A 144,179-nucleotide genomic window follows, 5' to 3' on the forward strand; every position below is an offset into this window, starting at 1 on the left:
ATTGAGAATTTGGGGAGAGTAAAATCAGAATCCAGTTTGTCCGGTTCTGAATCCCTCTTTTTCCTGTGACACCATGCTATATTTTTAACCACCTTTCCTACCCTCCCAATACTAGATAAAATGTCCTAGGAAAACTTTCTATAAATAGAAATAGATCCTGGGACCTGGGGTTTGGATCCCAGAGAGGTTGTCCCTTCGGCCTCTGCTAATAACTCCTTCCAGAGCCAAGTCAGGTTTGGGCTGTGCTGGGTGAGTCAGCCTGCCAACCCTGCAGAGCCGATAACCCACGCGGCCTCATGGAGCTCCTCTCCTGCTTTGGGGGAGGCCTGCAAGTGGGGCAGGTAGGGAGGGGCAGAACAATGGGGAAAGAAGAGGAAAAAATCCCAGTGAGCCAGACACACGGAGTTCGTAAGTGTCCAGACCCTCTCAGGAGATAGAGACAGGACCAGAGGGGACAGAGACGCCAAAGAAGCCCAGCAATAAATCAACATCGGGTAAAGTAGTCCTTCAGGTTTCTTCATGAGGTTACTTTCCCAATCCCCAGAACTCCAAAGAAACAGAAACATGAGAAATCATATGGATGGAAATCAGTCACCTCAGCCATCCATTCCATTCATGACTGTTTAGATCCAGAAGGTACTAACTCATTCTTAACATTCTGTAGGGTTGAGGCCATTCCAGTCAAAGAGATCCATTGCTCATAAGCCTAGGCACACAGAAGACACTCAAAAAATGCTGGACAAATAAACTTGTCATCTGTTCTAGTAACTATTGAGTTAAGCTGTTGGAAGACCTCTTTTTTGTTGGCTTTTACCCTATTACTATAAACTCTTTCCTACGTATTTTATTTCCCTGAGGATATATGGCTCAATGGAATTGAGGCAATGCTTCAGTTAAACTAACATTTATGAGCACCTAAGAGGCATGGTGCAAACAAAACTTATAAGGCAAAGGCATGGTTTCCAAGTAGTCATTGTAAATCTAAGGGTCTAGCTTTTGGCTCTAGTTTTCTTAAAATATTTCTGTAAAATCATAATTATTAATTATTAATACTGTAATTAATACAGTAATTATTAATACTGTATTAATCACTGTAGTTAATATAATATTCTCTGTGAATGGGTGACCAGATGTTGCCTCTTCTTTTCAAAAACATTTACTACCTTTGTCCTTCTAAGTACTCTTCGGACTGTATGGTAGCTAGCTAGCCTCTCCTTCCTCCCGGGGCAACCTACCACACTCCCATTTTGGAACTAAGTAGCTGGAAGTAACTAAAGTAGCTGGAAGAGAGAGAAACAGTATGAATTGCACTGCTTCAAAACCACATAGCACTGTATAGCTTACAGAGTGCTTTCGATATGCTAATGAGATCTTCAAAATAGCCTGATAATTAAGGCAAGATGCAATATTTTCTCCTTTGACAGATGGGAAATCTGGGGCTCTTTCCACTTCCCCTTCCAAAGGGAAACAGGGGATGACCTATAAAAGCATGTGGATTGCAGCCCTTCCAGGGAAGCAAGAGGGCCATGGACCTAAAGAAGGGTCATCAGCCACCCCTAACTATACACTAAAAGCCCTAAGATCACCCTTCTCCTTCTACTTCACACCTTAAACCCTCGAAATCATCTGATTCCGCTTTATGATTCCAGGCCAGCTTTTTGCCCCCACGACAGATATTTCCAGAGTAAACAAATGACACCAAATGTCACGGAAGATCGTGTCATCAGGCACTAGGGAATCTTTGCAGAGCTGAATTTGAACCCGAAACCAAGTCCAAATGAGCTCTAAGGCACTTGCATCTTGTCTCCAGGCCTCATTTTCTGATCCAAAGAGCCAGAACCATTAAGAGTCTCCTCTCTTGGGGCGCCTGGGTGGCTCAGTCGGTTAAGCGTCTGCCTTCAGCTCAGGTCATGATCCTGAAGTCCTCAGGGAGCCTGCTTCTCCCTCTCCCTCTGCCGCTCCCCCTGCTTGTACTCTCTCTTTCTCAAATAAATAAAATCTAAAAAAAAAAAAAAAAAGAGTCTCCTCTCTTTGTCCCACCCTTCCACTCTCCTTCACCACTTTGGCCTGACCTGGATGCTGCATTTCCTTCCACCAACTTTACAACCTTGAAACTTGGGGACTATTTCAGGTCAGCCATCGAAACCTGAGGTATTCCTACCTGATAAGAAGCCTGAGAAACAAGCAAAACTCTCAAGGTGAGAGTTTGGTATCTTTTAACCCTTGACCTCTTTGGAGGATTTGAGGGGAGGAGGAAATGGGTTATGAAATCCGCACAGCCTATAGTCAGGGCCACCTGTGCAAAAGACATTAAACATTAACTACTCCACTGAAACCAGCCAAGTCTTGGAGGAAAGTAAATAAAGAGCATGAGGAGTCCTGGCATGGGTGGGCGAGCGGGGGTGCGCAGGGCTCCAGCCCCATTCCTCTTTGGCCTCTCTGTACCTTCTAAACAGGCCCAAATCCCCCTTGTCACCCTCCTCCCGTGACCCCACCCCCACATCTTTCAAGAGCTCAACTTCTCTCCCCACTAATCAGAGATTTCCTATTTCTCTCAGACCATGTGTCTCTCCTTCTTGCTGACTACCCAGAAATATGCCTCGGGCTGGGGAACATCCTAAGCAAAATGCCAAGAGGACTAAAAGTTGCACTGCGTGTGTATGCTTCTCTATGAGCACATGGCCAAGTTTCTGAGTGTGTTTAGTCAACGTTATAATCTCCTATTTCACAGGTGGGTTTGAGGCAAAGGGTGGGTCAACCTATCTTCTGCACAGAAGAGCTTTGTTTGACACTGCAGGTTATCTTATCACTGACAAGTTCACCCCTGATGGCAGCCCTTAGTCAGTAAGTTTGGTGGCCTGGTTCTGTGGTGTGGGCTCAGCTAAAACTGAAAGCTCCAGTCACCAGGACTGGAAACCCACATTTGCTCAGGGCTTGCAGGTGCCAGGCCCTGGGAGCCTGGCACGGGGGTCTTCCCACTTCACTCTTTCCTGCAGCAGGAGGAAAAGAGGCGAAGTTAGGGACCAGAATGTTAACACCTCCCTGCGCAAGGTGGATAATGGAGAGCTGACTTGCTACTCTGAATTGACTTTGACATCCAGCTTCCTTGTGCAGGTAAACCTGCCACACATTCTGTCAGGTGGGACACCTGGAGGAAGACAAAGCCAAGCCACCACAGTGGTCTGGTTCTTCTGTCTGTGGACTCCGCCACCCTACTTTGGCCCGAGCCCCACTGAGAACTCCTATCAGTTTCAAGGTACTACCGTGCAATGTTAATGTGGGTGGGGTCCTGGCACAGCCCAGTGAGCGGCTTTCTGTTTGCCAGTCTCTGTGTTTAATAGCAGGCAAAGTTGGAACATTAACTGAGTTGAATCCAAATAAACTCAACCTTTTAACTAGATTATCCGTGGGTTTTCCAAAGATGAACTGGTAGTCTGAGTTGGAGTTTTCTGAGCCTCACATTCCCTTACAACAACCTAGCACACCTCATACCTTACACGCTTGTCCACAGAGAGTTCCATTATCACGGTACCATTGTTGAACACATACACACACACACACACACACACACACACACACACACACACACTGCACCCTTTATTTAAATAAAGATAGCCGTTGAGTTGATAAAGCCAGGGGAAAATTTCCTTTTGGAAATGCAATGGAGAAACTAAGGCAATTTTCTCCCCTGGGTGATCCCCCATTTTTAACTCCCTGTACTCTAACTCTTCCTTTTCAAAATCACAACTCAGTTTCAATTGCTCAGAGATGGAAATTTCCAAAACAAACCTATTTTATTTTTCTTGTTGTCTGCAAAATATGCTTATCCAACCGAAATAGGCAGATGAAAAAAATATGCATCTCAGCCCTGGTCTTCACAAAAACATTCCAAACTTAAGAAGCTATCAGTCTACTCTGCTCCCAGACTGGCCTAACAGAGTTGAGGAACAGAGAGGAAAGCCCCTTGGCTGGGGTGCACAGGGCTCCCCACAACCCTGTGGTTCTGACTTCCCACGAAGCACCCCTTCTTGTTGCAGAATAAGCAATAGTTGGTTAGTGATTAACTCACCTTCACTGGATGAGGAGCTGAAGAAAGGAGAGAAATACCCTTTTATTGCCAAGGGCAGAGACGGAGACAGAGACTGCTTCCCCTGCCTTCCACTGTTTTCTTCTTTTGACCTCCTCCAGACTTACCTGGACAGGTAAATGTTTCATCCGTGCTGCCCCACCCCACCCTGCCACTGACTCACAGCCAATCCCAGCCTTCCCTCCCTACTTCTCATTCCAGCTGTTTCCATGGGGAGGGCGTGGGAGGGGGATGGGCAGGGCCAGGCTGCTCTCATGGAGCCAATCATCTCTTGCCCTCCCCTTCCCCTGGTTAAAGCCAATAAAGAAAAAAAAAGAAAAGAAATAGGAAGGCTGGAAGGAGAAGAGACACGTTTGGGCTCAGACTGGAAGAGGAGAGTTGGCAGGGAGGGAGCAGGTAAAAGATATTATTTTAAATTTTTAATATGAAGAAACACAGACAGGCAGTATGCTTTTCTTTGTGTCTGTTTGAAACGGGATTTTCTATCTAGAACTGCTTTCCTTTTCTTGGAGGTAGGTTTTCCCCGGAATTCTCCAAGTTAAAATCCACTAGGGCCAGTTTTGTCAGTAGCTTTTCTAGCTGTGCAGAAGCACTTTCACCGTCAAGCCTCTTCTTAGCGGCTCTTACTACTAGCACCTCCACTCAGGACTGCTGGAAAAGGGGTGTAAGCCTGCTGGAGCTGAGACACCCTTGCCCCCACTGCTTGGCAATGACCTTCTTAACCTCATTTAGTTCTGGGGGTCATGAAACTGTTTTCTCCCCCAAGAGGCCCCTGTGCTGATGAAAAAGTGGCTGGACAGCCTCAAAGGAGGGAACATGCATGCTGTCATTTGGGTCTCTGGTCTCTTTTAGCTGTTCCTGGAAGGTAGCAATGAATCTGAAGACCTAAAAACAAAATAAGCTTCCAACCAGTGTAGTGACCTGTCTCCTTCCATAGGCAGACTCTTTGCATCTGTTGTTAAAACGACCTGATGAGAGTAGGGAGAAGGAAGTAGGTGGAAGAAACCACTGCTTTCAGGAAAACACCTCCCTCCAGGTATGGAGGCCACTTTTACCAGGTAGCACTTTTGCCTGGAAGCTCGATTTTCCTACATAGAGGTTATCCTTGATACCAAAAGGGCAGGAAGAAAAATTAAAATCAAAGCATATAATAATCGCCAACATTTATTGAGCTCTTGCTATGTACCAGGTATTATGTTGTGCTAAGCATTTTCATGCATCATTTCATTTAATCTTTATTTCAACTTCAAAAGGCAGGCACTATTAATATACAAATTTTACAGGGTGATGAAATAACTTGGATAAGATCACTAGCTAGGAGGTAGCAGAGCAGGGATTTCAATTCAGGCAGTACAATGTCCAGCTTGCCGTGCGTCAGTATGATGCCAGTCCGCCTCTGTTTTGGAGAAATTCCAAATGTAAATTCCAAATGTAGGAAATGTAATTTGCAGGCCTAATTCTAACGATTAGATTAATCCTTTCCCATCTCATTGCCGTCTTGTAGTCATTCATATCTCTATTAACAAGATGACACATGCCTTTCAATCTTTTCTTTTCCTGTGATCACGGTTGGGTAGGAAATAGGAAGTGCAATGATGCTGGGGCCCAGACAGAGAAGAAATGGGGAAGGACTAGTGAGGAGGAAGGTGGAAGCCTGAGATAACCAAGTACCCTATCAGCAGCATATGGGTAACGAGCTGACTGAGCATTGAAGGGTGGCGACTTCTCTTCATGGTGTGTCACTCAAACATGTATGATGTCATAGTAGTAACAAAACAGGAAAGGCGCCTCCATCCACATCCGCAGGAGTTCAGTGCAACTAGAGTTACACCCATGGATGGAATCACTGAAGTTGATCTAGCTTCACAGGTGTGCGATTTGAACATTTGCTAGAAAAATGAATTTGACTCATGAGCATTAACTTCAAAGATGATAGCATAGTCGTATTTGCAAACAAACACAGTTTTTCAGTTTATAATAAAATTAGTATAATCAGGAAGGGCTCCTTTCTTTTCACAGGTAGAATGAGGGACATAGACAAAATGATTGTTCTGTTCTCTCTTTCCTTTTAGACATACATCTCTTATTGAAAATTAGGAAATATTTCAGATGCCCTGGCATAACAAACACCACTGTACCAACACCCAGTTCAAGAAATAGAACATTACAGCTGAAGTTACTTCCAAGTTTTGCCCTCCCTTCCCTCCTACCTCCTCAAAACACACATATGGCCCCACTGAATTGAACCACTATCCTGAATTTGAATGTTCTTCCTTCTCCATATCTTTAGATGTTTTACCCTGGAATCTTTTTTGCTTTGCTTTTTTTGTTTTTGCTTGGAAAAATACCAAGTCTCTAAAGGTTCCAAGAGAACTAGAAAGGAGACCTGGACCAGGGGAAAGACAGGCCTTCCAAAATCAGAAACGCTTGAAGGACTAAGGCTCCACAGTTGATGTAGGTCATCATTTGAGGAGGAAAGTGTCATTGCTTTTTGTATATGAATTCCTGTTTGATGACCTGACTCTGTGAAAACTAATTATGGCCCAGTTCACCTGACTCACCTATGTCCTCCTGCCTTCTCCATCCTGTATGTTGTTGTGGTATGGTCATCTTGACAGACAGAGGCTAGTGTATGGTTTCCTTCCTCAGTATGATCTCCTACTGAGGCATCTCATTTCCCCTACCCAAGTGCATTTCACACACACACACACACACACACACACACACACACAACTTCAAAATCAAAATGTACCATAATCGTTGGTTAATCTTTCCTCTTTGGGTCCCTTATAAAATTGAGTTCTCTGCAAAATAGCTGTAGACCTCCATTCTAACCATTCATGATACTTATTCATTCACATTATAGTCACATCCTATCAGTGCCTTTCTTCTCCCTTTCCTCTCCAAAGGAAAAATGAAGGGACTTTGAACATGTTTTATCACCATCCTTAAGAAACAAAGGTGCCCACCAAGTTCACGGTGATACTGTATGCTGGGTCTGAGTGTTTTTCCAACCTATCAGGGGAAGAGGAGATTTTATTCCTCAAGTAGTACTAAGAGCTGGCTTTAAAGAGAAGACAACGAGGGAAGGGTTCAGATGAAGGTGATTATAATTTGGCTATAAGCCATGGAATTGATTGGCCATATTAAGACATCAAATAGATCACCAAGTTTTCTTACCAAAGTGGTATTAGTGTTAAGCCTAAAATAATTAAAGGGGAACTAATGGGTGTAATTAGGTGGGTTTGGATGAAGAAATTCTGAAATTAATCATTAAGTAGTTCTTGGGAGTAGCTTTTTTTTTTCTTTCTTTTTTGAGGTCAGTATCTCTTCGGCCCTCCTACCATGGAAATTTGGAGGATTCAGTAATCCTTTACCTTCTAGCGCTAATGAAAGTTTGAGATCTGAGGTCATCTATTAGGATCAGAGAGTTTTGTAAGTAATGCCAAATCTTAATGTGTTCAAAATTGAGATGATCTTGTCACCCTGCCCCCGACCCCAAACTTGTCCCCTTTCCCCATGCCAGCTAATTGCATCGCCGTATTCTCACCCAGACTCCGTGCTTCGTAGAGTCCTCCCCTATCTCCTGTGAGATCATTCCAGCTCTTCGTGCTTTCTAGTCTGCTTCAGGATTGCACTAGTTATCTGGCCGTGGACCACTGAAGATGTGAAGAGACTACACAAAGGTCTTGTTTCACATCTTCCATTTATAGATGGATCTATAGATTATCTGAGTTGTTGATCCTCTCAATACTTGGATGCATTTTCATAGCATTCAGGACTAAATTCGAAGTCCCCATGTGACACAGAAAGACCTTCATGAGCAGGCCTTACATGCTTCTCCTCTCACATATTCATCCATATTGTTTATTACCGTCCCATCTAATATTTCTGAAACTGCCATGCTTTCATGTTTCTGGGCCTTTGCACATGTCGTACCCTCTGCTTGCACCCATTCCTATGATGCCCTCCTGGCTTAGTCTTATCCTTCTTTCAAGTTTCAACTCAAGTTCCACCCTCTTTTGGACAGGAATGTTAGGTGCTGTTTCACTGTAATCTCCTAACACAGCATATACATCTCTGAATTTAATCCACTAGGATGCAACTGTCCTCTTTTTCTCCCTGTAAAATTTGAATTCATGAAGAACATCAGATATTTCTGAGTATAACTCCTCTATTGTATTATAGTAGTTATATATTAATGCCAAAACTGATGATGAACATTTTAGCAACTAAAATCCTTTACTTAAGAAAATTGCCCTAAAAACTTCATTTTTGGAGATCGTGTTGGTAGACAAGCCATCTACTGCCACAGATTTGCTTATTATTTTTTTCTAAATCTTGTCTTTTGACATACTATTACCCTGTGCCTTCCCATTCCCATCACTTTTACAAAACTGCTTTCCTTTGCACCCATTTTCTTCTTCTCTTTTGGTACAACAAAGAAAATGTTTTTCCGATAAAACCGCATCATCCATGTGTGCTCTGGATCTCATCTCACAAACTCTATCCTTGCATTCCTCTCTCTTACATCATCTTTTTGACCTTTCTACTAAAGTAATGCCCATCAGGCAGTGCCCAGGTCGCTCAGTCGGTTAAGTGTCTGTCTTCAGCTCAGGTCATGATCTCAGGGTCCTGGGGTCATCAAGCCCTCTGTTGGGCCCCCTGCTCAGCAGGGACCCTGCCTCTCCCTCTCCCTCTGCCCCTCTCCCTTGCTTGTGCTCTCTCTCTATCAAATAAATAAAATCTTTTAAAAAAGAGTTTAAAAAATAATAATGCCTATCAGCATTCAAATATACAACACTTAGGTGTAGTGTTTCTGGAGCCACTGTCTGGTTTGATTCTCTGCTTCTTCATGTAAATAAATGCTATGACAGGTGGGCTCTGAGATACTATGTGTACTTTTCCTTTTCTATTTATCTTTTTTGTCCTTCCATTCTTGCCCACTGTGTAGGTCTCCTCTCAATACTTTCAAATGCAGTATACCATTAGTTTCATCGTGAAGAAACATTTTCCAGAGCATTCTGATTTACTTCCATCTGGATAGGTTTTTCTCTAGCCTGTTGCATGGCTGTCATTTTCATATCTGTCTTCATCATCCTACTGGAAAAAATCCTTTCACTTCTTTCTTTTGTTGGAGTAACTGGATCTCATATCTCCCTCTTTCCTGAGTTAGCTCTCTCATTTTGGTAAAACATATTTTCCGGTAGTTTCCCGAGAAAGTGCATAAGATCGTACATGTGTGAAGTATTGATATTCTAGCCACACATTTGACTGATAGCTTGTCAGGATACAGAATTTTAGATTAATACCTGCTAGCTCTCGGGGCTGTTATTGCAAAGCCCAAAGTATCTATGATTCTAAGTTTAAGACTTTCTCTTTGTTTTCAGTATTATGAGTTTTCATAATGATGTGTTTTGGAGTAAGTCTATATTCTGGATACTCAGTATATCCAGTCTGGAAATTCATGACATTCCGTATTTTCTTGAATTATTTCTTTGATGAATTCCTACTATCCATTTCCCCTCTCTCTGTCTCTTTTTGTTGTTGTTTCTTTTGGGAACTTCTATTATTTGGATGTTATTGTACAATCTCCTGGACCTCAACCTCTTTGTTTTGCTACTAAGCAATTTCTTAAAATTTATCTAAAACTTTCTATTGCATTTTCAATTTCTAAGAATTATTGTTTGTTCTCTGAATTTTTATTACATTTTCTCCAGTTTCATTGATGCAAAATTTTCTCTTATTATTTTAAGAACATATATGTAAATATGTTAGCGTTTTTCTGCCTCTATAGTCTCTATTTTCTCCAAGTTACTTTTTTTTTCCTGTTTGTTTTGGCTTCTGTGTTTCTTATCAAAGAATGTATTCAGATGTACTTATGATTCTTGGCTATCCACTCAAATTTAAGAATTTGCCAACAAAAAGCTAATTAAATTTTGAGGCACAGCTGGGGCTGGTTGACTGTAGACGTTGCTAGAGAGTGATCTCATAGGACAATTTGGTTGGAAAATCTTTGATGCCAATATCTTTAGTATCAAAATGGCCTGTTTGGAATCCTCAGAGAAGAGTTTTCCAATATCCTTCTTGAAGGGCATAATTCTGGCAGCTCGCGTTCTTGGAGCCTAGTGGCAGAGGAAGGTTATTGTTCTCAGCATCTAGCGTATAAAAACATCACTTCATCCCCTTAGTTTTAGTACAGAGACCCTACTTACCCTGAAAGGGGATGTAGCAAGCAAGCTCTCAGTTGCTCTGTGTGGAAGAGAAGATCGGAGAGGTCTTAGTGTTCCTTAACCAGACTCTTCACCCATCTTCCTGATTTTTTCCCCCACCTCTGTTTTCAGGGGTACTAATGCCACCAATTCTTGAATTTTTGAGGGGGATCTCCATGGAAAAAGTAGGGTTGCTGGCATAGGATCAGCTTTTTCAAATCTGCTAGGTCAGTTAACTGCTGGCTAGCTTCCAAAATTTTGTTGCTGTTTTTTAATCCCGCCATCTCTTTGTCCTTCAGAATTTATGCCTTTCAATAAATCTCATAGAGTTACTGTGAAGATTACATGAGATAATACATGAAAAATGCTCACAACATTGTAAGCACTCAACAAGTGCTATTATAATTATTGCCATCATCACTTAAAAAGGTTACTACAACAGCCTCCTCCTAACTGGTCCTCCACTTCCATTCTTGCCCCCTTCAATCCATTCTCTATAGAGCAGTTGAAAGAACTTGGGAGAAACATAAATCTGATGCTTTCCTTAATATGCTATAATGTCCTCCCAGTTATCTTAGGATAACTTTATTTTTTTATTTTTATTTAATTTTTTATTTTTTAGAGAGAGAGAGAAAGCGTGAGCTGGGTGGGGAGGGACAGAGGGAGAGAATCTTAAGCTGACTCCATGTCCAGCACAGAGCCCGACACAGGGCTCAGTCTCACAATCCAGAGGTCATGACCTGAGCCGAAATCAAGAGTTGGATGCTTAAACAACTGTGCCACCCAGGCACCCTAGGATAAATTTATCTTAAGTTATACATTGATTCCATTCATTCACATGTTCATTCATCCAAATATGTAATGAATATCCACTATGTGCCAGTACATTGTTAGGTACTGAGAATACAATCGTAGTAAGGGAGAACTGGTCCCTGCCCTTGTGGACAAACTATTTGGGGACACACATATAAAATGAACAAGCAAGTAAAATGTGGCAAGTATTCTTGGAGCTTGAATATTATGGAGTAAACTGATCAAACCAAGGTTTTAAACCAATGAAACTTATTATAGCTTATTGATGATGCAAATCTGGATCCTTGCTTGCTTCTAAAAACTTCATCTAATGTCCCTCTTTTCCTGTGTATCACACTATGGCCAGACTGGCCTGGAAAATGTTTCATTTCCTCCTGCAATATAGGGTTTGCAAGTGCTATACGCCTTACTTGGAACGCTCTTCTTACTCTTCAAATGACTAACTCCTATTCATGCTTCAGGTTTCAACTTAGTCACTTTCTCAAAAAGACTTTCCCAGATTCACCACTTTTAATTATAATCTCCCCCCCATTATTCTCCTCATAACACCTGTATTTCTAATTCTTTATAGCATTGTTTGTGTCCCCCCAACCCATGTATACCCAGCACCTAGGGCAGTTCCTGAAACTTAGCTTTCAAAAATGCTTATTGAATAAATGACTACCCTTCTCAAATCCTAAGGTATTTGACAATGTACAAGAAATAGCTCAATAAGGGCTTGTTAAATTAAACTGCTTAACAATTTATCACAGATGAACTATGACTTTAGCTGCTTATAGCCAAATCCAAGATCATTTTCTCAGTTTTCATTGTTATAGATTAAGAGTAAGAAAAATAAGGCTGGATCATAAAGGATGGATCTAATGGGAAGGGTCACTTTGGCAGAAGTCAACATAATTCAGAGTCTGTTCCATAGTTTTGTTGGTTTAAAACCTTGGTTTGATCAGTTTATTCCATAATATTCAAGCTCCAAGAGAAGTAATTCAAGCCAATAAAATTCCTAAGAAAAAGACTTCTCAATTCCAATGCAAAAGAGTTAAGTCACAGTAGAAGAAAGTTTGGAATTCTAATAGGTGTAATGTCCCATGCACAATTAGGATGAATAATTTTGTGAAATATCCTATATAATAGACTCTAAAAAACTATTCTTATCCCAGATGAGATCGGGCACATTCAGGGTGGTATGGCTATAGACAATTATTCTTATTCCATAAGGGACATATTTTCTACTTAATTCAATATAAATATCCAACAGAATTGAAATGAATTGTGCTAGAAATATTCATGGTTACTTGAAAAAAGTCTGGACTTAAAAAAAAAAAAAAACAGACAAATTCTTACGATATCCCTCCACCATTGATGACAGAAAAATCATATTATCACATCATTTGCTTCATACCTGATATTTCCAAGATTATTTCTCCTCCTCCTTCTCCTTTTTTTTTTAAATACAGATTTTATGGCAGCTGTTTCTTGTTTATCACGTGAAAGGTGCTGCTGAGGACTTCCATATCATGTAACATTGTACTAGGTAATTCAAACAAACTTCCCTTGCTGAAGCAGTGGGGATCTAAAAATATAGTGCAGAATTTGAAGAATTTCCAGTCTTGGAACAGGGTGAAGATAGAGGTCAGGTGTGGGGCACCCAATATTTGGGACTTTTCCCCTGGAGATACTTCTCTATTCCAGAATGGGTGGCTGAGATCCTGAGGGGTGCTTCTGACAGCTTCATGTAAGCAGGGGATCAGGGATTGGAGTCCAGGATCCACCAATGGATGGGATCTAGTGAACGGCCCTTGCTGTAGGTTGGGAACTCAAAGAGCTGCCCTGGAGGAGTGAGCATGAACTCTTTCAACACAAGCTGTGTCATTACTGTTATGCTGATATCTATGTGCTCTACTTTATGAGCCAATTTAGGGATTATCAGGAATAATTTTGTCCATACTTTGTATTTAACTTCAGCATTGACTGAAGTAAGCTTCAGTAAGCTTCAAACTTCAAATTCATAGCTTTCAACCCACGGCAATTATTCAATTGCAGGGCTTTAGAACATGGCTGAGTCACTGTGACACCTGCTCTAATGTCTAAAGATTCACTAATGAAGCCCATCAATTGAATACAGAGAAATGCCATCAATAAGATCAGAAAACTCTTCTTGGTGTACAGAAGGAATTTTAGAGGACAGAAAGGCAGAGAAGCAGGTAAGAGGCAGTCACAAAAGCAGAGAAAGGATTTGTTCAGAGCTTGTTGCTCACGAATTCTTCACTTTTTTTTTTTTTTTAAACTCACACATAGGGAAATCATAACTTTAGTGAGCTTAGGGAAGTATGTTCATGATACTCTGGCACTTGATTCCATCAGATAAATACCCTCAAAATTATCTATAAACAATACAGATAAAGGCAATCCACATTAGAACCAATTTTTTAAATAGGAAAAGTATTTGGGATGCCTATATTTCTATTCCTGAACCTCTCATTTTTGACTTAGAGATATAGTAAGACAAGGATAGTGTATACTACTGCCGAATATGTAAGTCCTCTCTGTAGCCTCTGCTGGATTACTAAATCAGCACAAAGCACTCCTTTCTAAACGCTAATGGGATGGTAGAGAGGAAAAAACAAATCAGAGAAAAATTGTTTTTCCCCTAGAGAAGAAGTTCTTTTTGTAAGTATTTATTTCATAACTAGCCCTTGAAACAAAATTTTCAAGATGTCAGGGACCTAATTACTTTTAGCTCTATTTCTCACAACGCAGGGGGCTTATCACAATACTTGAGCTTCAAGTATTTGTATTAGGTTTTCATGGTAAATTTTATTTTGCAATATTCACCCCTTATTGGTCTGTTCTTTCCTCTAGAGAATAAATCTACTTCATCTTTCACACAATGCTTCCCAGAATGTGAAGTTGTCACATTGACCTATCTCGTTTCTCTTCTCCAGTTCCTTCAGCTATCACGTATGACAGCTGCCAAACTTTAGTTTTTCATTGTTTTACATGTAAAACCCTCATCTAAACCCCCAATGCAATGTGACTAAAGCAGTTTACATTAATACTATTGCTTCCTTTTTTCCCCCTAGATTTTTTAACTATTAAAATGCCACTGTTTCTGTGGCCCAAGTCACATCACCCTGTTGGGATAGACTTTGAGTTAAAATATCATTGCTATTTCTTCATCAAATCAACTACAGAGCCAGGTTTTACCTATGTTGGACTCACATAATAGACTATTTTAGAACTTCAGGGCAGGGCTTCACATTTATGAATATTCAATCCTGGGGTTTTTCAGCCTGTTGAGAGTTTTGAATTGTCATTCATTGTACTATCAGTTTCTTCTGGATATATGAGTTTTACATTATTTCTTTATGAGAGAATTTATATATTATCTGTAAAATTAATAACTGTCTTTAAGTAGTAGATTAAAAGGGATTGCATGAGGCCAAGGCCATGGGGACTGACCTAAATCATCAGTGGTCTCTGGAAGTTGATATGGACTCATTTAAACCGTGGTTATAATGGTAGTTCTCAAACTTAACCTGCATCAGAATCAGAACAGATTGTTGGCCTCATTTATTTCGGATTTCTGAGAATTTGCATTTCTAACAAGTTCCCAGGTAATATGATGAGCACACTTTAAGAAGCACTGCTTTACAGGTACAGCTAATTGTTCAACAAGCTGCCATCACACAGCCCATGAGACTCCTTACACACCTTTTAATGAGGTTTGGCTTGTCTTATTCTTAGGTTAGATTTATGCTGACCACCTCCCTCCCCCAAATGTATTTTGTCCTGGTGCACAAACTGATTAGATTACATCATGGTTCCACTTCCAGAATTTTTAAGCTTCAATGAGAAGGAAAGGATAAGTAGTTCAAGTTAAGAGTCTAAATTCCGGTCAATTCTAACTCCAGTGTTGTTTCAAGTAAGATTAGAATTCTTCCACAGAGATGTTGGGGTATCCAAACAGATCTAAGATCATGTAGATCTTAGTCTATTATAAACAAAAAGGCACCACTTAGCTTTCCCACAATTACTCAGCAATAGACACTGACTTTACACCTTTCGGGAGCTGATTGCATACCCGAAAATTTGGAGTCAAGGAAGGAAAATTTCAAATGCCCTCTGGTGTCAAAAAGAAGAAAACATGTTTAGTTACTCCTGTCAAAGTCATTAAGATTCCACCTACAGAGTGAGATTTGGCAGATGTTGGTACCCTATTCAAAGCAGTGGTCCACTAGCTTTTGGTAATGAATATGTAACTTGAGTGCAGCGGCTGTTCACTGGTCCTGTCCTCACCCCAAAATATGCTCAGACAACAGTATTTTCACGTCATTTATTTCTTCAAAACAAATCACTTCATACAACATTAGGTATTTAAAATCACAGACCTCATAAATAAAATCACTTCATCTCAGTTAACAATGGCAAAACCACACAAAGTTGTACAAAATGAAATCAGACATTTCCCAGGTGGCAGCAGTGCATTAACTGTGAAAAAGATGCTGGCAAATAGACAAAAGAACACTTTTAAAACAAGAAAACACTGTCCATCTTAATGAAGAAAAATAGGCCAAGAAACAGAACTTCCTTCTGTTTTGTCCTTACCTACTACTTTTTCAAGTCATGTTCTAAGCTCTAAATTTGACAACCCAGGCTTTCCTTCTTGCTTCAGGAAATCTCCACCTCGCCTCCACTCCATCAGGGAGTGGAGGAAAGAGAGGCCTACTGTCATTCTCTATCCCTTTTAACAAACTTCTATATATTTATTTTGCATTTTAAGCTGAGTTCAATACTTCTTTAAAGGGAAAAGATTACTCTTTGCTAAGGAAATTATATGTCCTGTAAACAGCTTGAGTCATGAATGGCACTAAGGTGAACTGGAAACCTGACAAGAATTAGGTGCCCCTGGTCCTTTCAAGTAACTTATGGGTTACAGCTTACTGCATATCCTATACCAGGTCTAAGATTGGGCTCATGTAATCTTAGTAGAAATTCTCAACCTTTCTTAGGTTAACCTGTTACCTACAACTTAACCAAATCATATCTTCACATCCCTAAGCTCCCAGATGTGGGTATTTTTAAAAGACAAGTATAAAAAGGCATCACAGCAAAATGCTTCTATTCATGGTTTATACATTAATGACAAGCTTCTCAGTTATGGCCCTGCTACATTCTATGCCAAGAAATGGGCGAGGGTTAGGAGGACACAATGCATTGCTTGAAAAATTTTTCAAAAAGCGTTATTCATGACTAAGGAATGTATCCAACTGAGCATCTCTTCTGTTTAAGTGGTACTTTATCCCCCTTTCTCTTCAATCTCAAATAGCAATCTCCTTTAAATTCATATGGACCAAGACCTAAATCAGCACTCAACTCAGTATCAATGCAACAATTTCTTCAAAGTCAAATATTCAAAGCACTGTAAACAAAATGCCAGCTAATTTTTGGAAAAGAAAAAAAACAAATAAAACCCTTTCCCAGAATCGGGCAAGTTTTATAGTCTAAGTTGAATTAAATGTATTGAAATATTAAAACTCTTAGTGAGAAAACATCTTTAATGAACTAGCTTATTCAAATCAAGTGTTTCACTTTAGACTTAAAAATGACACTTTTAAGGCTAAGAAATCAGCTCCCTTAAAGTAAGTTTGCCTAGAAACAAATGAAGAGTTTTAAGAATCTGATCTTTTCCAAATTGGTATAGTCATCTTTGTGCTAAAAGGACAAATTTGAATACTGCACTGTACAATGAATGAGAAAGAATAATCATATTATAGAAACAGGTAACTTTTTGAATGCTAGGGCACAGAGCACGCCCCTAAGTTACTGAAATCAAGTTCCACTATTATCAAAAACCAGAATGTTGTACCACTGGATACACTATACATTGATGGCAATTGTTAAGAGCTGATTGTTAGCAGCTCAAGAATTATATTTTAATGCCTTTAGCAAGATCCCTGGAGAGGGCTAACATGTAAACTTTTACTTCATTTTTTTTTAAAGTGCTGCAAATAATAACAAACGTGTGTCTTAACACATGAAAGCACATAAATCTTAATATATGAAAGTTTAAGAAGGCCACCTGATCCATAAAGAAAACAATTATTCTGCTAATTTTACATACTCCTCATTCTAACTTTTTCAAAAAAAGACACAGAAAACTATGTTTAGCTAGGGCAACTTGCAACATATATGTTTTAATGCCTACACAGGATAGAAAGCATATGCTAGATAAGCAAGTTGGGCATGGGCACTTAGGGGCATTTATAGAGAGATAACACATTAATGCAGTCCTGATAATGACTTTGCTGGGGCTTGAACTTCATGGAATAATCAACTGGCATGATTGTATTAGTTTTTGCCAACAGGGTCAAGCTGACCAGCAGCCAAACTTTCAAGGGTACCCCTCGACTACGCTCATTTTTCATGGAAATAATAATATTAATAATATTTCATGGGAAATAATTAAGAAATCAACTAGGAACAATTACAAAAGATGTACCACACTGATGTCCTTATATGGCTATCACATCACAAAATTACCAGGGATAGTAATTTTAACCTCTGAAAACATTCTACCTAGAAGTGCATCTTCACCGCCCTACATCGGATCTCTAAATCCAAAGAAGAGTAAGAGAAAGAAGAATAAGAGAAAAGAGGGTGGGGGACAGGAAAGCGCAATCTTCATTCATTCAGCCACTAATGTAAACTCTCCTCATTTGAATTAAAAAACTGTTCTTGTATGGCACTCAAAAATGGAATAAATAGGAAGAAGGGTTTCATTCTGCTCAAGTGATTTAAGAAAAAGTTTTGATCCTGTTGCAAGTACTAACTCCATAGTTTTCAAAATTCTGAAGATTAGAATTTACACACATTAATAAACTAATTTCAAGACTTTAATAAGTGCAGTAAAAAAATCTTTAGATTCTGTGAGGTTTACAAGCTTGAGTTTAGAAAGAGCACAAGTTTAGGTTTTGAATCCTCAATAACTAAATCAAATTGTCTGCAGATAATGCATCATCTTGGATTTTCCATGATCAGAACATTCAAGTCCTAGTGCTGAATTTCAGCAACTGATTAATTTATAACTTATTACTGAGAGCCATTTGACTGAGTTATCGGTGTCCAGTTGGTGAATGGACAACCCAGGTAACAAGTAAAATAGAGTAAGATCCCCAGAATAAATACTTGACACTTGCTAAGAAGTATAAGCTTAAATATGGGAACAAAAACACTGAAAATGAAGGGGTTTAATTTTATAAAATATCAGGTTCTATTTCTATTTGTTAAATTAATCCGATGTAGGTAAAATATACTTAATTTTAAAGTGACAGAAATTAATGTTGGAAAACATATCAATACCTGCTTGGTACATTGTAAATTACCCAATAAATATTTGTTGCATTAACAGATTTCTCTAAAATTCCAGTAAGCAAACGTCAAATTTGGTTCCTGAACTAGCTCTATGCATAATGACGTCTAATGCTCAATTTGATGGATGCTACCCAGTGATATACTCTTAACTTCTAGTTTTAAATGTAATTATTTTCTGGGGGAAATAAGAGATACAAAAATCTTTAGACTGAAATGACAGCCAGGTACAAAGAGATCTTCAAACATAGTCATCTGTATATATTATGATTGCCAAACATTAAGTATCGCAAGCTCACAAGTGCTATTTTTAAGGCTCAGTAAAATAGAAAATTAAACTCTTTTAAGTTACACTGACCATAACTTATAATGCCTAAAGCAGCTATTCACAAAATAGGTACTCAAGAAATGTCACCTAATGATTTCAAGCATACTTTGTGAATTCTTCCTTAAAGGAACTTGTCCACTAAATTGTTTACATGCTCCTTAATTTTATATGGCCACCTCCACCAAGTGAAAGTGCTAAAAGTAAATCTCAATTTTAAAACATTCACCAAGAAGATATGCTGAAAGAGAAGTGCTTTAAAGTATACCATTGGTTTTGTAAATGATACTTCATCAAAAAAAGAGACCAGATAACGAAACTTCACATTAAGCCTCTTCACATTTTGTGAGATAATACATAACAAATTATAATTTAGCATCCCTGATCTTCAGAAGAATTAAGAAAAGAGGTAGAAAACTTTTATCTGGAAGATCTGAGTGAAGCTAATTTTAGAGGGTGTGCCTTGCAGCTTAGCCCACCAAGCAAATGACTACACATCTAATATTAGGAAGAAGCAGAATTTCAAAAAAGCTGAATAAGGCAAGGATTTAAAAATTGTCGTATTTTGGAAGTGAAACAAATTCATTCAATGTTATTATCCCAACTACTTTAAAACTCTTCAAAAATCAAAGTACAAGATTGTAGATAGGCAAAGTGCTAACTTGCAGAAATGTGAAATTATTCAAAAGAGCATTAGTGGCCAAATAAGGCTAGCATGGAAAAAAATACTATTTAGGTAAACAAAAGATCTCACAAAAACCAAATCAAAGCACAGTATTATCATTTTAGACGAAGGCTGTTTTTTAGGAGTTGGAGAAAAAGCTGAGGAAGTTAATCCCTCCAGACAAATCTTTAGGTAAAAAAACAAAAATCAGCACTCAAATTTCAAGAAACTTCAATTAAAAAAATAAATACCCTGCTTAATTTAAAATTTTTATCTAACGTGACAAACATCAATAAATGAGTTGCATTAAAACACGAGGCCAACGGTCTTTTAAAGCTTTAGTAAGCTGCTCAGGCACCTTTTCCCTCATACATTCTACTTTTATACACTAGAAATCCTAAATTGGGCACTATCTGTTCCTTAGGTAACATTCTCAAGGAACACACTCATCCCTGTAAAAATTGCTTGTAATGTACTTATAACTGGTTAAGTACACATTTATAAAGGCTACCAAATTGTAATATAAAATCGGTTTTGACAATTCTGAGTATCTTCATTTGAGGAATCAATTCAGAATTTAGAAACTACTAACTCAATCAGAGTTTTTAAAAGGACTCAATTACAGAGACATTGTGGTTTAAGTCCAATGGCCTCTACTGAGGCCTTCCGCATTACTCAAAATACGAAGTTGTTTTCCTCTACAGGTAAATGCTGCTGGGTGCTAGTTTATAGTACTAAAATTCAAATCTTCAGGGTAATGTCAGTAGGTAGCAAGGACTACCTATTCTGTCACCCCAGCAGAGAAAGGGCATGTATCACTACTGTAGACACACATCTGTAAACTTGCACACTAATTTTAATCTTAACAAGGAATTTCAGTGTCTTAGTGGCTTTAAGTTAAAAAGACGGTTTAAGCATTGTGTCCTTTTGTTCTTTAGGGTTACGAATAGCTTATTGGAAAACCCAGAGCCTTCTGGATCTGTGAGGTAGTAGGCGGCAATCCTCCACATGGATAGATCACACTTCTCCGAAGTTGGTATGGCCTGTCTCCTTGGCATGGTCCCTTGCTTCTGCTTGTCCAGTTAATCCCTTCTGACATACCATGCATCTCAGGGTGAAGCGGTTTACATCAGTAAATTGTCTCTTTCTTCTAGCTTCATCTGCTAATTCCAGTGCTTGTACAAGAACGATATCATCATTAGAGGAGAAAATGGTCAGAGGCGGGGTGTCTGGGTCAGGGAAGTTACGCTGAAGCGGATCATAGTGGATGCCATCATATATAAGCAGGACCCTTTTGGTATATCCTGCATCTTCCCCAAAACGATCAATTCTTACTGTCTGTGTATCCACTACACATATTTCACACTGATAAAATTTAGACAAAATTGATATCTCAATAGCTCCTCCCCAAGTATCATCCCTTTTGATCCAGTCACAGTACTCTTGATTTGTTTTTCCCAGGATTGCCTCACTATAGAAGTCTGGATCACTTGCTACAATTTGTGCTATGAGGCGTCTCATCTCAGGGGCACAAGCTGGATTCAAGACTCCTCCTTCTACAACATAGTATACACTGGTAAAGAGGCAAGAGTTGTCTGCTGGGACCACAGTTCTGCTAAGCACAGGCAAAGTTTCCCTGACATAACTAGGAGCACCATGTTTTGTAAATGCAGGTGAAGTTTTGGGCCTGGTTTGGTCTTCTTCAACGATCAGCATGTCGCCTGTTAAAAATAAAACAAATCCAGAACTGCAGAGAAATTACAGATGAAACTGGCTGTTCACTAGCCAAGTTTGTAAATTACAAACAGAGGAGTTGAAGTATAAACTGGGTTACTAGGGAGAATACAGCTTTGCAAACAGGCAACCAGTAACACTTCTTGTTCACTCAATCTCCATAAAGATGAAAACGGAACAAAGAAGAAAAACATTTTAGGCTGCATACCAATTTAGTGAAGGATCCCTGGTTATACACCTTTATACTTAACTTAAAAAGATACATTTCAAGAACAAAATTTCCTTAATGCTTCCTCTCTGCATTTTAAAAGCACCAATCTTCCAAAAAGTGTTTACCCTAGACTAGACCACTAGGGGGTTCTCGTTCTTCTGAAACTTAACATATCCACCCTGTTTAGTGTTTACAGGATCCTTGATACAACAGCTGAAAGCTTTTAATGATCAATATTGATGTTCAAGTTTTAATATTGGACAGAAATAACCGCAATTGTTTAGAATCTGAAAGGGCCTCCAGTGGATGTGTAAAACCATACTCTAAAATGAGTATAACCTATTTATCTTAAGTATATGAGAAGGTGACTGCAAAAACTAACTGGGGAAGCAAAAAAGTGTCCTGAATCCTTCAGACCTGCTATCTTCTTTCAGGTTATAGGGGAAAGAGCCACCAGGACAGAAAAAATAGATCTTAGTTTTTTAGACTTTTGTGGATGCAGAAGGAAAACAAAATGAATGAGACATTTTCAAGGTAGGCTAGGAAACAAACTGAGGAAGGGGAGACTCCGAGGCTCTGGGCTTCTCATATAGGTTGGGTCCTCCCTCTCTCTTTCAACCATACAGAAAATCGAGGAGTTGCTAGCCCACACTTGCCCCGGTCTCCGTCAGAGTTCTCCGTTCTTTAACCTATCCTTATCCCCGTTCTCAAACCCAACTGACCCACAGACCAGTTCTCTGTTCTCCCCCACACCCCTCTCTGTCCTCCCAGGGCTTTCCCTGGTCCCAGGTTCAATTCCCTCACCTGACTGGATGGGCAAATCCCCAAGAATGGTATCCTCGTGGCTGAGATCCAGGCATTCGGGCGGGTATCCGACGAGGATTCGCTGACAGCCGGGGGCGATCCCGGTGATGGCGGCAATTTGGCCCTGGAGTTCCCGCACTCGGGTTCGGCTAGACAACCCCTGCAAAACATGGGTGCCATCCTTGGCCTTGCAGCGGAGCCGCCACATCGTGTCGGTCCAGCTGCCCACAGGCCAGACACCCGTGGGGCCAGCTTTGGTCCCGGCAGCAGGTTGGCCGACGCCGCCGGGGCAACCAGCCGCCGGACGGACTCCAAAATGGCCACCCTTTGCCGGACCAAACATCGCGAGAAATCGCTGGTGGCCACAGATCTCGCGATACTTTCTTGCAGCGTAAGCCTTAGCACTTTAAGAAGCGCGACCTCTCAACTAACTCACTGCGGCCAACCCCAGGGAGCCAAAGGATGAAGATTTATCCGTATTCCCAAAGTACAGGTGGCTTTGCTACCTGTAGAGTGAGTGAGGTGCCTTGTGCTTTGGCAGCATATATGCTCAAGGAAAGAGGGCGGAGGAAGGAGTTCCTGAATCGGGTACATCGGCATGTAACCTTGCACTTAGTGAGATCGGAAATTATTAAATTGGAGCTTCCCAACTACACCGTCACCGTGAGAAATAGAGTCATAGTTCAGAACGCAAACGAATGCCAAGAATGGTCAGTGAGTCAAAAGACCTGTCAAAAACAAGCAAACACTCGTGACTAGGAATCATGGCTGCAGCAAGCATTGACTCATTGAGGTTAAGGAAGCCGGACTGGCCTTGCCACCTCGACGCTGTAACTTGAAAACGTCCATTTGCCACATCAGAAAGTGCAGTATGAGGTCAGCATCTGGGCCTAGGGCAATTGCTACATTTGGGTGGTAGCCGTATAAGGAGGAGGAAAGAAGAGGACTAATGTGTGTCATCCGGATTCCAGTTCAGGCCCTGGGCTTAATATGAAGACGACTCCATTCCTGCCTTCAGTATTACAAGTACTGTCATGGGGAGAGAGGGTGGAGTGTAAAAGGTACATAACCATTGAATTTCACAGCCACGTGATAATGCTAGATTATGTGACCTTTCCCAACCCTGTATCCCTTAGAACCAAGGACTGTGCCTCAAATAAGTGCTCAATAAATACTTGCTGAATGGATAAAGGCAGTTGTACTGGTGCAAATAAGGCAACCATAACATACACACCGGGAGTTGTAAAAAACTTCAAAAAGGAGATACTAGTTGAGCTGTTTTAAAGGATGAATTTTAATCCCCAGGTGAAGGAGGAATAAAGACATCTCTGAATTTATCTCTTTTCCAAGAAATCCACATTCCTTGTTCTTTTTACATCCTGGATCTGAAGAAGCACGCCTGCGTGGAGTGGGTTTATGAACAGCATCAAGCATCATCAGAAGGGCCTGGGGGCAACTGTGAAAAGTTCGCTCGAAATATGCAAACTCACCTCTACTATATAAAAGCCTCTCTCTACCTCTAAGTTATATGGAAGCTTTGCCTCTTTTGCCCCCTCTGTGACCCGATTTTTTGCTGAAGCAATTTTCCTTTTCTGGTTTTTCAAGGAGACCAGAACAGATGGTATAGCGTAGGAGGTAGAGGGAGAATAAAGGCAACAATTAGAAGACCACTGGAGTATGTGGATGTGTCCAGGGAAGTTCCCAGTTCAGCAGTAAGAGTAGTTGATTTTCTTACGTTACAGTGTCTGGACAATGGGAAGGAGATGCAAACACCCTAAGGTGTAATCAGCTCAAGTACGGTGGTATCTTACTTTAGCAAAGCACCACCTTCTAAAGTTTACGTTCCAATTTATGGATCTAACGAGGTCCCTCTGGGATTCAGGCAGGAAAGCGTTAACCTCCACAACGTTTTCCCGTCACGAAAAAGTCACATCCCCTCAAGACGTCCGTTCCGTCCACTCTCGCGAGAGTATGAAAAAACCGTCATGCATTTCATTAACCCCGCCCCCAGCCCGATGAGTTGCCTAGCAACGATGCAACCAACCTCCACAGTGCGAGGAAACTTGGGAGCTTGCGATCTTTCGGCTTCACAGTTTCTTCCACCTTCGGGAGTCAGCGTCAGCGATTCCGATTTGAGCCCCGCCCCAGGGAGCCTGCGGGCGCTGGATTGGCCGATGATTCTCAACAGGTGAGGACCGACGCCCGTGTGGCGGAGCCTGACGGGGGCACGTGATTTGCCGGCTACTGGTGTGCGGCCCGGGCCACAGTGTGTCAGCTCCCGTCCGCAGCCTAACGGGACAAGTACCGGGGCCACTGCCGGGAGGGAGCTTAGGAGGGATCATAGGGTGAGCGGTGGTTGTACGACGCCTCGAAAGGCCGGGGCGGGCGGGAGAGGGCGGGGAGCTGCGTGCACCGGGATGAGGTGAGGGATGGTGATGCCGTGCCGTTTTCGGGGAAGTGCCGGCATTGCTGGGAGTGCAGACGTTCTGGGACCGGGAGCGGCGGCTGGTGCTTGGGTTGGAGGATTTGTGTGGTCAGTGGAAGAACAGTGCAAGGTCCTTGAAGCAGTAGGACCTTCGGTCCTCACGAGCCCCTTGTCTGGGTGTGGGGCGTGAGCGCGAGGGTATCCCACCCCGGTTCGAGTCAGGACTTCTTATTAAGCAGGTGACCTTGGGGAAGTCATTTACCACCTCTTTGGCCCCATTACCCTTATAGACTGTGAACCAAGGGAGGGGTGGGAAGAGGGTGCAGAGCAAGGGCGTGAGAATGGGAACACCAGAGGAGAAATGGTGACGCGCTAGGGTCGTCACGAAGTCCAGTTACAGTTTTTCCTTCAGGGAACATGTTTGAGATTTCCCCCACTTCTCCCATTTTTGTCAGGAATAGATCCTGCCATTGGACTGCAATGACTGTATGATAAATGAACTCGATCTGTTTGCAACCCATCTCACCCCCGACTTCTGCCATTACTCTCCCCAGTTTTTTAAACTAAAGTCTGAGGTCAGGAAGGAACTTGGATAAGCCACCTAATTTTATTAAACTTAGTTTTTCAACTTGTAAATTGGGGGAAAGTAACAGTGGTGGCAGAATATGCCTTATGGAAGGATTATTGGAAGGATTGAAGGAGCTAATTTATGTGAATGTAACTCCTAAGTCAGCATTAAAAAGGCAAGATTCTAGTACAACTGAGTCTGTAGATGAGGAAACGGCTAGGGAGGACTTATCGAAGAGCATGTAGCTATTAACCCAGAGCAAGAGGGCTGGACTGGACTTGGCCCAGGATTCTTTCACTTCTATTACACCCGTCCTCTTCCCTGGGTGTTTTGAGGTGTGTCTCCTTCCTTACATTCGTTTTGTCCCTTTCAGACATTTCCCGAGGAACTGCCATGTCTGGGAATACTGCATCTTCATCAGAACAGAACAGCTATGAAACCAAAGCCTCCAATCTTCGAATGTCAGAGAAGAAATGTTGTGAGTCTGGGGAAAGAGGAGGGGCTGCTCCCTCCCAGACTTTTATCTTGGGAATATAGTTGTAATCCTAGACTTTTGATGCTTGTTGGGAGTGAGAGAGAATTCTTTGACATGGGAATTTAAAACCAAGTCTACAAGGGGAATTTCTTGTGTGAAACAAGTAGGCCCAGTGAAGTGTCTATCACTGGGGCCAGACTGCTGGTATATCCCCACATTTTCTTACTGCTTTCTTTGACTGTCTCGTGGAGGGATCTGCACATTCGATTGATGTTGAAAGTTACACACTCAGTGATTAAGGCAGAGTGGCAGGTGCAGGGATTACTTAGGGCTGATACTGTTAACAGTTTCCCTTCATTTTTTGGGCTACGTTTTGTGAAGGTGCTGCTCACTGCAGAAATTGCAGTAAGAGCCAGTAGTAGTTCATTTCAGCAGGCCTGAGGGGGAGTCAGGTCTGACATCTGACCTCTCACTCTCACTTGGGCACCCTGCTTTTCCACAGGGTTAGCCTTTGCACTTTGCAAGCTATTTTTCCTATAGGTTCATTCCTGTGGGGACAGGTTTCACCGGAGCGTTTCCATGCCAGTTCTTTAGACAGAGATAGCAGGTGGGTTTGCCGAGAAATGAAGCATCATTTCTCCTCCCCTTGCATTTGCATTCCTAACCCTCATTGTAGCCTGTATGGGCAAAAAGTTCTGGGCAACTGGCCCTTACAATTTGGGGGGAACCTCAAGGAATGCTGACCCTTGCCCTTGCTTCCAGATGCACCTTTCCTCTGGAACCCTGTCAGTCAGTTCTCACTTCAGTGGTCATGTATATAGCAGGTGGAAACAGCCAACCAGCATGAGACCTGGAATCATGTCCTTTTCAAAGCTTTCCCCAGAGTCTCGACCTTGATGTTGTGTACTTGTCAGTCTCATGATTAATGATGATAATCTCTTTTTATCTAGCACTGATGAAGCTTGCTGAGCTTTGCACTGCAACAGAGGCAGCTTTTTGTATGTGATACTGGGGTTGGCACACCTGTATGATTAGGGTCTCCTTCCTCTGCCAGGGCAGGAAGCCAGGTACCGAGGGCAAGTACCCCATGGGAGATAACTAGTATAGCGCGATGTTTGAGTGCAGCCCTTGGAGTCAGACTGCCCGGGTTTGAATCCTGGTTTTACTCCTTCCTACCTGTGTGCCCTTGAATAAGTTGCTTATCCTCTCTGTGCCTTAGTTTGCTTATTTATAAAATGGGGATACTGATATTATCTTCCCCTAGAGAGATGTGAGAATTAAATGAGTAAATATAGGAAAACACTTAGAAGAGTGTTTATAGAGCTAAAGCGTATTATTATTATTATTATTTTTTTGCTGGTGACTTTTCATTGCACATAAATTGAATTATACTGTAAATGACTGTGCTGGGAGCTCACTATGTATAAGAGCCCTATGAAGAATTAGGTTTTCAGTAAAGAACGTTTTCTCCTCTTGCTTGACAATATCATAGCCCAGATTTGGGAGCACTAAAGAGAGGTGCATTTGTGTTATTGGGACATTTGATCCAGAAGAGTACAGAGAGTAGGTGGCGACATGGGCTGCACAGTGCCCAGCGTCAGCTGTATTCTCCACAGAAACCTGCTCCGTGCCATTCAAACTCTTCTGCAGTTTTTCTGCGTTGAGGGCTCTCGATAGTCAAAGAGGCAGTAATCCCAGGTCTCCTTTCTATCCTCTAGACTCTAATTCCTGCTCTGCGCTCTGATTTCTCCTCTCCAAGCTCCACCCTCTTCTCCCCATCTGGGAGCATCTGGGGGGTGGAGGGAGAGGTTGTCCTGACTCCACCATCATTCATTTACCCCCTTCTCTTCTTCCCTCATGGGTTGGACTGGGAGACTCCTGCAGCCATAGTCAAAGGAGAAATACAGTCATGAAAATACATGTTTGTTTATTTACTTCTCTCCATTGCTTTCCTGTGTGTTGGAGCATGCTCCCCTGGCTGCTTAGTGCTCACACCCAGCAGTTGCTTTATTAATAGCTCAGCCGTTATCCCCTTGCTGCCAATTACACCTGTGTTGGCTGGCTTCACCCTGGGAAGTGCCTGAGCTGGAGGACTGGAGAAGGACTTCAGGGAGCCAAAACCTCCAAAGGAGCATTACTGGAACTTCAGCTGCTCCACGGATGGGGGTGATGGGCGGTTGCTGGCTGAGGTGCCTGTAAGGTGCTCAGATGACTGGTTTCAGGGCATCTTAAAGGCACCTCAGGAATTAGGCAGGTGGGGACAGCAGTGAGTGTGTATATGCTTTTCTTTGTTTCTTTTCTTCTTTGAGATTTTGAGTAGGTCTGAAACAGACAAGTTCCCATGTGTACCTTTCCCCAGTGACAAAAGCAGTATGTGTTCATGAAAAATTCAAACAAAACAGAGAGAAAGTGAAAAGTAAAAAACTCTCACAATTTCTCCTGTTAAGTTTGATTCTTCCCGACATCTTCTGGTGTATTCTGTTAATGAAAATAGGTTCATACTGTATTCTATTCTGCTATTTTCCTCTTTTTTTTTTTTTTTAACTTACTATATTGTGGAGGGGTTTGTGTGTGTGTGTCTGTAAATCCAGATTTACCTCTTTCTGCATAGTATTGCATTCTAGGGATATGCCAGCCTCCCCCTGGTGGACATTTGCCCTGTTTTTGGTTTTCCACCATCACAAACAATGCTGCAGGAGCATCTTGCCCATATACCTTAGCATGTGTGTGCTAGCAATTTTTCCCACAGAAGTAATAGGAGGAAAGACACATTTGAAATGTTGATCAGCATTACTAATTTATTCTTCTAAATAGTTCTGTATTGCTAGCTATTTTTAATATTTCAAAGGGCATGGATGGAAGTTCTGTATTGTTAGCTATTTTTAATATTTCAAAGGGCTGCGCTGATTCATTAAAACGTTAACTTTCTCAGTGTTTAGCCGCAGAACTTGGATATCTCATGCCTATCAAATAGCAGGAGATAATTAGCAGTTTTATGACTTCTCAAGAATGAAAAAAATAACAAATGAAACACATTTTAATAGGTTGCATATTTTAAAAATATTGGGCCTATTTAGAACAAATAGTGGAAGAAGGCCTTGTTCATGAAAAGGCTGGGAACCACTGACCTACTAGACTACCTTTCAGGATTAGATTAGAAAATTTAGTCATGCTTACCACATGGCTCCCTTGGCCAGGTGCTGACAGCAGCTGGTGGCTGGGACTGATGGGGCTGTCATGAAACCAGGAGTCCGGTCAAAGCCCTGACCTTGACTTTCTACTGTGGAATTGTGGGCCAAGCTTTTTACTTCCCTGGGTTTGAGTGTTTCTGTTTGTAGTAGGGAAGTTATCAAACCTTCAGTTCCTGTAAGTATGTTCATGAGGGAGAATAAGTTTAAAATGGAGAAAGTGAGTTAAACCTTGTTTAAAGAAGGTAGGAGAGAATTTCAGGATTAAAACAGCTTTCCATTATAAACCAAGGGGTATGTTACATTGTCTCTGAAATTAACCAGCTTGAACTATCTACTATTCAAATTAAGGTGCTAGTGGTTTTGTTTTGTAACAGGCAGGACAGAATGTTCCCAATTATGTCAACGTGGCAGTTTGAAATAGGAAGTGTGTTTTAGTTTTGTATTCTGGCAAATGAGAAGCCCAGAGGTGGGAGGTGTGGAGCCTTGAACCCTTAGAGATCCCTGTTTGTTGTTGTTGTTGTTGTTGTTTTGCTCTTAGTGTTCTCTGCCCGGTTAGGTAAACAAGTAGCAGCTGGTCCGCTGTTCAACTTTAGAGCAGCTCCCAAGCTTTAGTTCATTTTTAGCTTTAGGGAGGGGAAGCGCCTAATGGGCTGGAAGTTGTGGACAAAGCAGGCCCAGAAGTGCAAGTAATGAGGCAAATCATGGGGGATTGAGCAGAGCATGGTGGTGAGCTAGAGAAAGTGAAGACTCAGGAGGATTTTACTACTGAGAAGCGAGGCAGTTGTACCCAGGCAGACCTGTCAGGAGTCAGAGATCAGGGATTCACATCAGCTGAGGCTGCAGGGTGGCATTTGCCTGCCTGTGTGCTCCCTATCTGGACACAGATGAAAATCCCTTCCGTTGCTCCTTGCCTGCTTTGGAGGAGTCCCTGTCCAGGCCCAGGAATTGTCCATGTGCACGGTGGGTAAAGGACTAAAGGTCAAGTCCTCTGACCCTGAGTCTGGGCATCCACTCCCCCCTCGCCACTTGGGGCCACTCTGGTTTCTGGGTACTTCTTACCCAACACCCCTAGGAAACTCTCTTCCTTCTGAGGTCTGTCCTCTACCCAGGCCCTTCTGCCCACTTCTCCAGTGAAAGCTGTTGAGAATGACTTTACTGTGCAACCACCTAAGTTTTACCCAGTTGTTTCTCAGCCTTACAGTCCACCCTGTCCCAGCACAGAGAAGCAGCAGTACCCGGCAGGGCACCTTCTAGAAGGCAGTGCCAGGAAGTGGAAAGCAAGACGATTCTTTCCCTTTCTCATCCCTGGGTGGGGCCTCCCCTCACAAGAGTCCGGAGTCGTCCTGCCGGACCTCGGTTGGTCCGGGCCCCAGGGAAGGGGCGGGCAGCAGTGGAGGCCCCTCTCCCACCACTCGTCTGTGGCAGGATGGGCAGGGAGGAGCCCAGCCCTGTGAGCAGGCTGTGGAGGAAGCACAAGCTCTGGATTCTAGTGCTAGCTCTTCCATGACCCATCCTGCATCCTTAGGCGAGTCACCTGACCTTTGACCATCTAGTTTTCCCCACCTGTCCACTGAGCCCTATCTCTGTACATGAGGATTCCTGAACTAAGTTTCCTCAGGAACGATAGACCAGTGACTGTTCTTGCTTCTGGATTTCTTGCTTTTACACAGCTGTTGAGGCCAGCTGGCCACGCTGCCCTTGCAGGCTAGCTTTACCATGAAGCTTCCTGAGGAGTCTTGTCAGAACTTGCGTCAAGTAGGCTTTGCCACAGTCTAAATCTCACTGTGGTTTAGAAATTCGGGCTTAAGCTTGTGTCCTGAGCACAAAAGCCAAAACAGTTTGAGACCAGGTCTTTTTACAGTGGGCAGGCTAGTTCTTGCTCATGGCTTTGAAGGGATAGATGGGGGATCCTCAGAATAGAAACTCTGTTGGACTTTTTGTAGGAGCCAGGCCGGCTCATCCCTGGGGAATCTCCAGGCACAAGGCGTGCCTCCACAGCTGTATCATTCTTGTGTTATTAGACATTCTTTTGTTAAGGAAGGTGCCATGGTTCTCATCTTTCTAATCCTTGCCACTTTTGTCTCCCTTTCCATCTAAGGTACCTCTGTGGAGACTTTGCACATGTGGGGAAGACATGTCTTGACTTGGGTACTTCTTGGAAATTTACATGACCTTTTAGTGCTTTTTCAGGAGCTTGGCCTGATAGCACCTCTGTTTGCCATCCCAGTCTTCCCCTGGCTTGGCGGAGGTGTGTAAAAATTAAATGAGGTTATGGCTATGAAGTATCTAGCCCAGTGCACGAACCTTCTGCAGCCCCTAGTCGCTCAGTTCTGTTCTCTTTCCCCTCTAGCGTGGGCATCTTACATGACCAACTCCCCAACTCTCATCGTTATGATTGGCTTGCCAGCCCGGGGCAAAACCTATGTGTCCAAGAAACTTACGCGCTACCTCAACTGGATTGGGGTGCCCACCAAAGGTAGGTGCAGGTCATTTATTCCTTGGGAAGGGAAATGATTAGTTCTTGGGCCTCCCAAGCCTCTGGAGATCTGTTCTCCTTGGCATCAAGATTACAGGCTGCTCCTGGCAGAAATAGTGGTTGATTCCTGATTTACTGGATTTATTCCCTGTTTACAGACTTGTTTCCTCTTGGCCTGCGTGGATTGGCCTAGATTTAAGGGCATGCCTTTGATGGTATAGGGCTTTACCTCCATATAGATCATCTTGTCTAATCCTAGCAGTACTCCTGTGAAATTGCCAAAGTGGCTGAGGAAATTGAAACTCAGACAGTTTAAGGCTTGTTCAAGGACTAATACGTCTGAACTTGAATCTAACTTGACTCTAAATCTGGTATTGTTCCCAACATACCATGGTGCTTTCTTTCATTTCCTTGGCAACTCTGACATTAGACCAAGAAGTCCCCTTTGGTGGGGCCATTGTATCGTTTCACTGCTGAGGGCTGTTGGTGTCATCTGCAGTGTTTAATCTTGGGGTATATCGGCGTGAAGCAGTCAAGTCCTATAAGTCCTACGACTTCTTCCGGCACGACAATGAGGAGGCCATGAAGATCCGCAAGTGAGTCTTCTTAGGCCTGACCTCCCAGTGAGCTCCTTCTCTGCCATCACAAGACTGGGCGTGGCAGGGCTCGGTTTTCCTGTCAGTAAATATCCTTTGGGGATTTTAACTGGAGATTATTTGGTAGACAGGTCACGTTGGGCTTGGGTAGGTAGCAGAACAGGCTCAGGAAGAAGCATGTGTGTTTGTAGGGTAAATCTGTAGAGTGAGACTTTATATGCATGGGGCAGGGGAATGGGAAAAATACAGGATAGTCTAAAAACCTCAGTGGGGAAGCTGAAAAGTCCAGTTAGGGGAAAATTTTGACTGGGAAAACTAAGTGGGAAGGGATGTGACTCCTCTAGCAACCCAGTTGTTCGTGTCTCTGGCTGTACCTGAGCTTGGTCTGGCACTGCTCTCCCTGATGTCCTCCGTTCTCGCGGCAGACAGTGTGCTCTGGTGGCGCTGGAAGATGTGAAGGCATACCTTACTGAGGAGAGCGGGCAGATCGCGGTAAGCCTTCCCTGCCTCTTCCCCATCTTGATAGCCCCCCGAGAGACTGCACGGCCTCGCCAGGAGTCTGCCTCGGTGGGATTCCAGTTCTCCCTGCCCACTTGTCTACTTTGCGGCCTCTCTCCCCAGGTGTTTGATGCCACCAATACGACTAGGGAGAGGAGGGACATGATTTTGAACTTTGCCAAGGAGAATTCCTTCAAGGTAGGGTTTGGCTCCCTGCTGGAGGAGAGGGGTGAGTGGCGGTGGGAAGTCCAGAGGGACGTGAGGATCTCTTTGACTCCGGTGGGTGAGGAGGACAGGGTTGGCTCTCCGCTTTTCTTTTCTTCGGAAATACCCCCAGTCCTTGAGTGTTTTCTTTCAGGTCCTTTCTTAGCCTGTATGTCTGAGGCCCTGGTGATGTGGTAGGAGCTATTTTTAAATGAAGAGGCCTTGAAGGCCACTTTCGTGAAAAAAAATCCCCGGGGGGTGTGGTGGCTGTGGCGGGGCAGGTGTGAGCACAGGCTGTTAATGAACAGCCTGGGCACTTTTGACTCATTTATCACTGCCTTCCCTCCCTGGCCAGGTATTCTTTGTGGAATCTGTCTGTGATGATCCTGATGTCATTGCTGCCAACATCCTGGTGGGTGACACCCCTGCGTACCACCACCTCCCTGTCCATTCTGCCTTGTGTTATGTGTGTGTTGGTAGGTAAGGGGGGAGAGTCAACTGGGCAATGAAAGAAAGAAATAGACACGTTTAACAATGCAGGGTGATCTTTTTGATTTGACAGAGCACCATTTTAGACTTACACATTCTTCCCATAGGAGAAGAAACCGAGACTCTGAGGAATAAAGTAAGAATGAGCTGTTGAATGGAAGCCAAGACTTAGACCGTAGGAGTTTTGGCCCTGTGTTCTGGGTATCAGCTGGATGCTGAGACCTAGGGATGTCCTCAGAGTAGATCAGCCTCTTCACTATCTGTCAGGGCCACCACGTAGGAAGGTCATCTGCCCACTCACTGTCTAACATTCAGGTCAGTGCTCTGTGCACTGTCTCATGCCCTGGATGGTCACAGTATAAACCAATGCACATTTGATGGGTTGTACTGTGCTGTGTGGACATGGTATCATGGTAGTGCTCTCCTAGCAGTGTGGGAACTTGGAAACAACTAAGAAGAGGTATCTGGTCCAAGTCAGGCATGCGTCAGATCAAGCACCCTATTCTGAGTGGTCGTACGGAGAAACTGAAGCCCATTCTGTGTTCCCAGAAGGGCACATAAAGGGATTGGGGCCCAGGAGCAGTTTGAGCTGTGTGACTGCCTCAGTCCTTCAGCCAAGGGCAGGCACATGACTCCACAGTTGTCTTTCCTTTCTTGGTTGCCAGGGTCACAGGACAGGGAGGGGGTGCTCAGTGAATGGGGATTGCCAGTGCTCCAGTGAAAGAGCCCTTCTGTGGACTTCCTTCTCTTTATTTAGCATTGGCTGTTTGTAGGAGGGCTGTTAAGGACACACCTCTGACCAGGCCCTACTCTCCCTATGATTCCAGGAGGTAAAGGTGTCGAGCCCTGACTACCCTGAAAGAAACAGGGAGAATGTGATGGAGGACTTCCTAAAGAGAATTGAGTGCTACAAAGTCACCTATCGACCCCTTGACCCAGACAACTATGACAAGTAAGGTTTAAGGCCATGGTTTGAAGGGCCTGAGGCAGGGGTCTCATTTGAGAAAAGAGCCTTTCTCCCTCTGTCCTCAAACTTTCTTCTGACCATCCAGACCTATAATGTTTACATCATTCCAAAGAAACAAGGTATGGATTTGTGGCTTCTCTGTAGGTTGCATCTTACACTTGAACAGTGAAGTGTTTTTTATCATCAGTTCTTCCTCTCTGTTCTCTAAAACAAGGTTTCTCAGTCTCCGCATTGCTGACTAATTCTTTATTACAGCAGTAGGGGCTGCCCTGTGCACTGTGGGATGTTTAGCAGCATCCCTGGCCTCCACTCACTAGATACCAGTAATACTCCCAACCTACAACATACCAAAATGTTTTCAGACATTGCCAGGTGTCCCTGGGGAGCAAAATCAAGTAGTTCTGATCTAAGGTGTTGTAGGACACCCCTCAGAGATGTGTCATCATCAGCTTTTGATGAATTTTTGAAGTTTATTGTGTGTATATATCTATTCTGTAACACACATGTATTAGTATATAAGTTTACGTATATTACACACAAGAGTAACATAATATAGAAATATGTTTACATAGAACATATGTACATGTACAGATACATATAATGTATATATGATGTTATGTATATAAATACATATGATACAAATACATATCAGTAAAAATGTGTAACAAATATATAAATGTGTGTATATATATATATATATATACATACGTGTGTGTGTGTGTGTGTGTGTATATGTGTGTACATATATATATAAAGCATGTAAAATCCTTAAGAACATGCCTGGCTCATCAAAAATGTCTGATTGAGTGCTAGCCATTATTACTGTGGTAGTGTCTACTAGCAATATGGTATGCAATAGGGCTTAACTTGATGTGCACAAGGTATAAGAGCCATAGTAAAAATTCCAGGCCTTTTGGAAAGATTCATGCACAATGTATTTTATCCATTTTTTTTTTCTTTTTCAAAAACTAATGATGTACTATATGTTGGCTAACTGAACATAAAGAAAAAAAAAGAGCCATAGTAAAATGTGAAGTCCATGTTGAAGAAAGATGTGTACACACAGAAACCTGGGGAATGTGGCCATACAGTTAACGGCTGTGTTTGAATAAGATATGGCCCCGCGGCCAAGCAGATGGCAAGATAAGTCCGTGTAGCTCACTGTTCCATTGTGTTAGTGGTCTGTTTAATGTTTTGAGTCTTGAAGTTCCTTCAAGTAGATTGCCCAGAATGTTAGTATTTGGAGGTGTTCCTTAATATAGAGGTTGAAAACCACTGTTCTAGAAATGGTGTAATAGTATATTCTACATAGAAGTCCTATATAGAAAAACATTCTAGAACTGTGTGTGTGTGTGTGTGTGTGTGTGTGTGTGTGTGTGTGTGTGTGTTTATAGATAGTATTTCTGATGGTAGGGTTTGGGTGATTTTTATTTGCATCATTCTACCTTTTTTTGAAAATTTTTTGGAGTGAGTATTTATCATTTTTTTTCAATTTAAATTCCAGTTAGCATTTATCATTTTTACAATGAGAAGAATTCTCTGATGAGGCAACCGCTGCAGAAGTACCTCTGAGAGAGGCTTGATTAGGTAGATGCGGGGGACGTGGAGAGATCTCTAAGATTCTGCTGCCTGCTGCCCGCCCTGTGGGCCATGCCATCCCCTGGCCAGGTCTTGACCGCCTCAGATGGGGGTTGTGCTTCTCACCAAACTTCAGGGTTAGCAAAATTGTCAGGTCACCTAGTCTAATCCTTGAGGGAAAGCCTGGATTCTTCGTATCCTACTTATCTAAACTACATGGCACAGTATAGGCACTTGAAGAAATGGTAGACTGGCCAGAAGTTCAGGACATCTTACTTCATCTTGGGTCTGAGGTGTAATCCGTCTCTTACCAGTTGCTTCCTTAAAATGTGGGTTGGCGTTGACGGGAGACGAGGAAGGGGCTGCCTCAAACCTGCAAGTAATTATGGGAATCCTCCCCTTCCCGCTGTTATCCTCAGATTTTCATTCCCAGGGATTCTCTTTTCTCCTGCTCTGTCCCAGGGATCTTTCTTTCATCAAGGTGATAAATGTGGGCCAGCGATTTTTAGTGAACAGAGTCCAGGACTACATCCAGAGCAAGATAGTCTACTACCTCATGAATATCCATGTGCAGCCTCGCACCATTTACCTTTGCCGGCATGGAGAGAGCGAATTCAACCTCTTGGGGAAGATTGGGGGTGACTCTGGCCTCTCGGTGCGGGGAAAACAGGTGAGGCATTCAGCAGCCGGCTGGATTTCCCAGGCTTAGAATTGGAGGAAAGGCATGGTGGAGGTCATCTCTCTTATCCCCTTACTTCTTCCTAAATCCCATTGGGGCTGAGGCTGTGGTTTCAGAAAATCAAGCAAATGTGGAAGACCTCTTCTTGTCCACTGATTCTGGCTGTGTTGTAATGTGGTAACTTGGAACCACTTCTGTTAATTCAACCGTCAGGTATTTATTGGGCATGACTTGTGTGCTGAGCACAGTACAGGATGCTCTAGTGGAAGTTCATTTCCTCTTGGGTTTATCATAACTGTGTAGCACCTTTTGGATTTTGACCATGGTCCTACACGTTGCCCTTTATAGGCCAAGTTAGCAGTTGTGTGTGTGTGTGTCTGTATGCGCGTGTGTGCGCATGTTTCTCTCCTTTAAAATTTTTATCTCCAACCCCAGTTTGCCCAGGCTCTAAGGAAGTTTCTGGAGGAACAGGAGATAGCAGACCTCAAAGTGTGGACGAGCCAGCTAAAGAGGACTATCCAGACTGCTGAATCCCTGGGTGTGACCTATGAGCAGTGGAAGATTCTGAATGAGATCGATGCTGTGAGTAGGAATTCTGATGGCTGCAAAGCCAATAAGAGTCTCTTATTCAGGCAGGAGCTCTCAAGTCACAATATGGGCAGTTTTATCTAGAAAAGTAGAACTACCAGGTAGTAGTAGTAGGGGAGGAAGAGGGAACAATTGCACCCTAGTCAGGGCTTCCTGCCTGTTTGAGCACCTGTGCCAGTCACGGGCCTAGACCAATCTGTGACCTAGCCCCTCTGGCATCTGGGGAGAGCACGGCTCCATTTTGTTCCTTTGTGTATTTTTCTGCCAGGGAAAAGAAATAACTAACAACTCCCTTCTTTAATTTCTGCTTAGATCACTTGGTCCTTTCCAAATTTTTTTCTTGGCTTTCTCTGTCCTTGAGCACAAAAGCAGACATTTCTTTTTCTTTTCTTCCTCTGTACCTTTTTATGCCTTCTGCAAGAATTCTCTGGTCCCTTCAGTTTCTCCTCCCCTGCTTCCTGTTCCCTTTATCCTGCTGACTTTTCTTGGACCTTTAACTTCTCTGAAGTAGTCGGAGCAAGTAGTCGGAGCAAGCTGAGAAGGCACATCCTCTGCGCAGTGGCCCTCCCCCTGCCAGTCCCAGCCGCCCGGGTGGGTGGGTGGCAGTACAGGCCAGGACCCAGCACAGTGCCTGGCACATAGTAAGAAGCCAGGATTCCTTAGTACCGCCCCCCTTGTTTGGGGGGAGCCGCATGGGGTGGCCTCCCTCCTGCAGCCGGTGTGGCTCCCTGCAGGGCGTGTGTGAGGAGATGACCTATGCGCAGATTGAGAAGCAGTACCCGGATGAGTTCGCACTTCGAGATCAAGAGAAATACTTGTATCGGTACCCTGGTGGGGAGGTGAGATTTCCCCTCACGTGGTGTGACTGTCCAGCCCTCCGTTGGGGGTTTAGCTTTAATTAGGGGGAAGGAGTGAATGGGATGTGGAAGGTCTAGAAAGGGTAGTCAAGGCATCATGTAGTTTTGTCCTCCAACTTTGGGTCATAGTGTGTTTAATTCAGCTTAGACCATCGAACATCTCATTAAGATCTCCAGGGAAAAGGGTGACAGGATGTCTTGTGTGTTGATTAATTGTAGAATCAGCATTTTCTTTTTTACTTCTTTTTTTCGTTCCACTCCCTCAGTCCCACCCTGACCCAAGCAGGTATAGGCCCCGAGTCAATATATGGGGTATGAATGATTTCCCTGTCATCTCGCATGTTTGAGGCTGTTCGCTGGCCCGAGGGGCTTCGTAGTCTAGAGCCCTGGGAGGCCCAGGGAACTAAAACCAACGGCGGAGGTCCAGGAAAGCCCTCAGAGCCTCATGTGCTGTCTGTTTGTCTGTGGGAAGGAAAAAAGACCCAGGCTGAATTCACATTTCCTCTTTTTGACCTGTAGTTTTCTTGATCTGAATGTTGCTCTTGAAAGGTCTGAGGCTTCTCAAGAGAATCACAGGGCTGGGGGTAGTTAGCAGGCGACATGAAGTCGCTGAACCTCCAGGAGGAAAGCCAGCTGGGGAAGAAGGAGAAGTGGCCTCCTGACTCTGGAGCCAGCCACCGACTTGGCTGCTAGCCTGTGCCTGGCCTCCCACCAGTCTGCCTCACTTCCCCCACAGTCATACCAGGACCTTGTGCAGCGGCTGGAGCCCGTCATCATGGAGCTGGAGCGGCAGGGCAACGTCCTCGTCATCTCCCACCAGGCTGTCATGCGCTGCCTGCTGGCCTACTTCTTGGATAAGGGTGCAGGTGACATTTGAGGGAAGGGCCAGCGGACACATTCATGGCGAGGGGGTTGGACTCAGGGTGGCGCCAGGATCCCAGGCAACAGAACCTGCCCCTCTTCCACTCAAACTGGAGTGCATTCTTCCGACAGCAGTGTGGGGCTCCCAGCAGCCACTGGGCCAGCTACTCGCTGAAGTTGCTCCTCTGGTACCAAAGCCCCCATTGGAGAGTGGCCACTGCTGGAGCTCCTTAATCCTGCTTGGCTAGAGGGCCAGTGTCTAGCTGACCCTCCTGGCAGAATCAGAAAAGTGGTTTTGCACATTCCCGGCCTGTTATTTGGCTACAAGGAGGGTGGTGTCTCAGAAGCATCTTCATCCTTTGGATTCATCATAGGACAGTTTCTGGGTAAAGCCGTAAGGAAGTTGCTGACTTTTCTTTCCCTCCCCCTTCCCTTTCCCCTTCTCTTTCCCCTCCTCCTCCCTCTCCCCCTCCCCTCCCCGCCCCTCCTCTCCCCTTCGTCTATCTGAGCTGCTGGGCAGCCTGCAGATTGGCCTTTGGTACACCCACGTGGGCCACAATCTTCCCTTCCACTGGGTCCTGCTCACTTCTGTTTTGCCTTCATGGAAGGATCTAAAATGGACTGCTTTCCTTCCTTAGCCTCTCAGTAGCTTGGGCAGCTTCTTTAGTGGCTGTCCCGATAATTGTCTGGGGTTTAGGGGAGGAATTGTACAACTCTAGGTCAGGGTGAAGAGAACTCATGAGCTCCTTAGATTCTCCCACTTACTTGACCTTAATGCATAGTACTAAGAGACTTCTCTCACCTGGTCTTTCTGTTTTCAGATGAGCTACCATACTTGAGGTGCCCCCTCCATACCATCTTCAAACTTACTCCTGTGGCCTACGGTAACTATGAGCTTAGCAGTGGGCAGGATGTGGGGATTGAAGAAAGTCAGGCTATTTGAATTTTCTCTGAAGTTTGTCTAGAAGTTCAACTTTATCACCCCTGTATACCAGGGAAATTCCTTTAGTGCTTTCCATTTTTAAAAGGATGTATCGGGGCGCCTGGGTGGCTCAGTCGGTTAAGTGTCTGCCTTTGGCTAAAGTCATGATCTCAGGGTCCTGGGATCGAATCCCTCTCCCTCTGCCCCTCGCCTTGATCATGCTCTGTATCTCTCTCTCTCTTTCTCTAATGCATGAATAAAATCTTATAAAAAACGGATGTGTATATTTGGGAATATATACATTCTTTTATGGTATGTTTCCCATACTGAATCTAAGGAATTTTTCTTGGAGCTTTTTTCCTGAAGGCCTTTTTCTCTTTCCTCTGTTTCCTCAGGATGTAAAGTGGAAACAATTAAACTCAACGTGGAGGCTGTGAACACTCACCGTGACAAGCCAACCGTAAGTATTTTCCCACAGATGAACATGCAGGCTCCCTGCCACCTTGAGTCTTTGAACCTTTGACATCATGAGACTCAGGTTTTGTTTATGTACAAAAGGGAAACACATCCAGAACTCATGTCCTATGTAGTCTGCTTACTTCCAAAAGGAAGAAATGTTGGAATTATTACTTTTTAAAATTAGTACCCCTTTCATGAGTCTTAACCTTGAAAGTTGGCTCCTGGAAATCCAGTTAAATATGGGAAGTGTTTGGCCGAAGTCAAATACAGATTTTTTTTTTCCCCCAGGGAGTGCTCCCTTTAGAAAGTAGGACCCAGAAGAGCCTATAAGGTGGGGTCAAGCGGTGTAGGGTTTGTTCCTAGGTCTGTCCTGATAATCTGTGTGATCTTAAATAAGCCCCTTGTTTTCGTGGGCCCTCCTTCCTCCTTTGGAGTATGATGCTCAAGGAGCTTTCTCCTTCTACAACCCTTTAGCTTCCTGGGACTAGGGCTAAGGCCATGGCCCATGTCTTATGAGAGACTCTATCTGCAGAGGAGCAGGACTGGAGGAAACGGTTGTGGTTACAAGCATTATTTAACCTTTATGAGTGAGCTTTTGGCTTGGCTTTCATTTGTGTGGTGTCCCTCCATTTCCAATCAGGACAACTTCCTGATTCAGAACAACTTCCCCAAGAACCAAACCCCTGTAAGGATGAGAAGGAACAGCTTTACGCCTCTGTCCAGTTCGAATACAATAAGGCGTCCAAGAAATTACAGTGTTGGGAGCCGGCCCCTCAAGCCCCTCAGCCCTCTCCGTGCCCTGGACACGCAAGAAGGGGCCGACCAGCCGAAGACCCAAGTCAGCATTCCGGTGGTGTAACCGTGTGTCCCCTCCAGGCTTGGCCTCCTGCCCTTGTCTCTAAGCACCAAGGAGTCATTTAACTTCCAGCCCCCACCCCCAGCACCCCACCATGGACTTTAACACAGAACGTGAGCTCATGTGTTTCCAGACCGATCTTAGCTGTTCTCCAGTGTGAAGCATCTCCCCACCCAGGGGCAGTTTGACCAGTGGGTGTTTTAGGACATGTCCTCAGTTGGGGTGGTCTGGAGGAGGAGGAAAAGGGATACGTTCCCCTGGGTGCTTAGCATAGCTGGGTCTGAGGTTAAGCCTGCCCCATAGCCTTGGTTCTTGTCCCTGGTGTCTAAACTCCTCATGTCCTTGTGTTGGTAAAGGCGGGGGTGGGGCGGAGGGGGAGACAGAAGCCCATTTTTCCTTCACCTTTGTCTCTTCAAGGTGTGCTTTACTCACAGTCCTTACTTGCCTGCTTTGTCCCCGCCTTGCTCACCTCCCCTTTGGATTCTCTGGTGTGATGCATGGCATTGTCATTGTGTCTGTTGAGGAGGGAAGGGGTGGTTGGCCAGAGAGAAGTCTAGGCTCTATTGATGCTCTCTGCAGGGGGCCTCAGTGGATCCAGACTGGGGGAGCTTTTTTTTTCCCCTTCTCCTTTCCTCTCAAGCCAGGTCCTGAAAGGGTCAGCCCAGGCTGCAGAACATCCACAGATGCTCTGGAGCCCGCAAGTGGACATAGGGTGAGAGTTCGTGCCTCCTTTCATGAGAGCCAGTCCTAAGTCTTTGAGGCTCTGGGGGAGTTGGCTCTGAGTATGTGTGAAATATCTTGGTTGGTATTTTTCACTTCAGGAGCCAGGCATGGGTCTTTTTGGCTGTGGAATGAGGTTTAGGAGAATAGGACGTTCCCTAGGTCTTGCAGGGCTCTTCTAGGCCAGTTATGTCTTCTTTCAGTGGCTCCCAGGTTTGCCAACCACAGCAACTTTCCTGCCGAGGCCAGTGACCTCTGGAGCTGTTTAGAAGGACAGAGTTAGATTAAAGAGTCACCGCTGATACTGGAATTGCTCAAGGCAGACAGATGGCAGAGAAGAGTTCACTAGAGCTTTTTATTCTCCTGTAATTTTCAATACACTCTCCTCTTTACGTTAAAAATTTTTGCATGAGTAGTGCTTCCCCCCACTCCCCCAAATGTGGAAAGGCCTGGCCATGAATTTAATCTCCCTCACTGGTGTATTCTTTTATCTCATCTTGGTTTCCAGGAGTCTTTGGCACCTTGAGGGGTCTAGCTCTTAATTATCTGGAATTGCCTTTTCACTTTTGTCATTTTATTTTCTCTAGGGTTAAACAGGAAACGTTTAGAGCAGGGGATTCTTAGCTCCTTGGTGGCCCCTCCAATTCGGTATATAAAACATGAATATATGTGCAGTTTTCTGAGAGAGAAGTCAGATTTCTCATGAGATTTTTAAAAGTGATGGAATGCATCCACACCTTAAAGTTATCAATTGTCTTTTAGAGGAAACCAGTGAGAGCAAGTGACCTATTTGCCAAGGGTCTTTTGGTTTGGTAATAGAAGACCTTTTGTCATGGTTCTCATCTAGGAGCATTCATTACAATCCTCTTTAGAATTTTTGAAACACATACATGCCCCAGTCCACATTAGGCTTAATACTAACTCAGAATCTCTGGGGTTGGGGTCTGGGCATGTCTGCGTTGAAATAACTTCCCTGAAGATTCTGATTCATATTCAGGGTTAGAGCTCCATTTCAGTTGTGGGGAGAAACACTGGAGTACTTCCTCGGATAGAGCGTCAACCTAAGAATTCTGAATTCTTTTTGGCTCTGAAAGGACGATTCTCTGGAGTTAGACGTGTGAGCAGATCACAGTATTACACTAAGTAATACACTAAGTATTACACTAAGTGACCCCCTTGAAGGCAGGCTGCTGTGTTTTAGAGCGTTACTCTGGGTTCTGGTCCCATCTTTAACCCTTTACACTGCAAGGTGTTGTGGAACAAAGCACTGTGTGAATAAGTGTCCTCTGGTAATAGCTGGGAATTTTCAGCACTCTGGATAAAGGCACAGAGATAAAACCTGTAGGATGATAAAGGTTATCATCGTAGGCAGCTGCCTTGTGACCTTGAGTCCTTTATTCTTGCATCTGAGTAGAGTAGGACATCACAGTGTTTCCAAAGGCTGCTTGCCTAGCTTCTGCTCCTCAGTGTGTCTAACCTGCTATTCCTGTTTTGCCATTACATTCTGTGTACATGGTGTCTTTGCGGGGCTTTGGGCTGGGTCGGGGGGCTGATGATGATAGGGTGCACAGAAGTGGAAGAAAAGGTCCTTGCTCTGAAGAAGGCTATTTTAGAGACAGGGTATATAGTTTATAATGAACATTTGCAAAAGAGCAACACATTGAGTCTGTAAGTGTGGACACTGAAGGGGAGTTCAGATTCCTTCTGACTTTTCTCTCATCCTGTGAGACTAAAGAGGGGTAGCAGGTGAGAGTCCTTCCCCTCCAGGTGAGAATGAGATGTGGTCTAGGTGGTGTGGGGGGCACTTTTACAAGGTGACTTCATCTAACCTTACTTGGCCGGCAGCATCCTTAGCCCAAATGATTATTCATTCAGTTTGGTTTTTTTTTCCTGCTGTGCAATAAGAATAATTCAGAGCTAATGAATGACAAGCAGGAGCATTTTGATCCAAAGACTTTGGATTTGGGTTGTGCATACTCCTGGTGAGAGGAGGATTCTCTAACACACGAGCCTTGTGTTACCCTGTTATAAACCCCGGCATGAGCCACAGGTCACCGGGATGTTCACTGTGGCCCTCAGCCTGCTCCTTATTTCTCCACTCTCCCCCGTGCTAGTTTGCTTCCCCCAAAAGAGGAGCCTGAGGTGGTCTTTTTAGTGTCAGGTGGGACACAAGAAATTAAACTTCACTGTAGCAAGGCTTTCGGCATCCTTCAGTTTTTAGCGCAAGATCCCTCCAGAGAAGTTTCTGCAGAAAGAAGCCAGGAGAATACAGAATGGTAGAGAGCTCTTACTCCAAACTTTAGAGAAGTTCCACTTCCTTTCTTTTCTGTCCTTCTCTCTTCCTTTTTTACTGGAATGTGTATCGGTAGTATCTGCACATTGCTATAGTTATGTCTAGGTCATAGAGTCGACAAAGAAAGGATGGATTCCGGAGCGCCTTTTGCTGAGGCTTTTGGTTTCGTTGTGGGAGAAATAGGTGAAGGCTTTAGCATTTAATCTATTAAATTATTTAATCTAGTAAACGGAGAAAGGAAAATCCCTGTATATTTCATTTTCTTGCTTGGAAGCTGAATGATGAATTTTGTAACAGACTTGAAAGAGGAATCCGAAGCAGATTTAGAGAACTAGCTTCTCTTGTCTCGTAATCCTCACATTAGAATTTAGTTCTTACTAATCTGTATTGTCTTTGGTTTTTGTTTTGATAAGGGGATTGTTTTACATTCAGCTGCAAAGTAGAATTAGAAAATCTTAAAAACATGCATTGTGTAGGGGGTCTGCCCTATCTTATTGTCTCAGGGTTTTTTTGTTTGTTTCTCCCCCAAGAAGTTAGAATTAGGAATACACAGCGTGTCTATATTCCCAAGCTGAATGGATGAGTGTTTCCTGTGAGGTTCTGGGTGTTCCTCTTTGCAATCCACAAATGGATCTGCAGAGGCACCGGCATTCTCAAGAAACATGACATAACTTTGGAAATAAATCCCATCTTCCGGTTTTTTGTGAGTAGGAGACGTGGGTTCTGGAGAAACCCACTGGTGCTTGGGGTAGCCGAAGGACGGGGAAGAATGTCTAATGATTGAGAGAACTATATCTGGGTTATACAGTCTTAACGGACATTCCATTGTTTTTGCCAAGTTCAGAAGACATGTTGTGTTTGTTTTCAAGAAATTTGGTCAATTTACCCAGGTTTTCTAAGATGTATTTTGACTTGGTCATGTTTTAAAATATTTCAATTTAAAAAATATCTAACAATTGAGCCACAACAGGTTGTGACATTGGCAGGATGGATCTCTGACTTCCCAGAGAGGTGATACAGTCATCAGAAGTATGTCCAGGAATTTAATTTGGATGCATAGTGTCCAGAAGACTGTATCTAGTAGTATCCATATGCTTACTGACTGGCAGACCCTGATAGAATCTGTATGCTGACTGACTGACTGACTGACAGACTCCAGTAGGGTTTTATAATCTGACAGTCTGTTTTCTAATTGTCCCAGTTAGTAGTATATGCATATTACTGTGATTTTGTGTCCGTTGCATGTGTCCTACAAAGAAAGGAAGTAAACACTTTACCTTTTTTTTCAGGGGGAAGTTCTGTACCTATGATTTTTAATAGACATTTCTTTTAGAGGAGCAGTCAAAAAATCTCATCATTTGGTAGAAAACGAAGGTTGAACATCACTTTTGTATGTTATTTTGTGAACTCAGTGAAGGAAGTACCTTCTCAAAGCCTGAAATTATTACCTCTACCTGCATGCATTCCACCCACTCTCCCACTTCTAGGCAGGATTTCCCTTTTACCGTCTGCTTCTGAACCTTCTGTGTCCTCAGCTTCCCTGTCACAGGATATAGCAGCGGATAATGCTGTTGTTGCATTTGGCTCTTATTCAAATCTAATAAATAAAAATGCAAAGGAAGTTTTGCATTTAAAAATTGATCTTAAGAGTTGGCAAAGGTATGCTTTCCAGTCAGCCTTTCACTGGGGATCTAGGTAGGACCAATCTTTACCAACTCAATGTTTTTGTATCTGAACTGCTTGTGTACATTTTTTTTTATTGTGTTTAACAAAATCCGTTCGTTCTGATATGGTGACGGTTTTACTGTGGCAAAAGCAAAGGACTGATCACCAGCTGTGCCCCTGGAGGGGGTTGGAAATGGTTGAAGGGAATGGACTGAATTGGGAACTCATGTATAGAGTTATCCTGCGGATTTCCTAGGCACAGCTCTGGTGAAAAAGGAATGTGAGTCCTTACCAGCATTCTGACTTAATCTGGTGACATTGATATCAAAATATGCCACTCAGATCCACATAAGGTGTGTATAACTATATTCGAAATGTGCTTTTGTGTGTGTGTGTGTTTGTGTGTAGAATGGGTAAATAAAATTGTTGAGTAACTTGAACCTATGAGAAGGCTTCTGGGTTTTTTGTTTTATATTTTGGGTTGTGTTCTCCACCCACTCCCCCACCTTTGAAACTGTCTCCTGCTGTTCCATGACTGAGCCTCAGAGGAGCCAAAGCCAGTTGGCGGTGTGACTGGAGTCCTTGGTGTGGGCATGGCTCTCTTCCACCACCTTCTGGGAAAGATGGGAAGGACGTTATGGAAGGCACATGAACTTCCGTAGAAGTTGTGTGGACTTTTTGGCGCCTCTCCGAGAATTAAGAAAAACATACCTTTGCCCGAACTCTGCTATGACTCCCGTTAGCCACATGTAACTCATTATTGTAAAGAAAAAAATGCGGAGATTTCTTAGAATTTAGTGGGCTGTTCTTCTAAAACATGACCCGCCTTTTTCTAAAGAGCTTACAGTCAACGGAATGAAATGGCATTTGACTTCTGGGACAGGAAATACAGGTGGCACTGTGTCACTGCCTCACTCTTCAGTTCCTTGTCAGCCTCAAAAAAAGGAGCTGCAGGAGCTCCTTAGACACGCACTCGGGGCCTACTGAGTCACAATCTTTGACTTAATAGGATTACCAAGTGATTCAGATGCACATTTAATACTTGAGAAACACTGCTCTGGGGGGAAGAATTCCTCACAAAACATTCAGTCCCAGTTTATGGGAAGAAGCTGATTTCTGCTCTGACGGATTGCAGAACAGACTGGGTTAGCTACAACTGTAGAGACCCTCCTCAGAAGCCAAGTAGCCCGTGACAGCAGTGCTGTTTTGTCAGCATGGTCTTTTGGTTGATAGTAGCCTGTGTGCTCTCCTTTTACCACAGGATTTCCTGCAGCTTCTACCTCCTATCTTGGGTATATAGCTTATAGTCTAGGTCTGGAAGAAGTGCCTGGTCCAACATGGTTACAAAGGTCGGTTTCTCAGGGAAAGAAGCCCATGACTATACTGTTGGAGTTTGCTAAAGGGTAAAAGGGTGTGTGCCAGCACAACAGAGGGTCCATGCATGTGTGTGGAGGTGGGGATATGGGCGGTGGGGGAGCATTGGAAGGGGGGGAGGGGTTCTGCATTACTTTTACTTGTCTTTTGGCCGTGGTATAATTGCTTTGTCTCTCTTCCTCTCTGGCTTGTAGGCAGAGACCGGGTTGGCTGTGCACAGGCACTCTTCTTCAGCGTCCCTCACATCGCTTTGCTGATGATGTGAAGGCTGAGGCCAGACCTCTCGAAGATCTACTACAAAGCTTGGGATGGCAGCTCCACAGGGGCTCCATCAGGAAGTTAAGCTGGGATTGGACATTTGGAGCCACCAAAATGAGGCCTGGAAAAACATTACATTTCTTCCTGTCATACCTAATGGGAATATCTTACACGGGTTAACTTAACTTCCCTCTGCCTCAAAACATCTAACGGCCTGAACTGATCAGTGTGTATTGTCTCTTTGCTGGGTGTGACCCCAGTTGGCCAGTCTTGTTCTGTTTCAGCATTTAACTTCCTACTTGCAATTGTATCCCTGGCGGCCTGTTCTTTTCTGAAATGCAAATGCACCTCTTCAGATTTGTTTCCAAGTGAGAGGGCTGCATTGCAGCAAGCATGTTCTGTGCTGTAAGAGCTGGTCTCTGCGTCCATTCCAGCCGGGCAGGCTAGAGGACAATACACATATGTTAGGCGTCCCTTTTTGTCACGTTGGAAACAAGAGACAAATTCACCAGGTGAGTGGAGGGTATCTGAGAAATTCAGTCGCTGAAATGTCTCTTCTGCGGTAATGGAAGAGCAGTGTCAGCCACCTTTTCATGTAGAGAAGTTTTTCCTTGTTCCAGGCCCTGTAAGGGCAGGATCTGACTGCAAGACTCCCCAGAATGGGTCCCCGTCTTCAAAGTACCCTTTTCCTGAGTAGCTACTGTATTTCCTACCTGATGCTGTGTCCCCTCACAGTGGCAGAGGGAAATGTCGTTCTCCAGTGGTTGGGAATGAGGGCTGGAGAGAAAAGTAGGGCACCATTGACATTACCTGAAGAAGTAAAGAGGGTTCCTTGGGAATCAACTCTACCAGGGAGTTCTTGCTTCAGACCAGGTGCAGGGGCACATGACTTTCTGTGGGGTTTATCACTATGATGTGGTCTCTACGAAAGCTGTGGCTGTGCCTTCGAGAGCAGCGGGTCTTCTTATGCCTGCCTCTTAGCTGATTGTCACTGGTGGGGTCTCCTGGTCTCTTATGTATAGAACACTACGGGGGGAGGGCAAGGGAGACATGAGTCCTTGAGGGGTCCGTCATTTGGCTTCCTGTAAAGATAAGCCAGGTAATTCTCTAGATCAATGTGATTCTCTGTCGGTGTGATTTTAACATGTCACAACTCCAAAGGAGGGTATAGAAGCTCCAAAGGATAAATATCTTACAAGCAAAATTCTTTTTTTTTTTTTTTTTTTTTGGTAAGGATAGTAAGTTTTTTAGCTTTTTAAATAATTTTTCCCTTTCATGCAGATACCCACTTGCTGGGCAAGAGGGTACGTAACAAGAAGAGTAATGAAATGCAGCTTTTCCCAAATGGTTCTTTTATACTGTGGATGATACGGGGCTCCATTACCTAAGATGTGATGAGCTGGGCTGCAGGCAGTTCAGCATCCGGCAACCAGGAGCTTATTTTATACGCACAAAGCTGCCTTCCGAAAGGCTCCTGACTCTGCTCTTAGCAGGGGATTTTCACCTGGCCGTTTGTAGCATGTGGTACTGTCATCATTTTGTTCTTGTGCTGCGGGTTTCTTTCTGCATCTAAACGCAGTGTCTTGATGATCAGATAATATTTTTATTTAGTTATTTATTCATCCATATGAGATATTTTTAAGTCCCATATTAGTGTTTGCATGTGTTTGATCAGAATGTAAGATAATTGGTGTTGTCTGGTTTTTGGTAGAAATTTAGGTAGTTTGAGATTTTAAGTGTGATGTCCATAGTATTACCTTAAATTAAATTTCCAAGGTCTAGGTATCTGTCTTCTGTAAAAGGATGATAACTATGTTAAGGCACAATGGATTTCTTTTGAGTACTTTTTTTTTCTCATTTATTTTTATTATAAGTATCAACCAAGAGGTGCATATCTCTGGAGAGAAGTTTATCTCCTGGATAAATAAAATCATGCTAAAATATGTCAGTAATATGTATTTCTTTGTAATAAGAAATATAATAAAAGTTATTTTTAATTTAAAGATGTAAGTAATTTTTGAAATCACCACAAAATAGGATAACATTTGGTGCATTATACATACCCAAAATGTTAATAATATTGTGCAAAATGTCTTTGAAACTAGCTTCTTGAAAATGATTCTCAAGTTCTTAGATCATATATATATTTCTAGCTAGTGCTTGAATTCGTGACTCCCGCCTTTATCAAGTTACATTAGCATTTCAAAATGATATCAATGGGATCATTATTGCCATATATTATTGACATTCTGGAGCTTTATTAATTTATTTAACAAATATTTAATGATCATCTATTGGTTTTCATGCAGTGAGTAAAACCAAGTCCCTGTCCTCTGTCCTTGGAAAGATCTCCAAGCACTTTTGCAGGTGTTACATTACCCGGCCATCAAACCATCATTTGTAGAAGGAAAAGCACATCTGGGATCATTCTTATTTCACAAATAGGTGAATGAACACCCTTATTAAGTGACTTATCTCAGAACAAGGTAAATGGTAAGATGTGTAACAGTGAGGGCCCAACAAACATATAACATGCTGTTTTTAAATGTAGCTGGAAACTTCATAAAGATACCAGAATTAGAATATGACTCCTCAGAGAGTGCTCCAGTGCTGGGTGATGGTCATTATTTGGCTTATTTCTGTAGCCTTAATTATTCCCTCATGTGTTCAGCCTCTCCAGGACCTTCTCTGGGGACTGTCTGTGAGGAGGCCAGCCTCGCTAGCCTGCCCTGGTCAGTGACAAGCCCACTGGCACTTCCCGTGGCAGTCCGACATTCGCCCATCACCATGCTTTATGGTCTTGAAGTATTCCACCATCCAACCTACATTCATTGTCTTGAACTCACCTGAGGATTTGACAAAAGCTGAGGCCCCTCTCCCCCACCAAAGGTAGATACACTTCACTTTCGCATTCAGTGGAATGGGTGTCGTGACCGCAGGGTAGCAAAGCAGGAGCTAGATGATAATGTACACACACCCCATCTCCCTTTCTTTTCTCTGACATTTAAAAAAAAAAAAATCCATCCATTTGATACTAACTTTTTTAAGCAGAGGAAGAATATGTGGGATTTGGAAATGCTTACTTTTTAAAACTGGACACTGTAGAATATTTAGGAATCTGAATGGATTGTAACAAGATAGCATCACTAACCTCTGGGGCAGCGGGGGTCAGGGCGGGGGGTGATATTTTCTTTTTCTTAACCTCAGGGTGCCAAGTGCATTTTTTGTTCTCATTAAGCCGGTGCCACACTGTTGCAGGTACCACAGGTGGAACACCTCACTGCCGAGCTCCCTTCTGAATTCCCAAGGGCACCTCGATACCCTCTTGGTGGTATGCTGTACCTTCCCTGCGAAACCATGGTCAGATTTGAGAGATGAGCGTCTCCTCGCAATTAAATGAAATAATTTCACAAGCATAGGAACCCTTGCGAAGCAGCACCGAAGCAGCGTTCCAGAGCTAATAGGGCCTCACCTCTGAACAGGTAGTGCCTTCACCGAGCATCCTGGCTACTTTCAGAGAACAGCTTCTTTAGCCACTTGGATTTTCTTCCTTAGTGATCTTCTTACCTTATTTTACATTCCGTTTTCATTTGTCAGAGTGTCTCCTCTTTTGTCCGTCGCCCTTTCAGAATTTATGGATGGAAAGGGAAACAGTCTCTGGGCACAATGTAATAAAGTCTATTAACCACTCTTTTCCAAATTTAAATTCCTGGGTCATTTTACTCAAACCCTGGTAGAGCCTTATTTATTTTTTTTGCATTGATCAGTGTTTCAGATTAGAAGGTGAAAGTGTCAGCAAACCCAGAATAACAGCACCTTTTATGTGACAGAAGGTTACTCTCCCCCACAATGAGGTGTGGAGATAAGCAGCCTAGGGCTGGAATGGAGCTTCCTCAATCATCCAAGACCTTCTGTCTTACAGTCCTTCTATCCTTCTATCATGTTCACTCATCATCCTCAAAATGTGTTGGAATCTACCCCCTAGTACGATGTAGCTATTCGAGCTACAGGAATCCTCTCTGCATTTCAGTCAGCTGGAAGGAGCGCAAAGATCACACTAACTTCTTGCCATAGCGCATGTCTGTCTTGACTCACAAAGCTCAGACTACAATGTTTCATGAAAAATTAGAGCTTTAAAAAATTTCTGTTATTAGTCTCATGAAATCTGCATAAAGACTACTTTTCTGGCCCAGGTTTTTCTTGGTGAGGCATTCAAGAAACATCAACTCAATACATTAAAAAAAGAAAAATTGTTGGAAAAGCATTTTAAATCTTTTTGGAATTATCTTGACAAAGACCAAAGGGGATCTAATCATAACCTACTAGAGAGCTTAAAGTTGTCTTTTTCCAATTCTCTTAAAACCACACACACACACACACACACACACACACACACTGCAGTTTAACTCCTCACACCTCTAGTGCTAGCCTAGGCCCTGCTCACCTCCTGCTCACTTCCTTATCTCTTCACCAATTGCTTCTGCACATTCTTTTGTTGAGCAAGCAAACCAGTCAGTACAACTGCCCGTGAGAACTGTTACCTCAATTCTCCAGAAAACAATCTGGATTAGACCAAATTGCCCTTAATGTCCAAAGGTCTAGAAGGGTGTGTGAATTCTCATTTATTAATTTTGCTAAGCTTGGACACTCGTAATAAAATGTATAATCCTAAAATCCCTTATATGTAATCCCCAAATCCAAAAAGCTTTGAAAACAAAGTTTTCTTCCAATTTATTTGACAGGAAAATCTGACCTAAACTTTGTGAGGATATTTATAGTCTCTATATATCTCACTTAGTGTAAATATTTTTACATTTCATAGAGAAATATTACTAAGGCAATATTATAAATAATATGGTATGCTTTCTAAAACCCTAATCTGAATCTAAAATCAGACGAAGGATTATTTGCAATTATTTCCTGTAATAATGCTCTATTTTATTAGGAATTTAGGAATTTCTCATTTAGGAATAAACAAATTCCAAATTTTAAGAGTAAGCAAAATTTTTTTCACTATTTTTAAAATAATTTGTTGTACAAATATATACATTAGACGCTGGGGAACTTGTATGCCTCAAGAAGTAGAATATGTGGTGCGTTAAGCAAAATTACTCCAAACCTGACAAAGGAGACAAAAAAAAATCACTGGAGAAATTTTTCGATGGGTTCCTGAGTATTGCTTTGTAGACCCTCTCTGGGATTATTGATTTCATAGGTGTGTGTAATTTTAATCAATTTTCTATTAACTAGTCTTTTTATAACTCTGTAAGACTAGAGGTTAATGGTAGAAAATGGATAGGAATGCAAATAATTCTTTTCTGAAAACAATGCAAATATTCCTGATAACAAGGCAAATGAATTTTGTCCAGTAGAGATTCAATTAATTTCCGTCAGTTAGGAAAGCTCATTCCAAATATTAAAGTTTGTTGCCATGTGTGATATTAACCAGTTTCACATCAATTAGAAAAGTCACTTCTGGGGGCGCCTGGGTGGCTCAGTCATTGGGCATCTACCTTTGGCTCAGGACATGGTCTCAGGGTCCTGGGATCAGACCCCTATCGGGCTCCCTGCTCGACGGGAAGCGTGCTTCTCCCTCTCCCACTCCCCCTGCTTGTGTTCCCTCTCTCACTATCTGTGTCAAATAAATGAAATCTTAAAAAAAAAAAAAAAGAGAAGTCACTTCTGAAGGACTTTGACTTGAACCCATAAATCTCTGTTCCTCAAATTCTTTGAATTAGTTGTAGCAACTTAACACTTCTCTCATTAATGGATTGAATAAAATCTTTGACACATATTCATTGTATATTTATATGAACGTCATGTTACTTACTCTTTCGAGAACCATATTTAAAAGGTGCTTGCAGGGGCACCTGGGTGGCTCAGTCAGTTAAGCGGCTCGGCTGCCTTTGGCTCAGGTCATGATCCCAGGGTCCTGGGATCGAGCCCTGCATTGGGCTTTATGCTCAGCGGGGCGCCTGCTTCTCCTACCTGCCACTCCCCCCTGCTTGTGCTCCCTCTTTCCCTCTCTCTCTCTCTCTGACAAATAAATAAATAAAAATCTTAAAAAAAAATAAAAGGTGCTTGCACTATAGGAACTCACGTATTTGTTAAGTGAGGATAAGCTATGGAAAAACCATAAAGGCAGTATACGATAAATGATAAATTATCAATATGGATTCGAGGAGCTGTGGTAGAGTTTCTGTATGACTATATTCTTGTTATTTGTCCTGCATTGCTCTTATTTACCTAGCAGACAATTCTGCATTTTATGGAGTGCCTGAGAAGGAAATACACACAGGGCATGATCCTTGTCCTCGAGTTAACAGTCTCGTGTGGGAAAAAGACATGAACAAATCATCATAAAGTAATGATAATGGACAGAGAAGAGAAAAACAGTTAAGGCCTTACTGTGTCCTTATGCTTTATATTTATTATGATGCTTTATATTATTTTATTAAAACCTAAAATTTTGGAGGGACTTTACCCCCAATTTTATCACTGGAGCAGGGACAACCAACTTATTGTTGTAATAGTCATGAGGGAGAGGGCGGGAGCCCCAAAGCAATTTCACATGTTTTAATTCCTGAGACCAAAGCTTTTCCCTCATCTCCCTCAGTTCATTTGGTTGACTCTGGACTCAGGCTAAATCCTGACCCCCAAAGATCCACAGAATGGGAACCCTCACGCAGGCCTGGCAAACGCGGACAAGGTGTTGCTGTAGGACTTTGGAGTTTTTCTCAGGTTTGGACATAATCAGGAGCAGCTCCTTGCTGGGAAGCTGTAGATCTAGAAGGTCAGAGACAAGGTGAGGTTAGTTTACTTCCTTGAGCTTTTCCAGTTTTCAGTGTTCGGTGCTGCCAGGACACCTGGTATGTGAGAGACGGGGATGAGGTGGTGCTCAGAGCTGGGTTTCAGTTAGGGAAGCACCAGAGATTGGTCCGCCCGCCCCAACCTGAAAAGCTGGAGGGAGTTGCAGAAGCTGGACTCTAAACACTAGCAAATATTGACAGAAGTGAGGGTCATGGCTAAACCCTCTGGTCCAAGTCTGTTGTAGCAGGATAAGCCTACACTTCAAAGGAACTTGTCAACTGGATTTGCATAACGGAACCCTGGCGATTTCTAAAACTGAGTTTTAAAACTGGCAGCTGGTCAGCCTCTCCCCTGCTGCAGAATCCCTCCCTGTACTAATTTCCTCTATCTGTTCATATTTCCTGCTGTAGGATTTTTTTTTTTAATTCTTCCAAGGAAGAGAAATCAGGACAACCTCTTCTCTAGGAGAGAAGTAGTTGGTACCCTAAGTGGTGTGAGAAGATCTATTTTGATCCAAACCAGGTGGTGTCTGGTTTGGGTTCATTCCAGCCTGGGTCAAGCAACTGATCACAAGATGGTTTTTCGGTTTGTGTGCTATCTTGTGGTTGTGTGGCTGATTTCTGCCTCAGATGGTGCGTATGCTTAAGATTGGATTATAGGGCACTTGATATCGGTCTATGGGTTATGAGGCATTCTGTCTAGGGTTTTAATGAAATTTAAATTAATGAAATGTATTTCATTTATTGAAAAATCTCAAATTACTTGGCCTAATGCTCTGTACTCAGTAGGAGCTTAGTAAATATTTTTTTTAAATTTCATTTATTTGACAAGGAGTGGGAGGGAGAGCAAGAGAGGGAGAGAGAGAGAGAACATGAGCAGGGGGGTACGGCAGAGGGAGAGGGAAAGCAGGCTCCCGCCTGAGCAGGGAGCCTAATGCGGGGCTCAATCCCAGGACCCTGGGATCATGACCTGAAGGCAGAGGCTTAACTGGCTGAGCTACCCAGGTGCCACAGGGGCTTAGTAAATATTTAATGATGATTCTGCTCTATGACGTGGGTGGTTAACTGTTTACTTTCCTTTTCTGTTCTGGGAGCAAAAAGTACCAATTGCAAAATCTTGAGAAGTCTTATCTGTTATACACTCCAGGAATGCTCTTTGGAAAAGGGATTGTTTCTTTAGGGGTAAATAACTTATGGCTGAATTTGAGTGAAACCAGTTATCCTTTTGAAAACAAAACTTTGGGAATTATTGGGAAGGGAGGGGAGTGGATGGACATAGACATGGAAGGGAACAAGGAATCAGAACCCATAATCTGGCAAAAAGACACTTGGATGGCGGTCTAACAGGGCTTCCTCACGGCACATGATATGTCAAGTGACTCTCTTATCTTTTTCCTTCCAACAGAGAGCTGCCCAGAAGTTCCCGCAGTGGAAAATGGCATAATTGTTATAGAGGAGGTAGAAGGACAAATTCTGGGGACTTGCGTTTGTATCAAGGGCTACCACCTGGTAGGAGAGAAAACCTTTTTTTGCAATGCCTCTACGGAGTGGAATGCTCCTGTTCCCACATGTCGACGTAGGTTTGATCTTCCTGTTTCTTTGTATATCTTGTTATCCCACTTGATTCTTTCACGTCCTACTTCCAGCAGGCCATGCTCAAACTTCATAAGAAAAAAATTCTCAGGGCGCCTGTGTGGCTCAATTGGTTAAGCATCTGCCTTCAGTTCAGGTCATGATCCCAGGATGCTGGGATCGAGCCCCACATCAGGCTCCCTGCTCAAGGGAATCTCCCTCTCCCTCTGCCACTCCCTCTGCTTGTGCTTGCTCGCTCGCTGTCTCTCTCTGTCAAAAAAAAGAAAGAAAGAAAGAAAAATTTCTCAGCTTCTAGGAATTCATTTTTAAAGCACTCTAGGATGGAACTTCTCTTAGAAGCTACATGATCAGTTCTTGCTCAGTCCTGATTACATTAATTAATAAATTGATTGAATTAATAGACACAATCAACCTACAGGAAGAAAAGAATTTCTTCCATATATTAAAACTACCTTTTGGGGGGCTATAATTTGTTTAATATCATACCCCTTTAAAATTTTAAAAAAATTTAAATTGTCTTAAAAAAATTTAAACATATACAAAAGACGGAAGAGTAAAATCAACTCAACAATTATCCACATATAACTAATCTTTTATCTTCTATAATTCTGTTTTGCATTATTATTTTGAAGTAAATATGTCATATTCTCTTTCATCCATTATATAATGTTCAAACTGGGAAAAATTTATGTTCTTAATTTACAAAGGTGATAACTGAAATCCAAGTGATTTGCTCAAGTCCACAAAGCTCATTTGTGGTGTCTGTGGAGACAGAGAGTCACTAGTCAATATCCTCATTATTATTACTATTTTTAGGACTAACTGGGTTTGTTCTCCACACCAATATGTTTATCCTTTATTTATATGACCAAATTCATCTCTCTCTGCATTCTCTCCTGTTTTTTTTTTTTTCACCTGGGAAAAGCAAAATGAAACAAAGTAAAACACGATGAGTGGTGTGTACATTTCACTGGGTGAGAAGGAAGGGATCCCTTGCCTCAAACATAGGGTGAAGAGTTTTCAGCAGTGCTGAACAGGAGGATGAACACACTTTTGATCATTTCCAGTTCTATGCTTAATTACTTTTAATAAGTTCAAGTGCCAACTGTCACCCTAGTGCATGACCAAGACCTTTCCTGGCCATTCTCAGGCCAACCTACTCTCTTCGTATCCAGCATCGATACAGTTTGGTACTAGGTACCAGCGCCGTTTGTAGTCGCTATTAAAAAGCACTGTTTTAGTTCTGACTTCTGTTTTCTCAGTGAAGTTGGAGGTCTCGCCTTTGTAGCGGTGTCCTTTCAGATCACTTCCTGTTTTCTTCCTCAGCGGGCCACTGTCCTGACCCAGTGCTGGTGAATGGTGAACCCAGCTCCCTGGATCCTGTGAGTGTGAGTGACAAAATCACTTTTAAGTGCAATGAGCACTATATCCTCAAGGGCAGCAGTTGGAGTCAGTGCCTGGCCAACCACACCTGGATGCCTCCCTTACCCGTCTGCAAAAGCAGTGAGTGCAAATCCAAAGATACCAATCAGATAACCTCATTTTCTGTTCCACATCTCTAGTATTGATGAGCATTTATTCTATTTCTGTATTTTTTTCTATTACAAACAATGCTAAAATGAATGTTGTCATATTTATAGATACACATACATATATTTTTATGTCTAGGCTATTATTTCTGTCATCTAGATTCCTAGAATGATTGGTGGGTCACAGGATATTTATTTGCCAAATAAACTTAGAAGATCCAAGAAATTCTACCAAAAAATGTTATTCTTGGACAAAAAGTAAATATTGAAAAATCAATAATATTACTTTCTTTTTTTAAAAATTTTTACTTTATTTTATTATGTTATGTTAGTCACCATACAGTACATCATTAGTTTTTGATGCGGTGATTCATGATTCATTGTTTTTGTGTAACACCCAGTGCTCCATGCAGTACGTGCCCTCTTTAATACCCATTGCTGGACTTTCTAACAATAATTATGAGATGAATACTGAAATGTAAAATAATTTCATTCATGAGACTATATGAAAACTTAATGAAGGACATAAAATAAGACTTAAATAAAAGAAAAGATATGCCATGATCCTGGATGGATAGACTGGTATTACAATGTCATTCTAACCAGAATTTCAAATTTAAAAATATAAAACAAAAAATTAAGTTTATTTGGAAGGGTACATATCTAACATTACAGATTTATTTACTTAAAGACTTAATTTTTTAGAGCACTTCTAGTTTCATAATAAAACTGAGGGAAAGGTACAGAGATTTCCCATATACTCCCCACCCCCACACATTTATGTTATTGGCATCATTTCTCAGAATAGTACCTCTTTTTTTTAAACCAAGGATGAACCAATATTGATATATCATGATCACCCCAAATCCATAGTTACCTAAGGACTCAGTCTTGGTGTTGTACATTCAGTGGGTTTGGACATAAGCATAATGACATATATCTACCACTATAATATCATATAGAGTATTTTTCCTGCCCTAAAAATCCTCTGTGCTCCATTTATTCATCTCTCTACTTCCCCTACCCCTATCAACCACTGACCTTTTTTGTTGTTGTTATTATGTTCAACTAGCCAGCATATAGTACATCATTAGTTTTTGTTGTAGTGTTCAGCGATTCATTAGTTGCATATAACACCCAGTGCTCCTCACCACATGTGCTCTCCTTAATACCCATCACCCGGTTACCCCATCCCCCTCCCCCCCCTCCCTTCTGTAACCCTCAGTTTGGTTCCCGGAGTCCAGAGTCTCTCATGGTTTGTCTCCCTCTCTGATTTCTTCCCATTCAGTTTTCTCTCCCTTCCCCTGTGGGCCTCTGCTCTATTCCTTATGTTCCACATATAAGTGAAACTGTATGATAATTGTCTTTCTCTGCTTGACTTATTTCAATTAGCATAATACCCTCCAGTTCCATCCATGTTGATGTAAACAGTAGGTATTCATCCTTTCTGATGGCTGAGTAATATTCCATTGTGTATATGAACCACATCTTCTTTATCCATTCGTCTGTTGAAGGGCATCTCAGCTCATTCCACAGTTTGGCTATTGTGGACATTGCTGCTCTGAACATTGGGGTGCATGTGACCCTTCTTTTCACTACATCTGTATCTTTGGGGTAAATACCCAGCAGTGCAATTGTTGGGTAATAGGGTAGCTCTATTTTTAACATCCTGAGGAACCTCCATACTGTTCTCCAGAGTGGCTGCACCAGTTTGCATTCCCACCAACAGTGTAAGAGGGTTTCCCTTTCTCCACATCCTCGCCAACACTTGTTGTTTCCTGTCTTGTTAATTTTTGCCATTCTAACTGGTGGAAGGTGGTATCTCATAGTTTTGATTTGTATTTCCCTGATGGCTACTGATGTTGAACATTTTTTTGGATCTTTTAGCCATTTGTATGTCTTCTTTGGAGAAGTGTCTGTTCATATCTTCTGACCTTTTTATTGTATCCATAGTTTTGCCTTTTCCAGGGTATCATATATTTGGAATCATTTGTATGTAGCCTTTTCAGATTTTTTTTTTTTTATTTAGTAATAGGCATTTAAGTTTCCTCCATTTCTTTTCATGGCTTGATAGCTCATTTTCTTTTATCAAATAATACCCTATTTCTGGATGTACCACAGTTTATTGATCCATTCACCTTTTTTTTATTATGTTCAATTAGCCAACATATAATACTTCATTAATTTTTGATATACTGTTCAGCGATTCATTAGTTGTGTATAACACCCTGTGCTCATGACCACATGTGCCCTCCTTAATACCTGTCACCTGGTTAGTTCTGAAGGACATCTTGGTTGCTTCCAAAGTTTGGCAATTATGAATAAAGCTGCTATAGATATCAGGTGCAGATTTTTGTGGGGACATAAGTTTTCAACTCCTTTGGATAAATACAAAGGAGTGCAATTGTTGGATCTTGTATATTTAGTTTTGTGGGAAACCATCAAACTCTCTTCCAGAGTGGTTATGTCATTTTGCATTCCCACCAGTGATGTATGAGAGATCTCGTTGCTCCACATCCTTGTCAGGATTTGGTGTCATCAGCATTCCGGATTTTGGCCATTCTCATAGTTGTGTAATGGTATCTCATTGTTGTTTTAATTTGCATTTCCTGATGACAGATGCTCATTTTCCATCTGTATATCTTCTTTGGTGAGGTGTCTGTTAAGGTCTTTGGCCCATTTTTTAATCAGATTGTTTTCTTATTGTTGAGTTTTAAGAGTTCTTTGTATATTTTGGATAACAGTCCTTTATAAGATTTGTCTTTTGCAAGTATTTTCTCCCAGCCTCTGGCTGGTTTTCTCATTCTCTTGATATGTCTTTCATAACACAGAAGTTTTAAATTTTAATGAATTCCAGCTGATCAGTTATTTCATGGATGCTGTCTCTACTGTTGTATCTAAAAAGGCTTCCTTCCCTATACCCAAGGTCATCTAGGTTTTCTCCTATATTATCTTCTAGGTGTTTCATAGTTTTGTATTTTACATTCAAGCCTATGATCCATTTTGAGTTAATTTTTGTGAAGGATATAGTAGATAGGCAGTTTAAAAGCACAAACTACAGTTAGCCTCTTTTAGGGAGTTTGTGGTTACTTAAAACATGCATATATACAACACGCAGTTAAATTACAAGCATATACCATCATCATTAGTTTGACACAAGTTTATTTATTTCTTCCAGCCTTTTCTGTTTTACTCTCTTTTAATTCAATACTTCCTATCCTAGCTCTGAAATGCAGAATCTCTGTCTTTTTGTGTTAGTTCATTGCCCAATTTTAGGGGAAGCTCCTAAGGTCCCTGAGTAAAACAGATTTTTTTCTGCTTAGACCCAAGATCTATATCATCTCCTTCAGTTCAAAACTGTACCCTTAAAAGTCACCAGAAGAGCACTGTATAAACTGGAGTTCCTTAATCAATTAATTTAAATTCTTTTCCTTTCCTCTATACAGCTTTTGAACTCAGTTTTTGATCTTTTTTTTAAAATTCAATTAATTAACATATATTATTGGTTTCAGAGGTACAGGTCTGTGATTCTTCAGTCTTATATAATATCCAGTGCTCATTACAACACATACTCTCTCCAATGTCCATCCCCCAGTTACCCCCATCCTCCCACTCCCTCCCCTCCAGCAACCCTCACTTTGTTTCCTATGATTAAAAGTCTCTTATGGTTTGTCTCCCTCTCTGGTTTCATCTTGTTTTATTTTTTCCTCTCTTGCCCTATGATCCTCTGTTTTGTTTCTTAAATTCCACATATCAGTGAGATCATATGATAATTGTCTTTCTCCGATTGACTTACTTCACTTAGCATAATACCCTAGAGTTCCATCCACGTCATTGCAAATGGCAAGATTTCATTTTTTTGGATGGCTGCATAATATTCCATTGTGTGTGTGTGTGTGTGTGTGTGTGTGTGTGTGTGTGTGTGTATCACTTCTTCTTTATCCATTCATCTGTCGATGGACATCTGGGCTCTTTAAAAGTTATTTATTAACTGCTCGAAGAAAACACCTGTGTCGTAGAAAAAATACAGAAAACAAAAGAAAACATTTAATTACCTACAAACCTACTACCCAGAAATAACAGAATACCTTGATATGTAATTTTCAGCCTTTTTTTCTGTTCATATATGTTTATGCATGAGTGTGTTTACAAAAATATTATTATATGCTACATTACATTTCTTCATTACATTTCTATTTGTATGCATTATTATAATACATAGTATTATCTACTATGTACTATAGTAATACATGTTTTTTTATGCTTTGCTGTTTTTGCTCAACTTTTTGTTTTGAATAGTTGAATACAACTATTTGTATTTATGTTTCCGTAAGTATACACCCACATAATCATTCTTAATTTACACTTTAATCTTGATCACCAAGGTTAGGCTCATAATGTCAGAGCTCAAAGGGACTTTAGAGATAATATTATTTAAACTGCTCATCTTATAGCTTCGGAGGGAAGTCAAGAAGGATGAAATAGTGGTTAGTGGAAGAGCCAGAACTGAAATTCACAACATCTAATACTTTGTCCACCTCTTTATAGATTCCTCTTGTTTGCTCCCCTCTGCATCTCCTTGTTTCTGAAGCTCTCATATCGCAAAATTCTATCCCACAGAGAATGTCAGCCTTCATTTGAACTCACATCACTTATTTCCTGTCTCAGGGAGTTATTTCTCCCACCTCTACCTCTGGTTTAATTTTTTTTTCTTGTCCACTGTCAGTCTCTACAACTTAAACTTCCTTTCGTCAAGCTCATGTCAATCAGATAGCACTCTCAAATTGCTAATGACTCAGAGGATAAGCAGGGGGAGGGGGTCTTTCCCATGGTTAAATGCCATTTGACCAGAAGGAAATGAATGGAGAATGTGCCCCCAGATCCCACATGGACGGTTACACTTAAGGGGTGCTGTTAATTGAGTACAACTCATGACTGTCACTCTTGTACTCCTGTTTCTCAGGAGACTGTGGCCCTCCTGGGAATCCCGCTCATGGCTATTTTGAAGGAAAAGATTTCAACTCAGGTTCTACCATTACTTACCACTGTGAAGACAGGTAAGTGCATGCAGGCTTTCAAATGCAAGATCTTGCCAATTGACTGGTAGCATTGCTTTGGGGAATGACCCAGTCCATCTCACCTAACACCCAGATTTCCTACTGTCTCAGGAATCTGAGCTCATTCTGATTTTGAGAGTTGCTTTAGCCCACTGCCGGCTCTCCCTAATCTCTAGAAGATAGACTGATCTTTTTATTTATCCTAGAGAAGATATTTAAAATGTATATTTTTCTAAAGAATCTCAGAACAAAAACTCAGAGAAATATAGAACATATGGAACTGCAGAAAGAGTGATTTATTGATCGTTCCAGCCTGCCCACGCCCCCCCCCCCCAATCTGGTTTCCTATTTGCAGTTACTTGAAAAAAAAAATATATATATATATATATTCTTTTAAAAAAAAAGAAAGAAAAAGAAAGAGAATGACTTATAGAACCTTAATAACCTTAACTTAGACTACCTGATCACCCACCTTACAGATCTACTCTTTCCTTGGCTTCAGTCTTATTAACTCAGGGTCAGGTCTCCACATTAACATTTCAATGTCATAATATACTTCTAGTGGACTTTGCCATCAGCTCTTATGTTTTTCTGATTAAAAGCTGTAGCTCCTTCATAAGACTTATCTGAGTGTTATCCCTAGCTTTCCACTCCTTTTTAGAGGGTAGATGGCAGATGCTTTTTTAAGTTATTGAATGATGACATGCTTCCTCCCTCACCCTCCCCACCCAACAACTGTGTAAACACACATATTCAGAATTTCTCACTTCTCCATATGGGTTGAATTGTCACTTGGGTCCTCTCCGCCCCCAAAGAGAGTGGTTTTAGTTGATTACTGTTTGGTAATACTGAAATCACTTAAGCATGCATTAAAGCTCAGGGAGGTGGATTCTATCACGGTAGGAAATACTGAAATGCAGCTATATAAAACCAGGCTTAGTTGCCCAGTTTAGAACGTGGGAAGTCTAAGTGTTGTTGCCATTCTGATTTCTGTTCAGGTACCACTTGGTGGGCACACGGGACCAGCAGTGCATTGACGGGGAGTGGAACAGTGCACTTCCAGTCTGCGAGTTGATCCAAGAAGCTCCCAAACCAACTCCACAGACGGAGTTTGAGAAGGCACTCGTAAGTAGTAGGCATTTGTCTGTCTTGTTCACAGTTGTATCTCCAGGGCCTGGCATCATTGCTGGCGCATGCTCAGTAAATATCTGTCCAGTGGGGGATGTTTTTGAAGGGTTGGTTAGACAAGGGCTCATAAACTATTAACTCACATTTTTATATATGGAAGTTCTCATTCACCACCATCATCACAAACACTTCATGAGACCTGTTGGTAGGAGTTATTGTCTCATGGACTTTACAGAGCAAGCTTTATAAACTCATGTCTTAGACTTGTATGCATTGATGTGAAAAATCTCTAAAATTCTTCTAGATTCCAAAAACCACTGAACAAATCATTTTCATTGAGATCCCTCTTTTAGTTTATATTTATTGCTGGGATAATAATAAGTATCTAAAAGCCAGAAGATTTAGATGATTTATCATGTTGAAGACCCAGATTTGTATTTAAGCTACTGAATTCTGAGCCCCTAGTCAGGGACCTAAGCACTACTCATTAGCTTCAGACTATACAGCTGGATCTCAGTTCTTAAGTTGTAGCTTAAAATTTTTTTTCCTTTTCTTCAGTTTGCCTTTCAGGAGAATAAAGAACTTTGCAAAGCCATAGAGAACTTTGTGCAAAGACTAAAGGAAAATGGTTTAACTATGGAGGAACTGAAATAGTCTCTGGAAATAAAGAAAGTTGAATTGGAGGCAAAAATGTTGTCCTGACATTGTAGCTGAGCAGACTGGGTAATAGAAATGCACCTATGAATAAATTTTCTCTTGGTTCTAAAACTGGTTTCAGATTTTTCTCTCATTAGACTGGAACGCGACTTCATAGAAATCAGCTGCAGTTGCATAAAACACCGTGTGTGTGTTCTCAGAATGTGGGAAGACCAAGTGTGGTGGTTGTCTGTTTAAGACCAGAGTTAGCAGCACATCAGTGGGAGTGAAGGGTCTAATTTCCTGTCTGTAAGGAGAATGGGAAGCTCAGATCACAGCTAAGGGTATGTCTTATATTTTAATGAAACACGAATGGTGAGGCAAAAAATAACCTCAAATCAACCAAAACCTATGAAGCAAAAATCAACCTCTCAGTTTGAGAAAATAGGTTCAGAACAGTTATATCCTTGAAATAACCTGTTGAGACAAAAGTAGAATTAGGACTTAAACTCTGAGTCTCCCCTATATCCTGTTTATGAAACCAAGTTTCTAAATCTTCCGCAGTAACATTGCTTACCACCTTTGGATGAAACCCAGCCCTGCCTGGTAAATTTGAGATGGTGAAATATAAGTGAATATGTTCTTTTCCTCTTTTTAGAGGGCAGGAGAAGCAAGAATCCTGAGGTAGAATAGGTTTTCCTATCAAGATGTCATATTGAGACGATATGACAAACTTCTTCCATCTCTCACTCTGACCTCCACCAAAACACATAGGAAATCTGGATAAATACAAACAAAATACAGAAGAGAGCTTGAAATAATGGAATGTCCCTCAATGAAATCATGAAGGAGAATAAGAAATAGGAATAAGAAACTCTCAAGTACCCCACAGTCTATTAATAGACACATGACAAGTATACACATACCATTAATTCAGGGTGGTTAGAATGAAATAAACACTTTTCACAGAACAATGTGCTAGGGGAGCTCAGCTTTGAGAAGGGGGCCTTCTGTCGGGGAGGAGGAGGCAGTAAAATTGTTAAGGAGAGTCACAGTTATCGGGCCTTTAAAAGTGAGTAGGACCGAGAGACAAAGATTAGGGAAGAGGACATGGCAAGTGGGAAGATTTGGAGAAGTGTAGTAAGAGCATCATAAAGAGCCATAAGCTTTTGAACCAAGTAAATCCACTCCTCGGGTTCGTCTGACTTGAGCAAAATGATTTTTAATTTGAAGCTATTCATTCTATTATTGCGTATATTGTCTATACTGGGGAGACCTTGTGAACATTTGAAATGTCCAATCTTAGGAATATTTTTAGTAAATTATGGCACATCAAATGTAATGCAACCTCTTACAGTGATAATTATGAACAGAAAATCTTAAAAATATAATCTCAAGTAAAAGTAGAATACAGATTAATAAGAACTTATGATTGCATTTCTATAAAACCTTTCTTCTTGTAGAGGAGGACCAGGCAAAAACAGGCACAGATGAAAACAGTTGTCTTAGGATGGTGAAACTCCAGGTGTTTATTCTCTTAAAGTTCTTTAATTTTTTTTAAAGATTTTACTTATTTATTTGAGAGAGTGAGTGAGTGAAAACGAGAGAGCAGAGGCAGAGGGAGAAGCAGACTCCCCTGCTAAGCAGGGAGCCCAACGCGGGGCTCGATCCCAGGACCCTGGGATCATGACCTGAGCCGAAGGCAGATGCTTATCCAACTCAGCCACCCAGGTGCCCCAAGTCTTTTAATGTTTTAAATTGAGTTTTTAATAATAAGTTTTTAAAAACGTGTTGTGCAGAGAGGCAGGAAAGATGGAGCATGTTTAGGGAATGGCACACGGCCTGGATTTGCCTGGATAAAGCATGGGAAGTGATGAGAAAGAAGGCTGGACATACATTAAAGCCAGTTGACGGAAGCTTTTAAAGGGCAGAGAATTTAAACTTTATTTGGTACGCAGTGAGAGGAAATCAAAGACTTCCAAGAAAAGAAGTGGTAAGGATCGAACACAGATTTTGCTCACAACATTACGTAGTATGGGTAGAAGTAGGAAAGAATAGAGAGAAAGAAACCATCTTAAGCACTACTGCGGTATGCAGGAGACAATGATGACCTGAACTGGATGATGGCAGCACAAACAGAGAAAGAATATCAAACACGAGAGACACTGGAGAATAAATAAAAACAACTTATCAACTCACTGAACATTGGAGGATGAGGGAGAGGAAGGGTTTAAAGGTGAATTTGAAATTGCATTCCTGGAAGCCTGATTATTGCTGGGGTCAGAAAGTGAAGCTTCTGGGCAGGAAATGAGAAGTTCCCCTTTGGATGTGCTGCATGTAAGGTGATTGTAAGATGTCTGATGGGCAACAAAAAATGTTAAGTCTGCAGTTAGGAGAGGAATCAGAGATAAAGAGCTAGTTATGGGGTGGTCCTCTTATAAGGAATAGTTAAAGCCATGACAACAGGTACAATAATTTTAAAGATAATGAAGAGAAAAATTTTTGAAAAGAAGAACCTGAGACATATCTAACACGTAGGGATGAGAAAGAACAAGAAGAGATAAGAACGACTAAGAGCGTTTCGTGAAAGAGGGGAATCAGAAAAGTTCAGGGTAATGGAAGCCAAAGGAGAGGAGTTTCAGAAAGGAGATAAACAGTGTTAAGGGCTGCTGAGAATGAAATTTTGGATTTGGAGATAAGGACGTGCCTGAAAGAGGTTTGTCCCTAAGGGAGGGAAGAAGCCAGATCTTAAGGCCATGATGATGGAAGGGGTTGGGAGGGATTAATGAGAAAGAATAAACAGGAAATGCAGGAAACCTAAGAAGTTAAACATCTCACGACCGAACAAAAATGGAATTTGAGGTTTTGGCAAGATTTAGGGAATATTTCAGGATGATTTAGGGAATATTTCAGATGCACTGAAAATAAGAAAACAAAGATGGGCAACATCTTGCTTCTTCTGAAGCAAGAGTGTGACTGGAAGAGGGGTGCCTGGGTGGTTCAGTCAGTTAAAGGTCTGCCTTGGGCTCAGGTCATGAATCCAGGGTCCTGCTCAGCAGGGAGTCTGCTTCTCCCTCTCCTGCTGCCCCTCCCCCACTCATGCTCGCTCTCTCGAAAATAAATAAATAAAATCTTTTTTTAAAAAAAGAGTGACTAGGAAAGAAGAATGAATAGAAGCTACCAGAGAATGATTGTTTAGCAGAGTAGGAGGCAAGACCACTTGCTGAGAGGAAGCCCATTCCATGGCCTGGAGAGAAAAATTTGGAATAGTCACTATGGAAAGTAAAGAAAGGCACTCCAACAGATTGGGAAATGGTATTTTGAAGACTCAACTTAGCTCTCAAGACGTGGCACAATCTGGAATCCTTCTCTACAATCATTCCTGTCAAATTGGGAAATCAGTCTCTCCTTGTAATTTGGCCCATGTTATCTTTACCTGTAATAGCCTTCTCATTTTCATCTAATCATTTTTCCACTTTTCATTCAAAGCCCAGCTCAAATCCCGTATCTCTGTCAAAGCTTCAAAGCTTCTGTTGTGCTTCAACTCTACTCTTTTCTGAGACCTTTATGAGACTTTTGGTGTTTATGACAGAAAAAGTGAGGTTTTCAGGAAAAACTGCACTGTAATAGCAATCTCCTAGCTCACAAACCTTGATCCTGAGGATTAATACCTTAATTAGATAATGTCAGGGCTTGGGGTCCTTCCTAGATCTGTGTGATCACAGACATGCCAGCCCTTTGTTGCATTTCTCGGAGCAGTGCTCAATGATAGACCAACTTCTGAAAGTCATTTGGCGTCCAGCATGTACTAGTCGTGGTGGTGGTGGTAGTTAGTTAACATGTCCCAGGCAACAGGGCCCAGCAGGAATTCGGTAAATTTGTTAAACTCCCCACCATTGTACTTTCTTGGGGTGGAATGAAGACCAGCACAGGGCAAAGTCATCAGTCAATGAGCCCCAGGAAGGCCTGCTGGACCTAGCATCAAGGAAAGTGGATCAAGGTGGACCTAGTCTCAACCCTACAGTGTCCAAGTTTTCTAGGTTAGCTGGATTGCATCTTATGTGTCTGTCTTGTATTTAGGAAAAAAGAAAAATCAAATCTGGCATCAAATTCATATTACCTTTCCACTTAGGGGAAATGGTTGGCAGAGGAGAGAACAAACGATTGCAACATGTTATCAAGAAGGAGGTTCGTGCCCAGGAAGGAGATTAGGTAAATACCAGTGCTTTATTTCCATTGTTAATCATTCACTGAGCCAGTAGAAAGTTTCTGCCCATCCATTAGAATTTAGCCATCCTTGACCAGTCAACCACCTGGCTGGAATTCAGGGACTTCTCGGTGGTGCAATTACTAGCTAGCTTCAGGGTACTCTGGTAAACTCTGATCTGGGGAGGAACTAAAACTATTAGAGATCCAGGCAGTTTTTTTTCCCTTGAGAAACGACCCAAGGCACCACGATAGAGTCTTCTACTTCTTCCTCAGCTACCTGCAGGTCAGTGGATTGTTTGGGGTACCTTGGGGAAAAGGCTGCTGGTTTGGCCCTTTAAGGAGGGCAAGAGAGACAAAAACTTGGGGGTACTTTCAGCAGAAATCTTTTCAGGAGTCCTGCATTAGGGGGTTGTATGACCTGAAAAGTACTTCTAATCCCTCTGAGCCTCAATTTTTTATTATAAATGGGGGCATGAATAAACTGAAGCAGAAAGGAAGTAAAAGGTTACTCTTGTTATTGTATCTAAAAGTTGAGTGGGTTGGTTCATTGATTTTTTTTTAAAAGATTTTATTTATTTATTCATGAGAGACAGGGGGGGGGGGAGAGAGAGAGAGAGAGAGAAGCAGAGGGAGAAGCAGGCTCCCAAGGAGCAGGGAGCCCGATGTGGGACTCGATCCCAGGACCCCGGGACCATGACCTGAGCCGAAGGCAGACGCTTAACCATCTGAGCCACCCAGGCGCCCGGTTCTTTACCATCACTCCACACAGGGGAGTTGAGGCAGGAGGTAAACCGGACTTTCCAAAGGGGTTCACAGAAGACCTGGTTTAGAATGTAGACCTAGTCTACATTCTAAAAATTGATGCAGTTCCCTTTGGAGATTTTATTAACCCCTCCACATCTTCTCCACCATCCACGGCAAATATCTTTTGACTTAATAATAAGAAGAATGTTGGTCAGCCTCCAGTTACTTTCTGAAGCTAGAAGTCTTAACTGTTCTCACTTCCTTTCTCTTCCCCACTTTTCTGAATCTGGCAATGCTGATTACCCTTCCTTCTGGAAATTTCCTTCTCCCTTGGTGGGGCAGGACACAGTACCATTCTTGTTCTTATTTCAACTCCTCAACCACTCTTAGCTGACTCCTGTTCTGTCCCTAAATACAGTAGTACAGAGAGCATGAAAAATACAGTATCCAGAATGGGCAGAAGCTTGAATTAAGTGTAGTGATACACTTGAATATAATATGAGCACACAAGGAAGAAGCTGATAAAGAGATTTTAGGAAGGAGGCGAAAGTGTGGAAGCAAGTTCTTTCTGGAATCTGAAAGTGATGTGATTGAGTGTGCAGCAGCAAGAAAGGAGCTGAGACTGGATAAGAATATTACCCTTTCCAGAGGTATGCAAGCTTTAAAAGGGCGGAGTTTAGACAAAATAAGTACATGGACTTAAAAAGCAGTTTCTAATGGAGGGAGAAATTTGGGAGCTGAGAATTTTCCCAGTGCCTGTCAAGTTGTACTGCACTGCGCATGCCAACAGTATTTGTCATCAGAGACCTGTCGTGTTGACTATAGCTCTTGAGTTGGTTTCATCTCTATAGGAATTTAAAAGATGATGAAGTCATCGAAATCTGAGGGCATTTACTAGGGAAGTCTTAGCTTTTCAGCGGGCAGCTAATAGCATTCTAGACTTTGTAGGGAATGGAAAGATGATCTAAGTTTACCGTCATCATTTGAGAGATGAGAAACTGAGACCCAAGGAGCTGACATGGCTTCTTCAAGATCATAGAATTAGACTGTAGTATGACTGAGGCTCAAATTTGGGTCTCCTTAACTCACAAGTCCTAGCCTCCATCCCTATCCTCTGTAGGCTGCTGAATCCTGTGCAAGTTCTGCTGAGGGACCACAAGGCATAGTGATGGTGAACTCCAGATGCCCCCTGGTCTGCTGAGCCACCACACAGCCTCAGAACCAGTGAGGGAAGTGGGATCACTGTATCATTTATCTCTTCAACATTTACGAAGCATTTCACACATGTTATTCCCTTTGGTCCTCAATAAGGCAGTTAGTCATTCTCACTCTGAGGATAAAACTATATTGAGTTTTATTTATTTCACATTTATTGGATAACTATTACATGCCAGTTACAATATCAGGTCAGCACTAGGAAGCTGAATAAACATCTTTGTCTTCAAGGGACCCACAATTTATTTTAGCAGGCAAAAGTGAATAGACAATGAAGAGATACAATACCATGTGGTATGACGATTAAGGTATCAGTAAAATACTAGGGGAGCATAGAAGAGGCTGATATTTCTCAGTGGGGTTGGACAATTCTTCATTAAGGAAGTGAGGAGGTTGGAGGTAGGAGCATCTGTCATAAGAGATATTATATGCAAATGCTTTCAAGTGTTTAAAAAAATCCAGGATGGGGTGGGTGGGTTGCTCAGTTGGTTAAGTGTCTGCCTTCAGCTAGGTCATGATCCCAGGGTCTTGGGATTGAGCACCGTATTGGGCTCCCTGCTTATCCCTCTCCCTCTGCCCCTACCCCCACTTCTGCACTCTCTCTCTCTTGCTCTCTCTCTCAAATAAATAAATAAAATCTTCTAATTTAAATTTGTCTAAATAAATAAAATCTTTAAAATCCAGGATGTATTTTGGGAAAGGTAAGCACCTTCATGAAGTTGAAGCCCAGTGTTTTTTTTGTTTTGTTTTGTTTTAATTTTATTATGTTATGTTAGTCACCACACAATACATCATTCGTTTTTGATGTGGTGATCCACGATCCATTGTTTTCGTATAACACCCAGTGCTCCATGCAGTACGTGCCCTCCTTAATACCCATCACCAGGCTAACCACTCCCCCCACCCCCACTCCCCTCTAAAACCGTGTTTGTTTCTCAGAGTCCATACTCCCTCATAGTTCATCTCTCCCTCCAATTCCCCCCCCCATTTCTCCCTTCCTTCTCCTAATGTCCTCCATGCTATTCCTTATGTTCCACAAATAAGTGAAACCATATGATAATTGACTTTCTCTGCTTGGCTTATTTCACTTAGCATCATCTCCTCCAGTCCCTTCCACGTTGATGTAAAAGCTGGGTATTCACCCTTTCTGATGGCTGAGTAATATTCCATTGTATATATGGACCACATCTTCTTTATCCATTCATCTGTTGAAGGGCATCTCAGCTCTTTCCACAGTTTGGCTATTGCGGACATTGCTGCTATGAACATTGGGGTGCATATGGCCCTTCTTTTCACTACATCTGTGTCTTTGGGGTAAATACCCAGGAGTGCAATTGCTGGGTCATAGGGTAGCTCTATTTTCAAATTTTTGAGGCACCTCCACACTGTTTTCCAAAGTGGCTGTACCAACTTGCATTCCGGCCAACAGTGTAAGTGGGGTCCCCTTTCTCCACAACCTCTCCAACATTTGTTGTTTCTTTCCCTGCCCATTTTTGCCATTCTAACTGGTATAAGGTGGTATCTCAGTGTGGTTTTGATTTGAATTTCCCTGATGGCTAATGATGATGAATATTTTTTCATGTGTCTGTTAGCCATTTGTATGTCTTCTTCAGAGAAGTGTCTTTTCAGATCTTCTGCCCACTTTTTGACTTGATTATTGTTTTTTGGGTGTTGAGTTTGAGAAGTTCTTTATAGATCTTGGATACCAGCCCTTTACCTGTAGTGTCATTTGCAAATATCTTCTCCCATTCTGTAGGTTGCCTCTTTGTTTTGTTGACTGTTTCCTTTGCTGTACAGAAGGTTTTTTTCTTGATGAAGTCCCAAAAGTTCATTTTTGCTTTTGTTTCACTAGCTTTTGGAGATGTATCTTGAAAGAAGTTGCTGTGGGCGATGTCAAAGAGGTTACTGCCTATGTTCTCCTCTAGGATTTTGATGGATTCCTGTCTCACATTGAGGTCTTTCATTCACTTTGAGTTTATCTTTGTGAACGGTGTTAGAGAATGGTCGAATTTCATTCTTCTGCATGTGGCTGTCCAATTTTCCCAGCACCATTTATTGAAGAGACTATCTTTTTTCCATTGCATGTTTTTTCCTGCTTTGTCAAAGATTATTTGACCATAGAGTTGGTGGTCCATATCTGGGTTCTCTATTCTGTTCCATTGGTCTATATGTCTGTTTTTGTGCCAGTACCATGCTGTCTTGGTGATCACAGCTTTGTAATATAGCTTGAAATTGGGCAACGTGATGCCCCCAGCTTTGTTTTTCTTTTTCAACATTTCCTTGGCCATTCGGGGTCTTTTCTGATTCCATACAAATTTTAGGATTGTTTGTTCCAGCACTTTGAAAAATGTCATTGGAATTTTGATCGGGATGGCATTGAAGGTATAGATTGCTCTGGGTAGCATAGACATTTTAACAATGTTTATTCTTCTGATCCATGAGCATGGAATATTTTTCCATCTTTTTGTGTCTTCAATTTCTTTCATGAGTGTTTTGTAGTTCCTAGAGTATAGATCCTTTACCTCTTTGGTTAGGTTTATTCCGAGGTATCTTATGGTTTTTGGTGCTATTGTAAATGGAATCATTTCTCTAATTTCTCTTTCTATACTTACATTGTTAGTGTATAAGAAAGCAACTGATTTCTGTGCATTGATTTTGTATCCTGCCCACATTACTGAATTGCTGTATGAGTTCTAGTAATTTGGGGGTGGAGTCTTTTGGGTTTTCCACATAAAGTATCATGTCGTCTGCGAAAAGAGAGAGTTTGACTTCTTCTTTGCCAATTTGAATACATTTATTTCTTTTTGTTGTCTGATTGCTGTTGCTAGGACTTCTAGTACTATGTTGAACAATAGTGGCGAGAGTGGGCATCCTTGACGTGTTCCTGATCTTAAGGGAAAGGCTCTCAGCTTTTCCCCATTGAGGATAATATTCATTGTGGGTTTTTCATAGATGGATTTTATGAACTTGAGGAATGTTCCCTCTATCCCTATACTCTGAAGAGTTTTAATCAGGAAGAGATGTTGTATTTTGTCAAATGCTTTTTCTGCATCAATTGAGAGGACCATATGGTTCTTCTCCCTCCTCTTATTAATGTGTTCTATCACACTGATTGATTTGTGAATGTTGAACCACCCTAGCATCCCGGGGATAAATCCCACTTGGTCATGGTGGATGATCCTTTTAATGTATTGTTGGATCCTATTAGCTAGGATTTTGTTGAGGATTTTGGAATCCATATTAATCAGGGATATCAGTCTGAAATTCTCCTTTTTGATAGGGTCTTTGCCTGGTTTGGGGATTAAAGTAATGCTGGCCTCATAGAATGAGTTTGGAAGTTTTCCTTCTGTTTCTATTTTTTGAAACAGCTTCAGTAGAATAGGTATTATTTCTTCTTTGTTTGGTAGAATTCCCCAGAGAATCCATCAGGCCCTGGACTCTTGTTTTTTGGGAGGTTTTTAATCACTGCTTCAATCTCGTTACTGGTTATTGGCTGATTCAGGTTGTCAATTTCTTCCTGTTTCAGTCTGGGCAGCTTATAGGTTTCCAAGAAGGCCTCCATTTCATCCAGATTGCTCAGTTTATTGGCATATAGTTGTTGATAATAATTTCTAATAATTGTTTCTATTTCCTTGGTGTTAGTTGTGATCTCTCCCCTTTCATTCATATTTTTATTGATTTGGGCCCTCTCTCTTTTCTTTTTGGATAAGTCTGGTCAGTGGTTTATTGATCTTATCAATTCTTTCAAAGAACCGACTTTTAGTTTCATTGATCTGATCTACGGTGTTTCTGGTTTCTAATTCATTGATCTCTGCTTTAATTTTAATTGTTTCTCTTCTAATGTGTGGCTTAGGCACCGTTTGTTGCTTTTTCTCTAGTTCTTTAAGGTGTAGAGTTAGTTGGTGAATTTGAGATTTTTTTATTTTTTTGAGTGAGGCTTGGATGGCTATGTATTTCCCCCTTAGGACCGCCTTTGCCGTATCCCATAGGTTTTGGACTGATGTGTTTTCATTCTCGTTGATTTCCATGAATTGTTTAAGTTCTTCTTTGATTTCCTGGTTGACCCAAACATTCTTGAGCAGAGTGGTCTTTAGCTTCCAAGTGTTTGAATTTCTGCCAAATTTTTTCTTGTGATTGAGTTCCAGTTTTAAAGCATTGTGGTCTGAGAATATGCAGGGAATAATCTCAATCTTTTGGTATTGGTTGAGACCTGATTTGTGACCCAGTATGTGGTCTATTCTGGAAAATGTTCCATGTGCGCTCGAGAAGAATGAGTATTCTGTTGTTTTAGGGTGGAATGTTCTGTAAATATCTATGAGGTTCATCTGGTCCAATGTATCATCCAAAGCTCTTGTTTCCTTGTTGATTTTCTGCTTCGATGATCTGTCTATTGCTGAGAGTGGAGTATTGAGGTCTCCTACAATTAACATATTGTTATCAATATGACTCTTTATTTTGGTTAACAGTTGGCTTATGTAGCTGGCTGCTCCCATGTTGGGGGCATAGATATTTACAATTGTTAGATCTTCTTGTTGGATAGACCCTTTAAGAATGTTATAGTGTCCTTCTGTGTCTCTAATTACAGACTTTAAAATATAATTTGTCTGATATAAGAATTGCTACCCCAGCTTTCTTTTGAGGTCCGCTGGCATGGAAGATGGATCTCCATCCCTTCACTTTCAGTCTGGATGTTCAAAATGAGTCTCTTGTAGGCAGCATATGGATGAGTCCTGTCTTTTTATCCAATCTGCAACCCTGTGCCGTTTTATGGGAGCATTAGGCCATTCACGTTGAGAGTGATTATTGAAAGATATGAATTAATTGTCATCATGTTGCCTGTGAAGACGTTGTTTTTATAGATTGTCCCTGTAAATTTCTGTTGTATATCACTCTTGGGGTCTTTTCTCCTTTTATAGAACCCCCCTTAATATTTCTTGCAGGGCCGGCTTAGTGGTCACATATTCTTTCAGTTTCTGCCAGTTGTGGAAGCTCTGCATCTCTCCATCCATTCTAAATGAAAGCCTTGCCAGGTAAAGTCTTCTTGGCTGCATGTTCTTCTCATTTAGTACCCTGAATATGTCTTGCTCGGCCTTTTTGGCTTGCCAGGTCTCTGTGGATAGGTCTGACGTTATTCTGATGTTCCTCCCTGTGTACATAAGGAATCTCTTCCCCGTAACTGCCCTTAAGATGGTTTCTTTGGTTCTAAGATTTGCAAGTTTTACTATTGCATGCTGGGGTGTTGGTCTGTTTTCCTTGATCTTGGGAGGGGTCCTCTCTGCCTCTAGGATGTGAATGTTTGTTTCGTTCCCCAGATTAGGTAGGTTCTCAGCTACGATTTGCTCAAATACATCTTCTAGTCCTCTCTCTCTCCACTCCCTCCAGGATTCCAATTATTCTGACATTGGAATGCTTCATGGTGTCACTTATTTCTCTGATTCTATTTTCATGGATTCTGAGTTGTTTTTCCCTGGCCTCCTCTTTTCCCTTTTTATCTATTGTATTGTCTTCCAGGTCGCTTATTCGTTCTTCTGCCTCAGTTACCCTAGCTGTTAGATTATCTAGATTGGATTGGATCTCACTGATAGCATTTTTAAGTTCTGCCAATTCAGCTTTCATTTCTGCCATTAGAGACTCTATGTTGCCATTAATTGATTTCTCCATTCTAGCCATTGTCTTCACAATTGCTAGCCTGAATTCCATCTCCGACATCTTGGGTATATCTGCATCCATTTGTAAATCTGCAGCATAAGTTATAATCTCTGAGTCTTTTCTATTTGGGGGGGCTCCTCCTCCTAGTCATTCTGTTGATGGGTGTTTGAGGGAATGTACAGAGTCCAAATTATTGACCAGAACCCAAGCAAGATGCACCTGTTTTCTTGGGACCTTAGGGTTGCTGACCTCTTGTTTTCCCAGCCTGTCTTCTGGGGGAGGGGCCTGCCGCAGTGTTACTCAGGCAACCCTGTTTGGGCGGAGTTGCCCTGCCCACCTGTGGAGGGGGATGGGCTCAGCGGGAATCAGTTTTGGGGGCTTTTGTTCTCTGGCGGCTTTCCCTGGCAGCTTTCTGCCTCTCTTCCGCGAGTCAGAGCAGAAGAGACCATTTCCAACCCTCTGCCTCAGAGCAGAGAGACCACAGTCTGTTCTTCAGTGAGCTCTCCAGGCCACACCATCTCTGTTTCTGTCTGTGCTGCTATAAACTGCAGCGTCCTGGGTTGTGAGCCCCTCTGCAGGGCCCCCAGTCCTGCCTCCAGGTCGGGGGCACGTCTCTGCCCTCTGTACTTCTAAAACCACCAGCCGCTCCAGTTCGCCCACACGACTTCGCTGCTCCGGGTTTCTGCCCCGGGGGCTGCCCTAACGTCCTTTCCCCGCCCCTACCGGCCTGTGCGTCTGTGCCCTGTCCCCAGCGAGCGAGGCTGTCTATCACCAGTGGTGTAGGATCCCCACGGCCAGGCTCCCTCCCACTGCCGTTTATCCTCGGATATCTGCCCACGGAATCATGGCTCCCCGCTTCGTACCTCGAAACCAACTGCCTGAGATATTCTGTTTGTAGAGATCCAGATCTTCTTACATCTCAGGCTGGTTTCGTGGGTGCTCAAGAGTGGTCTGGTAGATATCCAGCTCAATTCTGGGGACCAGTTGAAATAGGGTCCCTTACTCCTCTGCCATCTTTCCTTCCGACCTGAAGCCCAGTGTTTTAAGTGAGTAGAAGCAGAAGGAGGGTTAGTAGAGGTGTGAAAACCTAGTAAATTTGGAACCATCAGAGTTTTTAAGTAGATTGCTTTTTAGGAATATGGCAGTGTCAACTAAGAAGCTGGCTTACAAGTGTTTGGAGGCGTTTGCAGTGGTCTAGGGTGGGTGAAGGGAATTATGAGAATGTAAACCAGGACTATGGAAATGGGGTGTAGGAGAGAGTGACAGATTCTAGTGCTGCTATGGCCAACGTGACAGGACCTGGAGACTGAATATGGGAAGGGACAAGAGAGAGGAGCCTAGGATGACTCATGTTTCTAGTCTGGGAGTCTGGGTAGAGATGATTACCTTAGCTGAGACAGAAAACACAGAGGTCAAGTGTGTTGGAGAGAAGATAGTGGGTTTCATTTGGGATATGTTGGATTCAAGGTACATGGGAGACACAAAGGAAGCAGCTGGAAAGCTGATCTGAACCTTGGGAATTATACCTTAAACTTGAAAAAAAAAAGGATTTTTGCTTAAATAAGAAATCTAACAATCATTTGCAGGAGATGGGGGAAATAGGAAGAGCTTGGTAAAAGGATATAAATTTTCATCTGTAAGATAAAGAAGTTCTGAGGATCTAATGTAAAACAGGGTAACTATATTTGATAACACCTTTTTGTATAATTGAAATTTGCTAAGAGAGTAGAACTTAAATGTTCTCACCAAAAAGAAAAAGATAAATATGTGAGCTGATGGATGTGTTCATTAACAAGATGGGTGGTGGGGGGGTGGGGGGACAGTCCTTTCATAAAGTGTACCTATGTCAAATCACCATGATACACACTTTAAATATCTTACAACTTAGTCACTTACATCTCAAGAAAGCTGATATTTAAAAAAAACAAATCTGACAAGTGGCTTAGCTGGTTAAGCACCCAACTCTTGATTTTGGCTCAAGTCATGATCTCACTATCATGGGATCGATCCCCAAGTCGAATCTGCTTGAGATTTTCTTTCTCCCTGTCCTTGTATCCCTCCTCCTGCTTGCATGGCTCTCTAAATAAATAAATAAATAAATAAATAAATAAATAAATAAATAAAATATTTTCAAAAAGAGAGAGAAATCCAACATGCAAAGTTTGAGTTTACTTTCAGGATTCCAAGTGAAAAGTGTAATAATTTATTTTTGGATCTGCAAAGAAAACTCACAGGTATTTATCACACTCAAAAACAGAAATGTAATTTACATGTTATCCTAGACAAAAAATAATTTGTGAAGATCACCAGTTAGAATTATAGACTTTTCCAGAGTTAAAGGTTTTGTTCAAGCGGCAGAGTAATTATCTCTAAAGTACAGAAATAACATATGCAAGGTCATCTTTAGGATGCAGATATCTGCTTTTGTGCAGCTACAGGGGAAGACAGAATAGTTTCTTAGAAATGTTCACAGTTTTAAGGCTAAGCACTGGAATTCCACTAGTTAGTGACAAGAGCAAAGGAGGTAGGCTCAAAGACTCAAAATTTATGTATGGGACTGAATAGGGCAGAACAAGATTTTTATTAACAACTGAGTTTATGAAGCATGTAAGTTTTTATACACTGTATAAGGAGATAGTTCTGCCCAGAGGTCTGTGAGTGATTCACGGGGGATGGTCAAAGTCATGGGAGTAGGTGAGTGGCTCTCTGGAAGACAGTGAAAACTAGGGGAAGAAGAAAGCCCAGGACAGTCCCCTGTGGGCACCAGAGTCTCTGTTCTGGGTGTGGCACTGGGTTTCACCATCACCAAAGGCCACAGTGAAGACCCAACCAATGGATTCTGATCTAAATCCAGTGGGCTCTCCTCTGCACTGGGGTTTAATTGAAGTACCCTGGTGATGCAGCGAAATGCCGTTGTAATTATACATCACTGTTTTAAATTTTATTTTTATTTATGAGAGAGAGAGAGCGGGAGAGCTGGGGAAGGAGCAGAGGGAGAGGGACAAGCAGACTTTGCACTGAGCATGGAGCCCAACTCAGGGCTTGATCCCAGGACCCCGAGATCATAACCTCAGCCAAAATCAAGAGTCAGACGCTTAACTGATTGAGCTACCCAGGTGCCCCAACCCCAATTACACATCATTATTATAATGGTGTTTTGACTCCAGGAGTTCTGGTCCTATCAAGGTCACATGCCAACCCCAATCCCAACACCTTCTTCTCTGACATTTCTTTCAAATGTTTTCTGTGTGCCGGCTGTGCACCAAGCCAAGCTACCTCTCAGCAATTCTGAGAGACGTGTATAGTTATCATTCCTACTTTATAAAAGAGGAAATTGAAGCTTACAGGAGTGGAGTATCCTGCCCGGGGACACACAGTTCCCATCTGGTGGAGCCAGGATTCAATCCACATAGCCTGGATCTGACTCCAGAGCCCATGCCCCAGGGTCTGGCTACATACTGTCCTCCTGTGTTCCCCAACACTGTGTTTGTGGCCTCAGCGTGAAGCTGAGTGATAGGAATTCCTCAGCCCAGTGTAGGGTCTGTATGTATGGCTGCCTTTTATCTCCTGTCCTAATCTGTGGAGGGAGGAGACTCGTTTTGTTCATTCCTTCACTCCTCACTGTCCTCTGTTGAATGGTTGAGGATATGATGACTTCAGGTTAAGGATGGGGAAGAGCCTAGGGTAAAGTCACTAGGCTCTGTTCTCATTAAGAACTTTAAAATCAATTAAAATCTGGGGCACCTGGGTGGCTCAATTGGTTAAGCGACTGCCTTCAGCTCAGGTCATGATCCCAGGGTCCTGGGATGGAGCCCCGCATCGGACTCCCTGCTCGGCCAGAAGCCTGCTTCTCCCTCTCCCACTCACCCTGCTCGTGTTCCCTCTCACACTGTCTGTCTCTCTCTGTCAACTAAATAAATAAATAAAATCTTTAAAAATAAATAAAATCAATTAAAATCTGACCTTGACAATAGTAACACTCTAAGAGTAGATATGGATGTGGAGCAGTGTTATTTCTCTTTAAAACATTTTATCACTAGGTGCTTTTGAATGTAACTTGAACAAACATTTATTGAGTGCTTTAACTGTGTGAGGTGCAATGCTAGGTACCAGGTGGGGCAGAGGCAAGTAAGAACCCACCTCTGACTTCAAGGACCTTGTGGTCTAGTGTTGAAGACAGACTTCAGATGTCAGTTATAAGCCACATCTGAATCAAAATTATAAACACCGAGTTGTAATTAGAATATGGAGACTGGCCTGGAGGCAAGGAGGGGACATTGGAGAAAGGACTGGCAGAATGAGTAGGAATCAACGAAGGAAGAAAGACAAGAGGGCAAGTGACATGGGCAGGGGTACGTTGTAGGAAAATGTCTGGGGCTGTCAGGGATCCAGATTGTCCAGGTCAATCAAAGCACGGGGGCTCAGACCAAATGATGGAAAAGCTTCTTTCCTGAAGGATCAGTTCGCTGAAATCTATTTGCTAAGTTCGTTGAATGATCAATTTACTGAACAGCGTTTTAAATATTCATTTTGAATATACTCAGTGATTATAAATATCTTCTCGTTGAACGCAGCTAATGAATGCATTCTTTGTAGCAGCATTTTAAGTATTTATGTTGAATTTCTTAAAAGTAAGGATTTAATTTTATGGCTCTGTTTTTATAAATATACTCAATATTTTCCGGAGTATATCCAATGTATATATTTTCATTGTGAACATAATAACTGCAACAATTCATATGGGGAATTTGCACTTTATACTGTCAGCTTCTTGAGTTTTTATAGTTAAATTCTATTTTGCCAATGTATTGGTATTTTTATTTTATTTTACTTTATTTCATTTTTTAAAAATTAAAAACAATTTCCAGCTTATTTTTTCAAAATTTTAAAATGCATATTGGTATTTTTAAACCTCTTTCTTCAATTTCACTGAAATTCAACCAAATCTATGAACTCATCAAAAATTAAAGAAACTCATTTCTGTAGTTTTTACAGTTCATAACAGTTTTCATTGGATGGGAGAAACTTCATATTTTGCAAATTTCATGGATGATTTAGTGGACTGGTTTTCACTACGTGGAATGAAACTTACCCCCACCTGTCTCCTTTCTCATCCAGATTGTTAGGGCAAGAGGAACAGCCTAGAGATCTGGAGTGGAGGGGCAGGCAAACAAAAAAGAAAAGGGATGTGTAAGGGCCCCAAATGCTGGTCCTGGCTCCTTCACACCTCTTTAGACCACATCAATGTATTCAGTACAAATTCTGTAAACATATTTTAGTAAGCGAATACATTTGGTAAGTGGATCATCACATTGAATTTACTTTTCAGCAGAATTGTCCTAGTGGCTGTGTCCAGAGCTCAGGGGCCAGGATGTCTGTCAGGTGGGATGGCCCACGACTGATGGCAGGTGGAAGAATGGCTTCATCAGAACTGAATTTTGGAAAGATAAGATCAAATGAGTCATTACTCAGTTAGGAAGTTAGGTCTCTCCACGTAGTGTGAAGGGTCATTATAAATTTGTCTCTTCCTGTAAAGTGGGACAGAAACATCTTTGAGGGAAACATCGACGGCACTCAACAGATATGTGCATAGTATGAATTATGAACACCTGGGGCATATAGAATCATCTGGATCTAACAGGTATCAGAATAAAATCATCATGAAATTCAGTATTTCTTTGGGAGTTAACTTCATATATTCCTTTGAGGACAAGGAATATTTCTAAAGTAAATTTAAGATTTAAGATATATTGTTTTTCCCAAAGGGAACAGGAGTGGTGGTGAAAAGTGTCCTTCATGATTTTTCTTTAAAGAAGTCTTCAAATAGTCAGATCAAATATGAAAGTACAATTAGTCACATATATTTTTCTTTTTCTTTGTATAGCTATATATGTATGTCTATACATACAGACACACATATCTCTCCATAAACCATTCTTTTAAAACTGCAAATGGCTTGATGGTTTATTGCCTCTGTTGAAAGTTGTCATGAGGAACTCTCAATACTACACAGATCTGACTCCTTTTCTCTATCTCATCCTTTTCCTGCCTTTTAGTATTATTTTGTCTTACATTTGTTCCCTCTTCTCCAACTCCTCAGCCATTTCCTTGGTCAGACCATTTCTGTGGCTCACCTGGCCAGGTACAATGGTCTTCTTCCTCAACCTTCCTGTTTCCTCTCTTTGTTCACTTCGGTCTATCATGTACACATCTGCCACAGTGATCTTTTAAAAGTACAAGCACTGGGTGTTATATGCAACTGATGAATCGTTGAACACTACATCAAAAACTAATGATGTACTGTAGGTTGGCTAACAGAACATAACAAATAAATAAATGAATAAATAAATAAATAAAAATAAAAGCAAAATAATGAATCACTCCTTAGCCTAAAAGTAAACAAAGGGGAAACAAAATCCAAAATGAAAAATAATGGTTCTTTATTCCCTAAAGAGTAGAATCTATAAATTCCTAAACTTTAACCTTATATCCTATTTGGACAATTCTATAAGCAACCACCTCCCCATCTCTCCTCTGAGCAGAGGCTAACACTCCCTGTGTCATGTTGTAACATCTGTGTGCATGTGCTTTACTACCGTAGGGCATAATTTCCTTGAAGATGTGGACCCCGTAGTATTTATCCTAGTGCTTTATGACAACTAGGAATTCAATGACTACTTATTAAATTGAGGTCTCTTGGCAGAAAAATCTGGAAGAATCATCAGGTCATGAACTCCAGAGCTCCAAACGGGATCCTTCATAGAAAAGAGAAAATGGCAGCCCAGCCCTTCTCTAGGCTGTGGAGAGTCTCTGATCCAACTCTGTTCCAAATGACCTTGGTCGCTACTCTCATGGCTCCTGTTCTTGGTGAGTACTAGAGAGATAAGTTCAGATTGGCGACAAATATTCAAGATCATCCACTCATTCGCTTTTAACACTAGCAGATGATTCAGTTTCTAGCAGAAAGCCACCTGCCACAACAAGGGTTGGTTTGACCAGGAATTTGGAATTTTGGAGCTAAAGGGGATTTGGAATTATTTGGGATTTAGGGGGAATTTGTTTTATCCATAGAAGAGGCAGTTTTCTGGGCACGTTCCCCTAGCCTTTCTCCTCCAGGAATTTTCCAAAACAATTTGTCTCCCAAACATGACTCGACACAAGTCAGTGTGATCTATCTGCCTGCCTGAACAATTTTCACTGCCTCTGTGTCTATCCAGAAGAGAGAGGAGAAGTAAGTATAGACTTCTCTTAGGGCTCCTGAAAGGTAAATTTGTCCCCTATTTAATTCTTGCAAGGAAAGCAGGATTAACATTTTTATGTTTCAAGGACTCCATGCTTCTTCCTTTGCATCATTCAAAATCCAACATGTGCAAAAAGGTGCAAATTAAGAATGTGGTTCTTACCCATCTCCCAGCCACCCGGTTTCCCTTTCCTGAGACAGGCAATCTTACATATGGTTTTATTGATGAAATACTATGTTTCTGTTGAGGAAAATTGTAGGAACCGTTGGCTTTGCTCAGATATCTCTGAGTCAGCAGATATGAGGAATCTGATAGGTGAATAAAATCACATCTGCCATCCTTTCGATAAATTATCTCATAAACAGTAGAAAGGGGATGAAAAATTTCTGCCTTTTATCATTTATCAGCAGATGTGTATTACTGATAACTCACTGGATTCATTGAACAATGGGGACAATAAGAGTTATTATTTTTCTTGATTAGAGGAGAAAGGAATGGTCCTTGTTCTAAAAATCATACTACTGAAACATTAAGATGCTGTGTTTCAAGCTATAACTTCTGGCGCTCTTTGTCATTTTGGTGTCCAGGAGGTTGTGGTCCCCCACCGAATCTATACTTTGCTTCTTTAACAACTGAATTGAATGAGACACACTTCAACACTGGAACTATCCTGAAATACACCTGCCGTCCTGGCTACAGTAAGGTTAATTTTGCAAGTCAGGTTGTTATCTGTCAACGTAACACATGGAGATACAATGAATTCTGTGTCAGTAAGTATGAACATTTATTTTTCTTATCTATGCTTTTCCTTTCTTTGCAAATTTGTCTCAAGAATTAAGTTTTCTGAGTACAAATGAGAATCTTTGGTCACTAAGAAACCATCCGGTTGTCAAGTCACTGATTTCAATGTACATACGTGTGCTACTTTTTGAAAAGCGTAAACAAAAAACCAAATAAAAGAGAAATTAGGAACTACCTGGTTGTAGTGAAAGATAAGCTTATCCTTTACCCTGTAATTCAGCAAACACTTCTTTTCTAAGTGAACTACAAATTCAATTTTAATATTTTGAAAACCAGATTCATTCTTTACAAAGTTATAAAGTATTATGTGGCTAGAGAGAGGTAATGCAGTTTCCAAAGAAACCTCAACCAAAATATCTGCTGTGTTTGGAAGAAGATTCTGTGATTCACTTATAGTTGAGAATAAATTCTGTAATGTTCTTCCAACAGTGAGGATATCTACACTTTCCATTGTCCCTTTTGTGACCAAGGACATGTATTTTTGAGTGGCCTGCATACAAAGTACGTGCCACCGAGCTAGAACAGAGCATAGCTCCCTGGTCAATAGCTATCCTGGACTGCGGACTCCATGACCATAGTGATTTAACTGAGTATTTTTCTCTATTGGTGAAATGTACCAGAAAAATATGAGATCAAATTTTGTATTCATTTAACCTCCAAAGTAAAAATTTAGTGAGTCAGGATCAGAAATAAGTTTGGATCTCAGCCTCTGGATCTTTCCGGAAGCATAGGTCAAAGCGTATCAGTCAGTCTTCTAATGCCTTATCTGTGAGAAGTTGGAATCACTAATTATCTTTTTAATTTTTCTGTCAGAGAAACGATGCAGAAACCCAGGAGAATTACAAAATGGGAAAGTGATATCTAAGACAGATCATTTCTTTGGATCACAATTAGAATTCGTTTGTTCAGAAGGGTGAGTGTGAAGCAATCTAGAAACAATTCTTTTAAATTAATTTTTAATAAATAGCTGATATATTTCAAAAGTAAAAATGATGTAAAACCACATGCACTGAGAATTCTCACTTCTACCTTCTTGCCATCCACCTCATTTTTGTGTGTGTGTCCTTAAACAGGGATCCACATTTATTGGTTTCTTTTGTATCTTTCTAGTGTTTACTTTTACAAATACAAGCTAAAAATTAGTATATATTTTTATTTTACACCTTTCCAATAACAAATGTAGCTTTGAATCTTGCTTTATTTTTTACTCATCAATATATACAGAACATAGTTCCACGTTTGTGCATAGAAGTTCATCATTGATTTGTCTTTACAACTTCATAGAATGTGATTGTGTGATGTATCATGGATTAACAATCTTTTTGATGTATCCATAGATATTTCCAATGTTTTGCTATTCTGAACAGTGCTCTGATGCATCACTTTGTACATATATAATTTTGTACAGATGTAAGTTATGTCTGTAGGGTAAATTTCCAGAGTGGGATTTCTGTGTCAGAGTATACCTATTTGAAAATTTGGAAGACATTGCCTAATTGCTCTGCTTAGAGGTTACATGTTTTGCAGAGTATGTAAATGTCTGTCTCTTCATAGACTTTCCAACTGTGTTGTCAATCTTTTGAAAACTTGTGAAATTTTTGAAAATTTTCCAATTTAAGAAGTAAAAATGAAATCTTACTATAGTTTCAATGTATATTTCTCTTATGAGTGAGATTGAGCATATTTTTATGTGTTCAAGAGATAGTGGTATTGATCTGTGAACTATTTGGCATATCCTTTGCCTATTTTTTTAAAATTAATTTCTTGAAATTTGTATTCTTAATTTCTAGGATAGATACATACATGAACCTATATATATATTCATATATATATATATATGCTATATATACGTATATAGTATATACTTATAGAGGTTATTAAATATATCAAACCTACTCATAGAGGTTATTAAAATATATTATAAAGCTTTGATAGTATGTCACTATGAAATGTGTGTATGAATATGTAGGCAAAACAATGGTGTTGACTAGAAACATATGCAGATACAAGATACATATGAGAATTTAATATAGTGTTAAAAAGCACTCTCAAATCAGTAAACTAAAGATGGACTTTTGGAATAACAGGAAAGTCATATGGGAAAATATAGCCTTGGATATATATCTTGCACTGTATATTGTATATTGCCTCCAAATGGATCAAAGCTTTAAACATTAAAAAATAGGAAAACATAAAAGTAGCAGAAGAAATCTAGGCAAATAATTTAAAATCTTGTATTGGAGAAGGGCTTTGAAATGAAGACCTAAAATCCAGAAACCATTTTAAAAAGAGAGTTTGATAAATTTGAAGCATTAAAACAGTTTTTCCTTAAGAAGAAAGAATAGCCAAGTCAAAAGAAAAATAATATACTTGGGGGGGGAAGTTGCAGCTTCTATAAGAAACAAGGTCTAAAGCCTAATATGCATAGGTTCATGTGTATATATTGTGTGTGTGTGTAGGCCTCTGCTTATATACTAGGTTGAACAAAAAGTAGCCATTGTGGAAAAGTAACAAAAATCTATGGAAGGGAGGCGGAGCAAGATGGCGGAGGAGTAGGAGACCTAGATTTCGTCTGGTCTCAGGAATTCAGCTGAATAGGGATCAAACCATTCTGAACACCTACGAACTCAACAGGAGATCGAACAGAGAGTTGTTGCTACGACTCTCTGAACAGAGAAGCGACCACTTACTGGAAGGTAGGGCGTGCGGAGAAGTGAATCCGAGTAGATATTCGGGAGGATAGACGGCGGGGGAGGGGCCTCCGCCGGCCGCTTCTGGCAAGTGCTAGAGCCGCGGAGCACAAAATCGGACCTTTTAGAAGTTGGCTCGGCGGAGGGACATCGCTGCAGTGGCTAAGCGGGGGGTGGAATCCTCCCGGGACAGTGTGGTCTCAGGACCCTTGGGGTCACAGAGAGACCGGGGGTGCCTGAGTGCGCCAGAGCTCCCAGGTATCAGAACAGGGAAGCCGGCTGCAGATACGGAGCAGAGTCTAGGGCTCTCAGCTCGGGGTTGCCATAAACTGTGATCTGCGGCCCAGTCGGGGCACGGCTCCCCCAGCAGGGACCCAACAAGCAGCAGATCCGGGGAGACTCCCCTTCCTTCCCGGGGAGGAGCGGTGCGGGAACGCACTGCAGGGATCTGCTGGGTTTGGAGACTCCGCGCGGGTGGGGTGCCAGAGATAGCAACGCTCGATCACAGGCCGGGTGAGCACGGAGTGCGGCCGGAGACCGGGGACACGGAAGTGACTGCTTTTCTCTGGGGGCACTGAGGAGCGGGGCCCCGAGTTCTCAGCTCCTCCGAGTGGAGATTGGGAGGCCACCATTTCTGCCCTGGTCCTCCAAAGCTGTACCGAGAGCTTGCAGGGAACAAAAGCTCCTGAGAGCAAACCGGAGCAGCTTCCTTAGCCCGGACGGGGCAATTTCGCCTCCGGCAAAGACATTTGGAAACCACAGCAACAGGCCCCTCCCCCAGAAGATCAGCACAAACAGCCAGCAAGCCAAGACCAAGTTGATCGATCAAGGAGAATAGGAGAACTCCAGCGCTAGGGGAATACTGCACATAGATTCATGGCTTTTTTATTTTTTTTTACCATGATTCATTATTTCATCAAAGTTAATTTTTGTTGACTGTTTTTTTTTTATTTTTCTTTTTCCCTTTTTCAACCAACATCTTATAAATCCCTTTTTTTTAAAAAAAAACATTTTTTATTTTTCATTTTTAGAGTCATATTTTATCCCTTCATAGTAGTTACCCTTATTTTTGGCATATATATATAAGTTGTTCTCTCTTTAAAATTTTGAGGTACAGTTTCTTCTTACAGATCAAAATATACCCTAAATCACTAGTGTATGGCTTTGTTCTAGTCTCCTGCCTGATCACATTCTCTCCCTTTTTCCTTTTTTTTTTTCTTCTTTTTCTTAAATCTTCTTTCTTTTTTCAAACAACTTATCTTACCAAGTCCTTTTATAAAATCTTTTATAATTTTCATCTTTACAGTCATCTTCCATCCCTTCATTGTATCAACCCTTTTTTTGTACATATATGTCTTTCTTCCTTTAAAATTTTAGGAGGCACTTTTTTCTAACAGACCAAAATACGCCCAAAATCTAGTGTGTGGCACTGATCTATGCACTAGCCTGATCATATTTGATCATATTCTGCCTTTTTTGTATTGTTTTGTTTTTGTTTTTATCTTTTTTTTTTCTTTTTCTCTTTCTTTTTTCTTTCTTTCCCTTTCTTTTCCCCTGGCTTCAGGTCTTTTCTGATTTGTATACAGTATATTTGCTGGGGACGTTGTAAACCTGTTAGCATTTTGTTCTCTCATTCATCTATTCTCCTCTGGACAAAATGACAAGACGAAAGAAATCACCTCAGCAAAAAGAACAAGAGGTAGTACCGTCAGCCAGGGACCTACTCAATACGGACATTAGTACGATGTCGGACCTAGAGTTCAGAATCATGACTTTAAAGATACTAGCTGGGCTTGAAAAAAGCGTGGAAGTTATTAGAGAAACCCTTTCTGGAGAAATAAAAGAACTAAAATCTAACCAAATCGAAATCAAAAAGGCTATTGATGAGGTGCAATCAAAAAAGGGGGCACTAAATGCTAGGATAAATGAGGCAGAAGAGAGAATCAGCGATATAGAAGACCAAATGATGGAAAATAAAGAGGCTGAGAAAAAGAGAGAGAAACAACTACAGGATCACGAGGGCAGAATTCGAGAGATAAGTGATATGATAAGACGAAACAACATTAGAATAATTGGGATCCCAGAAGAAGGAGAGAGAGAGAGGGGCAGAAGGTATATTGGAGCAAATTATAGCAGAGAACTTCCCTAATGTGAGGAAGGAAACAGGCATTAAAATCCAGGAGGCACAGAGAACCCCTCTCAAAATCAATAATAATAGGTCAACACCCCGACATCTAATACTAAAACTTACGAGTCTCAGAGACAAAGAGAAAATCCTGAAAGCAGCTCGGGAGAAGAGATATGTAACCTACAATGGTAGAAACATTAGATTGGCAACAGACCTATCCACAGAGACCTGGCAGGCCAGAAAGGGCTGGCAAGATACCTTCAGAGCACTAAACGAGAAAAATATGCAGCCAAGAATACTATATCCAGCTAAGCTATCATTGAAAATAAAAGGAGAGATAAAAAGCTTCCAGAACAAACAAAAACTAAAGGAATTTGCAAACACGAAACCAGCCCTCCAAGAAATATTGAGAGGGGTCCTCTAAGCAAAGAGAGAACCTAAAAGCAGCAAAGAGCAGAAACGAACACAGACAACAGACAGTTAACAGTCACCTTACAGGTAATACAATGGCACTAAATTCATACCTTTCAATAGTTACCCTGAATGTAAATGGGCTAAATGCCCCAATCAAAAGACACAGGCTATCAGATTGGATTAAAAAACAAGACCCATCAATATGCTGTCTGCAAGAGACTCATTTTAGACCCAAAGACACCCCCACATTGAAAGTGAGGGGGTGGAAAACCATTTACCATGCTAATGGACACCAAAAGAAAGCTGGGGTGGCAATCCTTATATCAGACAAACTAGATTTTAAAACAAAGACTGTAATAAGAGATGAGGAAGGACACTATATCCTACTTAAAGGGTCTATCCAACAAGAAGATCTAACAATTGTAAATATCTATGCCCCGAACATGGGAGCAGCCAATTATATAAGGCAATTAATAACAAAAGCAAAGAAACACATTGACAACAATACAATAATAGTGGGGGACTTTAACACCCCCCCTGACTGAAATGGACAGATCATCTAAGCAAAAGGTCAACAAGGAAATAAAGACTTTAAATGACACACTGGACCAAATGGACTTCACAGACATATTCAGAACATTCCATCCCAAAGCAACGGAATACACATTCTTCTCTAGTGCCCATGGAACATTCTCCAGAATTGATCACATCCTAGGTCACAAATCAGGTCTCAATCGGTACCAAAAGATTGGGATCATTCCCTGCATATTTTCAGACCACAATGCTTTGAAACTAGAACTCAACCACAAGAGGAAAGTTGGAAAGAACTCAAATACATGGAGGCTAAAGAGCATCCTACTAAAGAATGAATGGGTCAACCAAGAAATTAAAGAAGAATTAAAAAAATTCATGGAAACCAATGAAAATGAAAACACAACTGTTCAAAATCTTTGGGATACAGCAAAGGCAGTCCTGAGAGGAAAGTATATAGCAATACAAGCCTTTCTCAAGAAACAAGAAGGGTCTCAAATACACAACCTAACCCTACACCTAAAGGAGCTGGAGAAAGAACAGCAAATAAAGCCTAAACCCAGCAGGAGAAGAGAAATCATAAAGATCAGAGCAGAAATCAATGAACTAGAAACCAAAAGAACAGTAGAACAGATCAACGAAACTAGGAGCTGGTTCTTTGAAAGAATTAACAAGATTGAGAAACCCCTGGCCAGACTGATCAAAAAGAAAAGAGAAATGACCCAAATCAACAAAATCATGAATGAAAGAGGAGAGATCACAACCAACACCAAAGAAATACAAACAATTATAAGAACATATTATGAGCAACTCTATGCCAGCAAATTAGATAACCTGGAAGAAATGGGTGCATTCCTAGAGATGTATCAACTACCAAAATTGAACCAGGAAGAAATAGAAAACCTGAACAGACCTATAATCACTAAGGAAATTGAAACAGTCATCAAAAATCTCCCAAGAAACAAAAGCCCAGGGCCAGATGGCTTCCCAGGGGAATTCTATCAGACATTTCAAGAAGAATTAATACCTATTCTCCTGAAACTGTTCCAAAAAATAGAAATGGAAGGGAAACTTCCAAACTCATTTTATGAGGCCAGCATTACCTTGATCCCAAAACCAGACAAAGACCCCATCAAAAAAGAGAATTACAGACCAATATCCTTGATGAACATGGATGCAAAAATTCTCACCAAAATACTAGCCAATAGGATCCAACAGTACATTAAAAGGATTATTCACCACGACCAAGTGGGATTTATCCCTGGGCTGCAAGGCTGGTTCAACATCCGCAAATCAATCAACGTGATACAATACATTAACAAAAGAAAGAACAAGAATCATATGATCCTCTCAATAGATGCAGAAAAAGCATTTGACAAAGTACAGCATCCTTTCTTGATCAAAACTCTTCAGAGTATAGGGATAGAGGGTACATACCTCAATATCATAAAAGCCATCTATGAAAAACCTACAGCGAATATCATTCTCAATGGGGAGAGGCTGAGAGCTTTTCCCCTAAGTCAGGAACGCGGCAGGGATGTCCACTCTCACCACTGCTATTCAACATAGTATTAGAAGTCCTAGCCACAGCAATTAGACAACAAAAAGAAATCAAAGGCATCCAAATCGGCAAAGAGGAAGTCAAACTCTCACTCTTTGCAGATGATATGATACTGTATGTGGAAAACCCAAAAGACTCCACCCCAAAACTGCTAGAACTCATACAGGAATTCAGTAAAGTAGCAGGATATAAAATCAATGCACAGAAATCAGTGGCATTCCTATACACCAACAACAAGACAGAAGAGAGACAAATCAAGGAGTCGATCCCATTTACAATTGCACCCAAAACCATTAGATACCTAGGAATAAATCTAACCAAAGAGGCAAAGGATCTGTACTCAGAAAACTATAAAATACTCATGAAAGAAATTGAAGAAGACACAAAGAAATGGAAAAACGTTCCATGCTCATGGATTGGGAGAATCAACATTGTGAAGATGTCAATGCTACCTAGAGCAATCTACACATTCAATGCAATCCCCATCAAAATACCATCCACTTTTTTCAAAGAAATGGAACAAATAATCCTAAAATTTGTATGGAACCAGAAGAGACCCAGAATAGCCAGAGGAATACTGAAAAAGAAAAGCAAAGCTGGCGGCATCACAATTCCGGACTTCCAGCTCTATTACAAAGCTGTCATCATCAAGACAGTATGGTACTGGCACAAAAACAGACACATCGATCAATGGAACAGAATCGAGAGCCCAGAAATGGACCCTCAACTCTATGGTCAACTTATCTTTGACAAAGCAGGAAAGAATGTCCAATGGAAAAGAGACAGTCTCTTCAACAAATGGTGTTGGGAAAATTGGACAGCCACATGCAGAAGAATGAAACTGGACCATTTCCTTACACCACACACAAAAATAGACTCCAAATGGTTGAAAGACCTAAACGTGAGACAGGAGTCCATCAAAATCCTAAAGGAGAACACAGGTAGCAACCTTTTCGACTTTAGCCGCAGCAACTTCTTCCTAGAAACATCGCCAAAGGCACGGGAAGCCAGAGCAAAAATGAACTATTGGGATTTCATCAAGACAAAAAGCTTTTGCACAGCAAAAGAAACAGTCCACAAAACCAAAAGACAACCGACAGAATGGGAGAAAATATTTGCAAATGACATATCAGATAAAGGGCTAGTATCCAAAATCTATAAAGAACTTATCAAACTCAACACCCAAAGAACAAATAATCCAATCAAGAAATGGGCAGAAGACATGAACAGACATTTCTCCAAAGAAGACATCCAAATGGCCAACAGGCACATGAAAAAGTGCTCAACATCGCTCGGCATCAGGGAAATCCAAATCAAAACCTCAATGAGATACCACCTCACACCTGTCAGAATGGCTAAAATTAACAAGTCAGGGAACGACAGATGTTGGCGGGGATGTGGAGAAAGGGGAACCCTCCCACACTGTTGGTGGAAATGCAAGCTGGTGCAACCCCTCTGGAAAACAGTATGGAGGTTTATGAAATTAGAGCTACCGTTCGATCCAGCAATTGCACTACTGGGTATTTACCACAAAGATACAAATGTAGGGACCCGAAGGGGTACGTGTACCCCAATGTTTATAGCAGCAATGTCCACCATAGCCAAACTGTGGAAAGAGCCAAGATGCCCATCGACAGATGAATGGATAAAGAAGAGTGGTATATATACACAATGGAATATTATTCAGCCATCAAAAGGAATGAGATCTTGCCATTTGCAACGACGTGGATGGAACTGGAGGGTGTTATGCTGAGTGAAATAAGTCAATCAGAGAAAGACATGTATCACATGACCTCACTGATATGAGGAATTCTTAATCTCAGGAAAGAAACTGAGTGTTACTGGAGTGGTTGGGGGTGGGAGGGATGGGGTGGCTGGGTGATAGACATTGGGGAGGGTATGTGCTACGGTGAGCGCTGTGAATTTTGCAAGACTGTTGAATCACAGTTCTGTACTTCTGAAACAAATAATGCAACATATTTTAAGAAAAAAGAAAAAGAAGAAGATAACAGGAGAGGAAGAAAAGGGGAGTATGTCAGAGGGGGAGACGAACCATGAGAGATGATGGACTCTGAAAAACAAACTGAGGGTTCTAGAGGGGAGGGGGGTAGGGGGATGGGTTAGCCTGGTGATGGGTATTGAGGAGGGCACGTTCTGCATGGAGCACTGGGTGTTATGCACAAACAATGAATCATGGAACACTGCACCAAAAACTAATGATGTAATATATGGTGATTAACATAACAATAAAAAAATTAAAAAAAAATCTATGGAAGGTTGCAGGAAGATAAGAGTTATTTTGACAAGGTCTGTTTGTACAGATCTCTCCTGGCTTCACCTCCCCATCTCTGGTGATAAGATTATTCTTTTTCTCCTGTTGTGGGGAAAACATCTTTCACATGAGTTTTATCTCCTGCTTTCAGGAAGAAAAGAGAAGTCAGAATGCCTTCCTTTGTCTATTTCAAGTGCCTTTAACTCAAAATAATCTTTAGTAATTTTACTCTTAGTTGTTTTGTTACAGACCATTTACTTCAACATTTTGTTGCTATGTGCTGCTCTTTTAAAATGTAGATTAAGTATTATTTTATTTCTGCAATACTTATTTGAAATACATTTTATTTTATTTATTTATTTTTTTAAAGATTTTATTTATTTATTTGACAGAGAGAGAGGGAGACACAGTGAGAGAGGGAACACAAGCAGAGAGAGCGGGAGAGGGAGAAGCAGGCTTCCCGCTGAGCAGGGAGCCCGATGCGGGGCTCGATTCCAGGACCTCGGGATCATGACCTGAGCCGAAGGCAGACGCTTAACGACTGAGCCACCCAGGCACCCTGAAATACATTTTAAAATAGCTATTTTGTTCTGTTTTGTGTTCCTTCTTCAGGTTCTCCAACTAAGTATGTGTTGATTCTCCTTTGCTTGTCCCCTGTGTTTAACATTTTCCTCTAATGTTTCCTTTTGTTTGATTTTCGCACATGTATCCTTATTTATCCCTTATGGCATATGGCTCCTGAGATGGAAAGCATGAAGATTCAGAAGGGAGGTGCCGTTGGAATGCTAAAGGGTTCCTACTGGAATAACTGGAAACCATATTTTCCCCTTTGTTTCCTGGGTAGCTTAGGAAACTTACATTTCCTAGAAATTTCAAAATAAAGAAATGTTTAATTCTCCTTGTCTTTTATCTTATTAAAAGATTCATTTTTCTTTGAGCTAGTATTAAATAAGTCCCAGGGGTTCTAGTTTGCCAAAGCTAACATTTCCATTAGTGTTCAACCACAGTGTACATTTATTCCTTGATGATAGTACCGTTTTAAGACATACTAACAATGCTTTTTCTTTCTGTTACCATAATACCCAGAGGGCAGTAAGACAAACTAAAGAAAGCTTAGAATTTGTCAAGAGCCATAAAAAATGGGGATCGTGAACGGGGAAGTTAATGGTGTATTGGAGAGGGTAAGCACCCAAAAGTCAGAAGGGGGCTGCATATCAGAGGCCTGAGAGTTTGGGGCCAGTAACCTGGCTGATACTGTCATCTAGACAAAATTGCAGAACACACTCAAATGAGTCTTTTACCCTACATTGTCCTGGTTGAGCTCTGGATGAATGCCATGCCCCATATAGTTGATGCCCAATAATAGAGTCCAGAATAAAAGAACGAATGAACAAACACACACATCTCTTTGCAGTGATGAAAGTTTTACTGAATGGAAGGCTCAATGGGAAGTGTTATCTGGAAAACATTATTTCTTCATTTTTACTATTGAGTAACCAGTTTATTTGTTCAGACCCCTTTATCCAGCTTAATTTCAGGTAAGAAGAATTTCATTAAACTCTTTGATTCCTATCTCATTCAGATATATTTTAATTGGCCCAGCCACTAGTTATTGTGAGATCCAAGATAAAGGAGTTGATTGGAGTGATCCTCTCCCACAATGTATAAGTAAGTAAAGACTTTTTTCTGGCTTGATGGCAAACCTAAACCATGCTAGAAAATAAAACTCTTGTGCAGCTTTGCTGCTTCTTGTACCCTCCATTAGAATATGCATCATGAATGCTAGATTTGCAAAGGTACCTTCCCTGATTATTTCTTTTTCTTCACTCACTCCCAGTTGCTAAATGCAAGCCTCCTCCAGACATCAGCAATGGGAGGCACAGCGGTGGAGATGAAGATTTCTACACATATGGCTCTTCTGTCACCTACAAATGTGACCCCAACTTCTCAATGATAGGCAAAGCCTCCATTTCTTGCACAGTGGAAAATAAGACAATAGGTGTCTGGAACCCAAGTCCTCCTACTTGTAAAAGTAAGTCACAGTGATGAATTTTGGTTTGAATGGTTTGTTTAAAAGAAAAAGGTAGGTGAATTTGTTGGGGGAACGGGAATGATTCCAAGACCAACCACTGTAACAATGCAGTCATTTATTTGCTCAACCAATATTTATGTATGATGGCCCAGTGTGCAGTAACAAACAGCACCGATATCTCATTGGCTTTGTGAAGTAAAAGTTGATGTTCATTCATACAGAGTCTGCTGTAAGTCCAGGGGACTCTAGGGCAACTGTAGTCTAGGTGTAAATTTAGCAATAAGCCTAGCAGTCTGGGTTGCTTTGATCTCGTAGTACTTCTACATCAAAATGTCCTTTCAAACTCTGTTCAGTAGGTGAAGAGAGAAAAGCAAATTATGCCCTGATTTTTGAAAAGAGCTTCGGTCTGAAGTGACCACATGTTGCTTTACAGCCTTTTGTCCCAATCTAATAATGTGGACCCTACCTTGAGGGAACTGAGGAATATTGCCTTTTGTCTGTTCAGGGAGAGCAAGTGGAAATATTGGTTAGCACTTACAACGTTCACCCCAAGTGCCTACAGGACAGAGCAAAAAAAAAAAAACAAAAAAAAAACAAAAATCAGAAAATCTACTGTGTATTTTTAGTTGGCTAATCTGAGGGACTTTCCTTTGTGACTAAGTGCCTACACCGTATCACTTAGTATTCTGACTCACCATAGAACACAGTCAAATCAGGGGATGAAAAAGCATGATACCACAAGCAATTCAAAATGCCAGGAGTCCAGACAGCAAGAGGTGGAAATGGCAGAGACTGAGGACAGAAAGTCAGCAGAGCCAGGTTACGGAGGGCCTCATGTGTCCCTCTGAGGAGTTCAGAGCAAAGGTGAAAGGGAAACATTGAAAAGCTTTAACCAGGGAAGTAAAAGTGTTGCATTTCAGAAACACAAGTCTGGCTCCAGAAGGGACAACAAAGGAAGTGGGACAAAACTCAACCCATAGGCACCTGTTGCAACCAACCAGCCAAGTGGCGAAGGTAGCTTCAGCCATAGCCATGAGTCATCAAGGTGACAGGACTGACATGGGGGCGGGATGACTGACTGCTGTGGGGTTGGGGTGGTGGGGGCAGTTCGTTCTTTGGGAGAGGACAGAGCTCTGATGCCTGGCTGCCTCTTCCTCCTGACCACTGTATCATCATCATTGGCCCCTGACCCATACCGAAATCATGCAGGAAAGTAGGCCACCGTCAGGGGGGGATCATGGGGACATTGAGAGATGTGTTGTAGATGGCTGGTTTTGCTTGAGTAAGCTGGAGTTACTCACAATCACATAACAGAACCGATAGGATGGGACCTCCTCTTAACTGAGGCTTTTTAAAGTTGAAACTATATTCACTTTAAAATGTTTTCCTTGTATCTGCTTGACGTACACTGTGTTAGGCTTTTGTGTCATAGTTGAAACTGGATTAGCAATAGCAAGTAATATCCTTATTGCCATTTCTCTTTTACAACTCACTTGTCTTTTCTTGTGATTCTTTAGAAATCATCTGTCCTAAGCCAGAGGTTAAAAATGGAAATGTAATCTCTGGATTTAGAACCATCTATACTTACCAAAACTCCATGGTATTTGACTGCAAGGAAGGTTTTATTCTCAAAGGAAGCAGTTTAATCCATTGTGGAGAAAATAATGACTGGGATCCTCCTCCTCCCATTTGTGAGCTCAGTAAGTATGGACCATGAAGGAAGTTCAATGTTTGGCATCTAAATTACCCAGAAATGTTGGTGGGGGCATATTTGTATGCCTAAACCCACTTGAACTGCAGTAAAAATTTAAATTTAGTTCAATAATTGTCTTTATTTTTTCCAGTTGTTGGAAAAAAGAAAGATTACTGTATACTAGGCAAGGTCTTATATAATCACAAAAGGCTGCCATATACAGTTGTGCAGGTTGTGGACACTTCAACCCTAAAGGGAGACATTAACATTGTAGGCATTGTGGATTTGTGTATTTATTTCAACAATTTTCTTGCAGTTGGTAGGAAACTTGTTTTGTTCTAACAAAAGCATTACATTATGATAATTGACTTGAAAGATAAATAGTAAAGGGTCCTGTGGGGGGAGGAATGCCTTTTTCCAACTTCCACAAAAATATTATACAGACTAACTATGATTCTGACACTCTGAAACTATAAACTCATGTGGATCATGAAAAATTATGTTAATAATAATATTGAGAACTTGGTGCTAGTTTGTTTTCTGATGTGGCTGATGCACCAGCCATGGCAAGACCGTTCCTGGCTGAATGAACGCATGGCATCCTCTGATAGGACAGGCTTGTTGATGATCACTGTTGCATCCCTAGGACCAGTGTCTTTTCCCCATGTTCTCCCTTTATGAGCAGATAGTTGTCCTGACTTACCGAACATCCCAAATGCCTACTGGGAAACATACAACAACCGCGTGCCGACGAAAGAGCGATTATATAATATTGGAACTGTGTTGAGGTACAAGTGTTATTCTGGCTATGAACCTGCTTCGGATGGGCCTACCACTGTGACTTGTCAGAGAAATCTGACTTGGACCCCACACATAGGATGTAAGGGTGAGTCTCTGCTTTTTAAATCTTTTTGTAAATTAGACACCCAGCATGTGCTAGGCTTTTTTTTTTTAATCTTAAAATGAATGCAGTTTTATCTTTCAAGATAAATTTAGGATTATAATAATTCAACAGAGGAGTTAAGTATTATTGTCAGAAGGGATCATGGAAGTCTTGGAGGAGCTGAGAAACTATGACTATAACTTTCCTTATCCCATTTCAAAATCAAATGAGATGTGGACATGGAAGGGACACAGAAGTGAAGCCTTAGTCAGATTGAGTATTAGCCTCATCACTGGTGAAAGTAGCATGCAGAATACGGCTCAACATTTACCAGAGTCGGACCTCTGTCACAGCCATTTCCTCCCCAGTGTCGACTTTGGGGTGCTTAGTAGAAGGAAAGTCTGTGAAACAGTCATGAACTCAACCAGCTGCAAAGTGACTTGTGTCTCATGTCTTTGAGCCAAGGGACTGCGGACTGCAGGAGCTGGGTCTTGTGACCTGCCCCTAGAAGACAGACCCTGACCCCTGACCCAGTACTCTGGCCTCAGAGGGATAAAAAGGAGACTTTCTGCAATCTCAAGATGTCTTTTCTCTTTGAGAGAATGTGAGGAGCTGAGAGACAGGCAGATGCAGTTTTATGGGCTTCAGTGGAATTGACAATAGAGGGAGAAAATGCTTCCTTGCGCACATCAGAATCTTGCCATTTTAGAGGTGAAGACACAGAGGCCCAGGGTATAGGGAACTTTTTTCTACAGACTGGAATTGGAAAAATGTGTAAAATGAACAAGTAATGAAAAATGGTAGTTCAACCAATTGGAAGGTTAAGACTTCAAGTTTAATTACAGTTATTTAGGCTCATTTGGGGGCAGTAAAATGAAAAGTTTTAACAAAATTACCGAATTAAAATATATTTAACAATGATGGCCACCACTTAAATAACAAAGTATTGGTAAATACAAGCCTTTGAGGATTCTCCTTGATGAATACAAAATAGTGACTTGTAATTAATACACTAATTCTTTCTATATAAATATTTATTTATACGTATCTAAAAACCAACTTCTATTTTTCTCCATCTTTTTCTCTTCTTCTTTGTCTTATTATTGAGGTATAGTCAACACACAATGTTATATTAGTTTCAGGTGTACAATGTAATTCAACAGTTCTGTGCATTACTCAGTGCCCACCACAAGAAGTATAGTCACCATCTGCGACCATATATTATTACATTATTGTGACTATATTCCCTGTGCTGTACTTTTAATCTCTGTGACCTATTTATTTTATAACTGGAAGTTTGTACCTCTTAATCCCCTTCACCTATTTCATCCATCCTCCAGTTTCCTCCCTCTGGTAACCACCAGTTTGTTCTCTGCATTTAAAAGTTTGTTTATTGGTTTGGTTTGGTTTGGTTTTTAGATTCCACATATAAGTGAAACCATATAGTATTTGTTTTTCTCTGTCTGATTTAGCCATCGTGGGCCTTCTGGGCCCATCCATGTGTCTCACAAATGGCAAGATCATTATTTTTTCTGACTAATATTCAATTGTGGGTGTATGTATGTGTGTGTGTGTATATATATACACACACACACATACATACACCACATCTTCTTTATCCATTCATCTGTCTATGGACACTTGGGTTACCACATATCTTAGATGCACCAATTTACATTCCCACTGGTAGAGCACAAGGATTCCCTTTCTATTGCATCCTTGCCAACACGTGCTATTTCTCTTCTTTCTGACACTAGCCATTTTGACAGGTGTGAGGTGATATCTCATTGTGGTTTTGATTTGCATTTCCCTGATGGTGAGTGATGTTGAGCATCTTTTCATGTGTCTGTTGGCCACCTGTATGTTTTCTTTTTTCTTTCTTTATTTATTATGTTATGTTAATCACCATACATCATAGTTTTTGATGTAGTGTTCCATGATTCATTGTTTGTGTATAACACCCAGTGCTGCATTCAATACGTGCCCTCCTTAATACCCATCACCAGGCTAACCCATCCCCCCACCCCCCTAAAACCCTTAGTTTGTTTCTCAGAGTCCACAGTCTCTCATTGTTCATCTCCCCCTCCGATTTACCCCCCTTCATTTTTCCCTTCCTACTTTTTTTTTTTAACATATAATGTATTATTTGTTTCAGAGGTACAGGTCTGTTTTCTTTAGAAAAGAGTCTATTCAGGTACTCTGCCCATTCTTTAATCAGATTACTTGATTTTTCAGTGTTGAGTTTGATAAGTTCTTTATATATTTTGGATATTCACCCTTTGTTGAATATATTGTTTACAGATATCTTCTCCCATTCAGTAGGTTGCCTTTTTGTTTTGTTGATGGTTTTCTTCACTGTGCAAAAGTGTTTTATTTTGGTGTAATCCCAATAGTTTATTTTTGCTTTTGCTTCCCTTGCCTGAGGAAACCGATCCATAAAAATGCTAACATCCAAGAGATTACTGCCTATGTTTCCTTTTAGGAGTTTTATGGCTTCAGGTCTCACATTTAGGTTTTTAGTCCATTTTGAGTTTATTTTTGTGTATGGTGTAAGAAAGTGGTCCAGTTTCATTCTTCTGCACATAGCTGTCTAGTTTTCTCAGTACCATTTATTGAAAAGACTGTGTTTTCCCCATTGTATATTCTTGCCTCCTTTGTCATAGATTACTTGACTATATAAGCATGGCTTTATTTTGGGGCTCACTATTCTGTTCTATTGATCTCTGAGTCTATTTTTGTGCTAGTACCATACTGTTTATTTTTATTATTATGTTATGTTAATCACCATACATTACATCATTAGTTTTTGATGTAGTGTCCCATGATTCATCGTTTGCATATAATTCCCAGTGCTCCATGCAGAACGTGCCCTCCTTAATACCCATCACCAGGCTAACCCATCCCCAACACCCCTCCCCTCTAGAACCCTCACTTCGTTTCTCAGAGTCCATCGTCTCTCATGGTTCGTCTCCCCCTCCTATTCCCCCCCTTCATTCTTCCCCTCCTGCTATCTTCTTCTTTTTCTTTTTTCTTAACATATTTTGCATTATTTGTTGCAGAAGTACAGATCTGTGATTCAACAGTCTCACACAATTCACAGCGCTCACCATAGCACACACCCTCCCCAATGTCTATCACCCAGCCACCCCATCCCTCCCACCCCCCACCACTCCAGCAACCCTCAGTTTGTTTCCTGAGATTAAGAATTCCTCATATCAGTGAGGTCATATGATACATGTCTTTCTCTGATTGACTTATTTCGCTCAGCATAATACCCTCCAGTTCCATCCACGTCGTTGCAAATGGCAAGATCTCATTCCTTTTGATGGCTGCATAATATTCCATTGTGTATATATACCACTCTTCTTTAGCCATTCATCTGTCGATGGGCATCTTGGCTCTTTCCACAGTTTGGCTATTGTGGACATTGCTGCTATAAACATCGGGTTGCACATACCCCTTCGGATCCCTACATTTGTATCTTTGGGGTAAATACCCAGGAGTGCAATTGCTGGATCGTATGGTAGCTCTATTTTCAACTTTTTGAGGAGCCTCCATACCGTTTTCCAGAGTGGTTGCACCAGCTTGCATTCCCACCAACAGTGTGGGAGGGTTCCCCTTCCTCTGCATCCTTGCCAACATCTGTCGTTTCCTGACTTGTTAATTTTAGCCATTCTGACTGGTGTGAGGTGATATCTCATTGAGGTTTTGATTTGGATTTCCCTGATGCCAAGTGATGTTGAGCACTTTTTCATGTGTCTGTTGGCCATTTGGATGTCTTCTTTGGAAAAATGTCTGTTCAAGTACCATACTGTTTTAATTACTATAGCTTTGTAGTATGTCTTAAAATCTGGGATTGTGATACTTCCAGCTTTGTTCTTCTAAGGATTGCTTTGGCTATTAGAGGTCTTTGTGGTTCCACATGATTATTTGTTCTAATTCTGTGAAAAATGCTATTGGCATTTTGATAGGGATTGCATTAAATGTGTAGATTGTTTTGGGTAGTATAGACATTTCATAATATTAATTCTTCCAGTCTATGAGCATGGTATATCTCTCCTTTTTTTGTGTCATCTTCAATTTCTTTCATCAATATCTTATAGTTTTCAGAGAGGAGGTCCTTTACTTTCTTGGTTAAATTTATATTTTATCCTTCTTGGTATAATTGTAAATGGGGTTCTTTTCTTAATTCCTCTTTCTGCTACCTATACATGATATAGGTATATTGTATATATCTATACAATAGATTTCTACATATTAATTAATATTATATATAATCTATATAATATTACATATTAATTGTATATCCTGCAGTGGTTCTGAATTTATTAGTTTTAATAGTTTTTTGGTGGAGACTAGGGTTTTTTATGTATAGTATCATGTCATCTGCAAATAGTGACAGTTTTACTTCTTCCTTACCAGTTTGAATCCCTTCTATTTCTTTTTCTTGTCTGATTGCTACAGCTAGGACTTTGAGTACTATGTTGAATAAAAGTGGCAAAGTGGGCATCTTTGGTTCTGATCTTAGAGGAAAAGATTTCAGCTTTTCACCATTGAATAAGATGTTAGCTATGGGTTTTTCATATGTGGCCTTTATCATGTTAAGGTATGGTTCCTCTACACCCACTTTGTTGAGACATTTTGTCATGAACGGATGGCGTATTTTGTCAAATGCTTTTTCTGCATCTTTTGAAATGATCATATGTTTTTAAAATTTTTTCCTTTTGTTAATTTGATGTATTACATTCACTGATTTGCAAATATTGAACCGTACTTCCATCCCTGGTGAATATCCCACTTGATTGAATGGTCCTTTTAATGTATTGTTGCATTCAATTAGCTAATATTTGGTTGAGGATTTTTGCACCTTTGTTCATCAGGAATACTGCCTACAGTTTTCTTTTGTGTGGGTCTTTGTCTGGTTTTGGTATCAAGCTAGTACTGACCTTGTAGAATAAATTTGGAAGTTTTCCTTCCTCTCCTACTTTTGGAACAATTTGAGAGGAATAGGTATTAACTCTTCTTTAAATGTTTGGTAGAATTCACCTGTGAATAGTGAAGCCATTTGGCCCTGGACTTTTGTTTGTTGGGAATTTAAAAACCTACTTTAAAATTATATTTTTGTTACCCACTATAGTGGCATTGATTTAATTATTTAATAAAGATATATTTAACCATTTAAAAAGCAGAAGTGAAATGATATTTATCCTAGTTATCAAAAAATCTGATACAGTGTGGATTTGGACTTATGACTTAAATATTATGATTTAAGTATTTTCTACAGTATTACATAAATATTAATATTATAATTTAGAAACATGAATGTTGGGTATTTTTATTGTTATTCATAAATAAGTGAGTGGTGAGAGTGTTTAGGTATGCCCAAAAAACCATTGTAGTTCTAGTCAAGCTCCTGATGTGAAGAATAGGGCATTTTAATCTGCTCTGATATTTTCTCTTACATCAAGCAATATCAATATGTTCTACCTGAAACTATTTCTACTAATGAATAAAAAATCTCTTTTTATCAGCTCTTATTGCATTAAAAATGAAAGAATTTGAGTCGCTGTTTCTCTTAAATGTGGCATCAAAAAAGATCCTGGCCATATGCAGTAATTTAAATTTATTTCTCTGTGTTAGCTGTCAGGTGGATATAAACTTTTGAGGACATTTTTCCTTTTGTGACTGAGGAAGTGTAAGGTATCAGAGAGGTTAATAATGATGTAACCTTAATGAAACCATAAGCAATGGATGTTATTTGTCATTACTTTTGAATACTTTTGAAAATTTACATTTTCATGCAGGTTTCATCCAGTGTCTCATTTTGGAGGCTCCTAATGAAATCATTTAGTTGAAGGGAAATGACTAGGTTGGAGTACTTTAACAATCAGGGACAGGGAAAGCAGACCCAGAATGTCCTTTTCCTGTTACCCCAATCTCTCTTCAGTGGTGAAATCTTCGAAAGCAGAAACGAATTTATTATCCATAGGTGCCTCATTGCAGTGATTACTAATGATTCACCTCACTTTCTATTTTTCAGAGATGTGTTGCCCAATACCAGACCTGGAGAATGGTGAAATCATTTCAAAAAACACTAGATCTGTGAATAGCTGTGCTTATTTCTACAGAGACACAGTTTTTTATATGTGTTATAAGAAATACCGGTTTGAAGCTAGGTGCCAAGAAGATGGCACGTGGGATCCCAAAACACCATCATGTGATGAGGGTAAGAGCTTATGGAATTTTATGTTATTTTTTCTTTTCTTTTTTTAAATTTACATTCAGGTTAGTTAACATATACTGTATTATTAGTTCTGGGGTAGAATTTAGTGATTCATTAGTTGCATATGATACCCAGTGCTCATTCTATCAAGTGCCCTTTTAGTGCCCATCACCCAGTTACCCCATCCCCCCACAGCCCTCCCCTCCAGCAACCCTCAGTTTGTTTGATGTTTCTTCATATCAAAGTGATGGAGATTATTAAGGGAAGGTTTCAAATTAGGAAGAATTTGTATACCCTTCATGATTTTTGGAGTGGATAAATTTGTTAAAAAGCATTGCCCAGCCCCCAGTCCAACTTTCTTTTCCTTCCTCATTGTTTATTCCCATTCCCTTGACCTTCCTGCTTTTCTTTTCTTTTCTGAAATCAGTAAAAATAGTCCACATCTAATAGATCAGCTGAACTTATCAATTATTGTCTTCTGTTTCTTGGTATTTATTGTCTTCTCTTCTTTCTGTCCATATGCCTTAATCTGCATTTCAAGACCCACCCAAATCTATTTGAACCCATCTTTCACAACTTGCTTCCTTTCTTCCTCAAACTTCCTCCCTTCCTTCTGCTGTCTCTAAGTTCTCCTTCAGACTATCCCCCAGTGTGAAATGCCTACCTCTCCCTCCCCAAGAGCACTTAAGTGCTAAATACAATCCTACCTCTCCCATTGTTTTTCCGTGGTCCTATCTATTGATGACCAAGAACAATTACCCCTGCTGGATAGTGATGCTTCTTCTTGCCTAGTGTGTAAGAAGGAGCCCAAAGGAGCCCTAAAGTGGTTCAGAGTGCTGTGTTCCAGAAGATATTGTAAAGTAATATTGTGAAGTGTTATCACTGTAAAATATTGCCTCTCAACTGGCACTTCAGCTGTGCCTTTAACAGGCCATTCCAATGTCCAAACAGGCCTACAGGTTCTGGATGATGCAGTCTGTAATGTGAGTGGTACATTCCATGGCCACGGTCTTAGTACCACACCTCTTTTGCTATGAGTGGGTGTTCTAGTCGCACATAGTGTAATTCTATGCCAATTATTTAAACACTCTATAGTCTTCAGATTAACAGTGCTGACTGAAGTCCCACAAGCAGAAAAGGCAAACCCATACCTGGAATACTTGTGTATTTCTGTCAAAATACTTATTTGTCCCTTCCAGGGAGAAGGGATGTGATATAGTCAACTTGCTACCAAGTGGCTTTGTGGTTATCTCAAGGGATGGTATCATATTAGGGACTTAGCATTGTGGCTGGCAGTTTGAAGATTCAGTGACAGCCTCGGTAAGCGGGAGTCCATGTTGTGCCTACCATGCTTGTTCTTCATCCATACCACCACTTTGCTCCTCTTCCTCTTGTGACAGCACTGGTCAGGCCAATGACAGAGGATGGCTGCCTTCAACTGGCTGAGACATTGTTTTCTATTTGATTTTTTAATGCCTACTCTACTGGGGATGCTCTGCTGCTGTTAACACGTAAAATAAAAACTTTGCACTTCCTGTCATTCCCATACGTCCAGTCACCTGCTTCTACCTACCGCAGATCTCCTTGGGCCCAATCTTCCAATCTTTGTCCTTAAGGACGCAGACAAATAAGCCATTCATTTTGGGGCATTCCAGGCTAATTTAATCTATCCTTAGCCCATTTCTTTTTCCAAAAAAGTGAATGGCGAGATTACCTAAGATTTTTCCTTACTACTCTCTTTCCCTGATCAGGCTCTAATGCAGCTTCCGTTCATTGTAACTTGCACACACATACCCAAAATACACATCTGTGAATGAGGCTTGGCTTCCCTCTGTTCTGTCGGTTGGTTATAATGGATACTCCACATAGCCGTAAGCATGAGCTAAAGAGGCACTTGTGCAGCAGTGGATGGGCACAAGTAGGATCTAGGCTCCCTATTTGTGTGGGCTGCTTGTGTCATCTGCCCATGTTCAATCCCAGGTGACGACTTCCATTTTATAATGAATTGTTTGTTGCCTGCCTGGCCTTATAACTTGGTTCTGATAGACCAAGATCATGATTTTTGGCACATGCTCACTTCATGACCCAATATCAGGCACAGTTTCTATCAGGACCAAACAACATGTCAAGAGTTATATCTCAAACAGCACATAATTCTCTGCAGCAGTGCATGGCCTTGCCTCAGGATCTCAAGTGTATATGCTGTGATAGTCCCATTGATACTTGCATGCTTTCTGACTATAGCCACCTTCAATATACTAGGCTCTGCTGCGTCCTAAGTTTCAAGCAACAGGACAATTTCACTGCAACTGGACTTGCTGCTGAGGCTTTCCCAACATGGGCCCCACTCAAACCCAGCTATCTTTTATGTCACCTAGCATATGAGCTGGAATAGTATTCCCAAGTATGGAATGTACTGCCTCTAGAGTCTAGAAAGTTCTACTTGGTGTTTTGCATCATTTTTTGTGGTGTGATGTGCATGTCCCATTAGTTTAGATGGGATAGCCTAACAAGCCCTGAACCCTGGACCTCTGAAGATTGTATTGATATGGCAAACCCTTGAATCTTTACCTTCTATATCTGGAGCGTCAGTATGGGAATTGGAAAAACCCAGTCTTCCCCTTCACTTCCTGCGTTTCTCTTGTATGTCTCTCTTACTGCTCACACGGAACACTCACAACATTTCAGGTGACCAAATGTGTGTGTGTGTGTGTGTTTTTCTTTTTCTTCTTCCAACAAAGAATTCTCTGCAACACCAACTGGGTGTCCTATAATTTGCCACAGTTCCAGCACTATCTACCTGAAGAGAGTGGCAGATTCCACAGGGTAAAGGTTCAGTCTCACGAAACTGCCCCCCACATTAGATGCCAATTGTGGGTAGTAGGTCCTCGGGCTTCTACCAAAGTCTGTTCAACTTAGCTACAAATTGGAGGTTCCCATGATCTCCTTGTGGAGTTCCATTAATTTGCTAGAAGGGCTCACAGAACTCAGGGGACACTAACTTATATATACCAGTTTATTAAAGGATATGATGAAGGACACAAACGAAGAGATATATAACGTGAAGTCTGGGAGGGTCCCAAGTACCTGTGGATTTGGGGTACATCATCCTCCAGTACGTGGATGTGTTCACCCACCTGACAACTCCCTGAACAATATACTACTGAGATTTTATGAAGGCTTGCTCACTATAGGCATGCTCAATTACTAACACTGTTTCCTACTTCTCTCCTCTCTTTGAAGAGGAGAGCAGGCCTGAAAATTTCTAAGCTTCTAGGTTTTTCATCATGACTTGATCTTTCTGGTGGCCAACTCTAATCCAGGAGCCACTGAGAATTGCCTCAATAGAACAAAAGATGTTCTTAGTGTTCTAGGCACGTAGTAATTTACAAGGGTTTAGGAGATCTGCGCCAGAAACCCAGATGGATTATCTATCTATCTATTATCTATCTATCTATCATCTATCATCTATCTATCTATCTATCTATCTATCTATCTATCTATCTATCTATCTATCTCAACATGCTATTTTCTTCTTGCTCATTCAGTAGAATTAACCTGAGGCCATTGACATACTGGATCAGTGTGGGTGTCCAGATAATCATCGTATCATCAGACTGTATTATGACAGGGGCAAGTGAGTTATCATACCGCAGGGCTAAAGCTACAAATGTGTGATTTTATCCTTCTGTGTCTATGCAAACTTTCTGACCCTTTTTTGTGGTAGGGTTGAGAAGAAGGCATCTGCTAAACCAGTGGCCCCCACTTACCCGAAGATACAAAAATCTACTCTACCAAAGACACCACATCTGAAATGAGAACTAAAATGTTGAATTTTCCATAGTCGACTGTCATTCCCCAGAATCCTAACTTTTCTTTTAGACAGACTGGGGAAGTAAATGGCAGTATAATGGGGAGGCAGCTTTAGTTCTGTAAGAGTGGCGCAATGCCCCCATTTCCCCTGCCACTTTTAATTTTTTAATATGCCTTTTAATATTTTTTAATATGCTGTCTTTGCTTCAAGGGGGATGGGGATAGGCAGGATCAATGGCTTCTACTTGACTTCTGGGATATGACAGGTTTTACCCCCTAGGCCAAGAACTCAATGTGGGGGTTGAACAAAGTATTAATTTTATCCATTCCCCTTATACTTTTGAAGATATTAGAGATGACCACCAAGTGGTCTAATGATGGGGCCATGATGGTTCCTCAGCCTGAGGCTTACAGGAGGGCAGCCCAGGTCTTGGGTTTGGCTAAGTGATCCTCTGAGCAGAGAAGATGACAGGACAGAATGGAGCCTCCTACAAAACACACAGATTCGGGGATGAGTTATTTTTTTACATTCTACAAGCTCATGCTCTTTCACTTTTATCTCTCACCATCAAGATTGTGATTTTCCTCCTGATGTTGCCCACGGATATTATGAAGAAGTTGAAAGATTCCGTGTATTCATACAAAATGAAGTGATATATAAATGTGACAAAGGATACACTCTGGTTGGAGAGTCCAAACTCTCTTGCAGGTCTTCACACTGGACACCTGCAGTCCCTCAATGTAAAGGTAACTCCAACTCCCTTTTCAGTCAGGTGGGTGGAAATGTCACAAAAGCATGGAAGCATTTGATTTGATTTGATTTATTTGAAATCATGACTATGTTCAGGATGCAAACAGTACAAAGGGAATACATAAACATCAACCTCCCTTCTTCTTTCTCCCAGTCATAAAATTCAACCCCTATGCCCACTCTCCTGTATATTTCCAGAAAAATTCTGCAGGTGGCCCATTTCATTTATGGCCTGTAGCAAAATTTTCATGCAAGCTTGCTTTAGCATGAATGTGGGCTCTCAAGGGCTAATTCCAAACCTCACGAAGTGGTAGATACTTCCATCACAGCCTCGTGCAAGGCGCCATGCTACCCATGCTACAGGCTGGGGATGGGGGGGCTCCTACTGTGTTGTGGGGACAGGACAAGTCAAGGTCAGGTCTGACTTTTACAGGCACACAGGTTAATAGCATTTTGCCATCAGCAACTCCGGGGATTATTTGCCACCATAGTCTCTATTACATACAGGAGCCAATCAGCAGGAGGGAACATTTCACAGCTAGTGTCTGGCTGGGATCAAGAGATGCGGGAGACTTGCTTTGATAGCTAAGAACCTGGGATCACATGCCTTTTTTATATCCTATCATGTTCTTCAAAAGTATGAAGACCTAGGACAAGTTTCTTCACCTGTCTGTATCTCAAATTTCTCCTAGAAAAATGGGAGTGATAACTAACAGTCATTGCCTCACAAAGCTGAATCACATAAAATGCTTAGCCTGAGTCTGATATATAATTGTGGCCAATGCTCAACCAAAATGCTCACAAATATTACTGTTACAAAAACAAAAGATAAAACAATTAGCAGCACCTATGATAGTTAATTCTTATAATCCTGGCCTATTTTCCTGTCTTTTTCCTTAGATTCACATATTGCTTAAAACTGTGTTTCCATTGTAGCTCTGTGTCCAAAACCAGAAATAGCCCATGCAAAGCTGTCCATGGATAAGGATCAATATCTTCAAACTGCAAATCTTACCATCCAGTGTGACTCTGACTATAAACTGGTTGGTCCCCAAAATATCACTTGCTTAGAGGACAGAACCTGGTACCCTGGGGTGCCCAAGTGCGAGTGGGTAAGTTGAATGATTCAAGAAAAGCTCCTGTGCTAGCCAACCCTAAAAATGGGGCCTCCCCCCAAGCACTGTCCCAGCTCACAGTGGTGCGATCTGACTTGTCAGGAGTCATTTCTGAGTCCTTCAAAGGAATTCTCTTCTTTCTTGAAGTACTGTGGTCAGGTAGGAGTGACAAGCTCTCCTCTCTCACTGGAGAACAAGGAATAATCGAGCCCCTTAGGGAAAAGAGGGACTCAGATACCTGGGACTTTTTCTAGACTACATAATATACTGTGTTCCATTTCTGGATGGTCTCAGAAACAGCCTCTGTCCTCACAGAGGCCCTCCGTGAAGCTGTCTCAGAACAGGTCCTTATCTCTCTGGGAAGGACTATGGTGGGACCCAAGGTGTTTTCTGGTTTTCCTGCTCACCGGGCAGTCCTGTGCTTGGTCTTGGCTTTGAGCTGTAGTCCTGTCATTGTCAGGAGGTCCCCTTCCCCCTCCAACCCTGCTCCTTCTTGATTTGGAGAGAAGCCACCCAACCACACCCAGCACCTTCATATCTTTCAGGTGATCCCTGAAGGCTGTGAACATGTCCAGAAAGGCAGAACGGCCATGCAGTGTCTCCCTAACCCAGCAGATGTGAAAATGGCCATGGAGCTGTATAAATTGTCTTTGGAGATTGAACTACTGGAACTACAGAGAGACAAGGCAAAGAAACATACGATGGAGTGACCACTATAATTTCCCCCGACAGAGGGAGAAAAATGTGCCACCTTCAATACAATACAGATCACTTCAGCTTACCAACTCTACTGTCCCTTTTGCACCATCATTCATGGTAATAAATGTCTAGAAAGGATAATTTGTTCACATTTAGTGCTTTGTGACTATAGAATTATTGATTATCTTGTAGCTGATGGTTTTGCTTTTCTGGACACAAAATGTACATTTTTTTTTCAAGTAAAAACGTATGTATCAAAAATGATTTTGTCTTTGTGGTCTGTCCTTAATGAGGTCCCTAAACACACCCATTACATAAAGTTAGTGCATTTCCTTTACTGTAAGGGCCTTGGACATGGACGTGGGCTCACAGCAAAGCATCTCCCCGGATTGCCTCACTGCACACGTCCACAAGTGCAAATCCCCCAGGTCTTCAGTACTTAGATTAAATGTCAACACACCTCCAAATCCTGGTCCATTCTCCCCATTTGAAAGGAGTCCTGCCCTTTACCCAACCTCCATGCACTTGCCCTCTGTCTCACTAATGCTACCTCTAGACTTCTGCTTGACAGGAAAGGGATTCGTGTTTGTGTCTGGACCTCCTTCTTCCTTCTTCCATTTTGAGAAAACAAACTCTGATAGACTGATGAATGAGGCCCACATGGAGGCCACCTGTGTGTTCCCAAGTCCTCCATCTGAAAAGTGAAAGGGTCTGAGCAAGTATCCTCCACATGAGGAGAAACCTCCATCAATCCCCTGTGTATCTTGGGGTATCTTGGACACTGTTGTTCCTTCTACTCACCACCCACTCCAAGGCCTGCATCCTCTGAAATCTCTCATTCGTGTCCCAGCCCCTTTGTTCATCTCTTCTCTCTTTGTTCACCTGCCTCTATGGGGGAACGTTGGCCTTTTTTGTTCTTATTTCACCAAATATACTCTGCAGAGGCAGTGGGGTCTCAAAGGTTTTCACTGGACTTTCGATGTAACAGAGGGGCTGGAACTGTTAGAGAAACCGACCTAACATGGAAGGTAACTACTGATGGTCCTTAAAGCCATTTGCCTGCACCTGCTTCTAGGAAATCGGTAGATCTTTATTTCGGGTTTCCCCTTAGACAAGGATTTGTGGGTTACTAGTTTCCTTGGAGGGTGGCCCAGAAAGCAGCGAGTGGGTAGTGAGGTGATCAGATGAGAAAGGGAGGACAGCTGAAGGAAGGAGCTTGACTGGGGTGGTTACTGTGGTTGCTAAAGGGTGCTCAGTTACGCCGACTGTGCTCTGAGAGCATGTGGGACACAATTCTGAGTAGCCTTTCCAGGTGAGCACCTGGAGCATTTATCCACCAGTTCCCTCCTCTCATCGGTGAAGACTTGCTCCAACAGTGTTGACGGCCAGCACCGTGGGCCCACTGACTGGGCTCCCGAGGACGGGGGTCACCGTCAGGGAGGGCACTGTGGCGGTGCCTGCATCAGCCTCCAGTTAGGGATGTGGGCAGAGCACAGCTGGTCTCTTCCGCAGTTCACTTTTCTCTGTGGCTCTCTTCGGACATCTGTTCTGGCCTCTCTCTCACTCTCTCTCTCTCTCTACTCAGCCTCCCCCTTCATCAGACCTCTGCATTCTTTGGTATTAATTGGCTCCAACAGAATTCTTTCCATTTTCTTAGAGAATCATTTAATTTTCCACCTACCATTGGACTCTGGGCTTATAGATGTCTTTTGTTATGTGCAGTCTCACCAATCAAATATTTACTAAACCTGCCTGAAAAACAACTTGATTAAAATTTACAAATAGGTTAAAAATCCATTATGATGAATGTTGAGTTTTCCCTGTTGGTTCAGGGCATGAGGATGTGCTGTGAGCCCCTGGGGTGCCTCAGACATTTTCTCAGGAGGAGAAAATCTGTTACTTGTCATTTAAATTTGTGTGCATTTTAAATATCATTTCCCACTTTATTTACTGAAAATCTGATCCATGAAAGTGGAGAAGACTGTTAAGGTTGTAGGTGAGACTAAAAGGCACAGAAAGGCCTTATCAGAAGAATTTATAAGAGAGGAATTTGTTCAGTCTGATGCTCACTGATGCTTGGAGGGAGAGGAAGGGTAAGCGCCTGAATAATTTTATACCAAACATTAAAAATAAATTTTAGAACATACAGAAAAATAATTGCCTTTGCCTTATCAGGAGGTGGGCAGAGGTATCACAAAATGAAAACAGAACTCAATTGCCGCCATGGTTTCATGTTAGCAGGAGCTTTATAATTGTAAGCAAAGGAAACCCAAACAGATGTCCATTTTATTTTTATTTTACATATCACTATTTTTATAGCATCACTAGAAATTCTCACTAACAAAAGTAGTTGCCCATATTGTATGTCAGGCATGGATTTCAGCCCCTTAAAACAGATTTTTCTCACTTACTCCTTGTAATGATCTTAAGAGGTTAGAATGATTAGTCCCCTGAAACTGATGAGGGAACTGAGGCTCAGGGGGTTAGTGAGATGCACGATGTGGGGGGGGGGGGCAGGACATTCTGGCACACAATGCCAGAATCTGTTTCGTTTCTTTTCTTTTTCTTTCTTTCTTTTTTTTTTTTTTGTGAGTTTTAGGTTCTTTTAATTGTTTGGTTTTTTTTTTTTTTTTTTTTTAATTTTTTCCAGAATCTGTTTCTTCCCCAGGAGTCCACTCACAGTTGACGCCCTTGCTTCTGGCTCTAGAACTGCCTGGACACGGACAAACAGACTGAATCTTTGCATTCATCCTCCTCAGCCTCCCTGAGCAGCCCCTGCAAAGGCAAGGGCTCTTTGGTCTGTCCTCCGGCCTGTATCTGGTTGGGGGCGTGGGGAATCTGCTTACCATCCTGGCCATCCTCTTGGACCTCACCTCCACAGCCTCCTGTACTTCTTCCTCAGCAACACGTCTCTTCTTGAAATTTTTTTACCCCCACCACCATCCCCAAGATGCTGGTGAATCGCCTGTATGGGCACACCACCCACAGATGCCCATTTTATGTATCTAGCTTCCTGCAGTGGTGCTTTCTATGTACTTCCAAGGTCTGCATGGCCCGGAAAAGAGGATGTTAACCAGTTCCTTAGGGTTAGATATGGGTAACGGTTTCATTGACTTGCTCTCACTGATTTCCACTCACCTTCTCCCACTAGTGAGGGTGACGACACCCTCCTCATCTCCTTCCTGTTGCCACCAAGCCTCACTCAGAAGTCTTCAATCATTAAATAATAATTTTTAAACACCACTTCTTTTCTTTATTAAGTGCTATTTGAATTAGTTTTATATCTTAAACAAGGTATTCCACTCTTCATTTACATTAGAATAAATATTTTTTCGGGGGGGGGAAGAATAGCATGGAAACCTAATCTATATTTTGTATTGTATCATATTGCGTTCTCCGTGCAAAAACTCAGTCTTGAGTTCATTGAGTGTCAGGTAATTAGATAATTGATGTTTTAAGTGCATTATCTACTCGGAATACTTGATGAATTGTTCTATATGTGCTCAAAATATTTATGAATATTTGAGAAATTGAGTGGAGCAGTGAGACAGAGAAGGCAAGGCAGCCAATAAGAGGTGCATTGTCAAGCCACCGACCTCCGTGGGTGACCTGAATCCGTGGGGAAACCATGAAGTTTTATACCTGAGAGTTATCTTTCTCACAGGGCAAGGTAGCTAGGGTATTGATACAGTAACTTCTACAGATATTGAGGATATTAAGGTCTGCTACTGGGAAGTGTTAATTACCTGATTTTTTTAAAAGATTTTATTTATTTATTTGACAGAATGAGAGAGCAGGAGATCACTAGCAGTGAAGGGGCAGAGGGAGAGGGAGAAGAAGGCCCATTGCTGAGCAGGGAGCCCAATGTGGGGCCTGATCCCAGGACCCTGGTATCATGACCTGAGCCGAAGGCAGATGCTTAACCAACTGAGCCACCCAGGCGCCCCAATTACTTGATATTTTTGACTTGCTGTCCTGTTGTCAGAATAACCTTCAGTAGTTCTTGAAAAAGCCTGGGCAAACAAAGCAGATACTGATGTCTCGAAGTTGTCCAGAGTGTGCAGGAACTTGGCGGTGTCTGCTACATGCTTCAGTGTAAGTAGGCGTTCTCACATCTGTACACTCACCTTCCTGCTCTGCTTCTGCTGGATTCACGTTCTCCACTTCCTTGGTTTATTTCCTCTACTTACTGGAGAATGTCCTTAATGAGCTGCCTAGGAAAATATACTATGTCCTCACAGTTGATGCTGTGAAAGTAAATAAGAAAGTAAGTAAAACACTGAGCTTCTGCATATGTGAAACTCTTTATTTGAATACTTGGTTGATAATTTCATTGAGTGTAGAAAACTGGGCTAAAAATAACTTTCTTCTAGAACTTTTAAAGAGTATCTTCTTTGTGCAAGTTTCCAATATTGCAATTGAAAAGTCAAAAGCCATTTTTATTACAGAGTCTACAGGATTTTTTTTTCTTTCTCCCTTTTCTTCCATGAGGAAACTCATTTTTTTTTTTCTGAGAAATTTTCTTGGTATGTTTTTTTCAGTAATTTTCTCTTCTCTATTTTTTCTTTTTCTTTATGGATATCCTACTGGTCACATGTTGGACCTCTTTTGTCAATCCTATCACTTACTTATATTTTCTTTCTGCTTCCTATACCATCAACTCTGTTTTGCCCCTCCCCCATGTTCTTTGGGAATATTTCCTTGCCTTTGTATTTTAATTGTTTTATTAATTTTATAAAATGTTCACAGCATTTTAAAAAAGTGTTCTGTTCTTTATGGATATAATGACTACTCACATATAGAATATTAATAATAGTCTCTTTGGAAGTTCTAGTCTCTGCTTTTTTTTTTTAAGGTTTTATTTATTTACTTGACAGAGAGAGAGCACAAGCAGGGGGAGCGGCAGAGGGAGAGGGAGAAGCAGGCCCCATGCTGAGTAGGAAACCCAATGCAGGGCTCCATCCACGGCCCTGGGATCATGACCTGAGCCCAAGGCAGACATTTAACTGACTGAGCCCCCCAGGCACTCCCTATATGTTCATTCTTAAGAATAAGACCCACATAAGCTAATTTAAGTTCTATATATTTGGGGAGACCAATCAGTAAGCTATTCTTTCTTTTTGGGAGCTACAGCAGAGGCTGCTAATTGTTTCCCCGTATCCATTTTCAGGACTTACCTCCTTTAAGTAATAGAACTACCCTCACCCCTTTAAATATCAGCAGGGCACATGCTCCCTTGGAGCAACCTCTTAATGGGTGCAACTTCCTAATCATTTTCTTAAAAAGGAAGCTGCTTACCTTCCACTTCCCCTTTCACTCTGAAATGCTGACAGGGTGTTGGTGAGCCAGCTTCCACCATGCGGATGAAGACAATGCCCCACAGGATGAGTGACAAAGAGGGAAGGGACCTTACCCTCAGATGACCTCACTGGCCAGAGCAGCTGACCAACCTGAATATGTCTCTACTTCTGGATTGTGGCCTAAGAGAGATATGAATTTCTGCCTTTGTTTTAGCAACTTAGCTTATACCCTAACACATTCAGAGGATTTCCCAAATATCAGTGTTTACTGGTGTCTTCTCTATTGCTGTTCAGTTTCTTCTGAAAAAGATTCTCCAGTTTCCTGCCTGCTTCTTTATTAACTTGAATTTCTACCATGCAAAATGAGATTACTGCCTCTCTGCTTCTCCCTAAACCCCTCAGCCTGTTTCTAATGCAACGTAAAACGTTCACCCTGTCAGCACTGATAATGCTTTCCTTCTTGAAATGATTTTTCCCATCCCTAGAAAGTGTCTTGGGGAGAAGGAAGTTGGTAAATCAGAGATTTCAGATGAAAATTTATATATGAGAAAAAGAGAATATATATGAATGGAGACTATGGATTGAACTGTCATTTTCTTTCTTTTTTTTTAATTTATTTACTTATTTTAGAGAGAGTGTGTGCGAGTGGGGGGGAGGGGCATATAGAGAGGGAGAAAGAATCTCAAGCAGACTCCACACTGAGTGAGGAACCGGACCCTGGGGCTGGATCTCAGGACACTGAGGTCCACTGAGATCAGACCCGATGAAATCAATAGTCAGACGCTTAATGACTGAGCCACCCAGGTGTCCCAAGCTGCTGTTTTCTAATGAGGGATACAAATGATCAGAAAAGGAACACTGTTTTCCAAAAATTTCTGATTCACAAATAGTCCTGTGAATAGCTCCTAATCCTGTATTCCCATCATTTTGGCAGATCATCAATTGTCTGACACCAATATTTTCAGGCTTGAAAATAAGATTATCATTCATTATGAGTATTTATACTTAACAAATGATGCATATTTATATAACTGAAAAATTTTCTTGCTGAAGAGTTTTCTTAAGTAGGTTTTTTCCTTTAGGTTTAGCTCAGTACCCAGTAGAAACACAATAATTTCAAAAAAAATAGAATATATCAGCTTATAATAAGTATGCATAATATAACTTGCTAAAATACAAATGAAAAATCAAAACTACGAGTGATAGAAGTTAATTTTCTAAAATTTAATTTATATAGTAATTTTTATTGTTTATTTTCGGTCAAACTAAAATAGAAAATATAATGAAGCAAGTATTTACATTGGTAAAAGAAAATACTAGTTCCACAGGAGAAGCTTTTTTTTCTGTTATGAAAATAGACTGTGGAATACATAGAGAAATAAATAAATACTGTCTCTTTTAAACTAGTAGTTCCCAAAATGGCTAGTTTCACATTTATGTCTATGATCCACTTTGAGTTAATTTTTGCACATGGTGAAGAGTAAGAGCAGTCAAAGTTCTTTTTTCTTTTTCTTTTCTTTTTTTTGCATATGGATGACCAATTGTTCTATTGAGAAACATTCATTGAAAAGACTATATTTTTTCCCACTTAATTGCCTTGGCACCTCTGTCTAAAATTAACCATATATGTGTTAGTGTGTTTCTGGACTTAATTTTTTTCCATTGATCCGTAAGTCCATTCCTATGCCAATATCACAATGTGTTGATCATGTAGCTTTATAACAAATCTTGAAATCAGGAAGTATGAGTCTTTTAAATTTTATTCTTCTGCAAAATTGTTTTGGCTATTTTAGGGCCTTGGCTGATTCGTGCACATTTTAGAAATAGCTCATCAATTTCTACAAAACATCTGCTGGGATTTGGTTTGGAATGTTTTGAATCTCTAGATCAATTTGAGGAGAACAGATATCTTAATAATGTTGAGTCTTTCAACTCAACTCATGAACACAGTATATTACTCCATTTAATGAGGCTTTCTCTGCTTTCTTTCATGAATGCTTTGGAGTTTTCAGCTACCATGCACTATATGGAGCTTGTGTCATTTTTAAAACTTTTTATTTTGAAATAATTATGGGTTCACAGAAAATCGCAAGGCTAGTGGAGAGAGGTCCTATGTGCCCTTCACCCAGTTTCTCCCAATGGTTATATCTTAGAGAACTAGAATAATATTGATAATATCAGGACATTGACATTGGCTCAATGTGTGTGTATAATTCTACACTATTTACAGAATTATTGCCTCACCACAAAGATTCCCCTTGAACTACCTCTCTACATTTATATTCACACCCTACCCCTGGCCCACCATGCCCACCACGAGTAACTACTAATCTCTTTTCCATTTCTATCATTTTGTCACCTTGACAACGTTTGTTGGTATGTGACCTTTTGAAAATGGCTTTTGTCACTAGCATATTGCCCTTGAGATGGTAGTACTTTTTAAATTTCAGATTTCCAATTTTTCATTGTTAGTATACAGAAATACAATTGACTTTTATATATTGATCATGTATGTTGTAACCTTATGAAATTCTTTCACAAGTAGTAGCAGGTTTTCTATAAATTCTTTGGCATTTACCCAATAAACAATCCTGTCTGAAAATAAACACAATTTTGTTTCTGCCTTCTAAACTGAGTGCCTTTTATTTATTTTTCTTGCCTTATTGCACTAGCTAGACCTCCAATATATTGCTGAACAGGAATGATGAGAGTAGATATCCTGCTTGATTCCTAATCTTAAGGGAAAATCATTCAGTGTTTCAGTATTAAGTATCACTTGTAGATTTTTTTACATGGGTTTTCTTACTTTGATAGCTCTCATTTCAAAGGTCAGAAAACTAATGTGAGGGTCCTACAAACTGCTACAAACTGTGTACTCTTGAGAGCCACAGAAATGACTGCCAGGTGGGTCCATAAGCCCAATGAATCATTGTGAAATAAACATGAACTCGGGATGCTTTTATTGCCTGGCTCCTGTAGCTTCTATTTTAACTGGGGTTATAGTGATACTTTTTGTTCCCAGGTATCATAGACAGCTCAGATCCAACAAGTCTCTAGAGATCCTAGTGCACAATTACTAAAGTAAATTATTCAAGTTTCCTTTGGGAAACTCATATACTTGCTCTGGTGTTACATGGTCCTTCCTCATAAGGATCTGTCCTTACTTTAAGTCTGAGAACAGGGGAGAAAATAGCCAAGTTAAAAAAACATAATTGGGCAAAAGATCACGACTTTTTATTGGAGTAGCTTATCTCAGTCTTTGGATCACTCATTCTTGAACTTTTTTAATTATGTATCATGCAATACCTATGCTAACAGACCCTTACCCTAAGGAACACCATATTCTATTAACCCTCTTCAGAGATTCCTACAGGTAAGATGTTCTCTCCCTTGGCTGCCTGCCAGCCTTGCTGCCTTACATGCCTCATCCTTGAGGAGACACTCATTTTGAGGGTCAGTACTTGCACAACCCTGAAAATAAGTGCTACTTTGATTTTGCATCCTAGGCACATTCTTGCATCACTTAGTCTTGGCCCTCCAGTATTTTTCACCCAATCTGCTTCTGAAGATTAAGTGCTGTTACTTAGTCCTGCTATCCTGGGATTCTATAATCCCCACTGCTATTAGGCAGCCACATTTGATAATAGCATCTACTACCAAAAATGCAGCCTACAGATAGTTGGCCAGAATAAAGTTTCTTTATAATATTGGTCCCTGTCACTGGGGCGTTCCTTATTGTCCTGGTAAATGGTACATCCTCAGGGCTCTCATGAAGAAAATAGCTGGTAGGTCTTCTGGTTTTATAAAATAGATCATTCTTTTTATTATCATTATTTGAGAGAGAGAGAGAGCATGAGCAGGGGAAAGAGCAGAGGGAGAAGAAGAAGCAGACTCCCTGCTGAGCAGGGAGCCCGACGCAGGGTTGGATCTCAGGACCCTGGGATTATGATCTGAGCCAAAGGCAGACACTTAACCAACTGAGCCACCCTAGTGCCCCTAAAATAGATCATTCTAACATGTCTACTTCTCTGAGTCTTTAATAATTTCCTGCTTAGTCTGCCTTAGCAGTTCTGGCATCTTTATATCATTTTTTGACCATCATTTTTCCTAAGCCTCCAAAAGCATCCCAGAAGCATACAAGAGCTGACTCCCAGGGCACTTGCATTGCTATCTTGTGTTATGGAACAGTGTCCCCATTCTGACAAACTCTCCCTTGTCCAGCCTTATGATCCCCTCCTAGGCATACTCTCCCAACTCCTAGTACGTGCTAACTAGGTCTCACAGATCCTGCATATGATTCCTCTCCTCTCTTAGCAGGCTCAGCCTATCCTTAGTCAGTTCATACTGAGATTTGATTTCAGTAAGTGGTTTGATGCCTGGAGGTGAATGAGGGCAGATCTTGAGGAGAGCAGTTATGAACTTATAAGATACCCGATGTATTTGATTCCTCTGCAGGGTCTTCAAGGAGCAGGGGCACTATCTTATAACAAGGGAAACTGGGACAATTATATAAGCTCTTTGGGTTTAGGGAAATCTGGAGTTCAAGGTTCTGTAGTGCATCTACCTGGATATCCTAATGCCAAGTCTAAGGGCACCACTCCTTCCATAAGGGTAAACTTTTAGTAGAGACTTGCCAAGGCTAAGAATTTATTTTTTACTAAAATTTTACTATTGTTTTATGATTATATCCTGACCCTGGTCCTTAGTATAATCAGTCTCCAAGCTAGCTGATATAAGAGTTTCTTTAAATACTAATGGGGGCAGGGAAGGGCTCCTGAATTTCACACTTGGATTTGAATTGTGATTGATTGCCTTGAACTTTCATTTCAGCTAAGGGGTTGCTGAGCTTAATCAACAGTACTTAGCCACCCAATTTCACAATCCTTTTTCACAATCCTATTTTCACTGCACCTCTCAAATGTTAGGGATATTTCACTAACCAGTGCATCTTTCTCCATCTATGCTTCATGACAGTTTACCAGGTGAAAATGTTCATAGTTGCAATGCTACAGTAAGCCAGTGCTATTGATACTTCACCTTTCACCAAGATGGAGTCTTGGTCCTCAGTTGGCTGATGGGTGATCCAATTCTAGAATCTCATTCTCGGAGTTTGCTTCCTAGACCCACTCGTGGTATAAACTGTCTTTAGTCTATGTCTCTAGAAGGGATTCAGATGCATATGGATTTTTGGTGGTGTGCTTTTCAGGGGAAAAAAAGGAACTATAAGGGAATGAAACAACAAGAGGGAAAGGAACTGAGCAAAAATGTACTCTCAGGTTAAGTGTAACCTTCACCTGACGCACAGTGGGCTTTAGAGCATCAATTGTACCACAGAGGTGTCCAAACTTGGGGCAAGGAATCAGAGCTTTTGTATCCCAGGATCATTCAGGCATTGGTTGCTCCTGAGGGAGCAGGGTATAACTTCCTATATCAGGAATGAGGTGGCTCCTGTCATCACAGTACAGGCTTTGTTGGTCATGAGCCTCAACCATTAATTGCAGTGCCAGCAGCATCTGGAGAGTGGGCAGACCTTTGGGTAAAAGCCAGTGATGTTGATTTACTCCCAAATGGCTGATTCAGTGTCCTGGCAGAAAATCATTATTAGCCAAAAAAATACAAATTCTTTTGGTTTAAAGAAAAAGCTTGGATTTTAAGTATCAGTCTTGGGTTCAAAATTTGGCTAAGCCGCTAATTATCTGAGGAGTTTAGGGGGCAGTTTACTTAATTTATCTGAACCTATTTCCTCATCTATGCAACAAGGCAGGCAAGAGCTGTGTCACAGGAGTTTTTGAGGTCTCATTATAACAATTTATGCAAAGTTCTGGTATAGTACATATTTAAAGATTAAAGGCAGGTTAACAAAACATGTTGATTGATCATTTAAATTACTTTTCTTTATTGTGGTTCCTCTTTTTAAAGGAAGCAACTATTTAGTGGATTTACTTGCTTTCTTTTGTCTATAAGAAGTTGAAATTTAATTGTGCTTCCCTTAATATTCCAAAGAATTTTGTTCAACTATATTTGGTAACTCTTGTTTCCGAGGGATAAGCCTTTTGGCTATTACTGGTGTGTTGCAATCATTCTAGTTCAGCTGAGTAGTGAAGATCACTTTAGGACAATATCCAGAGTTTGCTCTTTTGTTTAAACAACCGTCTTTGTCTCTTCAAGGAACAGATATTCACAGTTGGTGGGCAAGATAGAGAATCCAGGTTGGTAGTTTCATCTGTCCCACTTAAGGAGACTAAATTTAAGAAGTGATCTGGATGAATAACCAGGCAATCCCAGGTGGTTTTATGGGAAACTTAGTCTTGGGGTTAACAATCTAAGAAGAATAACAAATGTTGCTTCCATCCAGTTGTGTTTAGTGCTTAGAAGCAAAATGCTAGGTTCTCCAGGATCCAGCATCATTCAGATATTCTGAAAGTCATAAGAAATTTTCCTTTCTCCTTAATTAATCATCTTCAACCATTTAACTTTCAGTGCATGCTTTTTCTGTGTTGCAAACACAGACTAGAATAACTTTCACATTAGAACAGTTAGTTTCACAGAGTGAAGCATTTGATGTTTTATGTACATTAGAAAACCCAGGAATTAGGGAAAAGAGGTTCCCACTGAGGTACTGTAATCATAATTGTAATTGTAATTATAATTGTAATTGTATGGACTGGATTCTTGAGTATTTTCACACTTAGAGACTCACACTACTCTGTTCTGCCTAGACTATGTGCTATCTAGAGAGAAATTTAATTTTCAAGATTTAAAAAAATCCATTCTTCTATGGGCAAGTTATACCTACTTCTCATCACAGAAATCACTTCTCAAACAGGCACCACTTCTCAGACATTCTATTTTCTCTCATGCCATGACTTCTAATTCCTGTAGAACCCACCACATATACTGTGCATCATGAGCTGCCGTCCCTTGTGCCTTTTTGCTCTTGTTTATTCAGAGAGGAATTATGGATATATCCAGAAAGGAACTCATCATGTGCCCCAGCTGAACAGCAAGGGAGTCTAGGATTAGAACAATAACTACATACAGAATCCCGGAGGGCTCACCCATCCATCTCCAGACTCTTCTCTCCAAGAAGGGGGCCTTATCAGCTGACCCATGTCAGAGCTGTGCTCAGCACCTGGTCTTCTGGTCACTCCCCCTGTCCCTCCCCTTTAGTGACACACAGCTGAAACTTTGCCAAGGCTGGTTATGTTGGCTTAGGCACCATTTCAATTGTTACTTAGAATTCTTTTCTTCATATTGATTCAAGTGTCTGAGAACACTGAGCCCCAGTATGGCACCTCTGAGACTCTGTGCCATGGCCCCCAACTCGCAGAGCACTTTTCCAGCACTGTTCCTCTTTGGGGTCTTGACCCTACTGCTGTGCCCTTCTGGCTTGTGTGGTGAGTACAGTAGTTATGGGGAAAGGAGGGTAGTTTCTCTAAGATATGGAGGACAAGTACTCAATTAAGAATTAACTGAATATAGTCAAATAGTGGTAATTCATAAACTTTTTGAGAGAGTATAATGAACTATGTATTAATAAAAATGAATAATTTTAAAATGTAAAGGAAATTATTTTAATGCAGGTAGAAGCTGTTGTTATGTCTAGAATAGAAAAGTGTTGATATGCAAAATTCCTCGTGAGGCTGCTTTAGCAAAGAATAATCTTGAATTTTCAAATTAGTTTCTTATATTTCAATGCTCCAAGATGCTTAGAACAAATTTACTTTCCAAATAGGTTAATTATGCCATCCACAATCTTAGTTACTGATTGATTAGAAATAATTTCCATCCAAAAAGCAGAACTACTTTCTGTTGTCAGATGGAGCTAGGGAGGATAATGCTAAGTGAAATAAGTCAGTGAGAGAAAGACAAATGTCATCTGATTTCACTCATCTGCGGAATTTAAGAAACAAAACAATGAAAGAAAGAAAAAAAGAGACAAACCAAGAGACTCTTCACTATAGAGAACAAACTGATGGTTACAGGATGGTAGATGGGTGGGGAGATGGGTGAAATAAATGATGGGGATTAAGGAGTGGATTTTTGGTGATGAGGACTGGGTGTAGTATGGAAGTACTGAATCACTGTGTTGCACACCTGAAACTAATATTGCAGTGTATATTAACTACACTGGGATTAAAAACTAATGATAAATAAAAATTTTTAAATATATTTTCTGTTATTATCAAATACTGTGTAAATTTTCTGAGGTGAAATTATAGGGTACTTTGTGAACTGTAAACCATTATATAAGTGTAAGACATTGTTACTGAAATGTAGAGAAATTTTTGTCAGAATGAGAAACAAAAGTGTTTGAGAGAACTTACCAGAACCAATTGAAGGCGTGCTGCTGTGGAAATGAATCTGTTTTTCTGTTATTTAAATAGAAACTTCCTTTAAGCAAAGTGCTATTTTCTTCTTTTGTTAGCTGACATTATTTTTTATCTGAGAGAATTAATTTTCATACATAAAAGTATTTATTACCATATTCTCTGAAACAGCTATCATGGCATAAAAACTGAGGATTTGAGATAGTTTAGAGGGAAAACCCCCAACCCTAAAATAATAGCTGAATGCTCCTAGATGAGCTGGTTTATTGATTTAAAAATGTGGAAGCCATGCTTTCTTCATCACCGAGAGTGGTCAGGGGGCAAGCATGGGCTAATTAAAGAAGCAATATCTGGAAGAGGATTTTTCACATCGGATGCATGAAAATTATTGAGTGGCAATGTTTATTTATTATTGAGTGGCAGGATAAAGGACTTCATGCTCAGGGGACTTTCCAGTTCTCCAGCTTCATCTCTGAGTACCCTTCTGGTACAGTCTGAAGTGACAGGGGAAGGCCTTATAAAATTTGTAACGTCTTTCAATTATTTCTTCATGGTTCCATTTCCGTTCCCCTTTTACCTTCTGTTCCCTCATCTCTTCCCATTTCCCATGGCCCCAATCCTCTGAAATGGTACTTAATGTCTGTCAGCTCTAACCGGAAGCTCCTTTCCCTCACAGTAACAAGCTTCTGATGCCAGGTTTTGCTCACTGCCCCAGTATTGCTCTGCCTCTCCTATCTCCTACCAACCACTCAACTTCCACCCATCCTTCGAGACCTATCTCCAGCCTACGCCTGGAGGTCTTCCCTCCTTCCCGCCAACACCTTCTCCTATAGAACTCATTTCCTGTCCTAATCTGGCACTAGAGTGACTGGTATAGACCTGTGTTATAACTATGTATGTGGCTGATGTGGGAAACAAAGGCAGAAGAAAAATTGTTAAGTTTCCTTACTACCTACAGCTCATTGACAAGTCCTTAAAACAGGCAGAGTGACCTTCCTCTAGGGACTCAGGGGCCTCAATGTTGACACTTTGCTAAGGCCAAAAGGCAATCCTAGCCCAGCTCCCCCCCCCCCAACCAGGATTCTGTAAGCCTATTTTAACATATAAAAATTCTTTTGGAAACTTCCTTTATCTCTAAACCCCCCAAGATAGGTGTTGGCAATCATCCCCCAAGCATATGGCTCATTGATACACATCTAAAGGGTCTCATGACTAAGGTTTTATTAGATGGTAATAAATGACCTTTTCCCAACAATAGCTAGCCCCCTCAAGGTCCTGGAAATCTTCCTTCCATATTCCTTAGAGACTTACACTATCCCTAACCCCCTCCCAACTTGAAAGTATATAATGGGCCAGTCCTCATGACCCCAGTGCAGCTCTTCTTGCCTGTCCCCATGCTTTCATAAAATCACCTTTTTGCACCAAAGATGTCTCAAGAATTCTTTCTTGGCCATTGGCTTCGAACCCTAACATCTTTCCTACATCATGGCTACACCTTATCTTTTTAAGTACATTGCAAGTATGCCTCCTTGATATTACCTGAGAAGTGTTGATACAGACCTAATCTGCAGTTTAAGAAACGCTATATGGAAACTGTTGACTCATACACAGGTGAATTCCTTTTCCTCATTACTAAAAGAGCAACTCCTTCAGAGTTGAAGCTTTGAAGGAGCAGAGGTAAGGGAAACAGTGCTTGACCTGAGCAGATTCTTTGCATCAAGAGTGTTTCAAGCTTGCTTTCTCTCTTGTGTTTTGTTGTTGTTGTTGCTGTTTTTTGATGGGTCCTTCATCATCACTGAGGATCTGCTAACTGCAATTCCCTGGTCTGCTTGATCCCGGGATCCATTTCCAATTCTGGTTGATCATTTCCTCTTTCCTATCTCCTAAAGACCTAGTGACTCCCTGGGATTTATTTTTACTGAGGCTTTCTTCCCACCTCAGGAGGTCCTTTTGCACAGGCCTGAAGACAACGCCACTAGGCCTGTCTTTTTCATGCAGCCCATTTCCAATTCACTGGAAGTACTCACTCATCCCTTGTTCCAAATAATGTCAGGAGTATGGGCCAATCTCAAAGCAGCAGAAATCTGTCCTTTGCCCTCACCAGCAGAGCCACTAGACAGCCCACCTTTGCATTTTAGATTTCCCAGGCAGGAGCTTGATACTAGGCCACTGTTTCTAATGTCTCTCCAAATTGAAAAGAGATATAGCGGCTTTTCTTAGTGGGCTCCTTAGAGCCCCTCTGTCAGTGTGAAGGAGAAATGCACCTACACATTTGCCTCACCTGGGACTAATTTGAATTTAAAAATTAAATTCCTAATCTTTTAATGCCTTTGATTTGGGTGAAGGTGTTAAGAGTTTTCTAACAGATTCTGAGCTACCTACTTTATCAATTATGGGAGGTTACTTGACTGTGCTAGAGTATTGTTCTTCAACCAAAACTTCCATTTTATGGCTTTATAAAGTAAGCATCCAATGATCATTACAGAGAGCAGAAAATAGCAGGATTCCAGAAAGCACCAGTGGACTTTGATACAAACATGAACTTAATCCCTAAGTTTGATTCATTTTAACTGGCACTTACTAGTTGTGACCTTCTGTGGAATATCTGACCCCTCTAAGGTTGAGATTCCTTTTCTCTAGAATGGAAATGATGATCATACTGCCTGAGTTAGTATAAAAATATAAAATGATTAACACAGTGTCTAGCAAGTAGCTAAGATCTCAGTAGATCATTCCTACTGATTTTGTCAAGGAAATGAAATATTCCTCTGCATTATAATTTAATGACTTCATTCTATAAAATAAGAAGAATCCCTCACTCTGAATTGTTAATTAAACTCTAGCTCATTGTCTTCCACCTTTCTCTTTTACTATTCAAGACTGCAGAATATTTCCGAGCATTGCCCATGGATCCCATAAAGACATGAGTTCATTTTTTTCCTATACTACTGTGGTGCAATATGAATGTGATGAAGGATATGTTCTGGTTGGAGAGTCTAAAATCACCTGCAGGAACTCCCACTGGTCGTCTCCAGCCCCTGAATGTAAAGGTAACTTCAACCTCAATGATGACCCTGTTTTAAAAAGTAGAGCCTCTATGAATGTTCTGACCATAGAGTCTCTTCCCAGCTAGGGTAAACACTTACAATTTTTTAATTATTTATTCATTTCGTGTAGTTAACACATGCATATGGTATAATATTTTTAAAGTCTGAACCATCACCCAGCTTATCGGTCTTGGAAGTAACCATTGTTACCAATGTGTATGTTTTCAGAGGTAATCTAGAGGACCACTTTTTGCTTTGTTTTCATAAAAGTTTTAATCAAAATGTAACATACTACAGAATCTGTACAAATCTTGAAGGTCAACAATTATCACAACGTGAACCTACCCTAGAAGCATTGCATGTCTTCCCTCAGTTACTCCTGACTCTCCTCCCCAAGGAAGGTCACTCTACCAACACCATGTGGAGGAGTGCTGACAATACTGACTCCATCTTTGGCCCTCCATCTTGTTCCTGTTTGCTTGATGACCTCTCATGGGGTTATGTGTTCCAGGCCCATTGGAGATTAACATACATACCTCAGAAATGCCCAGCAAGGCCCATGTAAGGGGAGGCTCACTTTGGCCTCCCGTGATTCTTAGAGATAAAATAGTCCCTCCTCCTCCTGACCTATAGATGATGCCACAAAATCTAATTAAGGGTTAGCTGTCAATTAGGTGCACGTGAACCCTTGGATCTCCCCAGAGTGTCCCTTACTACAATGTCCCCTCGCTCTAAAGAATCTGGGGACTGATTTTGGAGAATAGCTGTACAGGGCCTGGATCATTGTCGGCTTTATTTCCCCCCCACCCCCAATAATAAGTTACCCTGAATAAAACTCTCTGTAAACTGTATGGTGTGGCCGGCTTTGTTTTTTGGTCTCAAAGTGCCTTTTCAGCTTGGGGGATACTTTATTGTCCGTCTTCCACCTTCTAACACCATGGATTAGTTTTGCCAACTTTTTAACTTTATATAATTGAAATCAGGCTTGCACTCTTTTGTGCCTGGCTTCTTTCTTCATTAGGTTTGGAAAATCATCTATGTTCTTACACGTTGTGATAGTTTATTCATTTTCATTGCTTTATAATATTCCTCTGGATGAATAGACCGCATTTTATGTATTTTCTGAAAGTTGGAGATTTTCATTTTTTAGGCTATTATGAACACTATTGTGCATGTCTCTTGGTACTAATGTGCAAACATTTCTGTTAGGAATAAGCTCAGGAGTAGAACTGCTGTTTTGTAGAGCACACACATACTCACCTTTTGTAGATGATGCCAAATTTTGTTCAAAGGTGGTCATGGCGATTTATATTTCTACCAGTAGGATATGAGTGTTCTAGTTTTGAAAAACTTAAGTTCTAAATTCCAATTTATTTCAAATTATCAATATTTTCCTTGATGTTGGGAACTTTTGTGTCTTGTTTAAGAAATATTTGCCTACCACAAGGCAATATTCTATACAACAAAATATAACAAAAATGTTCTCCTATGTTATCATACAGAGAGTTTCATTGTTTTACCTTTCACAATGATATCGCCAACCCACTTGAAATCTCTGGGTTTATGGTAGAAAGTGGGGGTCGAAGTTTGGTTTTCCCCAGGGGTAATCAATTAATTGTGTACCACTTATTAAATGGGCTGTAGTTCCTTCCCACTGCTACCTTTGGCATAATTCAAGTGCCCATGTGTGTATGGTTCTGTTTCTGCACAAAGAGATAGCAATTTTTAATTTGAGACAATCAGTGTGGATTTAGCAACATTCTAGTAAGCACCTGCTTCATTTTAAATGACAATTCTTATGGATAAATTCCAAACCTCCTTGAGGTATAATATCGCCATTAGAGCCTCATACATCCCGTTCATCTTCTCACGATGAAGTTGGCCTAATAAGAGACTTCTGGTTGACCACCAAGATTAGGTGTGCCTTTTTAAAATCACACTGCTAATAGCAACTCAAAGGGCTAATTTCCCACCATTGTCTTCATTTAACACAGGAAGATGTTAAGGGTATGTGAATAAAACTTACATACTTAGGATCATGAAAAGAGTGAGGTTTTGAGATATAGCAGTTTTAAAAACTCAGATTCTAGTATCACAATCCTTAGGTTTATATCATAATCATGTCACCTAAAAGCTATGCATCCTTAGACAAGTCACATAAACGATCTGTACCTAATTTTTCTCTCTAGCCAAATGGTGATAATTATAGTGTTTTTGGGATGCCTGGGTGGCTCAGTCGGTTAAGCATCCACTCTTGGTTTCAGCTCAGGTCATGATCTCGGGGTCATGAGATCAAGCCCTGCATCAGGGTCCATGATCAATCAGTGCAGAGTCTGCTTGAGATTCTCTCTCCCTCTCCCCCTGCCCTTTCCCCTGTTTGTGCTCCCTCTCTCTTTCTCTAAAATAAATAAATAAATAAACAATAAAATCTTTAGAAAAATAATAGTGTTTTATGTAGAGAATAGTATGTAACATAACATTACTATTATTAATTTTTGTTGTTATAATCATACAATCAATGGAGGTAGAGAACAACTCTGAGCATGCAGGTATAATTTATTACCAGTGTTTCTCATCCCCTCAGGATTCTTCACTTTTGTAAGATTTGATTCTGAGAATCACAGGATGATCAAAATTGTGTTTCCATTACAGCTCTGTGTCTGAAACCAGAGATCAAAAATGGAAGTCTGTCTGTGGATAAGGACCAGTATGTTGAGCCCGAAAATGTTACTGTTCAGTGTGATGATGGCTATGGTGTGATTGGCTCTCAAAGCATCACCTGCTCAGAGAACGGAATCTGGTTCCCAGTGGTGCCCAAGTGTAAGTGGGTAAGTGTCACACATTTCAGGATGTCCTGGCATGTTCTAAAAATTGTAGCCAGTATCAGAGCACTGTCAACCAACATTGATGAATCTGACTTATATCAGGACTCACGAGTTGTTTAAATCACTTTGGAAATCAGCCTCAAATCATTTGGTGAACTCATTAAAGCAAGTTCTAATTCTCTCATTTTAGAGAAAGAAGAACCAAGCCCCTAGATAGGAGGGTTCCGTAGATCCAGGTTACCTGGCCCCTAGCCCTGTATTTTCTACAATACACGCTATGCTTTTGCATAGCTGTCAGAACTATTCCTTCAGTTGTCTGTGAAGAAGCCCCCTCGGTGTCTTCTGCAGCCTCCTTCCTTCCCTGCTTCAACAGTTATTCACAGCATATGGGGAGTGCTGGTGTAGTGCTGGGTACTCTGCTGAGACAGAGTATCTTTTGATGTCCTCCACCAGTCCTGAGGATGGGCTTGATACTCTAATTTTCCTGTCATCAGTGAGGCATCCTGAAGACATCCTATACTTTCACGGTTAGAGAGAAGGCTCTGAATCTATCCTTTTACCTCTTCTAGGAATTCCAAATGGGCTGTGAGCAAGTGCTAGTTGGCAGTAAACTCTTACAGTGTCTCCCCTACCCAGAGGACGTGAAAAAGGCCCTGGAGGTGTACAAGTTGTCTCTGGAGATTGGACACCTGTGCAAGAATGAGACTTGAAAAGGAACGCCATTTAGAAACCAGTACATCCACCACCACCACACACACCCCCGTATCCTCCCCACAAAAGTAAAGAATGAGGTACATTTCTCTCATTAGCAAGTCTACTAACCGTTCGTTAAGTACTGTTTACTAAAAAAAAAAAAAAATTCCCCGTGTTAGGAGAATCTGTTGATACCCTTAGTACCACCGATAATGTGGAGCTCTTGATTTGTCTTTGCCCAGCCTATGCTTCTGCTGTCCTGGACATGGCAGAATGACAGAAATAAATAATGACCCATCAAAAACCCAGTGTCTTTGTTTTCACTTTGATGCCTATATAATGAAAAATTAGACCCTATACCAATCACTTCCTAATGTTTCTCTAATTAACTTCCTTTTCTATTTTACTGTATCACAAGGTATATGTAGTCTTGGCAAATGTATACCTGTGCTTTATCTGAGGTGTCTTTACCTTACATCTTCACTTCCTACCCATCCTTCACCGCCTGGGCCAAACATCACATCTTCCTCCAAGTCTTCTGTTTTCTTTCTCTATTTGATCACCAGTATTTCTCTGGAACAACTTCTTACTTCTTTACATTTGGTTTTGCTTGACATCCTTTCCACCCAATATTAACCACCTCGAAAGTCTTTGAAAGCCTAATCTTTGTGTCACCCAACCCTTGAGTATGGCCAAGACTTCAACTCTTTTCTTAATATTTCAATTAAAATGGTTTTAATGTCTCTCTTAGACCAGATTCTCCAGAAGCAGACCCCGAGAAAAGGATTTGTGTGCAAGTAATTTATTAAGGACGTGTTCTGAGGAGAAACAGGAAAAGGAGTAGGGTGAGCAGGCAGGGCAAGGAAGGAGCCTAGCACTGTGATCGGGCCAAGTCCTACAGAAAGTGGCTTAGCCTTGTCCCAAAAGGGAACTCTGGACTGTGAATTTGCTTACTTTTTGTCCCAATTCCAGGTAAAGGGACTGAGCTTTCATTCTGCAGTACCAGTCAGTCATTGGTGAAGAGCCACCCTGGGGGCACACAAGCTCTTAGGCGTCCAGCTCTCTCTGGGGGGCAAAACTGTCTAGCAGCCTGAGGGGCATTCCATCAACAGAAGAGAAGGTAGGTCCATGAGAAACCAGAACACCCAGAAGCTTGCAGAGAAGTGCACAGAAATGGTAGAAGGGACTAAGGGGGCTGGGTGGAGCTCCTCAGTGCTTGTCCCTCATGTGTCCCTCTTAAAGTTCTGGATACTCTTGGGAAACATATTTTTGATAGTCATCTCTTCTTCCAATCTTTCACCTCCTCTGAAGTCTTATTTCCACTCATGCTAACTTCCCTTGACCTCTGCTTCTCTACTACATCTTGATCCATATTAGAGACCATGGCCTCTTTTCTTTGATTTCTTTAAAATGACCATCACATGAGAAAGTTTGATAGCAGACTTAGACTAAAGCTTTGGTGTTAACCGAGGGGTAATATGACTGGATACACAAGACAGGATTTCCACAGTGAATGTTCCAGAGCTGTGATCTTAAAAGACCATTGCCTTTCCCTGCCATCAGGAATATCTTCTGGCTGACTTTCTCTGCATGACCTTGTCAGTCTCTAGGCTTTTCTGGTCTGACACTTCCCTTCTAAAATCTCTCCTTGTCAGACTTCATCTATTCTTGCTCCCACTGCCCCAGAAACTCATTTCCCTTCACTTTATTAGGGAAAGCGTTTTAGCTCACCATCTTTCCCTAGTCTCAGGAATTTTATATCCAAAAATTCATGAATGTACTCAAACAAACCAAGCGCCATCCATTCCAGATCTGGACACCAAGCTATAGAGAAGATTCAGGAGAATGTCTGAAATACGAGTCTTTCCATATTTCCTTCCCTGCAGTCTCTGGAGGGCAGTGTGGAGACATTTTCACACTGATGTGAATTATGCCATAATCTTTGTATTTGTTAGGTCCAAGTTAATTACACATAATATATGTATATATGGACAAGAATTCAAGCCTTACAAAGGTATATATAAAAAATGAAAATGAAATTCTTCTCTCCTTCTGCCTAAGTCCTGTTGTTCTGAGTTTTTCTACTGGTTAGCTTAATCATTCTGAAGAGGAAGCACACACTTTTTCATTTGACTTTTTCTCTCTAAAGAATATATTTTGATTTCCTGCTACAAAATGATCAATCTAGCTCTGATTTTTCCCCCTCCTCTCTCTCCAAGGGTCAGTCTCATGTAATTTTATTTTCTCTTATTGATGACTTATCTTTATGGCTTTAAATAACCTACTTAAATCTCTATTATTTATTTATCTCTAATTTTTAGTAACATTATTTTACTAAAGTAATACAAGCAAATAATTATTATTTTTTTAAAGATTTTATTTATTTGAGAGAGAGAGAATGAGAGATAGAGAACACGAGAGGGAAGAGGGTCAGAGAGAGAAGCAGACTCCCTACTGAGCAAGGAGCCCGATGTGGGACTCGATCCTGGGACTCCAGGATCATGACCTGAGCCGAAGGCAGTTGCTTAACCAACTGAGCCACCCAGGCGCCCACAAGCAAATAATTAAAAAGTCAAATAATCCAAAAAGACTTGTAATGAAAACTCTAGTAGTTTGACACACTCAATCCATCCCTTGGTCTTATGCCTCCAAAATAACTACTTTCAACTCCTTTAGCTCTTTCTTAGGGTATTTATCTACAGATTTCCAAATGACAGTCTCATCCTACTTAGGTTTATTTATTATTTTTCAACATTATGTATCAACTTACTATCTGGGAAGAATAGAGTTTAGGTCCTTTATAGTACCATCTTTTCTCAGTGTAGCTGTATCCTACTCTTTGATTAAATTAAGATTCAGTGTTTACCTGATTATGACTGAGCAAATTATAATCATTGCTAACACACAGTAAACCAAGTAATGACTTACAATCTATTTCCTTACAGGCAAATTCTTTAATTTTTATGACTTGAATATTTTATTTTGCTTTTTGTCGTGGTTTTCTGCTTCTGTTGCTGCTTCTTGCTACATGCTCCAAGAGATCTTTTATAGTCTAGCAATACATTTCTGAATATGCTGAGATGTGTCAGATTCGATTTCCACCCTGCTCCGTGCCACCCCTCCTGGAGATTTCACTAGTCAGTGGTTCTGAAATTAATTGTTTACTTTTGAATCTTAGGTCTTTCCTTTGCTGTGCTCTTCATTACTTTGATTCCAAGTCTTCATGTATTTTGGTTTATTTCCTCATTTTTTTTTTTTTTTTTTGGTGCTTAAGAAAAGGTGCCTGGGAAGTAGTATCTTTACATATGTTAAAATATATATATATATATATATTTTTTTTAACCCTCACAGTTAATTGATAGATTACTTGTATGTAGAAGTCCAGGTTCTCTCAGAATTTTGAAGGCATTTCTCCGCTGTCCCTCGCCTTCTGGTGCTGCTATGCAAGAGTCCATGAGAGTCTGATCCTTGATACAGTGTTATTGATCCCCCCACCGTGATTTTAGTATCTTCTTTTCATCTCTGTGGCTTTGCTCTAGGGTGCTTTTTATGCATTCACATGGGTACCTTCTGGGAATTTTTGATCTGGAAACACACGTGCTTTAGAATTTAGAAATTTTGTTCATTATTTTCTGATTTTATTTTGTCTTGTCTTCTTTGTTTCCCTCCTCCCACCTCCTGCCCCTGGAACTTGCTTCAATAAAATATTGTTTCAACCTTTTCTACCTTACTTCCCGTGTCTTTTTCTTTGTGTTCTACTTTCTGGGAGATTTTTTCGACTTGGTATTTTATGACCTTTATTGAAGTTTAAAATCTATTTATTTCATTTTAATTTCCAATAGCCCATAGCTGTATCTACATGTTCCTTTTAAGTGATATCCTGTTCTTTCCTCGCGAATGCAATATAATTCTTTCTGTCTCTGAAACTATTAAGTATAGGGTGGTTTTCTTTGATATTCTCTGCTTTCTGCTCATAAGAAAGAATGGGACCCTAACATATTGACTAATGTCTCTGTGTGAATAAGTAAGGCTTTTCTAATGGTGAACTTCTCTGTAGCAAAATGGGCAGCAAGGTTTAACTATTTGTATGTTTGCTTTATTTTTAAACGAGACATGTCTTTTCTTTGAGGATGCTCAGTGTCCTCTGAGATTTCTGTAATCCCCTCTGGATTGATCTATCAAAGTCATTCTTTTCTCTCGAGTTTCTTTTTTTTTTTAAGGTTTTATTTATTTATTTGAGAGAGAGAAAGTGTGAGCAGATGGGAGGGGTAGAGGGAGAGAGAGAGAAGCAGACTCCCCTCTGAGCAGGGAGCCCGATGTGGGACTCAATCCCAGGACCCTGGGATCATGACCTGACCCAAAGGCAGATGCTTAACTGACGGAGCCACCCAGGTGCCCCTGAGTTTCTACTACTACCATGTAAAATAAAGGAATGAGTTTCTTCTAAGTTTGTATCCAATTCCACAGCCCTTTTCACCTGTCAACTTCTATCTACATACTATTATTTTTATACTGCACATTTATATAGCTCTTTGATTCTATTGGACCTTTGACCTGTGATGATAATTAAGGTTCTCTAAAGAAGACATAAAAATTGTCAATAAACACATGAAAAGCTACTCAGCATCACTAGTCATTAGGGAAACAAATCAAAACCACAATGACACCCCACTTCCCACCCTCTAGGATGACATTCATATATTGTTGGGAAGAATGGAAAATACTGTAGCTGGTAGGAAAAGTTTGGCAGTTCCTCAAAAAATTAGAGTTAGTAATGATCCAGCAGTCCACTTCTAGCTATACACCCAAGAGAACTGAAAGCATATCTTCATACAAACATAAACACATGAACGTTCATACCAGCATTATTCACAATAACCAAAAAGTGGAAACAACCCACCCGATGAGTGGATAAACAAAATGTGATCTATCCATGCAATGGAATACTATTCAGCCATAAAAAGGAATGAAGTACTGACACCTGCTACAACATGGATGAACCTTGAAAACATGATGCTAAGTCAAAGAAGCCAGACGCAAAGGTGATGATTCCATTTATTTGAAATGTCCAAAATAGGCAAATCTATAGAAACAGAAAGGAGATTAGCTGTTACCAGGAACTGGGGGGAGAGAATGAAGAGTAACTACTAAAGAGTCTGGGGTTTTTTGGCGGGTGATGAAAATGTTTTGGAATTAGATAGTGGTGATGGTCGCACAACCATATGAATTATACACTTTAAAATGGTGATTTTGTGAAATGTTATTTTATATCTCAAAAAAAAAGCCATTGTTTTGGGCTAAATTATCTCCCCACCCCCCTCTCCCCAACACAAATTCATATGTTCAAGCCTGAGGTACTCTAGTATCTCACAGTGTAACTGCATGCAGGTGATTAAGTTAAAATGAAGTCTTTAGGGTGGGCCTTAGTCCAATATGACTGGTGTCCTCATTAGAAGAAGAAATTTGGACCCATACACGCAGAGCTTAGACATGTGTGCACACAGAGAAATTACCATATTCTGGAACAGAATTCTCCTTCCCAGCTCTCATAAGAAACCAAACTTGCTGACACTGTGATCTCAGACTTCTAGCCTTCAGAACTGTGAGAAAATAAGTCTCTGTTGTTTAAGACATCCAGTCTGTGATAGTTGGTTATGACAGTACTAGCACACTAGTATAGACAACTTTAATGGAGTGAAAAGGCAAGCCATAGGCTGGAAGGTGGTATTTGTACCCCTGTCCAACTAAGGACTTCTATCCAAAACATATAAAGAATTCTTACAAATCAATAAGAAAAATATAATCAACCCACTAAAAGAATGGACAAAAGACCTGAAGAGCCTCCACAACAAAGGATATTCTACTGGCCTATAGACTTATAAAAAGATGATCAATTTCATTAATTATCAGAGAAGTTACAACTAAAACAACAGCGTATGGTTGGACTACCACATGGATGGACCTCGAGGCCATTACGTCAAATGAAGTAAGTCAGACAGAGAAACACAAATACCATATGATCTCTCTTATATGTGGAATCTAATATGTATAGATGCAGAGAAGAGATTGATGGTTGACAGAGGCAAAGGGGGGGTTAGAGAAATGGGTAAACTGTTTTTTTTTTCAATTTTAAACAAATTGAATGAATTTTTATTTTTTTAAAGATTTTATTTATTTATTTGACAGAGAAAGGGAGAGAGCACAAGCAGGGGGAGCAGGAAAAGGAGAGGGAGAAGCAGGCTCCCCACTGAGCGGGGACCCCAATTTGGGGCTCAATCTCAGGACCCAGAGATCATGACCTGAGCCGAAGGCAGACGCTTAGCCATCTGAGCCACCCAGGCGCCCCTCAAATTGAATAAATTTTCTAAAAACAAAACAAAAAGTCCTTTAATATGAAAGCATAAACATGAAAAACTGATGAAATATTTTCTCATAAATACACATGCAGTCAGAGAAAGAACAATATTTCAATGTACTACAATGTACTACAGGGCATAAAAATTCCAGAAAGCTAATTCTCCAGAAAATTAACTCTCTAGAAATGCGTTTGCTTATTTGACTATGAATTTTAAGTGTAATATAACTTTGCAGAAATAAAGAAGCTGCAGCTGAATTTTATTTCTTAGAGAGTGAAGTTGGGAGAGAAAAATTTGGCTGGATGTTTTAAGTGGTTGTTGATTTCCCTAAGAATTAGAGTTGGTAAGGAAACACACACACACAGACAAACACACACACACATCCTACTCACAAATACACTAGGAATCAGGCTTTTTCATAAGAAATTTCAAGTATAGATACAGTGGTTATGTACTGAGAAACAATAAAAGAGCAACTATATAAAACAAAACAAAACAACCCCTCCCCCAAAATAAACAACCACAGAGCAATTTCAGTATACACCCAGAAGAACCGCTAAAATGAGAAAACACCAAGTGCTAGCAGAAACGTATGGCAACCCCAAATCTGAAACAAACTGTTGGTGAAAGTGTAAAATTTGTCCAACTGCCTTGGGAAATTCTTTGGCTGTATCTACTAATGCTGAACGTGTGCCTACTCTGTGATCTAGCCATTCTATTCCTAGGTACTGCCCCTCAGATATGCATGCATCTGTTCAACAACAGACAATTATTAGAATGTTTATAGCAGCCCTATCTGTAATAGCTCCCAACTAGAAACCACCAAACTGCTCACGTGCGATAGAGGGGATAAATTAATTGTGGTACATCACATGGTGAAATATACAACAATGGAATGAATAGTTATATGGATGAATTTCAAAATATAAAATGTTTACTGAAAGATGCCAGACACAGAATAGTACATACTGCTTTATTTAACTTATGTAATGTACAAAAGCAGGCAAAAGTTATCCATAGTGTTCGAAGTCAGAATAGAAATCCCTCTTGGGAAGGGGACATGAGGAGGGCCATGAAGATTCTGGTAATGTTTTGTTTCTTTACCTGGGTAGTGATACATGGGTGTGAATCAGTGTGTAAAAAGTCAGCTAGCTCTATAAGATATTGCACTTTTTTGCATGGAAAATATATTTCAGTAGAAAATTCCCATAATCCTAACAAAAATATATTTTTACATTCTCTCAAAAACAGTGCAAAGGAAGAAGCAACTAAATCACATGGCTGGTGAGATGTGGGGGGCAAGAAAAAGAGAAGACATCAAGCAACCTGTAATCTCTAGCCATGGAGAGAATGATACTATTTAAGACAAATATAATGACCTGGCTGCAGAGAATATCAGGATAGGCCCTCATGGCCTCTTCCTTTGATTTCAAGAGACCTCAGTACGTAACCTTCATTCCCATTCAGGAATGTATTAGTCAGGGCTATGTTACCCAAGGAGGCTTTGGTTCACTCTCTAGTCCCTTCAGGTAGGCTTCCCCCTCACCTTCTATCTTTTTGGAAAATAATGGTACCAGCAACTGAATATTAGGGCAAAAAATAAATCTTCGTCTAAACCTCACACCTCATATAAAATTTAACTCAAAATGAATCTTGGACTGAAATGTAAAACATAAAATAAAAAGAAAAACTTTTAGAATAAAGCACAGGAGAAACATTATGGAATCTAAGCCTTAAATGGAAATTATAAAACTATAACACGTTTATTTTTTATTGCTTTTTAAAAGATTTTATTTATTTATTTGAGAGAGAGAGAGAGAGAGAGAGAGAATGAGCAGTGGGGAGGGGCAGAGAGAGAGAGAGAGAGAGAGAGAAGCAGACTCCCTGCTTAGCAGGGAGCCTGACATGGGGTTCTATCCCTGGGCTCAACCCCAGGGATTGATACCAGGGCCTGGAGACCATGACTTGGGCCAAAGGCAGACACTTAACTGACTGAGCCACCCAGGTGCCCCAAACTATAACACTTTTAGAAAAAAAACATAGGAGACAATCTTAGAATATATGGCTAAGCAAAGAGTTTTTCGACTTGACACCAAAAACACAATTCACAAATGGAAAAATTGATCAATTGGACCTCATTAAAATGAAAACCTTTTTATCTGCAAAATACCATGTGAAAGCAATAAAAGACAAGCTACAGTCTAGGAGAAAATAAGCTCAAACCATGTATCTGACTAAAGACTAATATTTAGAATAGATAAAGAACTCTCAAAACTCAAGAGCAAAAAAACAAACAAACAAACAAACAATCCAATTAGAAAATGGGCAAAAATCATGAATAGACATTTCACTGAAGAAAATATATAAATGGCAAATAAGCATGTGAAAAGATGTCCCACATTATTAACCATTAAAGACATGCAAATGAAGACCCCAAGATACCACTACACACCTATTAGAATGGCTAAAATTAAAAATGGTGACAACATCAAATGCTGGCAAGGATGTGGAGAAACTGGGTCATTTGCACATGCTGGTATTAACGTAAAATGGTACAGCCACTCTGGAAACAGTCTGACAGTTTCTTAAAAACATAAAAAGGCAACTACAACATGACCCGCCAATTGTATTCCTTTTATTTATCCCAGAGAAATGAAAACTCATGTTCACACCAAAACCCGTACATGAATGTTCTTATCACCTTTATTCCTACTAGTTAAAAAACTAGAAACAGTCCAGATGTCCTTCAATAGGTGAATGCTTAAACACACTGTGGTACATGCATATTGTGGAATACTACTCAGAAGTTAAGAGGAATGGACTATTGATACATAAAATAACTTCAATGGATGTCAAAGGAATTATGCTAAGTGAAAAGAATCTAATCCCAAAAGATTATATACTGCATCCCTCTATTTCTATACACTTTTGAAATGACAAAATTTTAGAGAAGGAAACCAGGTTAGTGGTTGCCTGGGGTTAGGGCTGGGGAGATGACCAGGAGGGAAGTGGACGTGGTCATAAAAAGGCAACATGAAGGATCTTTGTGGTCATGGAATTGTTCTGTATCTTGACTGTGATAAAACTGCACAGAACTGAATACACTCACACACGAGTATAAAACTTTAAATAAGATCAGTAGATTGTATCAATGTCAATGTTTGTTCACTCAATAGCTCTTGATTAAGTCCTTTTGTGGTTTGGAGGAGGGAGATAGTGTTTCTGCGTTCTGGATAATAACCGCATTTTCTTATGTTCCTTGACTCTACTTTGTCTCTAAATAGTCACCTATTTTTTGACAATTATTTATATTATTTTAGAAATACTAGGTTATAGTGGAAAGCATGGATCCAGTTCAGATTTTGGCTCAGCCACTTATTGTTTGTAAATTTTTTGGCAAGGGTTCCTTAACATTTTTTGAGAAGAGGATTAAAAAAAAAATCGCAGGATTGGGGTACCTGGGTGGCTCAGTCAGTTAAGCATCTAACTCTTAATCTCAGCTCAAGTCTTGATCTCAGGGTGGTGTGTTCAAGCCCCACATTGGGCTCCACGTTGGGTGTGGACTGTACTTAAAAAAAATCACAGGATTGTTGTAAGATTAAATGGAAGCATTTATGGAAAATCCTTAGTACATAGTACGTGCTTAATAGAAGGAATAATTCAAAATAGTCTTCTAATGAATATTTTTAATTGCTTGCTTTTTTTCTAATGTTTAGTATTGTCTTGGATTCTTTTGCTAAAGTAAAGCAAATTCATGGTGAATTTATTTGCCTTTCTTTGTCTCAGGAAGACTGAAATTTAATTGTGCTGTAATCAATACTACATCATAATTTACCCACTGATCTCTAGTGGGAGCGAAGCACTTTGGATTTTGAACCCTATAACAGCCTGCAGCTGACTTGGGTAAGAAGATTGTTTCCAGGCGTTTCTCAAAACTCATTTTCTTCTTTGAATAAAAATCAGCCTATCTTCAAATATTACTTCCCATGAAAGATAAGAATAGTGCATGTGAACACTTGTCATTTGCTGCTTTAGCCAGAGACATAACACAGGACTGGTTGTATCTCTTGGCTGATTGGACACTTTCCAAATATTCTCAAGGTCTTAGGGAACTTTGTTGCTCTCTGCATAGTTCACCACTCCCAACGCTTTCAAAGTCTGGGGCTTGTTTCCTTGATGCTTCAGGCACCACTGTTCCTTTTTCTAACAGACTAGAATGGCACCTGAGTGTGATTTATTAGGTGTCTTAGGTAACTCAGGAATAACAAAAATGAATGTTCCACTCAGGAAATTTTTCAGGCCAGTCTGTATTCCTGAGTCTTTTCTGACTTCTCTCTCTCCCCATAGGCTTTAGAACTTCAGGAAGGAAATTTAACTTTCTCTAACATTTGTTGTTTTGTCTGTTTTTAAATTTCATCCTGCTGTTGCCAGAGCAAACTCTTCACCGTAGTCACAACTTTCCCTAATAGCTAATTCTTCTCAGGAGTAGCTTTCTTGCACACTCATTTTCAAACTCCATTGGACCTAGCACTCAGCTTTATCCTACTCAAGTTTTGCTTGGAGGGTTGCTGAGGCTGCCCACTCTGAACCAAAGTGCTCTTTACCGTCCCTTGTTTGTTACACAGAAGTCAATTATTTACATTTCTAGATAGCAATTTCCCACTCCTACCATAAAAAGGAAAGCTTAGGGTTACACTTCTAAATACTCTCAGGGTTGCACAGCTCTGCTTGCACCTGGCATCCAACCACTGACGCTGAAAGAGAGGTTTCAAGTGCCTTTTGACTCTCTTCGTTCCTGGAGCCGTAATTCCACCCTCTTCTGCTCAGCTTCTCCCTAACTTGGACTTTTCCCTAGGGTTTTGCTGACCATTGCACAGCTCAACTCCAGTTTGGCATGCTGCGAGTTGACTCTCTTTCTTCCAGAAATTTCCAGGTGAAATCTGAGACCTTTGAGCTTCTGCTGGTGCAGGGTCAACAGGAACCATGAGGGCTTTCTGAGGGAGCCACTCCCCAGCTCTGTGGGGTTCTGCCTGTGCTCCTATGCCCAGCCCACCTGCCTGGTGAGTAAGGCAATTACTGGTGCTTAGAGCCCAAGGCAAACAATAGAGAAGTGTTCAGTTAGTGAAGAGAAAGTAGTTTAGACCAATTCATTGCAAATGTATTCCTTACTAGGAATTCTAAAAGTGTGATCAGATTGCAGTATGTCAAACTTTTTTCAATGTTGATTAATTTATGAAAATTACTTACCAAACTGCAAAAAATAAAACCACATTTACAAAATGTCTGATAGTTTACACAGGACTTTTATACACACAACTCATGAATTAAGCTTTAGTGAATTTTTTCATAGTGATAATTACAATTTCACTTTTGCTTTATAAATGGTAAAAATATGGCAAGCAATTAGAAACAAAAATATCTGGGATAAAAAAACTCATTTAAAAGATAAAGGAAACTTAAGCATTTGTGAATTTGTATTTATAAAAGTGAAGTTACTTGCAATTTACTCTTATCTGTTTACAGGAGGAGAGCCCCACGAACGAATATCAAAAAACTGTTTTCTCTGGTGATGGTAACAGCACATGCCTAAAATTATTAAAACCTTTTGAAAATATTTTGGAATTCAATCTTTCCATCAATAAAGTGGAAATTAATAAACAATGTATTATACCATAAATAAAACAGTTTCATTGTTAGTAAGAATTAAATAAAACAAGTTATACCTCCCACAAAGGAAGTTAATTACTTAATTAAGTTAAATTAATCAACATTATAAAGGTTAGTACCTGTAGGACTCTATGGGGAAATATGGTGACTGGAACATTTCATTAAGTTTTTTTTTTTAAAGATTTTATTTATTTATTCATGAGAGACAGAGGGAGAGAGAGAGAGAAGCAGAGGGAGAAGCAGTCTCCCAAGGAGCAGGGAGCCCAACGCAGGACTCGATCCCAGGACCCTGGGATCATGACCTGAGCCGAAGGCAGACGCCCAACCATCTGAGCCACCCAGGAGCCCTCATTAAGTTTTATATAAATGAATATCTATGCATTAAAGGTGATCTTTTTTATTAGGCGACAATGATTACTTCCCCCCCCTTAAAACATATACAAAACTCCATGTACTCGTCACCTGACTTAAAAAAATTACCAACTCAGGGGGCCTAGGTGGCTCAGTTGGTTGAGTGACCGACTCTTGATTTCGGCTCAGGTCATGATCTCAGGGTCATGAGACAGAGCTCCTCCTCCGGCTCCTGGCTGGGTGTGGAGCCTGCTTGGGATTCTCTCTCTCCATCTCCCTCTGCTCCCCTAAAAAATATCAAGTCATGGTCAATCTTGTTTTATCCATACCTACACCCATTTTGCCTATTCTAAGTTATTTAAAAGGAAATCTTAGACATAATATTTCAGTTCTAAATATTTCAATAGGTGTCTCTAAAAGATAAGCATTCTATCTTTAAAAACATAACCACAAACCATTATCATACCTAAAGTTAAATAAAAATTCTATAAGATCAAATATCTAGTGTTCAAATTTTTCTGATGGTCTCATAAATGTTTTTGTAACAGTTTATTTGTTCAAATTAGAATTCGTATAGTGTCTGCACATTGCAGTTGGTTGATACATCTCTTAAGTCCTTTTGAACTTATAAATCCCTCCCTTTTTCTTATATGATTTTTTGTGAGTTAATTTTTAACCTGAATTTTAAAATATTTATTCAGAGATTCCCATACCAGCTCTTAGAACATTAAAATACAAGATTTTGAATATGAGGAAAATGTGCTGATTGATTTCTATGGGTCTAAAGAAATTAAAGTGCAACTATCCTTTTTTAGACTTTTGAAATCCCGTAATACCCTGGTAACACTGGGGCAGTTTTTTCTAAGAAGGGTATGGAGGCATCTTTCTTTTGAAAATTTCTTTTACAGCAAAAGATGAAAATCACCAAGAGAAGTCTGAAAGTTAGGCAAAAGGGTCAATGTGGGATCACAAATCTC

General features: G+C 40.8%; 5 protein-coding genes across 10 annotated transcripts; 4 read left to right on the forward strand and 1 right to left on the reverse strand.

The window, feature by feature from the left end:
* Nucleotides 1-15,431: 15,431 nt before the first annotated feature.
* Nucleotides 15,432-22,686, reverse strand: YOD1 (YOD1 deubiquitinase). Its single transcript, XM_028120217.2, has 2 exons — nt 22,219-22,686; nt 15,432-21,190 (listed from the first exon to the last, which is right to left on the reverse strand). The coding sequence occupies exons 1-2, from the start codon at nt 22,559-22,561 to the stop codon at nt 20,487-20,489; spliced, it is 1,047 nt and encodes a 348-aa protein (XP_027976018.1). The 5' UTR covers nt 22,562-22,686; the 3' UTR covers nt 15,432-20,486.
* A 1,752-nt stretch (nt 22,687-24,438) lies between these two features.
* PFKFB2 (6-phosphofructo-2-kinase/fructose-2,6-biphosphatase 2) lies at nt 24,439-50,694 on the forward strand. Of its 5 annotated transcripts, none has more exons than XM_028120063.2 (19): nt 24,439-24,563; nt 25,585-25,689; nt 31,228-31,353; nt 31,853-31,949; nt 32,375-32,441; nt 32,571-32,645; nt 33,007-33,063; nt 33,968-34,092; nt 36,148-36,355; nt 36,800-36,946; nt 37,687-37,791; nt 38,546-38,675; nt 39,492-39,554; nt 39,988-40,052; nt 40,692-41,020; nt 45,842-45,938; nt 47,154-49,662; nt 49,889-50,106; nt 50,476-50,694. In XM_028120063.2, exons 2-15 carry the CDS (start codon nt 25,605-25,607, stop codon nt 40,908-40,910), a joined length of 1,569 nt encoding a protein of 522 aa, XP_027975864.1. In that variant the 5' UTR covers nt 24,439-24,563; nt 25,585-25,604; the 3' UTR covers nt 40,911-41,020; nt 45,842-45,938; nt 47,154-49,662; nt 49,889-50,106; nt 50,476-50,694. The 5 variants fall into 5 exon arrangements, with proteins under 5 accessions (XP_027975864.1, XP_087872999.1, XP_027975859.1 ...); XM_088016873.1 differs by having other exon boundaries at nt 40,692-40,889; XM_028120058.2 differs by lacking the exon at nt 45,842-45,938 and having other exon boundaries at nt 40,692-40,889.
* A 2,388-nt stretch (nt 50,695-53,082) lies between these two features.
* C4BPB (complement component 4 binding protein beta) lies at nt 53,083-64,094 on the forward strand. Its single transcript, XM_028120072.2, is given in 6 exon segments — nt 53,083-54,659; nt 55,432-55,602; nt 56,946-57,122; nt 62,112-62,205; nt 63,204-63,330; nt 63,892-64,094. Coding segments are annotated over 6 exon segments (771 nt in total). The 5' UTR covers nt 53,083-54,601; the 3' UTR covers nt 64,036-64,094.
* Nucleotides 63,970-110,888, forward strand: C4BPA (complement component 4 binding protein alpha). Of its 2 annotated transcripts, XM_028120056.2 has the most exons (13): nt 63,970-64,056; nt 68,102-68,181; nt 82,490-82,653; nt 83,615-83,797; nt 84,642-84,741; nt 95,007-95,092; nt 95,262-95,456; nt 96,974-97,156; nt 97,835-98,035; nt 104,073-104,258; nt 108,642-108,815; nt 109,756-109,931; nt 110,480-110,888. In XM_028120056.2, the coding sequence occupies exons 2-13, from the start codon at nt 68,141-68,143 to the stop codon at nt 110,642-110,644; spliced, it is 1,854 nt and encodes a 617-aa protein (XP_027975857.1). In that variant the 5' UTR covers nt 63,970-64,056; nt 68,102-68,140; the 3' UTR covers nt 110,645-110,888. The 2 variants fall into 2 exon arrangements, with proteins under 2 accessions (XP_027975857.1, XP_027975858.1); XM_028120057.2 differs by lacking the exon at nt 68,102-68,181 and having other exon boundaries at nt 63,991-64,056.
* Nucleotides 110,889-123,245: 12,357 nt separating this feature from the next.
* Nucleotides 123,246-130,845, forward strand: LOC114221885 (apolipoprotein R-like). The gene is made up of 4 exons (XM_028120091.2): nt 123,246-123,330; nt 127,143-127,313; nt 129,963-130,138; nt 130,705-130,845. The coding sequence occupies exons 1-4, from the start codon at nt 123,246-123,248 to the stop codon at nt 130,843-130,845; spliced, it is 573 nt and encodes a 190-aa protein (XP_027975892.2).
* Nucleotides 130,846-144,179: the final 13,334 nt, after the last annotated feature.

The sequence above is a fragment of the Eumetopias jubatus genome, unplaced genomic scaffold (assembly GCF_037043125.1).
Source record: "Eumetopias jubatus isolate StellerSeaLion01/CBP00866 unplaced genomic scaffold, mEumJub1_p1.0 scaffold_12, whole genome shotgun sequence".
Taxonomy (NCBI): Eukaryota; Metazoa; Chordata; class Mammalia; order Carnivora; family Otariidae; genus Eumetopias; species Eumetopias jubatus.

What these genes read in the sequence shown, in the direction of transcription:
- PFKFB2 (XM_028120058.2), top strand. Translation starts at nt 25,605, where the DNA reads ATGTCTGGGAATACTGCATCTTCATCAGAACAGAACAGCTATGAAACC. An exon ending in TCTCGGTGCGGGGAAAACAG is followed by an intron (nt 36,356 to 36,799) that starts GTGAGGCATTCA and finishes CTCCAACCCCAG; the next exon opens with TTTGCCCAGGCTCTAAGGAA. An exon ending in CTCACCGTGACAAGCCAACC is followed by an intron (nt 40,053 to 40,691) that starts GTAAGTATTTTC and finishes ATTTCCAATCAG; the next exon opens with GACAACTTCCTGATTCAGAA.
- YOD1 (XM_028120217.2), bottom strand. Translation starts at nt 22,561, where the DNA reads ATGTTTGGTCCGGCAAAGGGTGGCCATTTTGGAGTCCGTCCGGCGGCT. An exon ending in GGATTTGCCCATCCAGTCAG is followed by an intron (nt 21,191 to 22,218) that starts GTGAGGGAATTG and finishes TATTTTTAACAG; the next exon opens with GCGACATGCTGATCGTTGAA.
- LOC114221885 (XM_028120091.2), top strand. Translation starts at nt 123,246, where the DNA reads ATGGCCCCCAACTCGCAGAGCACTTTTCCAGCACTGTTCCTCTTTGGG. An exon ending in TCCAGCCCCTGAATGTAAAG is followed by an intron (nt 127,314 to 129,962) that starts GTAACTTCAACC and finishes TTTCCATTACAG; the next exon opens with CTCTGTGTCTGAAACCAGAG. An exon ending in TGGTGCCCAAGTGTAAGTGG is followed by an intron (nt 130,139 to 130,704) that starts GTAAGTGTCACA and finishes TACCTCTTCTAG; the next exon opens with GAATTCCAAATGGGCTGTGA.
- C4BPA (XM_028120056.2), top strand. Translation starts at nt 68,141, where the DNA reads ATGTTATCAAGAAGGAGGTTCGTGCCCAGGAAGGAGATTAG. An exon ending in GAATTCGTTTGTTCAGAAGG is followed by an intron (nt 84,742 to 95,006) that starts GTGAGTGTGAAG and finishes TATCTCATTCAG; the next exon opens with ATATATTTTAATTGGCCCAG. An exon ending in CCCACACATAGGATGTAAGG is followed by an intron (nt 98,036 to 104,072) that starts GTGAGTCTCTGC and finishes TCTATTTTTCAG; the next exon opens with AGATGTGTTGCCCAATACCA.